Genomic DNA, 142,822 nt, shown 5'->3' with positions numbered 1-142,822 from the left:
CTCGATATACTGACCTGGAGGAGGACTCCCTCAATATACTGACCTGGAGGAGGACTCCCTCAATATACTGACCTGGAGGAGGACTCCCTCAATATACTGACCTGGAGGAGGACTACCTCAATATACTGACCTGGAGGAGGACTCCCTCAATATACTGACCTGGAGGAGGACTCCCTCAATATACTGACCTGGAGGAAGACTACCTCAATATACTGACCTGGAGGAGGACTCCCTCAATATACTGACCTGGAGGAGGACTCCCTCAATATACTGACCTGGAGGAGGACTCCCTCAATATACTGACCTGGAGGAGGACTCCCTCAATATACTGACCTGGAGAAGGACTCCCTCAATATACTGACCTGGAGGAGGACTCCCTCAATATACTGACCTGGAGGAGGACTCCCTCAATATACTGACCTGGAGGAGGACTACCTCAATATACTGACCTGGAGGAGGACTCCCTCAATATACTGACCTGGAGGAGGACTCCCTCAATATACTGACCTGGAAAGGGACTACCTCAATATACAGACCTGGAGGAGGACTCCCTCAATATACTGACCTGGAGGAGGACTCCCTCAATATACTGACCTGGAGGAGGACTCCCTCAATATACTGACCTGGAGGAGGACTACCTCAATATACTGACCTGGAGGAGGACTCCCTCAATATACTGAACTGGAGGAGGACTCCCTCAATATACTGACCTGGAGGAGGACTACCTCAATATACTGACCTGGAGGAGGACTCCCTCAATATACTGACCTGGAGGAGGACTCCCTCAATATACTGACCTGGAGGAGGACTACCTCAATATACTGACCTGGAGGAGGACTCCCTCAATATATTGACCTGGAGGAGGACTACCTCGATATACTGACCTGGAGGAGGACTCCCTCAATATACTGACCTGGAGGAGGACTCCCTCGATATACTGACCTGGAGGAGGACTCCCTCGATATACTGACCTGGAGGAGGACTCCTTCGATATACTGACCTGGAGGAGGACTCCCTCAATATACTGACCTGGAGGAGGACTACCTCAATATACTGACCTGGAGGAGGACTCCCTCAATATACTGACCTGGAGGAGGACTCCCTCAATATACTGACCTGGAGGAGGACTACCTCAATATACTGACCTGGAGGAGGACTCCCTCAATATACTGACCTGGAGGAGGACTCCCTCAATATACTGACCTGGAGGAGGACTCCCTCAATATACTGACCTGGAGGAGGACTCCCTCAATATACTGACCTGGAGGAGGACTACCTCAATATACTGACCTGGAGGAGTACTCCCTCAATATACTGACCTGGAGGAGGACTCCCTCAATATACTGACCTGGAGGAGGACTCCCTCAATATACTGACCTGGAGGAGGACTACCTCAATATACTGACCTGGAGGAGGACTCCCTCAATATACTGACCTGGAGGAGGACTCCCTCAATATACTGACCTGGAGGAGGACTCCCTCAATATACTGACCTGGAAAGGGACTACCTCAATATACAGACCTGGAGGAGGACTCCCTCAATATACTGACCTGGAGGAGGACTCCCTCAATATACTGACCTGGAGGAGGACTCCCTCAATATACTGACCTGGAGGAGGACTACCTCAATATACTGACCTGGAGGAGGACTCCCTCAATATACTGAACTGGAGGAGGACTCCCTCAATATACTGACCTGGAGGAGGACTACCTCAATATACTGACCTGGAGGAGGACTCCCTCAATATACTGACCTGGAGGAGGACTCCCTCAATATACTGACCTGGAGGAGGACTCCCTCAATATACTGACCTGGAGGAGGACTCCCTCAATATACTGACCTGGAGGAGGACTACCTCAATATACTGACCTGGAGGAGGACTCCCTCAATATACTGACCTGGAGGAGGACTCCCTCAATATACTGACCTGGAGGAGGACTCCCTCAATTTTGACATATATACAGTGCCAGTCAAAAGTTTGGACACACCTACTCATTAAAGGGTTTTTCTTTATTTTTACTATTTTCTACATTGTAGAATAATAGTGAAGACATCAAAACTATGAAATAACACATATGTAATCATGTAGTAACCAAAAAAGTGTTCAACAAAACAAAATATTTATATATGAGATTCTTCAAAGTAGCCACCCTTTGCCTTGATGACAGCTTTGCACACTATTGAAGGAGTAGGTGTGCCCAAGCTTTTGACTGGTACTGTACCTCTCTGTTGCTTGGATGGATGTCATTTTTATGTCACACAAAGAAATCATGTTTCTATACAATGAGGAAAAATATTGGTATGTTTTCAATGCCCACTTTGAAAACCCACTTTTGAAAACATTGTACTTACAGTGGATGTCAGCTGTAAGGTATCTATTAAATGTGAATATCGAGGACTTCTGAGATGCTGATTCCTCCGTTTCATCAATGGCCGTTATCTTCACAAAGTAACGATCCAGTTCTTTAGCATTCCACATCAAGGGGGAGAGGTCATAATGATGCTGTTTAGTGGAATTCTCCCACGAACTAATACAAAAAACAGGGAGCATTAGATACATTTAACAGAATGACGGCACTCAACCAACAAACAGAGTTAGAAACGGTTAATAGATCATGTGTAATAGCTGAATAAGCAGATAGATCTGTTAGGTTTCTGATGCCCATAACATACGCATGCTATTCTTTTCAATCAAATTATATACACTGAACAAAAAATATAAACGCAACATGCAACAATTTCAAAGATTTTACTTTGTTACAGTTCATATAATACATACTTTAGGCCCTAATCTATAGATTTCACATGACTGGGAATACAGATATGGTCACAGATAGTTTTAAAAAAAAGTAGGGGCGTAGATCAGAAAACCAGTCAGTATCTGGTGTGATCACGATTTGCCTCATGCAGTTCGACACATCTCCTTTGTATAGAGTTGATCAGGCTGTTGATTGTGGCCTGAGGAATGTTGTCCCACTCCTCTTCAATGGCTGTGCGAAGTTGCTGGATATTGGCAGGAACTGGAACATGCTGTCATACACGTCGATACAGAACACCCAAAAAATGCTCAATGGGTGATATTCCTGGTGAGTATGCAGGTCATGGAAGAACTGGGACATTTTCAGCCTCCAGGAATTGTGTACAGATCCTTGTGACATGGGGCCTTTGCATTATCATGCTGAAACATGAGTTGATGGCGGGGGATCAATGGCACGACAATGGGCCTCAGGATCTTGTAACAGTATCCAATTGTGTTCGTTGTCCGTAGCTTATGACTGCCCATACCATAACCCCACCGTCACCATTGGGCACTCTGTTCACAACGTTGACATCAGCAAACCGCTTGCCCACTCGACGCAATACATGCTGTCTGCCATCTGCCTAGTACAGTTGAAACTGGAATTCATCCGTGAAGAGCACACTTCTCTAGTGTGCCAGTGGCCATCGACGGGGAGCATTTGCCCACTGAAGTCGGTTACGACGTCGAACTGCAATCAGGTCAAGACCCTGGTGAGGACGACGAGCATGCAGATGATCTTCCTTGAGACGTTTTCTGACAATTTGTGCAGAAATTCTTCAGCTGTGCAAACTCACTGTTTCATCAGCTGTCCAGGTGGCTGGTCTCAGACGATCCCGCAGGTGAAGAAGCCGGATGTGGAGGTCCTGGGCTGGCGTGGTTACACGTGGTCTGCGATTGTGAGGCCGGTTGGAAGTACTGCCAAATTCTCTAAAACTATGTCGAAGGCGGCTTATGGTAGAGAGATGAACATTCAATTCTCTGGCAACAGCTCTGGTGGACATTCCTGCAGTCAGCATTCTAATTGCACGCTCCTTCAGAACTTGAGACATCTGTGGCATTGTGTTGTGTGACAAAACGGCACATTCTAGAGTGGCCTTTTATTGTCCCCAGCACAAGGTGCACCTGTGTAATGATCATCCTGTTCAATCACCTTCTTGATATGCCACAACTGTCAGGTGGATGGATTATCTTAGCAAAGGAGATATGCTCACTAACAGTGACGTTAACAAATTTCTGCACAACATTTTAGAGAAATAAGCTTTCTTTAGTGCGTATGCAAAATTTCTGGGATATTTCATATCAACTCATGAAACATGGGACCAACACTTTACATGTTGCATTTATATTTTTTTAGTATAGTTAGACAAACTCATATTTCATCAACAATTAAAGCATGATATTACAAATGAATAAACATTCAGGGCCGGTTTCTCAGACACAGACTAAGCCTAGTCCTGGACTAAAAATATATTTGAATCTCCATTGTAACATGCTTCTTAGTTCATGACTAGGTTAAATATGTGTCCGGGACACTGTCCCTCATTGTTCTTTCATAGTGTATATCAGAGGAAGTTATTGGGAGGAGCTATAGGAGGACGGGCATCATCATAATGGCTGGAACGGAGTCAAACATGTTCTTTATGTGTGTTTGGTAACATTGCATTTATTCCATTCAAGCCATTACAAACCGCCCATCTTCCTATAGTTCCTCCCATCAGCCTCCTACCATGGTGTACATGTCATATGTAAGCCATTATGAAGAGTCATCCAAAACCGAGTCAGCAGTAGCCTGTAGTAGCTACTACTCATTAGAATACCAGCAAAGCTCACCTGTGATCACCAGTTATTTTCAATTTGAAGAGAGGTTGACGAAGCCGTTCACTGTGGTCCCAATCAACAGTTGTCTGTAAGTTGTTGCAGTTCACTGTCACATTTTCTGGAGGCAGAACTGTCCAGGAAAACAAGACATTCCATTTAGTTAGTAGGCTTATGAAGGCAAGGTGGAGAACCTGTCATGCAGGTAGTCTCAGTGTTACATCTTGAAATGTTGCTCATGCGGGCTAGTACCAAGGGAAACTTCACCAGAGTACATTGACTGGACTGGTTGTTCATGGCAACAGCTTTGGAGCAAAGGCTAAACAGTTCCACCTGTCTTGACAAAGTGATGTATTCAATCATAGGTGTCATTTCAAAACAATATGTGATCTAAACTTTGAAGATTGAATGTATGCAATATCTGCTTGTTGATGCCCCTGGGATGATGCTACCCGTTCCCTCTGTAACCACCCCCATGGATGAGCTCAATAAGGCAATCCTCCATTGGTGTCATCTAGACTCCAGAACAAATCATTATTTTTCTTTTTGAAAATATAAATACATTTGCACAATGAGCACTTGTTGTCTCTCAAATACATCATTACAGTTGTTGGTTAGCTAGCTAGCAAATTTTAGCATAGGCATGACATCAGTCAAAACATCCCCTAAGAAAAAAGATTGCAGTCAGAGTGCGCTGCACTGCAGTACACTGTGGTATAATTAAGTAATAAAGCTTGGAGGAGATGTGGTATATGGCCAATATACCACGGCTAAGGGCTGTTCTTATGCACAATGGAGTTCCTGGACACAGCCCTTAGCCGTGGTATATTGGCCATACATCACAAACCCCTGAGGTGCCTTATTGCTATTATAAACTGGTTACCAACATAATTAGAGCAGTAAAAATACATGTTTTGTAATAGCTGTGGTATGCTGTCTGATATACCACGGCTGTCAGCCAATCAGTATTCAGGGCTCGAACCACCCAGTTTATAATTGCAGTTCGAGTGCAGTATAAATGCAGTATGCTGCAAATATTACTTCCAAAATAACACCGTTTTTTTTACTGCTGTAATTTTGCAGTGTAACTGCAGATACAGTGCAGTATAACTGCAGTACAAACTGCAGTACACTGCAATTATTCTGCAATTACTGGGTCCAAAATACCACAGTTGACTGCAGTTACTGAACTTTTCCTGCAGTTTCAGAACTGCAATCTTTTTTTCTAAGGGATGGTATCAATAACAAGATCAAACTAGCTGAAACGAGACACCTACGATTCCCCACATGGCAGCTTCTTGTAATTTTTGTATTATTTACATAAAAAATGTGCTTCTTGTAATTGTTGCTAACTATCTGGCTATCCAGAATCACAACAACACACGGATTTCTGCCCCCAATCAATCGCATCACGAAAATGATGCTCGCCCCGGAGCCGTGCTTTGATATGATTTTGTTTGTTTTAAATACACATATGAAGGATGTATATAGTTTATGTTGTCAATAATCCAAGCCAATCCTGTCTGTTTTGCCCCGTAGTTGTGCAAGCACCGGTTTTGTTGCTAAACAACCACCCCTCTGAACATACTAAATCAAATGAAATAATTTGTTAATCAAAGTGTTATTGAGCAACACTAACTTCCTCATCTCAGCACCCTTGGCAATTCCTGTTAGACAACTATATGGTCAACCAAACGACACATCACAACTCTCCTCTCAACCAGAGATCTCCATTGACTTATAATGTATTACACACGCGGCTTTTGCCCTCCTTGAAAATGGCAGGTATGAGGAAGCAAATAAGGGTTACTTTGTCCAGGTGAGTTGGGCTACATTGCTGCCCGTCTGCATTCCTTCAAAGTTCCTTCTCATAAACTATTAAACCCATTTTGCAACACTGCCTTACCCACGGTGAATTACAGAAAGCACCTAAGCATTGCCCTGCTCATGCTTATCACAGTAAAGTACTGATGTTTGTTTGGTGAGCCGACTTGAAAAGAACAGAAAGCTCTGCAATCTAAGCAAGCACCCAAGGAGATAACCAGTCCAGGGATTTACCACACCCGTGTTAAACCACCTTTGGTTTATTACGGTACCACGGAATCTGATATTAACGTTTTATTATAGTTTAGGTAAGCTAATGTAAGACCAAAGTACATGTATTTATGCCTAACAGCTATGTCCTAAGCACATTGTTGCCTACCTACTGTATGTTAGAATGAAATACAAGACTCATTTGACAACCTGTGGTTTAGAGTTAGAGTTGAGGAGCGGGTGAGACATAATGAGGAGTCGACTGTAGAGTCCGTTTATTCTAAGAGCAGGTTCAACATGCAGACTAATCAGAATTACTGCCCATTTGTATTTTTATAACATCATCTAGGGACAGTTGGTGTGAGCTGATTTATTACATAGTGTGCCGAATTACTACAAGTGGGCAAAACACCATGACTTAAGATAACCTACAGACAAAATTGTTATTACAGTATTATTACATAGCTAAGCCTATTGCCGCAAGTCATCCCTTCCTATTTGTAATCAGAATAATAATAACCCACATTGTTCTTCAATCAAAGCAATGTAGTTTTCAAAGTTTTTATTCAGGTTAACCAACTTACCCAGTGCGGAAGCCGCTGTGACCAAAACCATTAGGAATATCAATGAACCACAAAAAGCCAACATCATGCCGTTTCAAATACAAATCCACGAAATTTAGGAAACCGAAATAACAATTAGATAGACTTATTCTTAGATAAAACAAAATAAAAAAAACAGCAACGAAAACTTTAACCTAAATTATAAGACATAACCGCAAAGGTAAAATGTCTTATCAGAATAGTATCGGTCGTTGACGTAACAGACGCAGTTGCTCTGGCAGTAAATGACACGGAGGAGTATTTCTTTACAGTTTCTTCGAATAGACACACCCCCGTTTCCTCATTTCATTCTAAAGACTTCTGTAGAATATATGCTTACGCTATGGGAAATCCTAGCAATTATTAGTCAGATAACTAAACGAAATATATCCTAAAATGGACTATATGTCCCGTCAATCTGAGTTGAGTACCGCAAACATGCGGGGAAAAACTCGGAGTTCACACCTTGACCTCAACCCAATCTCTCTCCAGTTGCAGGACATCAAAGGACAGATAAAAACATGTCGGTGGCCTACCTTGATCAATGCCACCTCCTACTCCTGATTTGTGCTAAACTTTACATAACAAAGAATTAACACAAGGAACTCACAATCAGTGTTGTTCATTGCACCCTTGTGAAAGTGATATCAAATGCCCACCTTGGAAAACGTTTGACAATGTTAGGATTGTTGTACAGGCAACAGTGATGACAGATGATATTGTGCCACATGGTCCTATAAGAACTACATATATTTTTTAGGCCTTTGTCTATCAAGGGAAATTATATACAGCTGGATTTCTGGTTGAGATGGAAGATACATGCATGTCAAGGATTTACTGCTAACAGTGATGCTCATGTATTTATTTTCTCCTTCAATATAAAAGGGAGTTGACGTGGTCCATCAGTGAGATTGTATTTGTATTGCTGAACCATGCTCTCCTGGGGGTATATTTATTGTTTTAAGTTCCTGTATTTATTACATAATGCTGGCTTTAACTAGAACTGTAGTAAACTGGCCAAAATCACAGCCTGTGTTGATGTTGGGCCTTTTGAGGTGTAGCCCCTTTTTAGGTCCTTGTAGTGACTGTTTTAATATACTGCTCAAAAAAATAAAGGGAACACTTAAAAAACACAATGTAACTCCAAGTCAATCACACTTCTGTGAAATCAAACTGTCCACTTAGGAAGCAACACTGATTGACAATAAATTTCACATGCTGTTGTGCAAATGGAATAGACAACAGGTGGAAATTATAGGCAATTAGCAAGACACCCCCAATAAAGGAGTGGTTCTGCAGGTGGTGACCACAGACCACTTCTCAGTTCCTATGCTTCCTGGCTGATGTTTTGGTCACTTTTGAATGCTGGCGGTGCTTTCACTCTAGTGGTAGCATGAGACGGAGTCTACGACCCACATAAGTGGCTCAGGTAGTGCAGCTCATCCAGGATGGCACATCAATGCGAGCTGTGGCAAGAAGATTTGCTGTGTCTGTCAGCATAGTGTCCAGAGCATGGAGGCGCTACCAGGAGACAGGCCAGTACATCAGGAGACGTGGAGGAGGCTGTAGGAGGGCAACAACCCAGCAGCAGGACCGCTACCTCCGCCTTTGTGCAAGGAGGAGCGGGAGGAGCACTACCAGAGCCCTGCAAAATGACCTCCAGCAGGCCACAAACGTGCATGTGTCTGCTCAAACGGTCAGAAACAGACTCCATGAGGGTGGTATGAAGGCCCGACGTCCACAGGTGGGGGTTGTGCTTACAGCCCAACACCGTGCAGGACGTTTGGCATTTGCCAGAGAACACCAATATTGGCAAATTCGCCACTGGCGCCCTGTGCTCTTCACAGATGAAAGCAGGTTCACACTGAGCACGTGACAGACGTGACAGAGTCTGGAGACGCCGTGGAGAACATTCTGCTGCCTGCAACATCCTCCAGCATGACCGGTTTGGCGGTGGGTCAGTCATGGTGTGGGGTGGCATTTCTTTGGGGGGCCGCACAGCCCTCCATGTGCTCGCCAGAGGTAGCCTGACTGCCATTAGGTACCGAGATGAGATCCTCAGACCCCTTGTGAGACCATATGCTGGTGCGGTTGGCCCTGGGTTCCTCCTAATGCAAGATTATGCTAGACCTCATGTGGCTGGAGTGTGTCAGCAGTTCCTGCAAGAGGAAGGCATTGACGCTATGGACTGGCCCGCCCGTTCCCCAGACCTGAATCCAATTGAGCACATCTGGGACATCATGTCTCGCTCCATCCACCAACGCCACGTTGCACCACAGACTGTCCAGGAGTTGGCGGATGCTTTAGTCCAGGTCTGGGAGGAGATCCCTCAGGAGACCATCCGCCACCTCATCAGGAGCATGCCCAGGCGTTGTAGGGAGGTCATACAGGCACGTGGAGGCCACACACACTACTGAGCCTCATTTTGACTTGTTTTAAGGACATTACATCAAAGTTGGATCAGCCTGTAGTGTGGTTTTCCACTTTAATTTTGAGTGTGACTCCAAATCCAGACCTCCATGGGTTGATAAATTGGATTTCCATTGATTATTTTTGTGTGATTTTGTTGTCAGCACATTCAACTATGTAAAGAAAAAAGTATTTAATAAGATTATTTCATTCATTCAGATCTAGGATGTGTTATTTTAGTGTTCCCTTTATTTTTTTGAGCAGTGTATATAGTTCCTAGTTGGCACACTTTGCACAGGAACAAGCATGACATGCAAAATAGGTTGAATTTAAATGTACAGCAATACTCAGTGATCCTTTATAATGCGTCCCGTGTGGCTCAGTTGGTAGAGCATGGTGTTTGCAACGCCAGGGTTGTGGGTTTGATTCCCACCGGGGACCAGTACGGAGAAAAGAAAAGAAGAAAAAAAATGTGTGAAATGTATGCATTCACTACTGTAAGTCGCTCTGGATAAGAGTGTCTGCTAAAATGTAAAAATGCATCTTGTTGATAACAATTGTGTCAGTTAAATCTGTGTTAGGATTTTACACTGGATGTCAAGGTACTGTGGGTGTTTTCATGGCAAAGCTATGACAAAGCATGTTTAGTACTGCACCATCAACACCGTGGGACTTTATGACAAGCAAAAACGAAGGCTCTTATGGGATTACAGCTGCAGTCTTTTACAGAAGCAGACATAGATAAAAAGAGCTGAGTAAAAAATAACAACATTCTCTCTGTATATGGAGTCTTGGCAATTGTTCTCGATAACACTTGGGTCTGTGTGTAGAGTATATCCAAATCCACACAGGGGTTTTACATGCCCTGTGGGATTTTCAGCCATGTTGGAAATGCTAGTTTATTATCACATATAAATCCATACAAGTCTGCTTCTTTTATCACCTGTCCTTCCACTCCTTTCCACCTACCCTGTCGTTCAGGTAGTCACGCTCACATTAATGAATAACCTTGCCTGAGACGTGAAACTGTCATTAATGCCTAGGCTTGAAGCTCATCGGACTAACACAGCCTTGTTTTGCCCATGAGACCCAGGTTCGGACCCAGTCGGTCACACCAAGCCCATGACGTGGAAGATATTCTATCACATTGGCCTATAATCCAGCTGTAGTGTTCACTAGGATGCAAGGATCACCTTAGAATGGGTTCATATGTCTGAACTATGCCTCCCCCTATGCTCTATTTTCTCTTTATTGCAGGGGAACCACTGCACCAGGCAGACTTTAATGGCACCCTATTCCCTATATTGTGCATTACTTTTGACCAGGGCCCTAGTTGTGCACTAGACAGACTGATCGGCCCACTCTGGACGCCACGTGAGCTGTAATTACAGTCCCCCGCACGCCTCCCAAATCCCCCTTGGCTCGGACAAATCCCAATCTCCCTCCTGTTTGACATCTACAGACCGATTGGAGACAGATGTTGGGCCTGACAGCTGGACCCACTGCAGTCAGCGGACATCATACATGGCTCAATCTGGACACAGGGAGAGTGGATGGAGATGGATGCAGAGAATAACTGAACAGTGGGCGGCCATCTTTAATTAAGAGAAAAGGATATAATTATCTCAGTTTCTGCTGCACAGCTTTAGAGTATGGAGATAAATCCATGGAGAGCAGGACTGCAAAATAAGAGTTTTCAGGCACACTGAAATCCCCTGTTTAAATCATTCCCAATATAATCCAAACTGTAATTTTCAGTCTCGGGGTTAAATAAGGGGGCAGAAAAGCTGAGGAACATTGCTCTGTTTGTAAGAGCCCCTCTTTTCCATGAAGAGGACACTCAGCCTCAGACATAGACAGACAACACAATTTAGCATCAAAAGGCTGATGGGAAAAAATAAATACATGATTCTAGAATTAAGGGCACCGCAAGCAAATCTCCAGTAAAAGGTGTTGCGTAATGTCTCAAGCATGTGGGTCTTTGGTTTTACAGTTAAGAACATCTCTGAGCAAGTGAAGATGAACGCAAGGGGCTTTTGGTCAAACAAAGCATTCAATCAAAAGCAATCTGAGCAATCTTGTTGCAGGTGCATGTTAACAGTTGAAACAGGATGAAGGAAAAAGGAAACCGCACACTGCTCTTGATAGTATCACTGGTCTTTAATAAGCTCTACGTATCGGCCTCACTGCCTTCGTCAGAGCTTTTGAAAGAGCAGTGTGCGGTTTCCTTTTTCCTTCACCTTGTCAAACAAAGCATAAATTACAATGGTGTTAATGCTCTGTTTATCTGTCGTCTCAAATGCTTTTATATAACTAGTTGAAGCATTTCACTGGCAAATAGTGACATGGCTCTGTTTGACAAGACATTCTGTGTGTAAATGGTTTTACACACAGAGCAGTAGAGACAGCAACAGGTTGACAACGTTTGGAGGTAAATGCTTATATGAAAGAGATATGATTATTGTCGAAACTTGAATTGAACGTTATCACATTGTGTTCTCTGGTGACACAGTAAAAAAACAGAAAAAAAATCACACATATTGAGGCCACACAGACAATACACAGGGACCTACATTTCCATGCCAAATGTTTCATCCAATACATTTCTTGATGAAGCTAGTTGACGGTTGACAGCTGATGGTGTCCAACCTAAATAACAGGTCAGCTTTAAACACCATTAATACGCTTTATAAGGGATTCATTCCTGTAAACCTTGTGTTTCCTTGTCTTAAATCCTGACCTTATTCTCTGTCCCACTGTTCTAATGCATCACTTCACAGCTGGACATGTCCTGTTTGGCTGCGGTCTGTGGGATATTTGGTACTCCGTCACAACCGCAATCCCTTATCTGTCAGTGTGACCTCTTTAGCTCTGTCTGTCCTACGCCTGAAACCAAAGAGCAAACAAACTGTTTGAGTCATGATTTTAGGTTCCTATCAAGGGTGTGTGTGCATCAAATCAAAATCAAATTTTATTTGTCACATGCGTCGAATACAACAGGTTTAGTAGACCTTACAGTGTAATGCTTACTTACAAGCCCTTAACCAACAACGCAGTTACGAAAAATAAAATAAATTAGAAATAAAAAATAATTAAGGAGCAACAATAAAATAACAGGGGGTTCCGGTACAGAGTCAATGTGCAGAGGCACCGGTTAGTCGAGGTAATTCAGGTAATATGTACATGTAGGTAGAGGTAAAGTGACTATGCATGGGTAATAAACAGAGAATAGCAGCAGTGTAAAATAGGGGTGGGGACAATGCAAATAGTCCGGGTAGCCATTTTATTAACTGTTCAAGAGTCTTATGGCTTGGGAGTAGAAGCTGTTAAGAAGCCTTTTTTACCTAGACTTGGCGCTCCGGTACCGCTTGCTGTGCGGTACCAGAGAGAACAGTCTATGACTAGGGTGGCTGGAGTCCTTGGCAATTTTTTGGGCCTTCCTCTGACACCGCCTGGTATAGATGTCCTGGATGGCAGGAAGCTTTTGTTACAGGGTTGGTTATGTTTCCACTTGAATCTAAAGAAATGTGTATTTAATGTTCAAGCATTCTTATTGGTTGGTTCAATTCCGATGACAATAAGGTGTGTTGTGATTGGCCCCGCTTGCAGATAGGGGGAGATCGCGAACGTCAGGTCTCCCCAGTATGAAAATGTGATGCAAGGGGTAGGTCACGTTCTGAATACTGTTTTATAATGTGTATAAGTTTGCTGTACATTGCTGATTTATACATGTGTGGGTATATGGTACCTGTTAGGGATTGAGGGGCTTTCTGGGATGTGCTTTGGTATATGATTGCTGTACATAAGTGTGTTAGCTAGCATGTTGGTGTCACGGTTGTCGTAAGAACGGGACCAAGGCTCAGCGGATGTTGAGTTCCACATATTTATTACAAAGTGAAACTTTAAGCAAAAGCAAATAAATCAATAAACGAACAATGAAACGTGACTACGTGGTGCACATGCACAAACACAAAACAATATCCCACAAACACAGGTGGGAAAAATAGCTACTTAAATATGATCCCCAATTAGAGGCAACAATTACCAGCTGCCTCTAATTGGAACCAAACCAAAACACCAACATAGAAATTTTAAACTAGAACACCCCCTTGTCACGCCCTGACCTACTACACCATAGAGAAACAAGCGCTCTTGTCAGTCTCCTGAGGGGGAATAGGCATTCTGGTGCCCTCTTCACAACTGTCTTGGTGTACTTTGTTTTTCTCAAATGCTTTTATATAACCAGCCAAATGTTTCATCAAATCAAATCCAATTTATTTATATAGCCCTTCGTACATCAGCTGATATCTCAAAGTGCTGTACAGAAACCCAGCCTAAAACCCCAAACAGCAAGCAATGCATGTGAAAGAAGCACGGTGGCTAGGAAAAACTCCCTAGGAAAAACTCCCTAGAAAGGCCAAAAACCTAGGAAGAAACCTAGAGAGGAACCAGGCTATGAGGGGTGGCCAGTCCTCTTCTGGCTGTGCCGGGTGGATATTATAACAGAACATGGTCAAGATGTTAAAATGTTCATAAATGACCAGCATGGTCAAATAATAATAATCATAGTAGTTGTCGAGGGTGCAACAAGCACGTCCGGTGACGTGCTATCAATGTTTCATCCAATACATTGATAGTTCGTTGGTGATATGGACACCAAAGAACTTGAAGCTCTCAACCTGCTCCACTACAGCCCCGTCGATGAGAATGGGGGTGTGCTCGGTCCTCCTTTTTCTGTATTCCACAATCATCTCCTTTGTCTTGATCACGTTGAGGGAGAAGTTGTTATCCTGGCACCAGACTGCCATGTCTCTGATCTCCTCCCTGTAGGCTCTCATCGTTATCAGTGATCAGGCCTACCACTGTTGTGTCGACGGCAAACTTAATGATGGTGTTGGAGTCATGCTTGGCCATGCAGTCATGGGTGAACAGGGAGTACAGGAGGAGACTGAGCACGCACCCCTGAGAGGCCCCTGTGTTGAGGATCAGTGTGGCAGATGTGTTGTTACCTACCTTTACCACCTGGGGGCAGCCCGTCAGGAAGTCCAGGGTCCAGTTGCAGAGGGAGGTGTTTAGTCCCAGGGTACTTAGCTTAGTGATGAGCTTTGAGGGCACTATGGTGTTGAACGCTGAGCTGTAGTCAATGAACAGCATTCTCACGTAGGTGTTCCTTTTGTGCAGGTGGGGGAAAGGGCAGTGTGGAGTACAATAGAGATTGCATCATCTGTGGATCTGTTGGGGCAGTATACAAATTAGAGTGGGTCGAGGGTTTCTGGGATAATGGTGTTGATGTGAGCCACGACCAGCCTTTCAAAGCACTTCATGGCTACAGACGTGAGAGCTACGGGTTGGTAGTCATTTAGGCAGGTTACCTTAGTGTTCTTGGGCACAGGGATTATGGTGCTATGTGATTTGTAAATCTGGGTGAAAGATCTGGCTCGTCTGGATCGGGACACAAAGTGCCATTTGACGTTGCCTTTAAAGAGCCCCGTGAAAAGAAGATGTGATTTGGGCCGTCCATAATATCAGGCTTTCTGGATTGTGCCTGATTAGGTATAAATCTCATTCCATTTTATGATCTCTTCTCTCCATCTCTGTCCCATTATTTTAACAATGCTATTAAAAGATGACCTGGTTGATGATCTTGATGCTGTCATTTAATCCCAGGAGCAGGTAAACAATGTCGTCGATGTTTAATCTTAAATATTGTCTCTTTAGTCTAATGCAATACTTAAATCACACACACACACACACACACACACACACACACACACACACACACACACACACACACACACACACACACACACACACACACACACACACACACACACACACACACACACACACACACTGTCACGCCTGCTCCAGCTCCCCCTCCCTGGCGCTCGAGGGTGCCAGGCTACCCGTCATCATACACGACTGTTACCAACATTACGCGCAGCTGCGCTCATTGGACTCACCTGGACTCCTTCACTTTGTCGATTACCCCCTGTATATCTGTCTGTTCCTTGGTTGTGTTCCCTGTGTCTGCGTTATTCCGTATTGTGTTTGTTATGTGTTCCTGTCCAGATGCTGTTCCTGTTCCGTTTCATGTCCGTCAGCCAATAAACCTTCACTCCCTGTACCTGCTTCTCATCTCCTGCGTCGCTCCCTTTACACGCACACATACACGCCTGCGCACACGCGGCAGATACCCTAGCACAGGGGTTTTCAACTCTTACCCCATGAGGTCAACTCTTACCCTACCCAGACAACACATTTCACTGCACCTTTCCGGTGTATGTGGCAATAAAACAACACCAAACTCAATGGTCCAGCAACAGCTGTGTAATATATATTTAATCTTATCGTCTGTATTATAAGATATTCAATTATCCTGCCCAAGTAATTTCTACGTGGCTACTAGTCTAGACTCTCAGCCACCAACCCCCCATCACACCGATGTTGAATGACAACTGGGGACAACTATTGTCCCCTCCCTCCCTGCCTCCATTCTCTCCAAAAAGCGAACACTAGCTACCACAAATCCCCCCAAGAGGAGATTGCCCTTGGACTTTTAGCTCCACCGTCATTGGGCGGTTCCCTGGCCTGGATCCTGTTGTGCCCTGCATGTGCAGCCATGTGAGCAGCTGCTTAAAGCACATGACACCTCCCAACACAAGCCTGCCCCTCCCCTCGCCCCCCTCACCCCTGGCTGCACTGCTTTCTCTGTCTAACTCTGTTCGGGCACCAAGGGATACACAGCTGGATCGCTATCGACCGGATCTCTCTCTAGTCGGACGTGTTTGTCTTGAGTTCTGCTACTCAGTTTGGTTCTTGTTTGCATACCACGACACCACGGCAGCATGAGAACACTACTGGACAGCAGCTGGATAAAGTTTGGGCCAGCCGGCAGAGGGTCCATTGATTGGGTGACTGGGTCACCTTCTCCCCAAATGGTGGAGAGACAGTTAAAGGTAAGGGATCATCATCTTGTTGTTTCTGAGTGAGTCTGATTCAGTAGTAGTCTTTACATATAGACTGCTGTGAGACCCAGAGATTTTTGGTAGGCCCAGGAGGTAGGCAACCCGAGTCCTGGAGAGCTGCAGCTGCAGCAGATTTTGAGTTTACTTTTTTGCTTGACACCTGGGAGTAGATAGGTGGTGTAACAGTATAGCTTCCGTCCCTCTCCTCGCTCCTACCTGGGCTCGAACCAGGGACCCTCTGCACACATCAACAACTGCCTCCCATGAAGCATCGTTACCCATCGCTCCACAAAAGCCACGGCCCTTGCAGAGCAAGGGGAACAACTACTTCAAGGTCTCAGAAAGAGTGACGTCACCGATTGAAACTCTATTAGCGCGAAGCCCGCGAACTAGCTAATCATTTCACACCGGTTACGGTGGCATACTGGTTTACCAATCTAAAGAGCAGACTGAAAATTATTCAGAAAAATACCTTTTTAGGTGGATTGTTTTTATTTTACATTATCTTTTATTTTTCCTCACTGGAGGAGCGCTGTCCAAGGTACTTCAGCCAGCCTCCACAAACTGTGGGCTATACAGACTTTTGCAGGCTACACACTTGCTGTTGTTAGTTGAGTGTCTTAAAATAGTATTGGATGTTATGACGAGTGCTTATGAGTGCAGTTCGTGTCAGGGCAATGGCAAAAGAAAGCTTTTTGGGACTTTCAGCTGAGTGGAGTTATGTTGATGGGTCTTTAGTCAGTCATCCAGATGAGGATCAGCGTTATCTGAGCACTGAAACCGATTGGTCGGGTGAATTTGGGACACTGATTGTGTCAACAGGGGAATATAACACTCAGACAATATCAAATGGCATAAGCCCTATTGGTTTCACAACCATGTATGTTCAGTTCTGAGAAGATGGAAGAGGATCATCACTGATCCAGTACAACATTGCCGTTTTGAGGCAAAACCAATTACTGATTTTCTGATTTCATATCTTCAACATCGTCCTGAATGTATTTTAGAGGAATCTTTTTTTCTGTCCTTTCAATGACGTGATTTATTAACCCTTTCCCCTCCAAAACCACCAGGGCTACAACTGGAAGGAGCTGAACCTCGACCAGGAAGGGAGGTCAGAGCTGCTCCTCTACGTGATCCTCCTCGTCGCCTCCCTCCTCATGCTGGGCCTCCTGGTTCTCCTGGCCTACTGGAAGTGCTCCCCTCCAAAGCTCATCCTGGACCTCCACGACCCCGATAGCAGCGCGGAGGTCCTCTCCTCGCTCACCGGCCACGGTGAACGCCACACCAGCACCAGCTCTGACATGTCGGACAGTGTGTTTGTCATGGTCTACCTGCCGCCGCCCTACGAGGAGACGCTGACCAAGATCACACGGGCCGCCAGTCTGACCAGCCGGAAAGAGTCCATGAAGATAGAGGACCTGGAGGCCCGGCTGTGTCCGGAGATCAAGTCCAGTGGACGCTACGTGTGACTGGGGAACACTGGGACTGTCTCTCAAATGGCCCCCTATTCCCTATATAGCCCACATAGGGCTCTGATGAAAAATAGTGCACTATGTAGAGAGTAGGGTATATGCTATCATTTCGGACTAGAACTAAGAGATTAATTTTGAAGGGACTCCATTTACCAAGCTCTTTAGAATAAGGGGATTTCAATGGACTATGTAAAAACATCAGACCTGAGTTAATCTTTTGTGGGTACCAGCTTTCTACACAGAGGAGTGTGCAATTACATGAAAGCTGGAAATTACATGGACTGGCTGTCCAGGATACAGTACATCTAGATTTTCTAGAGAGGACATACGCTGACTATGTACAAACCGTAGGTCACAGTAGGCAAATAAAACTCCTTCGATAATACAGAAAATATACATTTAATTTGCATTGTTTTTATCTCCTAAATGAAACACATGATCCCCCATTTTTACTTCCACACATTGTATGAGCCATACCATGCTTTAAACCCTCCTGTACCTCTGTTGATTTACAGTTTGTTCCCTATTTGGAGAATGTCAATGTCAATGTGCAAGAATGTTAGAGAAGTCTTGTATATAATACTGTATGTTATTTGAATTTGATTTGAATTGTATTTATATGTAAGCAGGTACAAAGACCTAGCCTGGGCACCATGTCTTTGACAGAAGGGACAAGGAGCGGAATGTTAGCTAGACTGGTATCCAGACTTACAAAGATCTAGTCCAGGTTAATAATTCCCTTTACTCCTTGGAATCACATCATGAATGTACTCCTAAAAACCTCAGACCTGAGACGTTTTATAGACTATATAACAGATATGCATTCTAATTAACAAGTAATATGTTTGTACAAAGTGTTATATTGTTTTTAAATAAAGAATAAGAGAAATATCTTCGCATGGTTATGATTGAGAGAGTTCTGTCATGATCACTTATGCACCGAGGTTGCAAAGTTATAATCCCATGCTGCCCCACTATGATACATCTTGGTCATATCATGTAGACTACTGAATGTAGAGGTAAGCTCTCCTTTCCAAACACCTGCCTTACATTACAGCTATGGTCTTGCTGTGTTTCTGAGCCAAATTGTCAAGAAGTGTTAGAAATGTCCAGGGGTCCAACTAGATTTTTTTCACTTGCGGCCAAACAATCCTCAGAAGCAGCTACAGCCTTTCATATTCTACTCTTTTCTACCATTTATTCTTGTAAACGATCAGTTTCAGATAGACTATTGATGGAAGCGTTTTTATTTAAAGTGTATTTATTCACCAAATGTTCATTGTTGTTAATTAACCAATTCATTTGAATAGACTACTGTCTAAATTATCGCAAAAGCCCAAAATTCTAAACATACTGTATTTTCAGCAAAGTAAATGTGTTTTTCTAATCAAAAACCACAATTTAAAACACCGATGTTCAGGCTACACCAAAAAAAACAATAAAATTGATGGTTATTGGTTACATTGAGCATCAGGCTACTCTATATGGAATTTAAAAAAATATAAATGAAATAAAAGTCATAAAAGACATGTCTTTAGAAAAAAGTCATGCAAAATATATAAAATAAACTGTTTATTTTACAAATAAAAGCTTACAGAGAAAATTGTTTGGTGCCAAAACATAGCATCCGGTAAGCTATAAATACACATCTTGTATCCCAAAATGGAAAATAAAACATACTATTAGACAGGCAACACATGTCTGTTTGGGATCTGAGGTAGGCCTTGTTATTATATCTGTCTCTGTGTAAATGTGTGTGCGTCCATCCGCTTGGTTTGTGTGGATGTGATTTCTAGTATCCGCGCCTGCGACAATCCTCCATCCACAATTCTTTCGCTGTTTTTTTCTTACGGCCAAACAAACCCCAGAACCAGCCGCAACCCTTCTTCTTCTCCTTCTTCTTCTTCTTCTTATTTTCCTCCTCCATCATTGCCATCCATCCCTTCATCCAGAAGGGTTGGGGTTCCTGTGAACAAACAGAGTTGGTGAGTCGAAACTACAGCCACCTTAAATGGGGAGGACGGGCTCATAGTAATGACTGGAATGGTGTCAATGGAATGGTATCCAACACATCAAACACACGGTTTCCATGTGTTTGATGCCATTCCAGTTACTCCACTCCAAACATAATTATTATCCCTCCTCCCCTCAGAAGCCTCCTGTAGTGGAAACAAACCTCAGGAAGCCATCATCATCAGCAACCTTTCAATGCTGAAGCTGCAGCTCAGTACGGGACAGACAACATTCAAACTGAATGATATTATCAATGAGACAATACAGAATACAGTGTAGCTTACCTTCTCAAGTGGGGTGAAGAGTTCCTTCATTCTGTCAGCGCTGGCTTTCTCAATGCAAAGCTCCAGCTTGGTCTTGTCTAGGGGAAATGGAAATGTGACAAGATAGGACATTTGAACGGAAAGGAAGAGCTCAAGTTATTGTCCAGCTGGTTAGCTGACTGTTACATGTAGCCGTTTACTCTACATCGGATTTTGTGGTGAAATTGTGAATGAAAGAACATTGTGGAATGCAAGTCATTTACAAGAGACTAGGCCTGATTCTGAATGTACCACACCAACAGTAGCAGTGTTCTACCTGTATCATCCGGGGTTCTGGTCTCCCTCTTGACCGGGATGTTGATGCAGTATGGCCGGTCATCACCCTTCTTGGTGTCCTTGGCGAAGGTCAAGGTAGGCCTCAGGTGAGCCATGATCTCTCTGACCATGATATCGCAGACCAGCAGAGACTGTATTTCTGGGTATAGCTGGGCTTTAACCAATGGCCACTCATGGAAAGTCCTGAAGTACTTGCTCCTGATAGAGAATGAGACGTCTTCTAAGAATTTGGCCATCTTGTCCGGCTCATCGTTGAGCTTCCTCAGAGTGCGTAAGAACAGTCTTTGGTTTTGGTATTTCAATGCCTCTTTCTGAACCTGGATATGCATGTGCTCTACCATATCATTGCAAAGTGGGACGTCTTCCCATGAACCGTATTGCTGCTTGATTGTACATGAATCTGGGAAGACAGAGTCAAAGACTTTCCTGACAAGAATAACAGGAACAATATCAAGGTTTGTCATCTTTGGTTTGTTCCTCTCGGTCTCCTTCTGAGCCTGTTCTTGCACAGGCTTTCCACAGTCCTTTGTGGTTGACTCGAAAACATCAGTCTGTGGGAACTGCTTCAAAAAGGCAGCCTGACTGACGTCGAGAGCAAGAGGATTATCAGGCATTGTGTTGCTTGATGTTACAACCTCTTCATCGTCGTCCCCAACAAAGTATTTGGGGTCGATCCAGACTACATCTCTGTTAGAGGAACGAGGCAGAGAAACACGACGCATGTATTCCAACTTGATGTGGTCATTCAGGGGGAAAGCCTTCTGGAACAGTGCCAGTTTCCCGACCCGGGACCCGTAGTGATTGTAGATGGTCTTCCTAAGGTCCTCGGGTAGGGCTACTGCAAAGAGTTTGCTCTCCATAGCCTCTTCGCAGCTCCTAGCTATTGGACACTGTGGGCCGAGGACTTGAAGCGGATAGGTGTCGCTGATGCCCTTGTACACCTTCAGGATCCCCTCACAGATAGCACTGGGGATGGTGGAGATGACCACCGTGTCCTTCATGGCAACCAGTTTTTTTATCTTGATTGTTGTGCCAAACTGATGTATCATGGCACTCTGCATGTGCAACACTGTCTGCCTCATGTTGCAAAAGGGGGGGCACAGCTTTTCATCCACAGAAATACCTGGAATCTTCCTCAAGATGTTAAAAGCAACGGAGGCCATTTTAACGACCAGTAAGAGCAGAGCCTGTTGGTCAAGCTGTTTAGTACCGCGTCCGTTCATTGGATGAAGTTTTAGAATAAACTTCACTACGAAGTCACTGAATAGTTCTCCACTAATGATCAATCTAGCAGGTAGAGGACAGATGTTCACCATGTCCTGACTAATACGTCTCTCCTCTTCATTGGCAGCATAAACAACGGGCACTGTCTTAGCAATGCATAGTCCTACGAGATGAACAATGTACCTTGTCAAGATGTGTGACCTGATTCCCAGTGCTCCCGCCAGCACAGGTTTTGGGCCTAGCACTTGCTCCAGGTTGTTGATGACAGTCTTAGCCACCTCATAAGCATCAATGGACTGCTGACCGTTAGACAGCTCCTCCTCCTCAGTGACCTCGACCCAGGGAATAGACCACAGAAGAGCTTGGGTGTCGTTGATGATAACAGGTGTCTCCAAGTAGACTCCCCCCTGAAAGGCTTGGGGATCTACTTGAAGAAGCACCTGGGTGATGATATGCTTGACGGTGGAACCAAGTACCACAATCTGCTTCGGCATGATCTTGTATGCAGTCTTCGTCACGGTCTCAGTGTCTGTGAGGGCCGTTTGGAGAATGGGACATGTGCTAAGGTCAAGGGCCTCAACCTTCTTCGCCTTCACATAGAAGAGAAAGAGAGGCATTGCAATGCTTTACTACCTATCACGTGTTGTAGTGCATTTCTTATTACATGTACAGGTATAGTACAACACTTAGAAAAAAGGTGCTACCTAGAACCTTAAAGGGTTCTTCTGCTGTCACCATAGGAGAACCCTTTGAAGAACCCTTTTTTGGTTGCAGGTAGAACCCTTTCTACAGAGGATTGTATATGGAACCGAAAAAGGTTCTACCTGGAACTAAAAAGGGTTATCTTATGGGGACGGCCGAAGAACCCGTTAAGATCCCTTTTTTTAACAGTCTAGTATACAACAAAAGTTCACAAATAAAGGAACCAGTCTTACCTTGTCTACCTGGCTGTCCAGGACCTTTATGACATAAACTTCTGAGAATGATGGAGGATAGGGGATCAGGTTTGGCACGAGGACCTCAGCCTTCTTCTCCTGGGCTTCTCCATCTGCCACCTTGTCCAGCAGGCTGTCTATGACCTTCCTAACCTCTTGTGGAATCTCCACCTGGGTCTGGATGAGGAACTCCACCTGGAGCATCTCATCTGACCTGATCTCAGGTTGCGCCTGAATCTCTGAGAGAATATCTGCTGTGTCTCCACTCATCAGAGCTGCAGAACCAAGAGGCTCATGGGAAGGAACCGATGGCTTGGCCTTGTCAGTCAGGAGCTGCTGCCCCTCCATGGTTACCTTCAGATGGAAGAGAGGAAGAAGACATTAGTTCATACTGTTCCTTGTTGAACTAAAGGTGCAATAACAGATAAATAAACAGTCTATGTGGGTGATAGCAATGGTGTAGTATATAGCAATGGTGTACTATAGTTTAGGGAATGGAAGAGTATACCTCTCCTGGAGACTGGTGACATTGGCTTGGTGTCACGCTCAGCTCTCTATGAACTTCCTGCTCAATCTCATGGAGTCTCTGGCGACCCTTCACCTTCAGCATCTGTACACACAGGAGTTTAATATTAGCAGTGGAATCACACAGGACATTTTATGGCCATGACAATGTCATTTTGTTCAGGATATCAGATTGATCATGGATGTGGTGGGCCCCAAACATATTAAATACTAAAGGAGAACATCAAAGTAGATGCTTAAACACATGAGAGCTATTGTATAATTAATGGCCAACTTACCTGCTCATCAAGGTAACAATCAATAAAAGACCCTTGGATGGATGTAGAGTCATCCATATTTGCTCCAAGTTATCCCCAGGAGACCAGTAAGCTAGAAAATATTTGTTTACAGGAAACTCAACTAAAAACTTCAAAACTGTACTAGAACTAAATCCTAAATAAGAACTAAACAATCGAGCAATGCAACCAACATGAGTGGTGAATTAATGCAGTCTGAATTCAGAACACGTGTATAAATATAAAGTATAGAATGCTCAAATTTAGAACTTCAGAATCTTTGACAAACATAAGACATTGTGACGTCACCACTAGATGGTTCAAGTGAGCAAAAAAAGAACTGCGGCAAGGACAGAGCAAGACATTTTTCTGGAACAGAACGGTCTTCATTGTGAACTACCTAGTTGTCATAGTAGGCTATTTTGCGTGATAGAACAGTCCTGCAAATGTGAAATATTATCAATAAAGAAAATGTTAACCATACGCATAATGTAATGTTGTATTACTCCATTGTTTACAAACAAATAACTTAGAATGTAGTTACAGTTCTAACACAATCGTTTCTTTTCAATAAATTGTTTTCTTTCACAAAATAACACTCCCATGCAAATGAATGACAGGTCAATACTTTTATTCTTATCATACAAAATGATTTCCAACAACCACACAATACAGTAACACACGCTCAATAAAACCTTGAATATGAATAGACAACATCAGATACAGTTCAAATCTATCACTAGCTGGTAGGGAATTGGTAATAAAACTTGGTCTTTATAAATGATATTCGTTTTTATACAAAACGTAAGGAACCATAAGGAAAACATTTGTCATGGATGACTGGCTTGTAGGAACCAGACCTATGTTAGTGTTCAGTCCTTAAAGTCCTTCCTAATAGTTACTGAGATTTGAAAACATTAGCCAAACATAACACAATGTAAATCTAACAAAAAGTCATGTTAAATCCTTTAAATCAATGAGAACATGTTATGGCCAAAGGCAGTACTAGAACAGTGGCTTGTCTCTTATGTTGTTTCACGACTGGGGCCTTCCACTGGGCTCTGTTGAGAAAACAATGCCCCCAGCAGGCAGTCAGTAGCGTTGCAAGCAGAGGGCTCCTCTCCTCCCAGACACAACAGCCTGTGGTACCTAGCCTGCGGAACCCAGCACAGCACCCTGGAACAAACACGAACACACACACACGCGCATAGAGATGCACAAACACACACACAGGCACACACACACACACCGTGTGAGCTATATTAACATGGTACTTACTCTTAAGTATTCTTTAAACAAGTCAAAGATGAAAGAGTGTTGTGAAGCGATCTGAGTGTGACTGTACCAGTCGTAGATGTCGTCTCTCACAGGGTCAGGATACGTTTGGATCCACTGACCGATTGACCACATTTTGACCATATTGCCTATAGCAACCGTCTCCCCTTTACCCTCTCCATAGCCCCCCTCAGCAGGCTCCTCAGGGGCGTCCTCGTAGCACAGGAAGTAGCTGCACAAGAAACACAGGCAGTCACACAGGCAGTCACACAGGCAGTCACACAGGCAGTCACACAGGCAGTCACACAGGCAGTCACACAGGCAGTCACACAGGCAGTCACACAGGCAGTCACACAGGCAGTCACACAGGCAGTCACACAGGCAGTGAGAGATGCCATCTGATCGACTGTTCTTAGGCCTGAATTTCAAAATGCACATTGTCATCGAACATCTCAGTTCAAAAGAGTCCCTAAGTTTTGGCATGTTGTGCCTTACGTTAACCCTTTCTCTACCGCCCCCTCTCTCTCTCTCACTCACTACTCTGTCTCGGTGGCTCTCCCTTTCCCTGCCACTGGCCAGTCCTCCTCTGGATGTCCCTCCATCTCGCCATCCATTTCCTGCTGTAGGCTCTCTCTGGGTCTCTCCACATTCCAGCGCATGCGTTTGTACAGGCCAGTGTGGACCCCAGCCAGGTACGGGGCTAGACGGCAGTACCTGTATATGGACAGCCCCACACTGTCTATCTGACACTTGCCAATGTAGAAATGGGAGACACTGGAATGGAGAGAGGGGGAGAATGATAGATACATAAATGGCTGGATGAAGGATTGTGGAATGAGTGTCAGACGAATGAGAATAAGGGTTGACAAGTCCAAGAATCTGTCCTCTATATATTTGGGTCATACTCCACAATGTTCCATGTGTGGATCTAAATACAGGTATTCAAGTAGTTGTTGGTACATATCGTCGCTGTCTGATGAAAACCTTGCAACTCAGTGTTGAAAGCACTAACTCTTCTCAATGTATTCTGAATTTCTCATGAAATTTCAAAATTGTATGTTTGTTAAAAATAGTCTAATATGGGAGTTCTCACTTTCCTGAAAAGTGTCCGTTTTGGAGATGAGGTTTTTACCTGACAGCGGCGATATGCGTTTGTATGTGCATCTGTGTGTTTGTGGTGGCTCACAGCCTTCAGATGTTATGGTGTAAGTACCAGAGGCTGGTGGGAGGAGCGATGACCAGAAGAGGCTGGTTGGAGGAGCTATAGGAGGACGGGCTCATCGTAATGACTGGAATTGTATAAATGAAACGGTATCAAACACATCTACTCCATTCCAGACATTATAATGAGCCCATCCTCCTATAGCTCCTCCAACCAGCCTCTTCTGGTAAGTACAGTACCTTGCCGGATCAGTCTCTTCCAGTGAGAGAAAGTCAAAGGAGGCATAGGTCAAGACCAGCTGCTCCAACCTCTCACACAGTTTCTGGGAGAAGTCTAACAACTGGACAGATGGACAAACACATAAATACAGACAAATATACACAATTACTCAATACACACCACTCTCAGTCTACAGCATCTCTTGATCTTTCTCTATTAGTTCTCAAACCTCTCATACACCTATTTTCTTGGCCAGAGTTGATTCACATAGACATTTAAGTTGGTTTAAAGTGTAGAATACATTTAATATCAATAAAGAGTGCGAAGGGATCACTGCCGCTACCTCACTTTCCAACCAAGGTGCATGAACTGAGGATAGAGCGGACACTGTCACTCAATAAAGAGTGAGTTTTGTCCTACCCAGATTCATATGAGTAGGTTCGAGTTGAGGCTCTTACTCGTGAGCGGATGTACATGGGTGGAGGCGTGTGCTGGGGCAGGAAGCTGCGAGCGGTCGACTCCAGGTAAGTGAAGTAGGGCTGACAGGTCCGCAGGAAAGTAGGCACCACGTGAGCAAAGTGTTCCTTCTGCATATTGTCATGCCTGCAGATAACGCACACAGACACACAGTTATGTCACAGGACTTCATTATGTATTACTTTAACCCCTTGGATAAATGATAAACAATAACTTGAAACACTACTAGATGTAATTGTATAGTTCAGCTGCACTCTTCATTGATTCACCTAACCTCTACCTATCATTACCTTAGACTACATTAACAACTTTCCAAACTGACTAACGTTACCTGTATAAAAGGTGCGTCTGATACTCATCCGCTTTATCCAGCAGGTACTGGAGTTGCCGCTCAATGGCTCGGAGCCTCTGATGATGCATCCTGTTGATATCCCGGCATGACGACGTGAACTCCCAATCCGCATACCCTTTGTACCGTTGGTCGCCACATGAGGGCGCCAAAGCACTAGCCTCTACATGCGCCACATTGTCTGAGAAATTTCGGATTATTATTTGTTGATTTGAGTTTGATTAGCAGAATCAAATCAAATTCTATTGGTCACACACACATGGTAGCAGATGTTATTGCGAGTGTAGCACGTTTTTCGTGTACATAATTATTAAGCTACCTATGCATTTTGACAGTAACTCACCTGTGTCTGTTGATGATTCAAGATAATTTCTCAGCTCCACCTGTTCCATGCTTTCTTTGTAGCCTCAATACAGCTAGAAGGAATTTACATTTTAAACTATAAACGTAATAACAATTATCTAAGAAAACTATGTCAAGGTGTTACTATTCCCTCTGCTAAAATATACTGGAATGCGGCCCTAGGACAAGTGATCTGGAACAAAGTTGTTTGGCAAATATTGTGTATCTAATAAGGTGAAAGAAGTATCATACAAACTCATTCATAGAATCTACCCTGTAAAGACCTTAATTATACACAGATTCAAAATAGTTATGACATCAAATGTGTATCTTGTGGTTGTGAGCCAGAAACTCTTGACCATTTATTTTGGGACTCTTCTTATGTCAGAAGATTTGAGTGAGTTAGAAGATTTTATTTTAAAAGAAACGACAATTAATATGAATTTGAGAGACTCTTATATTGTTTTATTTTGAACCAAATGATATAGACCCTGATTTAACTTTCATTGTTCATTTTTGGGGGTTTCGTGGTAGATTCTTTATCCATAAAATGAAGTGGGCAGAGAACAAACCCCTCTTCACATTGTTTAAGATAGAATTTAAATATTATTTTGCAATTATCAGTAAGTGTAAAAACAAAAAGCAAGACGTACTATAAAACTTTTTGTATTTCTGTTTTTGTATTTCTGTTTTCATACAAATAAAAATAATAATAACCAATGTTCGCTTTCGGTTGACACCTCGAAATCCTTCACTAGCTAGCTAGCTTTAGCTTGTTAGCTAGCTAGCAACTGCAATATAAGACACGGGTTTCTTGTGTGTTGTATTAATTGAACACTTTACAAGTTATGAGGGTACTTAGCCAGTATTTTCATGAATTGAGGATAGTTAGCTATTAGCTAACTAAGTTACACCTAAGCCACTTTCAGCACTCCTCTGAATCGTTGTAGAGCTCATGTGCGGCGCCTTAGAAGTTCCCGTCCCACCGTCAGTCCAGAACTTGACAAGTACGGTTCTCAATCGGTCTCCGTCTCCAGCCTCCTCTCTTTCCCTTGGCTTCTATAGCTGACGCTCGGCCCCGTCTCAACAGAATTTGTCAGTTTGCAGGCTAGCCTAGTGCGATAACTACTACTGTGAGCGCCTGATGCAAACACTAGACTAGAGCAAGCGGATCCCTCTGCTGGCCGAAACATGCACAAAACCTCTTAACAGTTATGTGGGTTTATTTATATAGATAATTGGAGATAGGCAACCTTTCTGCCTATGGAGACAAATAAATAAATGATTGCAAAATTACAAAAATGACATATCTTAACACCGCTGTCATTGTCAAGCCAAATATCATCGTTTGTTTGACAACACTGGTATGAAAACAATTATGCTTTGATTTGTCAGTATTAGTATCCATACCAGCTACATGAATAAAGTTATTCTAATTCTATTATTCTAACTCTATTATTCTAACTCTATTATTCTAACTCTATCAAAAGTTCAGAAGTGAGTGTGCAGACTGACGATGACAACCGGCTCTAGACTTTGATTGATGGCTCTTTCAGTTCTTGCCACCAGAGGGAAACATTGATATATAAAAACCCACTGAATCAATGTGAATTGGGTTACATTACATTTTAAGCTTTTAGAGATCTCGTATGTGATGAGAAAATGTATTAATCTCCCGGCGTAGTCACTGTGCGCTGTTGTAGTTGACGTAATCGTGTATAGTGCCATGACGTAATATATGAGCCTATGACGTAAACGCAGTCAAGAAATTATTAAATTGATTGGCTCAGTTGAGTTGATAGTTTGCATTGGACAGTCATCCTCATGTTCAAAGACATTACTTTGCCTGGACAAGAAATTCTGTGTAACTGTAAGTATTGTACTTAAAATGTTCAAACATTTTATATAAACATATATTTGTTTATTATTTTTCTATCATTGTACAGGTCCAATCTGAAGGATGTCTTAAAATAAAATGGGTAAGTCATAAACGGCTGAGGAGAGTTGTCTAAAGGTAAGTCTCATATATGATGAATTTTTTTTTTATCTGTGTGTCTCTGTAATGGGGAAATATTTTTAGTAGTACAGCCATATTCCAGGGGTTTTAAAACCTCTCCTAGAGGACCCCCAGACATTCCACAGTATTCCACAGCTAGCACACCTGATTCAACTTGTCAACTAATCATCAAGCCGTTGAATAGGTTTTAATGAGGTTTGCTTGTTTAGGGCTACAGCAAAATTGTGAAACATCCGGGGTTCCACAAGGAGAGGGTTGAAAACCGCTGGCCTATGCAAAAACAGACTGTTATGCTTTATGGTTGGAAAAGTGGGCATAAAAATGGAGGACTCAAGTGTAATTTAGTTCATTTTGTACCTATACCCCAGGCTGGCACTGTCCAAGCTAGTGTTGGAGAACAGGTGCTCCAGACAGACAACCATGATGAACCAAGGCTGCCAGCACTGGTGGACTGCACCAAGAAGAGCCCCCTAAAGGTTAGAAATGGCTTTGAGTTCTGTTGGAAAACGTTTTGAACAGTTCAGAGTGAAATATGTATCTGTTCAATTGGAAAAAGTTTTGCAATGTTAGGCATGCTGAATTTTCTCCAGGCAAACCTCTCAGAGCGGACTGGTTGGCTCTAAGCATTACCCACTTCAATTGTGTTTGGGCTTTTAATGTGATTAAGCCCTGCCCACTTCCAATTTTGGTCACCCTCTTAGAAGATCAAATCCCGAGCGCCTGTCACATTCGTTTTGTTTGGGTCTTCAGTCAGAAATTCTTTGCCTTAATTGGACATCTATTTTGATTGGTTCGTTGGTCAAGTGGACAATACTGTCGTTCATATGCTAATGATGTATAGGCCTAAGACACGCTTGTCCATTTTTGGTCAGTGAATGTTGCTAAACTTTCCGCCTTGCTGAACGCGCCCCTGGTTGTATAAGGACGCTTTGTTTTGAAATCTTTACGTGGTTGTAACTGAGAGAGAGACCAGTTGGTGTTAATCTAGTAATATGACATGTTCTCAACCAGAAATCTGTTTAAAACAAGATAATGATGCATGGGTCATTTACTAGTTAGAACCAATAGCATTGGAATCTGACTCTAATTCTGATTCTAAGGTTAACCCTTATGTGACATGTCATTCAGTGCTGTCATGTCTATGGTGAAAGAGGTGGATTTTATGGTGATATGATTTTGCTACTGTTGTTGTTTCTCTCAGAAATTCGTGCTGAAGCCCCCTCAAGGCCCCAGGCTGAGCCATCAGGCCAAGATGGCCAAGGCCGAAAAGGACGCCAGAGAGGCCATTGAGCCCAGAAAGGCTAGGGAGGCCAATGCAGCGGCAAAAAAAACAAGCCGCCAAGTCGTTGGTGACATGGCGCTGCCGCCACCTCTTCTATCTCCGACGACCAGTTACAGTGAGTATTGATCACCACTTCCAAAATACCTGGATTTATTGATATAATTATAAAAGAACATGCAATATGGTGGAAGGATCAACTAATGGTTTGACTCTCCTCTTTCTGTAGGTGTCCTGCCAGCTATCAAGAAGGGCACTAAAGTGACTAAGGTGGAGACAACAGGTGGGTTTTGGTGACACAGTGGTTATTAAATCGAGTCGTTGCCGTGGTTACTAGCTTGTTAGGTGGTAATTCTGATTGTCTTCTGTTTCAGAGCCACCAGGCCCCTTGACACCTGAGGATGGGATGATAATGAACTCCTCTCCATCTGTTGATGATCCCCTGACCCCAGAGACCCCAGAGAGTAATGTCACCTCCGATGACACTTCTCTGGTGGACCCACCCCGTGAGATGACACCTGAGAATGTAGAGGAGGCGCCCTGTCTAGAGGACTTCCTGAAGTCTCACCCGTGAGTCCTGCTCTGAACCGTGTTATGTGCAGTAGAAAAAAATATAATCTAGTTGCCAGTCCACTAACCAAGGATTCTTGTTGTTTGTTTTTTCTTTTCCAGTCAGAGAAAGCTCATCAGGAAGTTCCTCAAACCAAAGGTAAGTCCCCCATTTCTACTTCTTTACCTCATGCCAACAACAACAAAATACATGTAACTTAAAAGCTAAGAGGAAATGATGTCACTTTAAGTTGTTGTATTTCTTTCTAAGAATGTGACCATAGAGGACCTGGAAAACATGTCCTATGAGGTCCTCCAGCCAGCGATAGCTCTGCTCAGGATCTCCAGTCCAGAGTCACTCCACTCCTCCTGCCGGGGGTCAGGGGTGCTGAAGATCGTCTCGGAGATGTTCCACCGGCGGAGCTCTGAGCCGAAGGGGAGGCTCCGGGGCGGGCAGCCCCCCACGCCCAATTCTGAGACAGACAAGGAGATTCAGGGTATAGCAGACATGGCTGTGAGTAACATCATGAGGAATGCCCAGGAGGACCTCTTCTCTGGTATGAATGACCTGGAGACCACCAATCCATGCATCACTCTGACCGAAGAGAGGCTCTCCAGCATCTTCTCAGTGCTGTTCAGGGATGCCTGTGAGAGTGCCCAGGAGGTCGCCCGACAGATCCACCACATGAGGTCCGGAAGAGGCAACAACGGCCGGAATGGGAGTCGCCCTGGGTCATCACAGGGATCGAGCAGGTCCAACATACCAGAGTTGGCGTTAAACCTCTGTCAGCTGGCAGAGTGTGTGGATGCTCAACCACTATCTCTGGAACATCCAAGTGTGTCCTGCTCCGACAGAAGTGGCCTGCACCCCCTTCCAGAGCAGGGCTGGATGGAGGAGCATATTGGTTCAGCCCTAGGTCAGTTGTCCACCATTGAGGCAGACATGGGCGAGTTAGAGAACTTCACCAGACCTCTGCTACTGGCAAATGGAGACGACAGCTCATCCAGTAGGTTGTCAGGGTCGTCCACTGCCTCATCTCCATCCACCTGCCGGTCTTCTCCAGATGTGAACTCAGAGGGAAGGGCCCACTACACCATTATGGCCCTGGAAACCCTCCAGGAGGGGGAGGACAACAGCTGGAGTCACTCTGGGTCCTCACAGAGATCGAGATGGTTCAGCCTCTGTAATCAGGCAGAGGAGATGAAGAGGGTTTATCCCCAGAAAGACACACTCCACTCCAGCGTCAGTGTGGGAGAACTGGGGTCAGTGAGGAGGGCCAAGGGGAGGGATGTCCATAAAGCTCTCAGTGAGGGGTCCCTCCCTGTCTTTGCCCTGCTTGGGGAGAGGCCAGGGGAGATTTGTCCGACCAGCACTTGGGACATGGAGCAGAACCAGCCTCCCAGCACTCCCACATCCAGTGAGGAGGATTTGTGGGACAGCAACTCCACATGGTCTCATGGGGTTGAGGAGGAGGAGGGGGCAGAGCCTCGTGGGAGGTGGGCAGCTATGTCGGAGAGGGGCAGCTCCCTGATCTTGACCCCCCAGGCCTCCACTTCACTCTCCGATTACGACAAGAGGGCACTAGGTTAGTTATTATGTAGTCTTGTCTCCTTTTACCCCATTGTTATTATTGTTATTGCCATTTACACTGTGACAAAGATGTTTTGGGGTGAGGGTGCTGTCGATGGGGGAGGAAATATTTTTCTCCGCTCTGCTGATGAGTATTTTCCTCTGCTCATACAGGAGTAATAAAGGCCTAGTTCACTAATTTTGTGATAAAAATAATGCAGCACCCATATATATATATATATATATAAGTCAAAAGTTTGGACACACCTACTCATTCAAGGATTTTCCTTATTTTTTAAATATTTTCTACATTGTAGAATAATAGTGAAGACATCAAAATTATGAAATAACACATATGGAGTCATATAGTTAAACAAATTAAAATTAATTTGATATTCTTCAACGTAGCCACCCTTTACCTTGATGACAGCTTTGCAAACTCTTGGCATTCTCTCAACCAGCTTCATGAGGTAGTCACCTGGTAGTCACATTTCAATTAACAGATGTGCCTTGACAAAAGTTCATTTTTGGAATTTCTTTCCCTGAGCCAATCAGTTGTGTTGTGACAAGGTAGGTGTGGTATACATGAGATAGCCCTATTTGGTAAAATACCAAGTCCATATTATGGCAAGAACAGCTCAAATAAGCAAAGAGAAACGACAGTCCATCATTACTTTAAGACATGAAGGTCAGTCAATCCGGAAAATTTCAAGAACTTTGAAAGTTTCTTCAAGTGCAGTCACAAAAACCATCAAGCGCTATGATGAAACAGGCTATTATGAGGACTGCCACAGGAAAGGAAGACCCAGAGTTACCTCTGCTGCAGAGGATAAGTGCATTAGAGTTACCAGCCTCAGTTGCAGCCCAAAAAAATGCTTCACGGAGTTCAAGTAACAGACACATCTCAACATCAACTGTTCAGAGGAGACTGTGTGAATCAGGCCTTCATGGTCGAATTGCTGCAAAGAAACCACTACTAAAGGACACAATAGAAGAACAGACTTGCTTGGGCCAAGAAACTGTCCTTTGGTCTAAATGAGTCCAAATTTGAGATTTTTGCTTCCAGCCGCCCTATCTTTGTGAGACGCAGAGTAGGTGAACGGCTGATCTCGGCATGTGTTTCCCACCGTGAAGCATGGAGGAAGAGGTGTGGGGGTGCTTTGCTGTGGTGACACTGTCAGTGATTTATTTAGAATTCAAGGCACAGTTAACCAGCATGGCTACCACAGCATTCTGCAGTGATACGCCATCTCATCTGGTTTGCGCTTAGTGGGACTATCATTTGTTTTTCAACAGGACAATGACCCAAAACACACCTCCAAGCTGTGTAAGGGCTATTTGACCAAGAAGAGTGATGGAGTGTAGCATCAGATGACCTGGCCTCCACAAATCACCCGACCTCAACCCAACTGAGATGGTTTGGGATGAGTTGGACTGCAGAGTGAAGGAAAAACAGCCAACAAGTGCTCAGCATATGTGGGAACTCCTTCAAGACTGTTGGAAAAGCATTCCAGGTGACTACCTCATGAAGCTGGTTGAGAGAATGCCAAGAGTGTGCAAAGCTGTCATCAATAGCCAATCTGAAATCTAAAATATTTACTTAACACCTTTTAGGTTACTACATGATTCAATATGTGTTATTTCATAGTTTTGATGTCTTCACTATTATACTACAATGTAGAAAATAGTGAAAATGAAGAAAAATCCTTGAATGGGCAGGTGTGTCCAAACCTTTGACTTGTACTGTGTATATATATATATTGATTTATCGGGGGTGCTGCAGCACCCTCAGCACCCCTACTTCCTGCAGCTATGACTGGGCTGTTTTACCCTCTTCTCTCTCCTGTTTTTTCTACTTTTCTGTAAAGTGTTTTGTGACATGTTGTATGTGAAGCAACACTTTAAATAAATGTTGATTTGACTAGAGGCCGTCTGCCAGGTCCTGACTGCCTGGTTGGAACAGATGCTGAACAGGACCTGCAACGACGATTACAGGGCCAGTGTCGTCATCCAGAAAGGTACACTTATAACCTGTTTTATCATTATGACCAGTATAAACCCTGTAATAACCTGTGTATTACCATTCTAGTAAATGTACTAGATACTTCATAGTGCTATACATGGATGTGGATTCGAACCAGTTCAGAATATGAGTGTTTTATTAGGATTGGATTCTGGTGCCAGGGACAGGTTCCCTGACACACCGTGTCCTTCTTCATCAGAGGAAGAAGAGGTGTTCGCGAGTGTCATAACTGTCCTCCATTTGGAGCCCTACACCTCAACCAAGGCAGCATGGGCAGCTCCTGCAAAGACCCTGGAGGTCAACCCCTGTCTGGATGAAGATGAGAGAGTCCCCAGCACCTCCATGATTGAGGGGTCCCTGACGACCACTCAGGCAACATGGGCAGCTCCTGCCCAGACCTTGGAAGAAGAAGTCGGGGGAGCTGATGTCTCTGAGGTGAGTACCGGCTCCCTGACCCCCACCGAGGCCAGGCAGGACCTCCTGGAGAAGATTCCCTCTCTCCTGCCGGGTGAGATCCTCATCGAAGAGGACATCCCCCTACGCGGCAGTCCCAGGGACACCGTCATGAGCCCCCAGACCCTGAAGCTCATCCTCCAGGGCATATTGCACCGACTGGAGGCCTCAGAGTCCCCCCAGGCCAGGAGGGCGAATGACCCCTTCAGGCTGATGAAGAATCTATTTTTGGAGGTCCACCATGCCCTTAGGTATGTTGACATCTCTGTCCTCTTCAGCCTGGAGGAGAGCATCCAATTCAGGGGGGAAGATGCAATGAAGGCCATTGTGAAGGCTGCGGCTAAAAGGTTGTCCCTGCGCTCGGACTCCAACCGGGCTCAACTGCGCACCGCACGCTATGGTGGCGAGGGAGCCATATGTTGCATGGCAGACACCATCGCGCGTGTCATAGACGACCACGCCCAGGACTGGAGTTCAGACGGCCATTTTGGAGCGAGGAGGAGCCGTGGTAGTGGGAGGTCATGCTCCTCCTCAAGCTCCTCAAAGAGTGACATCACCCTCACAGAGGAACTCTTGGCCCAGGGGGAAACCCTGGAAGAGGACCAAGAGGAGGTGGCTCCGAAATGTGACTCTGCTAGCTTGGAGAAGGCCAGCAGCAGCTCCCTCTCCACAGACCTTGTGGACAGCACCTCCACACAGGTAAGGAGACTACCATTAACCAGTAGGTTGCTGAGTTATTGGGGCTGTTTGATTGTGAGGCACCAACTCATATCTGTTTCTCTCTCTACTAAGAAGACAGTGAAGGACGAGGCAATGAGGAAGTTAGGAAAGGGGAAGCGAGGTCGCAAGAAGACCCTGAAGAAGAACAAGGTGGCTCCCCTTGGCACTGATGGTAAGTCCTCCCTTCTGTCAGTCCACATGTCTATTTATCTTCAACAAAATTCTATTATTTCACCACCATTATTTCACCACCATCCCCTAACATTACCACCATTGTAATGTTAGGGGAAGAGACTATGATGAAGTTATCAGGGCCTTATTCATTAAATGGAAGTAACAGGGAGGAACTTCCTTGAACTAAAAAAATTGTGTTTTTGTTTTCTGTTGCAAAAGTTTATTTTACGGTTTGTCCTAATGATGTCATCCCCTGTTCTCTGTCACCTGTTCAGATACCGTGGCTGATGAGCCGGGAAAAAAACAGTCTCTCCTCCTGCGGATTACAACTGCCATGGCAAAACTATTTTGCCTCCCCTGCAAAAAAAGAAGCGGTAAAAAGTAATTGTGTGGGGATACCCACTTAGTAGGCACTTCAGTGCACCTGCCTCCTCTACAAACCCAGAGTCAACAGAAGAGGGAGACAAACCCCCCCTACTCACAACACATTTGATGATTCCAACCATACCCCCACGCTATGGTGGCGAGGGAGCCATCTGTTGCATGGCGGACACTATCACACACGTCATAGATGACCATGCTGAGGATTGGAGCTCTGACGGCCATTTTGGAGCCAGGAGGAGCAGTGGTAGTGGGAGATCATACTCCTCAACCTCCTCAAGGAGTGACATCACCCTCACCGAGGAGCTCTTGGCTGAAAGGGCCAAGGAAGCGGACCAAGACGACGTGGCTGATGACGAAACCCCCCCAATAACAAACCATTACAAATCATGATGACTCCCCCCATAGCCCGGCCCGGACCTATTTAATTAAATAAACATGTACTTGCATCTATTTTTAACCTCTATTTTTTGTTTTTAACAGGCCTAATGTAGACTACAAATTCTTAAGTGCAAATTGATGTGTGTACTGCATCAATATTATGAGTTCACTGTGCCAGTCATTATAGTCAATCTAGGCTTTAACACTCTTAAGTGTATTGGTATTGACACAATAAGAGTTACATTTGAGTATTTTCTAATTTGACCTTTCTGAGGGAATACATCTGCAATATACTGCTAATAATCTTATTCCAAAATGAAAAACACTTCTGGAAATTTACGAAGTAGAATAGATCATGTTCTTGCCTTTGACAGTTTAGATCATTCAAATGTAATAACTCAGGGCTGTGGAGGTCACAGTCTCTTATGACGGCTACCAAAGACGGCTTCCAAAGTCCATCCTGCTTCCACCACTCGCTCGCACTAGTCCAATATTTTAACCTCTCCCTACCGGAACCTAATCGAGTAGCTGGCCCGGCACTCATGCGAGATTTGGTTCTGGGTTGCAGAGATTATGGAGGTCAAAACAAGGTCTATTGCTGTGTTTACACAGGCAGTCCAATTCTGATCTGTTCCACTAATTGGCCAATCAGATCAGATCAGCTCTTTTGCTAAGAATTGGGCAAAGATCAGAATTGGACTGCCTGTGCCAACACAGCCTAAGACTGTCATGCAGGACCTGACCAGGAACAACTCTGATCTGATAAACTGTCAAAGGCAAGAACATGATTTATACTACTTTGTACAGTATTTTTCATTCTAGATTAACATTATTAGCAGTATATTGCAGATGTATTCCCCATAATATACTCCAGCAAGCAATAGCCTGGAAACTGACCAAGGTAAAATAAAATAAACTCCTGCCCACAAGGAAATAGGATGGAACACTTTATGATGTGAATGTAGGCTATGTTTATTTAGCCTGCTCATTACCGCTATCAGATGTAAGCAGGCTATTTCTGGTGTGCATTTTCATAGCCTTTGTGTGATGTTTTTCACCTATCATCAACTATGACCAGGTGCTCCTTTGCTTTTCCGTCTCAGTCTCCCTCTGTCAGTATCAAATTCTCTGTAAGCAAATCTCCTATTTGCATGCCCTGAGATTTGTTTTTGTTTTATTCAGCTATAGTTTGAGTTTCTGCTTATGTATGGATAAGGAGGCCAATAGGGAAAGGGGATACCTAGTCAGCTGCACAGCTGAATGCATTCAACCGAAATGTGTCTACCGCATTTAACCCAGCCCCTCTGAAGCAGTTGTTGTTGGGGGTTAACTGCCTTGCTCAAGGGCAGAACGGCATATTTTTCCACCTTGCCAACTTTGGAAGTCGAACCAGCAACCTTTTGGTTACTGGCCCAACACTATTAACCGCTAGGCTACCTGCCTCTCACTCTCACTCACACACACACATGTCTTCTGCACAACACTGTACCTCAATTCACCTTTGGGACTATTGTTATGTATTGACCTAATGGCTTGTTGCTTAATGTAGGATAGTATGTATCCACTATTTTCAATATTAGATAATGAGTGTAACTTGTAGATTTGCGATATTAAATGTTTTAGTCATATACTTTTCATTATACTGTACTCCATGTATCTTCTGGTTGTGATTGCATGGGCACATTTTTACTTGTAAGCAGAGTAATACCAATAACAGTTGTTTTGTGTGTGGCTAAATTGCAAATATGGGAGAGGGGAAAGAGATAAACAACAGCGTTCAATATGAGAAGTTGGAAATTACAAATCCACGGGCTGGACATGGTCACATGATACATTGGGCGCGCTCCTGCTACCTACCGTACACGCTGTGCCAGCGCAACTGCGCGCAGCTTCATCAGAAAAAAAAGTGTAGCCTCCCGCTCAAGCCATCATCGGCAATGCGCGGACAGACAAGGCGATATTCCTCTGCCCTCCAAAACCCAACGAAGAGCAAACGAAGAGTGACACCCTTCGGTCATTGGGTACTTTGCTCGAGGGAAGCATAAGATAGTCTCGTTTGAAAGAAGGCTTTTGTGGCATGTGATACTGGGAGACTGACGCGTGTTCGTGGTTCACGGATGTTACTACGAAGACGGATCTCGACAGTTTTTCTGCCGCTGTAGCGTTTTATGTTAGCAATGGATCTCTATCCCTCTACGGAGTCTGTTACGCGGATAGGGAGGGAGTCGTGCCGTTTGTTTCCCGTGTGGTGAAAGCTAGCCTCAAAAGAAAAGAACAATGAACGGAATCAAACAGTTTTGTTTTATGCTTTTATCCTATTGACATTTTAAAGACACTCACCGGGAACATTTTGTATTTGTTGAACGAACCATTAGTCGAACAACCAAACATTTTGGGATCACCAGCTTCATTGGACAGCGGCGCGTTGAGGCGACACAATGGGATTATCTTTGACCGTTGGCTGAGAATTGTTTTTAAAAGTTCCCTTTATCTCAGAGAATATAGTGGTGAGTTTTTGGACAGAGCACATATTTGAGCAACAATTGGATGAATTGATCATCTAGCTGCCTAAATTGGTGGAGAAGCCCATTGTGAGCACTCGCCGGACAATCGCATGTGTCCAGTCCAGTTGGTCTAGTCTAGAACGGCATCATCACTGGAATACGACACAAAGAACAACGATGGCGAATGACTCGATACAAGTAAGTTGTTACATTGCTGTTACAGTGTAATAACAATGTGCGTTATCTATACCTGGGGGTATCATCCATTCGACATCAATGGAAACCCAATGCGGTGTTCTATTTTCTATTGTCAAATAATAATTTCACTGGATTTATGACGATGCATTGCGCCCTTTGTGCTCTGTATTTTGTCAAGACACTTGTGGTGTCCTGCATTGTCACCTTGGCATGTTTTCTCATTGGTTCCTCATTGCAGCCAAATGCATATGCGAAGAGCTTCTGGCCGGGCGGGCACAATACTGGGCGGGTGTTTGACACACACATAAACACATAAACACACACAAACACATAAATACACACACACATCCCAGTGGACCTCACCAGTTCTCAGAACCATCTTGAGTCTGAGAAGAACCAATAGCAGTCACAAGGCTCCCAACCTTTTTGGAATGGACCCTTTCCAAGAGGGGAAAAAACCATGTTTGTGGCGACAGTCATTATTGCCAATTCATTTCTGACAGTTTGAGTAAAGCGTTTCGACTATAACAAGGACTTTGAAAAATATTACAAGGATAATGTGAAATACGAAAATAGAAATCCACACCACTAAAGTGATGGACATTGAGCTGGGGGTAATTTTGTCATTTAGACTACTTTACTTGACAGTATCCTGATACAGTATTTGACTGAGTTGGTGCAATGACTGATGTTCTTTACAGTGGGGGTTATGAACAACTCAGCACAGGTGCCACCACCGCTCACAAAGACGTTGAAAATATCCTAACAGTGGGTACTGTTGTAGGCTACAGAAGTCCCTCTTGCCTCTGCTCTAGTTTAGTGACAAGTCAGCAGTCAGCCCCCTTTTTACCTCAGCATTTACCTTGTGTGTGTCATCTAGTCATGAACCCAACTCTCTGTTTGTAGTAAAGTAAGGCAAGAAGTGTGTTGAATAATGCATCCTGTTTAAATGCTGCTTCTCATCTGACTGTTGTTAAAGCTCTGTACTGGGTTAGTTACTTCACCCTTCTTTACTAACTAGCCTTGATGATGTCTTCTAGTCACACTGCTTGCTACATGGGTTTGCTGTACTATTTAACATTCATCTTTTATCAGACTCTTATCGTTCACGTTTTCAAACCCATTCCAATTTCTCTCGTTTGTTGGAACTTAAAACTTCTTCCCCCAAATAGGCCTAACTGGCTTACGATTCCATGCTTGGCACAGTAGCCAATTATTTGTATAGCTACAGTGCAAGATAATACTAGAAAGCAGTACCAGGCAGGAGGTAGTCACCTCTCTCTCTCGGGGTCGGTTTTGCCCTCTCCATTTCCTTGGCAGGTTCACACACAATGGAGGAGTGCACAGCTGAGAGAGGGCAAGCTTGGGGGACTGACGCAAGCCACAGTGGCAAAGTGGGAGCTCTGGTTTGGTGGCACAGACAGGGAGCCATTATCCCCTCAGCCAACACGTACACTGGTCTGGTGACTCGAACTGAAGGCCTCTGCTGGCCGGGCAGTTGATAAAGTCTGTCATAATCAGACTCCAATGTCTTCAGTGGTGGGGAGGTTTAGCTTCTTCACAGCACGCCTTTTGTTCCCCACACACACAAAATAAGCCGAATAGGAATCTGAACCCAAACAGCGTCACACTTCCTCCTAAAGGTCGCGGGGGGGGGGGGGGGGGGGGGGGGGGATGTAAATGTATTGTAACTTGTGGGATGTTAGTTTGTGATTGCAGAAGTTTTAGAAAGGAGAACGTTGGATTAAATATCCATGAACGTACATTCATCTACAGTTGAATTCTGAAGTTTACATGCACCTTAGCCAAATATATTTAAACTCAGTTTTTCACAATTCCTGACATTTAATCCTAATTCAAATTCCCTGTCGTAGGTCAGTTAGGATCACCACCTTATTTTAAGAATGTGAAATGTCAGAATAATAGTAGAGTGAATGATTTATTTCAGCTTTTATTTCTTTCATCACATTCCCAGTGGGTCAGAAGTTTACATACACTCAATTAGTATTTGGTAGCATTGCCTTTAAATTGTTTAACTTGGGTCAAACATTTTGGGTAGCCTTCCACAAGCTTCTCATAATAAGTTGGGGGAATTTTGACCCATTCCTCCTGGCAGAGCTGGTGTAACTGAGTCAGGTTTGTAGGCCTCCTTGCTCGCACACATTTTTTCAGTTCTGCCCACACATTTTCTATAGGATTGAGGTCAGGGCTTTGTGATGGCCACTCCAATACCTTGACTTTGTTGTCCTTAAGCCATTTTGCCACAACTTTGGAAGTATGCTTGGGGTCATTGTCCATTTGGAAGACCCATTTGCGACCAAGCTTTAACTTCCTGACTGATGTCTTGAGATGTTGCTTCAATATATCCATATAATTTTCCTTCCTCATGATGCTATGTATTTTGTGAAGTGTACCAGTCCCTCCTGCAGCAAAGCACCCCCACAACATGATGCTGCCACCCCCGTGCTTCACGGTTGGGATGGTGTTCTTCGGCTTGCAAGCCTCCCCCTTTTTCCTCCAAACATAACAATGGTCATTATGGCCAAACAGTTCTATTTTTGTTTCATCAGACCAGAGGACATTTCTCCAAAAAGTACGATCTTTGTCCCCATGTGCAGTTGCAAACCGTAGTCTGGCTTTTTTATGGCGGTTTTGGAGCAGTGGCTTCTTCCTTGCTGAGCGCCCTTTCAGGTTATGTCAATATAGGACTCGTTTTACTGTGGATATAGATATTTTTGTACCTGTTTCCTCCAGCATCTTCACAAGGTCCTTTGCTGTTGTTCTGGGATTGATTTGCACTTTTCGCACCAAAGTACGTTCATCTCTAGGAGACAGAACGCGTCTCCTTCCTGAGCGGTATGACGGCTGCGTGGTCCCATGGTGTTTATACTTGCGTACTATTGTTTGTACAGATGAACGTGGTACCTTCAGGCGTTTGGAAATTGCTCCCAAGGATGAACCAGACTTGTGGAGGTCTACCATTTTTTTCTGAGGTTTTGGCTGATTTCTTTTAATTTTCCAATGATGTCAAGCAAAGAGTCACTGAGTTTGAAGGTAGGCCTTGAAATACATCCACAGGTACACGTCCAATTAACTCAAATTATGTCAATTAGCCTATCAGAAGCTTCTAAAGCCATGATGTCATTTTCTGGAATTTTCCAAGCTGTTTAAAGGCACAGTCAACTTAGTGTATGTAAACTTCTGACCCACTGGAATTGTGATACAGTAAAATATAAGTGAAATAATCTGTCTGTAAACAATTGTTGGAAAAATTACTTGTGTCATGCACAAAGTAGATGTCCTAACCGACTTGCCAAAACTATAGTTTGTTAACAAGACATTTGTGGAGTGGTTGAAAAACAAGTTTTAATGACTCCAACCTAAGTGTATGTAAACTTCCGACTTCAACTGTACACTTTTTTTCTCCGTTTTGCATGTTTACACACACACACACACACACACACACACTAAAGACAGACACTCAGGGTAATGCATACGGATCATTCACCTAAACAGCTGCATGACGTAATGAGACTGCTATGCACATATCTCAGGCTTTCTCAGCAAGCCAAGGCCCTGTGGCCGTGTAGGCAGACACACACTAGCTAATGCATTAGGCCGTCATTGTAAAATAAGAATTTGTTCTTAACTGACTTGCCTAGTTAAATAAACAACATGCTACCAGAGACAATGAGAGCCATGCTGTTCACAATTGAGTTGCTTAAGTTACTTCTTTGATTATTTTTCTTTTGTATTTAAGAAGAATAGGCCTTATGCTCTCAAGATTTATAGGAGAATGGTATTTCCTTATTGACTCTTATCAGCAGGACTTTTCTTGTTAACTGAGACAGTCCCAAGCACAGGACTGTGTCCTTACTGGCTGTCACTGACTGCCCCCATTTGATGTCCCTATTGGCCGCCACTATCTTTGTTCTTGGCTCTTGCTGGTCGACACAGTCCATGCACTGTTTTCTTACTGGCCACTGTCAGACAGTGTCTCCATGCGGTGTCCATGCTGCCTGTCTGTGTCCCACTCCCAGTAGCACAGTGTGGCTGTGTGAGTGTGATGGTGGTGGTGGTGGTGGGGGGGCTGTAAAGGGCATTATGCTGATGATGAGGTTCTGGCCATAGCAGCACAATGGCCTCCATTGTCCCGACTGCAGCCCCAGATCACGTTCACCAATGCACTGTGTTTCCTCATCCTATCCTGGGTGGCCACACCCTCACTAATAGGTTAAAGCAAGGCCCCGTGGTGTGGCATCATGGCTGCGTCTGTTTGTTTTGTGTGGGAGTTTGTGTGTTTATGTGTGTTTGTCAATGACACACAGGTCGGGGTGGAGTAATCACTTTTGTGTTGACATGCTTTCACGTTTGAGTCTGGGTTTGAGTAGATGTGTGTGCGGTATGAGTGTGTGATGTTTGTGTAGATGTGTTTGCCTATTTGGGCCAGCTGGTTTGCATAGGGAAGCCCTAGTTTTGTGTGTGTGCATGTGTGTCCAATGTCCATACACATGGCCCTGCGTATTTTGTCCTATGTCTCTCCCTGCCATCCCCTGTGCAAACATCCTGCCGGTCTCATGACCTAATGACCTCGCCCCTCTGTTGCAGCCCCTCCCTCCCCAGTCCCCACCTCATCCATAGTTCACACCCTGCCATGACTTCACCGCTCCACTTTCCTCTCTTCTTTCGTCTTTCTCTTATTCCATACAACGTGGCCTGACTTTGCCTCTGCCCCGGGGGCCTTGCCTGGCCCTGCCTGTGTGTGTGTGTGTGTGTCCACTCACAGGCAATGGAGCCTCTGATGGAACGTGGCCACGCACCAGCTGCTCTCCCCCTTCTCCTCTCTTTCGTTGACTCCGCGTTTTCCACGCTGAGTATGGAGGAACGGGGCCTCAGGATCTTATCACCCAATGGTGATAATTAGATAAGAGAAGTCTTTTTTTTTTTAATGGGATAGTTCAGGATTTGGGCAACTTCCCCAGAGTCAGATGAACTTGTGGATACCATTTTCACGTCTCTGCGGGCAGTTTGAAGGAAGTTGTTAACTAGCTTTAGCGCAATGACTAGAAGACTGTAGACTTCGTCATTGCGCTAAGCTGTTCCCATAGACTTCTAGTCATTGCGCTAAGCTGTTCCCATAGACTTCTAGTCATTGCGCTAAGCTGTTCCCATAGACTTCTAGTCATTGCGCTAAGCTGTTCCCATAGACTTCTAGTCATTGCGCTGACGCTAGTTAACATTGGCCCGCGAAACTACCTCTAACTTTCTTCATAATGATATCCACAAGTTCATCTGACTCTGGGAAAGTAGATAAATCCCAAACTATCCATTTAAGCACTTTTACAGCAGTTTGTCACTGTGTCGTTAGACATGTTCAGTGTTGGGTTTCCCCACTGTTAGCCTATTTGTTTCACTTCAGGGCAGATGGTGTGACTGTGTGCCTGATTTTATCTTCAAAGGTGCTGGACGTTCGTTACACTACTTCAGCAGAGTAAAGCTGAAATAAAACACCTAAATCCCAGAAGGGCTTTTTCATAACTGCTGTGGATTGTGTACATTGCATGGTAGAAGGGGTATTATGTATTGAAGGGAAGTAAACATTGAAATTGTGTTTGGGTTGTTCAGTCAGAACTGTAAATATGATTTAGAGTGTGTGTGTGTGTGTGTGTCACCCACTCTCAGTCCCCTGTGTACTGAGTGCATCTACTCTTTGGCGATGACGGTATAAATGACTCTAGGGAATAAGGCCTCGCTCTTTAAACAATCCTCTTATTTGATTCTACTACAGATCAGGTTACACAGATGACATTTAGAGAGAGAGGCTGGTTCACTCTGTGTAAAAGAGCCCAGTGTTTGTTCTGTGGTTGAATGGAAAAATATTATACGAAGGTAAATATTGTAGAAAAACCTTTTTTGCATTCATTTCCTGTTAGTGTCAGTATTCTCTATAACTATTCGGATTCATTTCCTGTTAGTGTCAGTATTCTCTAACTATTCGGATTCATTTCCTGTTAGAGTATCAGTATTCTCTATAACAAATTCGGAAGAATTGAGTCCCACAGTATCACACACTTGAATATCCACCTGCCTCTGAAATGGGTGTGGCTTGAGTCAATTGGGCGGAGAGTCGGGAGGCGCAGAGGACAGGAGACAGGTGTGTCAAGTGTGTTACCTGGAGCTGTGCTGCCATGGCAATGGCTGTCGGGGGAGGATGAGCTCATAGTTTTATGCCTAGTCTACTCTGTGGTGTCTGACACACACACACACACACACACACACACACACACACACACACACACACACACACACTGCTTCCTGGCCCATTTACAGCAGATTAGAGGCCCCTTTGGGATGTCGTCCCATTCAGAGTCAATGGAGCAGTTTGTGGTTAAGGCGGGATGTGAAGCTACAGAGACTAAAACACTCTCAGAGATGGGAGACGAGGATAGAATGAGGTGGGAGACGAGGACGGAATTAGGTGGCAGACGAGGACGGAATTAGGTGGCAGACGAGGACGGAATGAGGTGGCAGACGAGGACGGAATGAGGTGGCAGACGAGGACGGAATGAGGTGGCAGACGAGGACGGAATGAGGTGGCAGACGAGGATGGAATGAGGTGGGAGACCAAAAAGGATAAGTTGCTTATGTAATGAGTCATGATGTAATGTTTTGAAGCATTTTATTACTTTACCACATAGTTCTAAAGGGTTGTCAGTTGTGTGTGAACTCTATCATTGGAAATAACATGGTTATTTGTGTGTGTCCATCCAGCCGTAACCTTCCCTAACTCTAATCCATCCAACGTAATGATTTGATAACATCCCGTCCCGTAGCAATCCAACCATCACTTCATATACCCTGCCATCTATTTTTGATTCGTAGAGAAATCCTCCCCACTCCCAACCCAAACCACATTTAACCCCCCTGAAACATGTCGATCTGTTCTCGACTCCTTGTTCTCATTCCCTTCAACCGTAATGTTCTTTTCCCATGCGATTATGTGTGTAATTGGTTTTGCCTGCCATCATACATATGCCCATCTCTCTACCTCTCAATCTATGGGCAGGATGAGTCTCAGCTCACACACACACACAGTCATGCCGGTGGCCATGACCCATCACTAAACCTTGACGCTGTATTGAATAAGAATCCTGCACTAAATTGAAGCAGAGAACCAGTGTCCTCATCCTATTAACAAGCATTTGGTTTTTGGCACGAAAATAAACCAATCTCTTCCACGCTCTCTTACATGTTCCAGAAATGGTTAGACTTTGCATGCGTCTGAAATGGCACCCTGTGGCCTTTCCCCCACAGTGAACAACAAAGCTGTCATTTCAGACGCAGCCTTTGTTTTTTTTTCTGGCTGAACATATCCAACTACTATTATTAAAGCTAGAATTCTTATTTGCTACATCCATTTTTGGACTTATAAATTAATGATATGTATCCCCCATGTTTTTTTGAAGAATATAACTTATAAATGCCCCATGAGCTTAGTTCAGAACCCAAAACATATATGACTGTTTTACTCCAATGTTTGTAAACGATGTAAATGTAAAAAAACACTGTATAACCTCAACATGGTTTAAACTATAATTATGATATCTTGGATGATCAGTCCTTGCATCCATAGCTCTGTCTATGAATTTGGAGTGGTTACATTTCTCCAGGCCCATCCCTCAGCTTTCTACCAAAACAATTTGTTATTGTTTCAATGAAGGGTTCTAGCTTTAACTAATGTGTCACTGAACCTCAGGATCCACTCCTGCTGTGGTGTTGACTTGTCTCTGCAAGTCCTGGATTCACTTAGCCACAGACATCAGCCTAACCTTAAAGGGACATTTCAAAATTGTTAAACTTCATAATCATCATCTCCTGCACCACCCCAACATCTACATACAGCTGAAGTCGGAAGTTTACATACACTTATGTTGGAGTCATTAAAACTCGTTTTTCAACCACTCCACACATTTCTTGTTAACAAACTATAGTTTTGGCAAGTCGGTTCGGACATCTACTTTGTGCATGACACAAGTCATTTTTCCAACAATTATTTACAGACAGATTATTTAACTTATAATTCAGTGTATCACAATTCCAGTGGCTCAGAAGTTCACATACACTAAGTTGACTGTGCCTTTAAACAGCTTGGAAAGTTCCAGAAAATGACGTCATGGCTTTAGAAGCTTCTGATAGGCTAATTGACATCATTTGAGTCAATTGGAGGTGTACCTGTGGACCTCCACAAGTCTGGTTCATGCTTGGGAGAAATTTCCAAATGCCTGAAGGTACCACATTCATCTGTACAACCAATAGTGCGCAAGTATAAACACCATGGGACCACACAGACGTCATACCGCTCAGGAAGGAGACGCGTTCTGTCTCCTAGAGATGAACGTACCTTGGTGCGAAAAGTGCAAATCAATCCCAGAACAACAGCAAAGGACCTTGTGAAGATGCTGGAGGAAACAGGTACAAAAGTATCTATATCCAGAGTAAAACAAGTCCTATATTGACATAACCTGAAAGGCCGCTAAGCAAGGAAAAAGCCACTGCTCCAAAACCGCCATAAAAAAGCCAGACTACGGTTTGCAACTGCACATGGGGTCAAAGATCGTACTTTTTGGAGAAATGTCCTCTGGTCTGATGAAACAAAAATAGAACTGTTTGGCCATAATGACCATTGTTATGTTTGGAGGAAAAAGGGGGAGGCTTGCAAGCCGAAGAACACCATCCCAACCGTGAAGCATGCGGGTGGCAGCATCATGTTGTGGGGGTGCTTTGCTGCAGGAGGGACTGGTGCACTTCACAAAATAGATGGCATCATGAGGAAGGAAAATGATGTGGATATATTGAAGCAACATCTCAAAACATCAGTCAGGAAGTTAAAGCTGGGTCGCAAATGGGTCTTCCAAATGGACAATGACCCCAAGCATACTTCCAAAGTTGTGGCAAAATGGCTTAAGGACAACAAAGTCAAGGTATTGGAGTGGCCATCACAAAGTCCTGACCTCAATCCTATAGAAAATGTGTGGGCAGAACTGAAAAAGTGTGTGCGAGCAAGGAGGCCTACAAACATGACTCAGTTACACCAGCTCTGTCAGGAGGAATGGGCCAAAATTCACCCAACTTATTATGGGAAGCTTGTGAAAGGCTACCCAAAACGTTTGACCCAAGTTAAACAATTTAAAGGCAATGCTACCAAATACTAATTGAGTGTATGTAAACTTCTGACCCACTGGGAATGTGATGAAAAAAATAAAAGCTGTAATAAATCATTCTCTCTTCTATTATTCTGACATTTCACATTCTTTAAATTAAGTGGTGATCCTAACTGACCTAACACAGGGAATTTTTACTAGGATTAAATGTCAGGAATTGTGAAAAACTGACTTTAAATGTATTTGGCTAAGGTGTATGTAAACTTCAGAATTCAACTGTATGTGACAATGGTGCGTTTCAATGTTTTGTTGTAAAAAAAGATAGTGGAAGATAAGTGTTTCCAACTAATTGGCTGATGATGTCATTGGAAACACTTGTCTTCCTGTTTTTTACTACAAAACATAGAAATGCGCCATTTTAACATATGTTGATGTTGGGGTGGTGCTGGAGATGATGAAGTTGAAAAATAAAATCTTTCCTTTAACGTTAACGTGCCACACAGTGCATTTTGAGTCATAAGCCTAATTGATCTTGAGTTCATAGGCTCTTTGCTCTACTAGGAGCTAACAGGATTAAAGCCCACTTTGCAGGGGACTGGTATTAGTAGAGAACATTGATTATGTAATTATTACCCCAGAAGGTTCATTATTCCAGAGGAGGATTCGGACGGGATTAGTTTTTTTTCCAATCTAACCCCTATAATTCATTTTTTTCTCTGAATAAATGGACCATTATCACTGAAGCCTGGAGGTTTTTATTCATGAAGATATTTCACCATGTCCAGGTGATAACACTGATAACTCCAGCTTGGCTTCCAAGTTTTTAAACCATACCAGAACATCTTTGCTATAGTGTTGCCATAATATTTGAGTTGTTGTCATAATCATTATTTTAGTGATCCGCACTAGAATACGTCTTAAATGTCCCCCAGCCTGCACTTGTGAGCTGAACAGCGCACTTGCACATGAGATGCATTTTTAGGCTATGGGTGAGACAGTGAACTGGTCATTTCTAAAAGTTTAGCTAAGTTAATTCTGCTTTGCGATCTATTAACAACAAGGCGCTGCATTAAAAAGGCACACTATTTTTTTTACTGACGCATTTGCCAATGTTAAATTAATTGGCACAAAACCTGTAAACAAAAGCATTCACTTTGAAAGTGGATACATGTAGGTCCTTCATATATGTGACCGACCACCTCGATTCGGACTTATGTAGCAATTTTTTTTTTTTACATTGGATAAAAGTAAAGACTCAGAGCTACGAAATGGTACATCACACACTGTAGTTGAGGAACAATGGGAAAGTAATTATGCTTTGAAAGTTGATAAACTGGTAATCCCACTTTTGAGAAAATGGCCCGTTAAATGTTTTGGTACACCTACTGGAGAGTTCTTCTTTGTCTACACCTATTCAGCATCGCTCACACCCTCTTAAGCCTTAGCCCCACCCATCTCTTTAAGGATTCACGTGTGAGGCCATGTGCTTAACAGAGTGAGTAAGATAGGGTAGTTAACAACCAAAGCTTTCAAGACTAAAAGTGGTGAAAGTAGTAGCCTACAATAAGGAAAAACTCCAGGTAAAAATACACTATCTAGTCCTTGGCCTATATCCTAATCTGACTTTGGTACAGGTCATGTTGTTCTTCACATTGGTAAACACACACCCATTATCAAATAAAATCTAAGTTTATTTGTCGCATGCACAGGATACAGAAGGTGTAAACGGTACTGTGAAATGAGAGGAGAACAGAAAATGATCAAGTATGTTTATATGAAGAATCTATTGGTGTTGCAAATTCATTTCCAGGCAGACTACAGAGTTTTATTTCCTCACTTGTTTTGAGCTCTGGTTGCCAGGCGAGCTTGAATATTCCACCCACACTGCCACTCAGCCAGGCAGGTACAGAACTGACTGATTAGGCGCCACCAAACGTCACATCGATGGGTAAATGCTGGGTAAATGTAGATCCTATCCTGCCCGGCAGGATATTGATGTTTATGAATGGGTTTTACCAGACCCAAACGGGGATGTAGTGGAAGGTAAACTCTGTTTACGCATCTTTTTATTAGTGAAATAGCATTGACTCACCTTTTTTATTTAGTTAATTATTGTTTACCCACTTATTATTGCATTCCCAGCATTGATCAACGCTCAGAAGGCTTCTTGATCTGAGTTGTAATCGTGCCTACCTCTTGGAACGAGTGGAATCATGTTCGTCGTCATGTTCACCTCTCGACATCGGCCGAGAGGTGAAACTAACTACCTTAGCCCAGATCTACAGTGGCAAGTAGCAGAGAGACATCGCTGACAGAGGGATTTTTTTTTACATCCCTCGACTCCTGCCGTGTCAACAGAACCCCCGACTCTCGGAGAATGAGTATAAAACTGGTAAATAGTTGCTGATATTTCAGTCAGATGTCTAGCTAGCTAGGCACTCAAGGGCTCTGGCTATTAGCCAGTTAGCTAGCTAAAACTAGCTGGCTAAAAGGAGGAGGTTAGAAGCTAGTGTTGAACGGGAGCCTGACCTCAGCAGGAGCAGTTGACTGAAATTAAGCTAGCTATAATCAAAAGATGGGCTACTATAAGTTCTCATTACACCTGATCGTCGAACATCTAATTTCAAAATCATGGGCATTAATATGGAGTTGGTCGCCCTTTGCTTCTATAACAGCCTCCAGTCTTCTGTAAAGGCTTTCCACTAAATGTTGAAACATTGCTGCAGGGACTTGCTTCAATTCAGCCACGAGCATTAGTGAGGTCGGGCACAGATGTTGGGCGATTAGGCCAGGCTCGCAGTCTGCGTTCCAATTCATCCCAAAGGTGTTCAATGGGGTTGAGGTCAGGGCTCTTTGCAGGCCAGTCAAGTTCCACACCGATCTCAACAAACCATTTCTGTATGGACCTCGCTTTGTGCACGGGCCATTGTCATGCTGAAACAGGAAAGGGCCTTCCCAAACTCTTGCCATGAAGTTGGAAGCACAGAATCGTCTAGAATGTCATTCATTGTATGCTGTAGCGTTAAGATTTACTTTCACTGGAACTAAGGGGCCTAACCCGAACCGTGAAAAACAGCCCCAGACCATTATTCCTCCTCCACCCAACTTTGGTATTTGGTATTAGGATCCCCATTAGCTGTTGCAAAAGCAGCAGCTACTGTTCCTGGGGTCCACACAAAACATGAAACTTATCTTAATACAGAAAGATATAATACAGAACATCATAAGAACAGCTCAAAGACAGAACTACATACATTTGAAAAAAGGCACACGTAGCCTACATATCAATGCTTACACACAAACTATCTAGGTCAAATAGGGGAGAGGCGTTGTGCCGCGTGGTGTTGCTTTATCTCTTTTTTGAAACCAGGTTTGCTGTTTATTTGAGCTATGTGAGATGGGAGGAAGTTCCATGCAATTAGTGCTCTATATAATACTGTACGCTTCCTTAAATTTGTTCTGGATTTGGGGACTGTGAAAAGACCCCTGGTGGCATGTCTGGTGGGATAAGTGTGTGTGTCAGAGCTGTGTGTAAGTTGACTATGCAAACAATTTGGGATTTTTAACACGTTTCTTATTAAAAGAAGTGATATAGTCAGTCTCTCCTCAACTCTTAGCCTAGAGAGACTTGCATGCATAGTATTTATATCAACCCTCTGATTACAATTAAGAGCAAAAAGTGCCGTTCTGTTCTGGGCCAGCTGCAGCTTAGGTCTTTCCTTGCAGCACTGGACCACACAACTGGACATTGATCAAGATTAGACAAAACTAGAGCCTACAGAACTTGCTTTTTGGAGTGTGCTGTCAAAAAAGCACAGCATCTCTTTATTACAGCAAGACCTCTCCCCATCTTTACAACCATTGAATCTATATGTTTTGACCATGACAGTTTACAAGCTAAAGTAACGGCACGTAATTTAGTCTCCTCAACTTGTTCAACAGCCACAACATTCATTACCAGATTCACCTGAGGTCTAGAACTTAAGGAATGATTTGTACCAAATACAATGCTCTTAGTTTTAGAGATGTTCAGGACCAGTTTATTACTTTCCAAAACAGACTCCAACTCTTTGTTAAGGGTTTCAGTGACTTCATTAGCTGTGCGTATTTGGTTGAATCATCAGCATACATGGACACATATGCTTTGTTTAATGCCAGTGACAGGTCATTGGTAAAAAATAGAAAAGACTAGAGTGCCTAGAGAGCTGCCCTGCGGTACACCACACTTTACATGTTTGACATGTGCACATCATCATCTGCACATCTATCACTCCAGTGTTAATGGTAAATTGTAATTATTTCGCCTCTATGGCCTATTTATTGCCTTACCTCCCTAATCCTACTACATTTGCACACACTGTACATATACTTTTCTATTGTGTTATTGACTGTATGTTTGTTTATCCCATGTGTAACTCTGTGTTGTTGTTTTTGTCGCACTGCTTTGCTTTATCTTGGCCAGGTCACAGTTGTAAATGAGAACTTGTTCTCAACTGACGTATTTGGTGAAATAAAAAAACATGTTTGACATTAGAGAAGCTTCCATTAAAGAATAGATTGCCATATCATGGATTCAGTGCTGAGGTTGAAAAGCCATAAAACATTTTTTCAACAAAATGTTATGATCAATAATATCAAAGGCTGCACTGAAATCTAACAGTACAGCTCCCACAATCTTCTTCTTATCAATTTCTTTCAACCAATCATCAGTCATTTGTGTCAGTGCAGTTCATGTTGAGTGCCCATCTCTATAAGCATGCTGAAAGTCTGTTGTTCATTTGTTTACAGAGAAATAGCATTGTGTTTGGTCAAACACAATTTTTTCCAACAGTTTGCTAAGAGCTGGCAGCAAGCTGATAGGTCTGCTGTTAGAACCAGTAAAGGCCGCTTTACCACTCTTGGGTAGCGGAATGACTTTGGATTCCCTCCAGACCTGAGGACAAAGACTTTCCTCTAGGCTCAGATTAAAGATATGACAGATAGGAGTGGCTATAGAGTTAGCTACCATCCTCAGTAACTTTCCATCTAAGTTGTTAATGTCAGGAGGTTTGTCATTATTGATCGATAACAATAATTTATCCACCTCCCACACCAATTTTACAAAATTCAAACTTGCAATGCTTTTCTTTCATTATTTGTTTTTTTATGCATGAATACAATTGCTCACTGTTCGTTGTTGGCATTTCCTGCCTAAGTTTGCCCACTTTGCCAATGATATAATCATTAAAATAATTGCCAACATCAAATGGTTTCGTGATGAATAAGCCATCTGATTCGATGAAAGATGGAGTTGAATTTGTCATTCGCCCATAATTTCATTTAAAGTACTCCAAAGTTTTTTTTCCCATCATTCTTTATATCATTGATCTTGGCTTCATAATAAAGTTTCTTCTTTTTGTTGTAGTCACATCATTTCTCAATTTGCAGTAAGTAAGCCAGTCAGATATGGAGCCAGACTTATTAGCCACTCCTTTTGCCCCATCACTTTCAACCATACAGTTTTTCAATTCCTCATCAATCCATGGAGTCTTAACAGTTCTAACAGACAGTTTCTTAACAGGTGCATCGATAACAATACTTTTTCCACCTCTCCCACACTAATTCTTCAAAATTTTAACTTGCAATGCTTTTCTTTCATTCTTTCAAATAGCGCCTACAGTACTTGATAGTGTGTACCGGTGCTCGACAATTCGACGAAAGCCAACATCATCCACAACATCATCCACGACAATCAGGTTGATTGTCAAGGGCAATGAATCCCATTATCTTGGCATTAATGGATTTCGCTTTTGAGTTGTCTCGCTGAAATGTTCTTACTCTTTCAAGTGACTGCTTGACTTGAACTTGTTTAGTTGTTGGAAGTGTGCGCTTAGTATTTTTCTGCTTTTGTTCTGTGTAGCGCTGTATTTTTCGTGGCGTCACTACGTCATCTACCTACGTTATATAGGTATGCACGTCAGCTTAGACATCGGTTTTGCACATCGGTGTTAAACTAGACATTGTGCCAATGCCGATGTTGTCATTTTTAGCTAATATCGTCCGATTTCGATATGCTCACCGATATATCGTGCATCCCTAGTTTGACACGCCTGTGGAGCAGAGTAGAGCGGAGCACGCAATTTGCAATGAATATGCCTGCATCAAGTAGCCTAGGCCTAGAGCTGGAACGTTTCTGTTGGTCATTGGCCTGGACATTAGCCTACATTTACTGATAGATACATTTATCTAGTAACAACATCATATTTAGAGTTGAGTCTTTTGTGGTATGCTCTAAGTCAAATGAATGTATTGTGTTAGAGATTTCAGGATGCTTGTATCTAAACCAGAGGTATCAAACATGAAAACAAAACAACACATCTTTATGGATTGTGCTTAAAACATCCCTCAAAGTGTATTTCTTAAATTTGAGGAAAGAACATTTAATCTAAAATGTAGGAACATCTGCCACTCTAGTGAAAGGAGGATAAACTGCACTGATTCCAGCAAAATATTTAGCCTAGACCCTGAAGACTGAGCTGCCTCATGCTAGCCAGCTGGAAAACTACAGTGTATTGATATTTAGCTATGTTATAATTGATTGTAGGGCTGTAGCCACTGAATTCTGGTAGTTGTCACTTGAAAAAAAAACATCAATCACAAACTTTGCCGTTGGCGCAGCACTGCCTCTCGTGAAGTTGAAATTTAAAATGGTTACAGTAAAGGTTAAGGTTCGGATTTGGGAAGTGTTATGGCTAGGATAGGGCTGTGGCGGTCATGTCATTTTGTCAGCCGGCTATTGTCATGCCAAAGTCCGCCGGTCTCACAGTAATTGATCTTTAATGTATGAATATGGGTGTTTTGAATTAATCATCACCTTAGAAAGCGCTGTCCATTTCGTTGTGCTAGGCTTGAAACAACAACTACAACGACCATGTCTTACACTCAGTTTCAACTAGGGTTGAATATTTTCACTCTATTTTACAAATGTTCCAATAAATCACTTTTCTCCTGGGTAACCCGGTATTTCCTGCCAAAACTGGAAGTGTCATTCAAAAGCATTATAAAGTATATAAATAGGACTATGTCTTGATTTGATTACAGCTTTGATCGAAAATTCAAGACTGAAGCTACCTGAGCCTGATGAGCCATACATTGGGGCGGCAGGTAGCCTAGTGGTTAGAGCGTTGGACTTGTAACCGAAAGGTTGCTAGATCGAATCCCCGAGCTGACAAGGTAAACATCTGTCGTTCTGCCCCTGAAGAAGGCAGTTAACCCACTGTTCATTGAAAATAAGAATTTGTTCTTAACTGACTTGCCTAGTTAAAAAAAGGCATTTAATGAACCCATTCCCAAATGATTGTGCTGTTAGCCAATACATAGTTGATATAGGCTACTGCACATTATGCATGACATAAAAGCCCATAGCTGTAGATAAAAGCCTATAGCTCTTGGGTAAATAAATGAAACTAGGTTCAGTAGGCTACTCTTTTTGAGTGTGGACAGTATTACTGTATTGTATTATACTGTATTATATGGACAGGAATTACGCACATCGTTCAAACCATGATAAAGCAGGGAGAGAACATGCTATTCTGGTGCAACACATGCGGCCAACAAAGTTAAAAGTATACAGTAGGCTAGCAAATTAGATTTGAATTTGGAAATATAATAGGGCCTATTTGTATAATTAGTAGGCTGACGCATATATACCTTTCATAATATTTCCCCTGATGTTATTAGCCTACCTCTTTCTCTCTATTGTTGCTTCATTCCTTCGCTTTCAACACTTAAATGAAATAACTTTTGTTGTCCTTATCTTTATCATTCTAATGATTTCCTTGAATAAAATAGGAGTAGAATTAGATGCAGAAGGCTTCCACTTCTCTTCATGAAGATTGAATGGTTAGGGGTCTGAATAAATAACTCCTACCGCCAATCTCGTGTTCGCTCTCCTTTCAAACTACCCGTGGGTTCTATTGGCTGATGTATTTAACATTGAGCAAACAAGAGCTTGCGTCCCTCCTCGAATAGTCTATTGATATAAGAAAAGCTACAAAAAATATTGTTCAGCAAGCTTCTAGCTTTTCCTGCGTGGGATTCCCAAGATCTATATATAGGACTATATATCAGTCTAGAACAGGATGATCTATTTTGGATGCAATTTTGAATGGAGTTGACAGAGAGAGAGAGAGAGAGAGACTGTGAAAGAGTGCCCGCGCGTGCACTGAATTTAAAGCAACGATATTCGAAAGCCAGGTGGAGATGGGTAAATTAGACACGCATTCAGTCTTTATGTTACTGTAGCATATAGGCTATGCTGCAGCAAATGCAGGCCTACCTGTCACAAGAAAAACAGTTACCATGACGAGATGACGGATCTACATGCGTTGTGAACTGCGCTCCATACTGAGATGGGCTGTCTGTCCCCACCCTGAGATGGGCTGTCTGTCCCCACCCTGAGATGGGCTGTCTGTCCCCACCCTGAGATGGGCTGTCTGTCCCCACCCTGAGATGGGCTGTCTGTCTCCACCCTGAGATGGGCTGTCTGTCCCCACCCTGAGATGGGCTGTCTGTCCCCACCCTGAGATGGGCTGTCTGTCCCCACCCTGAGATGGGCTGTCTGTCCCCACCCTGAGATGGGCTGTCTGTCCCCACCCTGAGATGGGCTGTCTGTCCCCACCCTGAGATGGGCTGTCTGTCCCCACCCTGAGATGGGCTGTCTGTCCCCACCCTGAGATGGGCTGTCTGTCTCCACCCTGAGATGGGCTGTCTGTCCCCACCCTGAGATGGGCTGTCTGTCCCCACCCTGAGATGGGCTGTCTGTCCCCACCCTGAGATGGGCTGTCTGTCCCCACCCTGAGATGGGCTGTCTGTCCCCACCCTGAGATGGGCCGTCTGTCTCCACCCTGAGATGGGCTGTCTGTCCCCACCCTGAGATGGGCTGTCTGTCCCCACCCTGAGATGGGCTGTCTGTCCCCACCGTGAGATGGGCTGTCTGTCCCCACCCTGAGATGGGCTGTCTGTCCCCACCCTGAGCGTTGATCATTCATCATGCAGAGGCCGTAGAGAAGCCCGATTTAGACATCGCATATAATTTAACAGTTCAATTTCACGCCATGCTGTTCATATACATAATTTATTATAATTGACCTTTTTCTCGCAGTTATCTATCCCGGGGGAAAGGGAGTGGTTTGGGTGGTAAATCTCAGTAACCTGGTTCCCGCCATTCAACTCCGGTTTCAACCTGCTGTTGAACTACTTTCTTCAAATGAATCATCACAGTGAGGTGACTTTTTAAAAACATGATAGATACTGTTTTGATTATAAGTGTTTTGATGTGATTTTTGGATTGCATTGCATTAAAGTCAGAGTGGTTAGAGGGACAATAGAGCCCCGAGTACCAGGCCTTTGGGCAATGATGGTCTTCAGCAAGTTGGGTACTACCAAAGCATGTCCAGAGTGCATAAGAGGAGATTTTTTTTTTATTTAAAAGGAGATTACTGGAATTTTACTACGGTCATGACTGCCGGTACGGTCACCGCAACAGCCCTACTCTCACACAGCTGGTTAGCTGGCTAGATGGGGGCGGCGAAACGTGAATTTGGACGAGTCCCTGGCAAATGACAACCCAAAGCGCTGCTTTGTAGCCTGCTATGTTTTTGTGTGTCTTTCTAAATGACAGAGCTTGAGGAATACTCTTCACGAAGAGCAAATATAACACACCAGATTTCCAGGTCTTCGCTAAAGGGATTTAACGTTAACATTACCACAGAGCTGAACGTTCTTAGCACGTCACTTGCTTTCACATTATACTCCACGTAACAGTATATGGCTAGTGCGCATTTTGGCACTTTATTGAGCTGGCAAGCTCCTATCTACTCAGCTCTCACCTTAGTTCACAGTAGTTGACAGTCCTCTCTGACTGGTGGTGTTGTATTGGGTGATAGTGTCCAGTCTTGTTGTAGCGCGACAAGGAAAAATAGGCTTATAGCCATGTAAAGAGGACCCTCTTCGGGACTAATAGTGAATGCAAAAAAAGAAAGTATTTCTATGGAAGTTTTTTGGTGTTCATTTTATCTGCACCTCACATCCTTTTCAGTGGATTAAACGGCAATACAAAAACATCCGTAAAAGGCTAATATCGGCAGACAATATCGGTCAACCGATAAATCGGTTGTGCTCTAATACGTAGGTATCTTTGTTAGAAAGAATACTATATTTCTCTTTACGGAGTAATGCTGAATGTAAAAAATGGCTCAACTTACCCCCCCTCTCCTTTAGGCTAATATGTACAAAGATGCTTGGAAAATTCTCTGAAGAGCCAAAAAGAAATCTGAGAATTCTGGATCCTATTTTGACAGGTTGCACATCAAAATATATCATACATTTCCTGGATATTTTAGATGAAATAGCTGATTTTTTTTTAAAATCATAAGCTACCATCCCAGTTGTCTTACTTGGCAATGGGGGAAAAATGTCTAGAGGCCTGCTTCTAATGTAAAGTAACTGTCCATTAAACCATTTCTTTATTGTTGTATTTGTTGTTGTCGTGCAAAATAGTTACATTTATCATGATATGAATTTTTGTCCATATCGCCCAGCTCTAACACACACACACACACACACGCACACACTTGTATTCTCCCCTGTGAGAGATCCCTGCTGTCCACTCTGGCACAGTGTGGGCTCCCTGCTAGGAACGGTTCAGCAGCACCGTGTTGCAGCAGGCCACTCTGCTGGAAACTAACCACCTCCTCGCTCTCCCTCTCCTGCTGGGTCACTGCGCCCCACAGCACCCTGGGTAGTGGTGTGTGTGTGCCCTCTGTTCAGTATAGGCCTACTCTGCCAGGGGAATCAACCCTGAGCCACCCTGGTAAAGCTTAGTGTGGTAATCCCCAGGATTCACACACATTATGCACTTACTGTACACACACACACACACACACACACACACGGACTCCGGCCTTTTCTACTTGTGATCCAGCTGTTATTGACAAGTCTTTAAAACAACACATGGACCTGAGTAGTCCAGCTGTGACCACACAGAAACACTGGAGAGGGTCATTCTAGTTACAGTACCACTTTAAGAGGTCTTGCTCGCACACACACACCATTACCCAGAGTGCTGTGGGGCGCAGCGACCCGAAAATGGAGGAAGAGAGGTTTGTGTGTCCACCCCCATACAGTATTCTCGATACAAGTACCAATTCATTCAAGAGGTCTTACAGGAGTACTCATGCACACACACACACACACACACACACACACACACACGGCACTCCCTCAGAGGACAGACCGGGCTACAATGAGGCCATTCATGTCCATTCACAGCGCTCCAGCTAAAGACCCAAGGCTAACGTGGCCCAGTGCTCACGGCTCACCCGTCCTCCTTCCCTTAATCCCACTTTCCTTGGCTTCTCCAGCTTCAGACAGTTGTGTGTGTATCCTCTCTTAGTCTGCTGCTGTGTGTATCGGCACGCCACCACTGACCCTGAGTTCTAAGGATGTGTGTGTGTGTGTGTGTGTGTGTGTGTGTGTGTGTGTGTGTGTGTGTGTGTGTGTGTGTGTGTGTCTGAGAGCGAGTTCTGAACTTGGTAGACCTCAATAGACACCAAAGACAGACTTGCAGTTGGTGCAGTGTTGTACGGGACAACTGCTGTGCCTGGGTGGGATTGTAGCCTGCGGCGCTAACGGCAGGATTACCATGGCCATCTTGTTGGCCAGAGGAGAGACTCATGTTGACTCTAGAGAGAGTCTCAGATTTAACACGGCGTGACTGTTGTACCTGTTGAGCTAAAAAACAAATATATGGCAGCTAGAAATCCCAACTGGATGGTCTTCAGAGATGGATGGGAGAGGTTGAGGTGTCCGTGAAATGCACGTAGTATGTATGAGCTGGAAGTGGAAGCCTAAGTATTGTTGACCTTTAGTTTACTCCAGTTAGGGGAGGGGTGGTAGGGTTAGGGGGAAATAAAGCTCACCAGTACTGAGCAGCTGGGGGGTGGTGGTGGTGATGGTGATGTATTGCCTCACATGCAGTGAACTCTCCTCCGCTGCATTAACTCTAAATCCCACATCCCTCGCCTCCTCTCGATCTAGCGGGCTCTCTCTCTCTCTCTCCCACACACTCACACTGTCTAGCTAACACATGCTGAATCTAGTCTGATTCCCGCTCTCCTCTCCCACACCTCTCCTCTCTCACACTCCCTTGCACATGGTGAATTAAGTTTAACAACCATTCTACCCATCTCTCTTTCCCTTTCCCCCCCTCTCTCATTCTGTCTCATTGCCTTTGTCCCTGGGCTCCTTGCCAAAGTAAATCCTCCCTCTCGCTCTCTCTCTCTCTCTCTCTCTCTCTCTCTCTCTCTCTCTCTCTCCTTCTCCCTCTCTCCCTCTGTCTCTGCTGTCAGGCCAGGGTGTAGGGTTACTGTTCTGAAGCCTCCATGTTCCACTGCCCTGTCCTGTCCTCCCTCTCAGATGTACTGACGGCTTCGGTACAGCGGGAGAGGACAAGAGGCTTATGGTAAAGTTCAGAAGTTGATCTTCATATCCCTCGTTCTGTCACTGTCTGTCTTTCTATAGTCCTCCTTTTATCTCCTCGTCCGTCATCCCAACCGTCCTTTTCTTCAGCTGCCCTCTCAGTCACAGGGGTTTTCCAGAGCCATGTTTATCTGTATCACCTCACCAGCTCTCTCTCTCTCTCTCTCTCTCTCTCTCTCTCTCTCTCTTTCTCTCTCTTTCTCTCTCTCTCTTTCTCTCTCTATCTCTTTCTCTCTCTTTCTCTTTCTCTTTCTCTTTCTCTCTCTCTCTCTCTCTCTCTCTCTCTCTCTCTCTCTCTCTGCTCTCTCTCTCTCTCTCTATACAAGGCCTGGCACTCACACACTTTTCTCAGTCTCTTTCCTCTGGCCCAATCTCTCTGTCTCTCTCTGTCGGTTCAGAGGTTCCCCTGGCCTGTCACATAGAAGGCCTCGTGGGGAGAAGGGCGGCGTCTACCTCTGCTTCTCTTCCCAACCTTTAGTCACCTCTCTTCACCACCTCTCAGCCTCGAGGGAGTAAAGGACTGAGGAGGATAGTAAACAACACACTGTGGCTCAGGAGACCGCGACCTGTAGAAAACCAAAGTAAAACGCTTTAGAAGTGGACCATATTGAACACAGTTATTTTGATGAAAGCAGCCGACCTCCCCACCTCCAGAAGTCTGTCTTGAACTTTCGCCTTTGTGACGGTGCATCCTACTCCTGTCCAGTGTACAGTCGTGGCCAAAAGATTTGAGAATAACACAAATATTACTTTTCACAAAGTCCGCTGCCTCAGTTTGTATGATGGCAATTTGCATATACTCCATAATGTTATGAAGAGTGATCAGATGAATTGCAATTAATTGCAAAGTCCCTCTTTGCCATGCAAATGAACTGAATCCCCCAAAAACATTTCCGCTGCATTTCAGCCCTGCCACAAAAGGACAAGCTGACATCATGTTAGTGATTCTCTCGTTAACACAGGTGTGAGTGTTAACGAGGACAAGGCTGGACATCACTCTGTCATGCTGATTGAGTTCGAATAACAGACTGGAAGCTTTAAAAGGAGGGTGGTGCTTGGAATCATTGTTCTTCCTCTATCAACCATGGTTACCTGGAAGGAAACCCGTGCCGTCATCATTGCTTTGCACAAAAAGGGCTTCACAGGCAAGGATATTGCTGCCAGTAAGATTGCACCTAAATCAACCATTTATCGGATCATCAAGAACTTCAAAGAGAGCGGTTAAATTGTTGTGAAGAAGGCTTCAGGGCGCCCAAGAAAGTCCAGCAAGCGCCAGGACCATCTCCTAAAGTTGATTCAGCTGCGGGATCGGGGCACCACCAGTACAGAGCTTGCTCAGGAATGGCAGCAGGCAGGTGTGAGTGCATCTGCATGCACAGTGAGGCGAAGACTTTTGGAGGATGGCCTGGTGTCAAGAAGGGCAGCAAAGAAGCCACTTCTCTCCAGGAAAAACATGAGGGACAGACTGATATTCTGCAAAAGGTACAGGGATTGGACTGCTGAGGACTGGGGTAAAGTAATTTTCTCTGATGAATCCCCTTTCCGATTGTTTGGGGCATCCGGAAAAAAGCTTATCTGGAGAAGACAAAGTGAGCGCTACCATCAGTCCTGTGTCATGCCAACAGTAAAGCATCCTGAGACCATTCATGTGTGGGGTTGCTTCTCAGCCAAGGGAGTGGGCTCACTCACAATGTTGCCTAAGAACACATCCATGAATAAAGAATGGTACCAACACATCCTTCGAGAGCAACTTCTCCCAACCATCCAGGAACAGTTTGGTGATGAACAATGCCTTTTCCAGCGTAATGGAGCACCTTGCTATAAGGCAAAAGTCATGACTAAGTGGCTTGGGGGAACATAACATCGATATTTTGGATCCATGGCCAGGAAACTCCCCAGACCTTAATCCCATTGAGAACTTGTGGTCAATCCTCAAGAGGCGGGTGGACAAACAAAAACCCACAAACTCTGGCCAACTCCAAGCATTGATTATGCAAGAATGGCCTGCCATCAGTCAGGATGTGGCCCAGAAGTTAATTGACAGCATGCCAGGGCAGATTGCAGAGGTCTTGAAAAAGAAGGGTCAACACTGCAAATATTGACTCTTTGCATCAACTTCATGTAATTGTCAATAAAAGCCTTTGACACTTATGAAATGCTTGTAATTATACTTCAGTATTCCATAGTAACATCTGAGAAAAATATCTAAAGACACTGAAGCAGCAAACTTTGGAAATTAATATTTGTGTCATTCTCAAAACTTTTGGGTACGACTGTACAGTAGCCTAGTATCCACAGGCGGCAGAGCAAACCATATAGAGGGGTGTAGTGAGCCTATCTGCGCTCCTAGTAGATGTGATTGCTTGCTAAGCCTGATCCCTCCCAGGTCCTGCTGCTGTCACCACACGGTGCAGTTTCATCTACAGTAGCACGCATAGATATGACGGACTCGCGTCGTTTACCCCAATAGAAGTTAACCTGTGGTTGTGGTTGCCTGCTAGGCTAGCCCTGATCCCTCCCAGGTCCTGCTGACGTCACCACACAGACATCCCAGGAATCCACCCCTCCAGATATTTCGACGTATGACTCATGATTCAGAGAGGAGGAAGAAGAAGGGGGGTGGCATTACTCTGTTCAGTTCAGTGTAGGCTGTAGGATTAACTCTGGGCTTGTCATTCCAATTAGGAGCACAGTTCATACCAGTCTCTTCCACGAGTAGATGCAGTAACACTGCAGCTAGCTCGCACTGGTTTATTCATAACTAGTCTCTATAATTCATCTCCCCCCTACTTAGTGCTTACACATCCTCACCTCGATACTCTCTGCATAGCCTACATTATATGCAGAGAGAGAGGGAGATTTAGTTCAGGTTCACACACTGACTTATTGATCTGGTACAGTGAGTGAATTACACACTTAGGCCTATATTAATTATGCATATGAGAATTGTCTGTTCGTAGAGGTGAAATATTGTGGGAACAGAAACATGCTGCGTTATGTAATTTGAATCAGCCGGTTATAACAAATCATAATTATTCTGTATTTAGGCCCTATATGTTATTCTTCTACAGTAGTGTATTGTTTTGGTTGAGAGGAGACATAGAGAGGGGAGTTGTGTGGCTCCCTCAGGGCCTTGTGGACCAGACTCATAACTAACAGTGGGAGAGAGAAAGTAGGGATGTGGGGAAGGGAGAGAGCTATCCAGGTTTCAGTCTGTATGTTTACTCAATAATAAAGTCAATGTTCGGTCGAGACAAACAACAGATGTAGAGTTCTGGCATAGAGTCCTCGACTAACCTGGTCCCCCGTACATTGACTCGGTACCGGTACCCCCTGTACATAGCCTCGTTACTGTTATATACATTTCTTGTTATATTTATTGATAATATTTTTTTCTTTTTACTTTTGTTAATTTAGTAAATATTTTCTTAACTCTTTCTTGAACTGCATTGTTGGTTAAAACGGCTTGTAAGTAAGCATTTCACGGTAAGGTCTACACCTGTTGTATTTGGCGCAAGTGACAAATACAATTTGATTTGATTAGAGTGAATATGGAACTCACCCATCGAGATCATCCCAGTTCAGTCGGGTGTACTTGCCACACAATAGAAATCAATGTTTTAATATAGTCTGTCTTGATGAAAGACTGTTTAACCCTATCTAAAATGTATCCTTGATGCTGCTGTTCTCTTCACTCTGATGCTACAAAGGGTCTGTTTATTATTTGTGACTCAACGTCTGCACGTGCTGTGTCTAGCTGTCCAGAAAATCTCAGGAGTGTGTTGAACTGAATTGGTTTTCTGTTGTAGAGCAGTACAAGTAGTAGAGGATTGGGTCTCCTGATCTCCCCGTGTGTCAACGTGACCCGGACTCAGACAGAACACAGGACATATTTAATAGTCAGTCACTCCATTAAATCTTCATTCAAGTCAGGCCTCCCAAACGGCACACTGTGCACGCGCACACACACACACGCGCACGCACACACACACACACACACACACACACACACACACACACACACACACACACACACACACACACACACACACACACACACACACACACACACACACACACACACGTGCGCTCAGACACACACACAGACTGTGTCTGTCTGTGTCAGTGTGCCTTTGGGTTGTCTTTGTCTGTAGTTAGGTCTTGCATGTGTTTATCAGTGTATTGTATTTGATATTTGTGCAAGCATATAAAATGTATTTAAAATAGTTACTTTATGCAGGACTTCTGCCAACGTCCATTTGGCATTGTGCACACACACACACACACACATTGGGGTGTGAAAGGCCTGTGCATCCTCTTGTGTTACTGCTCTGTTGGCTACACTAGTTTCACACCTCATCACTGCAGAGTGAATGCAGCTTTTCACAGGTGTCTAGTAGTGGGACACAGCACGGTGGATGGTTTAATAGCATGTAAGGGCCATCCAGGGAGAGATTCAACCCTAACGGCTGGTCTAGGATCAGCTGTTACTACCTCAGTGCCATCTGTTATCATAAGGACTAAAATGACAAGACCTGTCTTGGAACAGAACTGAGGCCATATGTACTACATCTGATTCTTCATGAACAGTGTTAATTCAACAAGACCGCCAACATGCCTTCACAGCAGGAAACCTTCCACCACTTGTCAAACAAGTGTCAAGTTCAACTAGTCCTGCCCTGTATTAGCCTACTGAACCCAGGCCTTGGGATGATTGACAGTTGTCTAGCCCACTCACTGACTCAGCATGGGAGAGAGACGGTGAGTGATGGACAGGCTGGTGTGGTGAGGGACCCCCCCCCCCCCTGCTGATTGGACAGCCGTGGGCTCAGCTGGCGGTGTGTGTGTGTGTGTTATACTGTTGCATCTGCTGCCAAGGCCTTCAGTCTCTGTGGGCTACTCTAGGGCTTGTTTTTTCTCCATCTGTCCATCTCTCTCTCTCTTGCTCTTTCACTTGCTTGCTCTCTCTCTCTCTCCCTCCATGCCTCTCCCGTCTCTCTCTCCTCCCTCTATGCCAAAGTAGGAGTTATTCAGATGGTTCACTGTTTATGGATATGAGCCACTTCACCACCAGACCTCGCTCTGTTTACATCCAAGGTGGGAATGTTTGTCCTTATAACATCTCTCCCCGCTCCTCCTCTCCGCGGGCCTTTCTCCCTCCCTCCTACTATAAAAAAGGAATAGTAACACAATAAAATAACAATAACGAGGCTATATACAAGGAGTACCGGTACCGAGTCAATGTGCAGGTGTATGAGGTAGTTGAGGTGATTGAGGTAATATGTACATGTAGGTAGGGGTAAAGTGACTAGGCAATCAGGATAGATAATAAACAGTAGCAGCAACGAGTGTGTGTGTGTCTGTTTGCGAGTGTGTGTGTGTGTGTGTGTGTGTGTTTGTGTGGCGTCAATATGCATGTGTGTGTGTGTGTTTTGTGTGTGTGAGAGTATGTGTGTGTCAGTGTAGTATTTTTATTTTATTTCACCTTTATTTAACCAGGTAGGCCAGTTGAGAACAAGTTCTCATTTAAAACTGCAACCTGGCCAAGATAAAGCAAAGCAGTGCGACAAAAACAACACGTGGGATAAACAAACGTACAGTCAATAACACAATAGAAAAATCTGTATACAGTGTGTGCAAATGAAGTAAGGAGGTAAGGCAATAAGTAGGCCATAGTGGCGAAGTAATTACAATTTAGCAAATTAACACTGGAGTGATAGATGTGCAGATGAGGATGTGCAAGTAGAAATACTAGTGTGCAAAAGAGCAGAAAAACAAAAACAAATATGGGGATGAGGTAGGTAGTTGGTTGGATGGGCTGGGCTATTTACAGATGGGCTGTGTACAGCTGCAGCGATCGGTAAGCTGCTCTGACAGCTGATTCTTAAAGTTAGTGAGGGAGATATAAGTCTCCAACTTTTTGCAATTCGTTCCAGTTATTGGCAGCAGAGAACTGGAAGGGAAGGCGGCCAAAGGAGGTGTTGGCTTGGGGGGGGGGGGGGGGGGGGGGGGGCTTGGGCAAGATGCTGCGAGGGGTGCAGAGCTGTTGGCCGGGGTTGTTGGGGTAGCCAGGTGAAAAGCATAGCCAGCTGTAGAGAAATGCTTTTTGAAATTCTCGATTATCATAGATTTATCGGTGGTGACAGTGTTTCCTAGCTTCAGTGCAGTGGGCAGCTGGGAGGAGGTGCTCTTATTCTCCATGGACTTTACAGTGTGCTGCAGGATGCAAATTTCTGTTTGACAAAGCTAGCCTTTGCTTTCCTAACTGACTGTGTATATTGGTTCCTGACTTCCCTGAAAAGTTGCATATCGTGGGGACTATTCAATGCTAGTGCAGTACACCACAGGATGTTTAGAATGCTGGTCAAGGGCAGACAGGTCTGGAGTGAACCAAGGGCTATATCTGTTCTTAGTTCTACATTTTTTGAATGGGGCATGCTTATTTAAGATGGTGAGGAAAGCACTTTTAAAGAACAACCAGGCATCCTCTACTGACGGGATGAGGTCAATATCCGTCCAGGATACCCGGGCCAGGTCGATTAGAAAGGCCTGCTCGCAGAAGTGTTTTAGGGAGCGTTTGACAGTGATGAGGGGGTTTGACCGCGGACCCATAACGGACGCAGGCAATGAGGCAGTGATCGCTGAGATCCTGGTTGAAAACAGCAGAGGTGTATTTAGAGGGCAAGTTGGTCAGGATGATATCTATGGGGGTGCCCATGGTTACGGATTTGGGGTTGTACCTGGTAGGTATGTGTGAGTGTGCAACAAAAAATAAGGGGGTCAATGCAAATAGTCCAGGTAGCCATTTGATGAACTGTTCAGCAGTCTTATGACTTTGGGGTAAGAGGCGTTGTCGTGCCCTCTTCACGGCTGTGTTGGTGTGTTTGGACCACGATAGGTCCTTAGTGATGTGGACACTGAGGTACTTGAAGCTCTCGTCTCCTTCGCAAACTCGCTATCTCTCTTTTCTCCCCCTGTCCTTTGCTCCGTGTTGTCTGACACTCCTCCTTCCTGTCTGTGTGTGAGTGTTGGTGATGGATATTGCTCTGTTCTGGGAGTGATGGGTGAGGTTCTTCCTGAAATATAGGCATGATGTCACAAAGAGCAAAGGTCTGAACTACACTGTAGTCCTATTCTGCAGCTCAAACACTTGGCTGAGGTTTTGTTGTCACAACCTACCTGAAGGTTGTGACTGAGCGGCTGACAAAGGCTGAGGCAGAAACGTTTTTGTCTCTACTTACCCCTGAATGAAATAAATACAAAAAATAAACCTTGAATCTCCTTTTTGATTGCGGACCAGCTACATAATTTGGTCCGACAACACTGTCATTAGCCATAACCCGGTGAGAATACCCAGTGTTAAAGCCCCTATACTTAGTCCCTTGGGATTGATACTGTGTTATGTTAGGCTAAATCTGTGTGTTGATAGGCTTAAGTGTTGTGTATGTGAACCAACTGAGTGTGATCTAATGTTGCATGAGAGCAATAAGCCAGGTGAGGAGTCAGTGCTCCACCCATATTATGCGTCCCAAATGGCACCTGATTACCTTTATAGGACACTACTTTTGCACTACTGGTCAAAAGTAGTGCACTATAAAGGGAATAGGGTGCTATTTGGGACGTATAGTGCATTCGGAAAATATTCAGACCCCTTGACCTTTTCCACATTCTGTTACATTGCAGTCTTATTCTAAAATTGATTATTGTTTTTTTCCTCATCAATCTACACACAATACTCCATAATGACTTTTTTTGTGCAAATGTATTAAAAATGTAAAACTGAAATATCACATTTACATTTACAGTATTCAGACCCTTTTACTCAGTACTTTTTTGAAACACCTTTGGCAGCGATTACAGCCTCGAGTCTTCTTGGGTATGACGCTACAAGCTTGGCTTGCACAGCTATTTTCAGGTCTCTCCAGAGATGTTTGATCGGGTTCAAATCCGGGCTCTGGCTGGGCCACTCAAAGACATTCAGAGACTTGTCCCAAAGCCACTCCTGCATTGTCTTGGCTGTGTGCTAAGGGTCGTTGTCCTGTTGGAAGGTGAACCTTCGCCCCAGTCTGAGGTCCTGAGCACTCTGGAGTAGGTTTTCATCTAGGATCTCTCTGTACTTTGCTCCGTTCATCTTTCCTTCGATCCTGATTAGTCTCCCAGTCCCTGCCGCTGAAAAACATCCCCACAGCGTGATGCTGCCACCACCATGCTTCACCGTAGGGATGGTGCCAGGTTTCCTCCAGATGTGGCGCTTGGCATTCAGACCAAAGAGTTCAATCTTGGTTTCATCAGACCAGATAATCTTGTTTCTCATGGTTGGAGAGTCTTTTAGGTGCCTTTTGGTAAACTCCAAGTGGGTTGTCATGTGCCTTTTCCTGAGGAGTGGCTTCCGTCTGGCCACTCTACCATAAAGGCCTGATTGGTGGAGTACTGCAGAGATGGTTGTTCTTCTGGAAGGTTTTCCCATCTCCACAGAGGAACTCTGGAGCTCTGTCAGAGTGACCATCTGGTTCTTGGTCACCTCCCTGACCAAGGCACTTCTCCCCCTATTGTTCAGTTTGTCTGGGTGGCCAGCTCTAGGAATAGTCTTGGTGGTTCCAAACTTCTTCCATTTAAGAATGATGGAGGCCACTGTGTTCTTGAGGACCTTAAATGCTACAGAAATGTTTTGGTACCTTTCCCCTGATCTGTGCATTAACACAATCCTGTCTCGGAACTCTATGGATAATTCCTTTGACCTCATGGCTTGGGTTTTGCTCTGATATGCACTGTCAACTGTGGGACCTTATATAGACAGTTGTGTGCCTTTCCAAATCATGTCCAATCAATTGAATTTACCAATGCAGACTCCAATCAAGTTGTAGAAACATCTCAAGGATGATCAATGGAAACAGGATGCACCTGAGCTCAATTTCCAGTCTCATAGCAAATGTGAATAAAGTATTTCTGTTTTTTATTTGTAATAAAAACCTGATTTTGCTTTGTTATTATTGGGTATTGTGTGTAGATTGATGAGGATTATTATTTTTTATCAATTTTAGAATAATGCTGTAACCTAACAAAATGTTGAAAAAGTCAAGGGGTCTGAGAACAATCCAAATGTACTGTACCTATGGTTTGCATAACGGAACATCGCTCTCCTCTGACATGCTGAACTATGCTTTTTAACACGATGAGGAAGCCAGGGAGAGATCGAAGGAGGAGCAATGGGAGGAGAGAGTGCCAGGATCATTTTCTAGACTTCCCCCTCCCTCCTTCCCTTCATCCGTCAGGCCTTATCTGAGCTGGGGGAGGATGAGGGATGTAGTGGCGCTAGAGCCTCTCTTGTCTGTTTTCTCTCGCTCTCTCCCTCCCCCTACCTCTTTTTCTCAGTACCTCTGTTATTATGCCCTCTGGTCATATTTTCTGTCACACACAATGAGCACAGAACTGCTCTCCTCTCTCTCTCTGATGTTCAGTCTCTAGACCGACCCTGCCTAAATGAATGTTTACAATTACACACTCTTGCTCTCTCTCCCTCTCGCTTTTTGGCTCTCTTTCCTGCTCTCTCTCTAAAACCAGGAAGCTGTGCAGGGTAGAGTTCCGTCACTCTCGGTCTCTCTTTTTTCTTTCTGTCTGTCTCTCGCCTCGCGTTCTAGTCTCGTCTCTTGACCAGGCAGCCTTTTCCCTCTCTAGTTCCCCTGTAGTTTCCTTCTTCTCTCTCTTCCCTTTTGAAGAGGGAAGTTGGCGGTGGATTTGAGCAGGGAGAGATAAAGCAGTGCTCTAGGGGGGAGACTTTCAGAGAGAGCGGTAGGAAGGGAGGCAACAAGAGAAGGAGGGTGATGGCGAGCGAAGAGGCGATGGGGGAGAGCCCAGGGGAGCGGTCGGAAGACAGCGCTCACCCTGACACAGCGGTAGGGTTCAAAGGGCATGTATTTACTGTGCTGTACTGTCTGTGTGTTGCTGTAGTCAGTGGTTGTGCCTTCTTTCCCATTGTGTGTGTGTGTGTGTGTGTGTGTGTGTGTGTGTGTGTGTGTGTGTGTGTGTGTGTGTGTGTGTGTGTGTGTGTGTGTGTGTGTGTGTGTGTGTGTGTGTGTGTGTTTGTGTGTGTGTTTCATTTTGTGTCTTGGTACATTCAATTCACAAGTGACTGTATTTTTTTAGTTTCTGGGTCTCTCTTGTTTATGTCAGTTTGCCTTATAGGCAGCTGTTTACTTCCTTTATTGTCTGCTTGCTATTCTTCCCCTCCACATCCACTTCTAATGATGTTTTTAAATTGCTTTCTGTTTTCTGTCTCTAGCCGAATGACTAGGATATTTCTCCTCTTGTCTGGGTCTCCCTCCTCTCCTCTTTGTCCTCCTGGCTTCATTTGTTTTGTCCTCAGTCCGTCTCGTTCTGTCCTCCTCTCTCTCTCTCTCTCTCTCTCTCTCTCTCTCTCTCTCTCTCTCTCTCTCTCTCTCTCTCTCTCTCTCTGTCTCTCTCTCTCTCTCTCTCTGTCTCTCTCTCTCTCTCTCTCTGTCTCTCTCTCTCTCTCTCTCTCTCTCTCTCTCTCTCTCTCTCTCTCTCTCTCTCTCTCTCTCGCTCTCTCTGTCACACGAGCCCAGCTGTGCGTCATCTGCCTCTCTCTTCCCTCTCTTCCTGTCCCCCTCGTGCTGTTTCTCTTTGTTTGTGTTGGCTTTCCAGTTCCCCTCTCTCTTTCACTCCTCATGCTCCCTTTCTTGCTCGTCCTGCCTCCCTCTCTTTCTCTTGCATTCTGTGTTCCCTCTGTCTCCCCTTCTTATCCTAGAATCTTTTATCCTCCTACTCTCTCTCTCCCACTGTCTCTACTAGTCCGGCCGCCTTTCTCTCTATTTCTCTGTCTCTGTCTCTCCCTTCATCTCTCTCTCTCTCTCTCTCTCTCTCATTACTGCAGGGCTGGAGCCACTGAGAGACATATGGGCAGTAAAGCTGCAGGTGTTGCGTTCTCGTTCTCTCTTTCGCTCTCGCACCCTGCCTCCCTCTCTCCTTCTCTCTCTCCAAGCCCTGGGGATGACATGCTCTTTCTCCTTCTTTTTCCTCTCTCTAAACATCTCCCCCGTCTGCCTTCTCATCCAGTTTATTTATATGTGGTAACTGGTTATTCCCTGCTGTTGCAAGTAGGCGAACAGAAAGACGTGACCATGTTGCACTTGATGAGAGGGAACGTTGATTAGGCCTACTAAGTTAGTATAGAAAACCTATTTCAAAAAGCAGCCATTGTACCTGCATACGCGCACACATTTTTCTGTATACGTGCCTGTGTGTGTGTGTGTGTGTTCACCAGCCATGGCCCCATACATAGTGTGTGTGGGAGATGGTGTGTGTGTGTGTGTTTATACACTGTGTAGACTGCCAAGAAGTGGGAGCACAGAGAGAGAAACTGTCTGTTTACCTCATGAGGGGCCCTGTGCTCTAACTGTGTACTGACTGTACTGTCTTCCTCATCAAGACACAGAACACACTCCCTCTGGATGTAACACACACAGTCGCACACACACTCCTGTCAGAGAGACTCTGTGCACCATAAAGACGGGTGTAATAAGTATCTGCTCTTTATTTGGCAACCAGGACACACAGACTCTGTCAGTGCCGCTGCTTTGGCGTGTTGATCACGTTTGTGTATGTCTGGTGACCCTAGAAGACTTTCCAAGATGGACGACCTGTGAGCTCTTTTCCGTCACAATGGAACGGAGTCGCGGGGGAGGTTCAATGGTTCACTTACCGCCACTGGCTTCACACACACACACACACACACACACACACACACACACACACACACACACACATGACGGGATGAAGTATGAGTCCAGTCAGTACAGCGATCACACCCTCTACAATAACAATACCCTGGCAATGGGTCATGCGCGTTGACACGCTCCGGAGACCTGCAGTGACGTGGAGAGTTTAAGTCAGGCCAAGGGAGGGGTTTTTGGCGTGAGTGAGTCAGCTTTCTGTGTGTGTGTGTGAGCGACAGTATCTCGTGCCAGTAGTGTGTGTGTGTTGACAGTATCTCTGTTCAAATCGTTATCTCGGAGCAGGAAACTCCGACGGACTGTTTTCCATCGTGAGCTCATGACATGCTAATGCAATCTGACCGCGTTCTGTCCTTCTCTTCAGTTCCCTCTCTTCTCTCTCTCCTCCGCTGGTCGTATTGAATTAGCCTCTGTTAGCGTGTAGCTAAAGGCACCACTATCTATTGAATCAGCCAGCCCTTATCTCTATGCACTTATCAATACTTTCTGCATTGGGGATTCCAACCAGATGGCTACGTATTACACATTGGTGCAGTTGTGTGAAAGTCCTAGCGGGTCTAGGAGCAGCTGGTCAACTTGCCGTGTTGACAATGATATAGGCCTAATTCAATTGCCATTTAATTGGAGCTCTGGTGATGCAGTAACTGGAGTAGGACGAAGTTGCCCTTAGACACTGATCTAAGGTCAGTTTTGTGTTTTCCCCACTAATGGTCAAGGCCAGGATTTAGACCTAGCTGATCCTAGATCTGTGGCGAAGGGCAACTTTTACCCACAGGAACCTCACACACTGACACTTCCTCTATCAGGGTTACTATCTTTTCTGTTCATCTTCAACCCCCACACTCTCTATCAAATCAAACTTTATTTGTCACATGCGCCGAATACAACAAGTGTAGACCTTACCGTGAAATGCTTACTCACAAGCCCTTAACCAACAGTGCGAGTTAAGAAAATATTGACCAAATAATCCACCTTGGCCTTCCTGTGCTAAGGGCCAGCTCAGCTAACCTGGATACTGGACTCTTTCTACATTCAACAACACTAGACAACAACAAGTTTGCTAAAGCAGGAACAGACTGGCAGTACGGCTACAGTTCAGACATCCTGTGTACCAGACTCTTTCTGCATTCAAAAACATTGCCTTGCCAGCACACAAGACGACACCAAGCTCCTGAAGCAGACGGGTTCGGTTCAGGCGTCCTCTAGGCCTATGGTGTGGTAGAAGTAGAACACAACAAAGCAGCACAGTCAGACTGAAACCCCAGTCAACTCAACACCCACTGCCTTCTATACTACAGTACAGTGTATCTCTAACCAGGCTAACAGTACAGTGCAGGGAGTGTACCAGCAAGTCTGCAGAGCGAGAGGTTTTCTCGCCTCGCTCTCCTCCTCCATGCTTTACAGACACAGCAGCAAACTTTGTCATCTTTAATTCAGGTCGCGGCGGGCCTGAAGACTTTGCAAGCCTCCCACCCACTCAGTCTGGGCCCGGAGCACCTCCCCAGGGTCCTAGAGCCGCGCTAACTGCTAGCATTAGCCTCTCCTGTCATATCAGATGGATGTTGGGACTAGCTAGCCGTTAGCCCCAGGGTTCTAGAAGGAGTTCACTAGGAACCACAGGCAGGGAGTTCTAAAGGCTAACTTTATGTTAGCCGCTCCTATCATATCAGATGGATGTTGGCGCTAGCTAGCCGTTAGCCTCTTCCTATCATATCAGTTGGATGAGGCGCTAGCTAACCTTTGGTCTCTTCCTGTCATATGATCTGGATGAGGCGTGTGCTACCTGTTAACCTCCCTTTCTCCTCTTTTCCTGTAATGTGAGCTGACAGCCTGGGCAAGGATGCTTTCTACTCTGCTCTGTTTTTCCTCCCTCTTGTTAAAGAGTAGCGGTTAGCTTTTAGTGGCCACGGCACTCAGTCCAGTGCACATTATGAGCTCAGAGGAAGTCAAAGGTCAAAATGGCTCATCTTCCCATACTTATTTGACTGGCCCCATTCCAGTAGTTTTGAAGTGTGTCCTTCCATCCTTCCTTGAGGTAATCACTAATCACGGATGTAACACGTTTTGATTGGTGAAAGCAAAGGGTTCACAGCTTTCCCACTCTCAGCCATGTCTATTAGTAGCTAGGTTTCTATCCAATTGAAACATTTTTTAATGAGAATATTCTAAAATCTGCATAAAGAAAATATTTTCCCACCAGTTGGGTTCCCAGCAAAGTGACTTGTTGCAGATACTAATCAGTGCGTGATGAAGTAGTGCACATACAATTTACTTTTTCGCTTAAGTTTTCGTGTACCGAATAAAAATCTAATTATCAAATCAAATTGTATTTGTCACATGTGCCCGAGTACAACAGGTACAGTGAAACGCTAACCAACAAAGCAGTTTTAAGAAAAATACCTAAAAAATATCTTAAAAAAAAGAAATAAATTAACAAATAATTAAAGAGCAGCAGTAAAATAGTAATAGCAAGGCTATATACAGGGGGTACAGAGTCAATGTGCGGGGGCACCGGTTGGTCGAGGTAATTGAGGTAATATATATATATGTGAGTAGAGTTATTAAAGTGACTTATGCATAGATAATAACAGAGAGTAGCATCAGCATAAAAGGGGGGGCAATGCAAGTAGTCTGGGTAGCCATTTGATTAGATGTTCAGTAGTTTTATGGCTTGGGGGTAGAAGCTGTTTAGAAGCCTCTTGTACCGAGACTTGGCGCTCTGGTACCGCTTGCCGTGCAGTAGCAGAGAGACCAGTCTATGACTAGGGTGGCTGAAGTCTTTGACAATTTTTTGGGCCTTCCTCTGACACCGCCTGGTATAGAGGTCCTGGATGGCAGGAAGCTTGGCCCCAGTGATGTACTGGGCCGTCGCACTACCCTCTGTAGTGCCTTGCGGTCGGAGGCCGAGCAGTTGCCATATCAGGCAGTGATGCAACCTGTCAGGATGCTCTCAATGGTGCAGCTGTAGAACCTTTTGAGGATCTGGGGACCCATGCCAAATCTTTTCAGTCTCCTGAGGGGGAATAGGTTTTGTCATGCCCTCTTCACGTCTGTCATGGTGTGCTTGGACCATGTTAGTTTGTTGGTGATGTGGACGCCAAGGAACTTGAAGCTCTCAAGCTGCTCCACTACAGCCCCGTCGATGAGAATGGGGGCGTGCTCTTTCCTCCTTTTCCTGTCGTCCACAATCATCTCCTTTGTCTTGATCACGTTGCGGGAGAGGTTGTTGTTCTGGCACCACATGGCCAGGTCTCTGACCACCTCCCTATATCTGTCACGACTTCCGCCGAAGTCGGTCCCTCTTCTTGTTCGGGCGGCATTCGGCGGTCGACGTCACCGGCCTTCTAGCCATCGCCGATCCACTTTTCATTTTCCACTTGTTTTGTCTTTGTTTTACACACCTGGTTTCAATTCCCCAATTACATGTTCATTATTTAACCCTCTGTTTTCCCCATGGTTTTTGTGAGTCATTGTTTTATTGTAAGTTCGGTCCGTTGTTTGTGGGCTTGGTATTACTTCATGTATTTGGAAATTGTGAGTAAAGTTCATTGTGTTACTCATCTCTGCTGTCCTGCGCCTGACTCCTCTGCACCAGCTACACCCAGAACCTTATACAATATGCTGTCTCGTCGTTGTCGGTGATCAGGCCTACCACTGTTGTGTCATCGGCGAACTTAATGATGGTGTTGGAGTCGTGCCTGGCCATGCAGTCAATGTGTTTGCATTGCATTTTCAACTGCAGTTTTGCTGTTGCGTTAAATAGTGAACGTGCCTACTCTGGTCTTGGTACGTGCGCTCTAGCCAACAGCTCGCAGATACAGTGCGGGTAGGCTACACGGTGAGATTAATGGATAAGCGCAATAATGTTTTTATTTGTCAAAACGGCAGTCAAACATTGATCATCATGTCACCAAAATATGACCCTCGACATTTATTGGAAAGGAGCATCAAGCTCATTCCATGCACTTTCACCACCCTGTGAAGTTCATAACATATTTCATCTGTAGCCTAATGTAAACTGCATGTTTTCTCGAGTCGTAGTGGGAGGACCATACAACAGTTTACTTCGATATTTTTATTTTTTTATTTCACCTTTATTTAACCAGGTAGGCATGTTGAGAACAAGTTCTCATTTACAATTGCGACCTGGCCAAGATAAAGCAAAGCAGTTCGACACATACAACAACACAGAGTTACACATGGAGTAAAACAAACATACAGTCAATAATACAGTAGAAAAATAAGTCTATATACAAAGTGAGCAAATGAGGTGAGATAAGGGAGGTAAAGGCAAAAAAAGGCCATGGTGGCGAAGTAAATACAATATAGCAAGTAAAACACTGGAATGGTAGATTTGGTAGATTTGCAGTGGAAGAAAGTGCAAGTAGAAACAGAAATAATGGGGTGCAAAGGCGCTAAATAAATACAGTAGGGGAAGTGGTAGTTGTTTGGGCTAAATTATAGATGGGCTATGCACAGGTGCAGTGATCTGTGAGCTGCTCTGACAGCTGGTGCTTAAAGCTAGTGAGGGAGATAAGTGTTTCCAGTTTCAGAGATTTTTGTAGTTCGCTCCAGTCATTGGCAGCAGAGAACTGGAAGGAGAGGCGGCCGAAGGAGGAATTGGCTTTGGGGGTGACCAGAGAGATATACCTGTTGGAGCGCGTGCTACAGGTGTGTGCTGCTATGGTGACCAGCGAGCTGAGATAAGGGGGAACTTTACCTAGCAGGGTCTTGTAGGTGACCTGGAGCCAGTGGGTTTGGCGACGGGTATGAAGCGAGGGCCAGCCAATGAGAGCGTACAGGTCACAGTGGTGGGTAGTATATGGGGCTTTGGTGACAAAACGGATGGCACTGTGATAGACTGCATCCAATTTATTGAGTAGGGTATTGGAGGCTATTTTGTAAATGACATCGGCGAAGTCGAGGATCGATAGGATGGTCAGTTTTACAAGGGTATGTTTGGCAGCATGAGTGAAGGATGCTTTGTTGCGAAATAGGAAGCCAATTCTAGATTTAACTTTGGATTGGAGATGTTTGATGTGAGTCTGGAAGGAGAGTTTACAGTCTAACCAGACACCTAAGTATTTGTAGTTGTCCACATATTCTAAGTCAGAACCGTCCAGAGTAGTGATGCGAGACGGGCGGGAGGGTGCGGGCAGCAATCGGTTGAAGAGCATGCATTTAGTTTTACTTGTATTTAAGAGCAGTTGGAGGCCACGGAAGGAGAGTTGTATGGCATTGAAGCTCGTCTGGAGGGTAGTTAACACAGTGTCCAAAGAAGGGCCAGAAGTATACAGAATGGTGTCGTCTGCATAGAGGTGGATCAGAGACTCACCAGCAGCAAGAGCGACATCATTGATGTATACAGAGAAGAGAGTCGGCCCAAGAATTGAACCCTGTGGCACCCCCATAGAGACTGCCAGAGGTCCGGACAACAGGCCCTTTGATTTGACACACTGAACTATATGATATGATGGTTATTATATCAGTATTTGCACATAAAGGCTTTTCCACCGCCATTCCTCGCATAATACATTTTACCGACACAAAAAGATCCCACCATGTCGAACGGACAAATTATCTGTCGGCATTTATAAAATTGTACCGACACTTCCTGTTTCCATCACAGCTGTTGGGGTTTATTTTTTATACGCTATGACTTTACTCACATAAAAGCAGTGGATGGAAACGTGGTTAGTCATTTTCTTCACAGACAGGACGGAAGGATGCATTTTAGTATGTTGGGAACGTGGCCCCATCTCTTTCTCTCCCTGATAGCAGAGCGACACAGGCAGGAAACAGGAAGGGCCTGAGCTGGTGTGGGACGGATATCCTGTCCCCCCTAACGTCACTCCTCTACAACCCTGACTGTCTTTTCCTTTCTGTTTCTCTACTCCAACTCAATGAGCCTTGGTGTGGTTTTAGCCAGCGGTGTTGTCAGAGGTTCTCTGTGGTCTGGCGGTTGTAATTTCAAGGTGAAAGGGGACTATGTGTTGGCATGGCGATGGGCTGTTTGAGGATGACGACAGCCAGGGGGTGATGTGTTGTTTTTGTATCGTTTACGGTTTTTGGGGGACAGGGCTGTGATTTCCTATAGCAGTGATTCATTCAGTCTCCCGCTGGTTCCCTGATTGTTTGGCTGGTTTGCTGGCTGGCTTTCTCCCTGAGGGAATTGCAGCTTGTGGTAACCACTGTACAGTCAAGCTCCGATTTAGAGCTCAGAACATTGGCAATTTCAGGGGGGACTGTGGACTGGAGAGATGTGAAGTCTTGAACGTTGTAGCTAGCTATCATCCTCCTGAAATATATATTTAGCCTGCATTTGAGTTTTCTACAAACACATGCTAATATTTGTTCTATCCTATCTTTCCAATTTCCTTCCTCTCCCTCCCTCTTTCTGTCTTCTGTTACCCCCTTTCCTCTCTCTCCCTTCCCCTTTTTCACCCCTCATCCTTCCCCTCCCTCTTCCCCCTATCCAGAGTGACCCAGGTGGGCTGTCCGTCTTAGAGCAGCTGGGTCTGGACCAGAGCTCGGACTTCTCAGACACCACGGTGCAGCAGCGTCTTGATGAGCAGAGGGAGAAGATCCGCAGGGAGATCAGGAAGGAGCTGAAGATCAAGGAGGGGGCTGACAACCTCCGCAGGGCCACCACCGATAAGAGGAATGCCTCCCAGGTAGGCTAGGTTTCCTCCCCTTACACTCTTACTATAAGTCCCCCCCTTTTACAATGTAATATAATAGTTTGGTTTTGTTTTATTGTGTTTATTGGGTCTTATCAAATAAAGCATAGGGTGTTACAAGTAAGTTAACATAGGGACACAGCACAACACGAGGCATTACACATTCACTGACAAGCATTGATGTAAAGTGCTACGAGCATTGGAAAGTTGCTATATAAATGTCATTTGTTGTTATGTGTTATTCATTAGGTGGATTCCCAACTACGCAGCTCCAACCGTAAGCTGGAAGACCTGCATGCTCAGTTACAGGAGCTGGACGCTCACATCATGGTCAAGGGAGGAGACGACAACAAGGGTATGTTTTTAGATGATTCCATTTATCCTTTGCGTTTTACGTGTCGCCCTTGCTTAGTCATAGCCATGCAAGTATGAAAAGGGAGATTTTTGGTTGTCATGATAGATTAAACCTCAAGGTATTGCTTTGGTATTGCGATGACAACATGTATCTGACCTTTCACCCCCCCCCCCCCCAGATGACCCACCCCAGTCCCCGGGGGCGGAGAGCCGCTCGTCAGCAAGCCAGGACCGCATTGCCGCCCTGGAGAGACAGCTCAACATCGAGCTCAAGGTCAAACAGGGAGCCGAGAACATGATTCCGATCTACGCCAACGGATCCACCAAGGTACTGTCCTCTAACCAATCTACAGCGATCTGAAAACACAGAAACCGGGAAAAGCAACATGGTGGATTTATACCAGGATTTAGCTTTAGCCTGCGTATGCTTATCACATCAGTGCAGATGCAGAAAAGAAAAGAAAGCAATTTAGACTTGAGATGATTCATCACATCTTCTACTTCCTGACATGTGACCCGGGTCTTCCTGTGTCTTTCTCCTCCTCCTCCAATCAGGACAAGAAGATGCTGCAGACGGCCCAGCAGATGCTGCAAGACAGCAAGACCAAGATCGACATCATCCGCATGCAGATCCGCAAGAACGTGCAGGCCACTGAGCACACCGAGGACACACAGGGTAGGACAGTGTATACTTACCTGTCTGTGTGTCCATCAGTCTGGGCGGCCCTCTCTCTGTGTGTCCATCTGTCTGGGCGGCCCTCTCTCTGTGTGTCCATCTGTCTGGGCGGCCCTCTCTCTGTGTGTCCATCTGTCTGGGCGGCCCTCTCTCTGTGTGTCCATCTGTCTGGGCGGCCCTCTCTCTGTGTGTCCATCTGTCTGGGCGGCCCTCTCTCTGTGTGTCCATCTGTCTGGGCGGCCCTCTGTCTGTGTGTCCATCTGTCTGGGCGGCCCTCTCTCTGTGTGTCCATCTGTCTGGGCGGCCCTCTCTCTGTGTGTCCATCTGTCTGGGCGGCCCTCTCTCTGTGTGTCCATCTGTCTGGGCGGCCCTCTCGCTGTTTGTCTGTGTCTCTGTCCATTTATTTGTCTGATTTGCAGGTCAATACTTTGCCACTGTCCAACTGTCTGCCTGCAAAATGTAACTGTCTATTTTGGACTGTGGAGATATACTGTGTCTCGGAGGTACAGGTTTTGTCTGTGAGGCTGCAAGGTTGCCAGCACATTTCACTTTACCTCAATCCGTCAAATGGCAGTTCAGTCAAAAGGCCGTCAATACAATACAACAACCAGCTCTAACCTCTCCCCATGTACAGTATATTCATCTACCTCCCCCTGAGTAGCCAACTAGCCGTGTATCCGTCCAGACTGAGACGAGGCTAACCGTAAACAGATCAATACTCTACAGCCTCAGGGACTGTCTGGATGGTTCTCTCCTGGAGTGAGGAGGGCAGCGAGACTCACTGACATCCCGCGTGTGTCTCTCTCGCTCTCTCAAAGCTGTGGGCTCAGTCGAAACGCGAGAGAACACGCATACAAACGCTTTTGCGCTCAAACACTGACTCGCAAAGTACACACACACACACACACACACACACTAGCACTCATCGTGCGTTATGAGTTAGCAGGCGATCGATGAATCTCAATGGCACGTGAAGGGGCCTTTATGGGCCCTCCATCCTCAGGAAACAGCTAATGGGGTCATCTGGAGAAGAGAGGGATTGATGGAGGTCAAGAGAGGTAGATGGAGGGAAAGGAGTAAGGAGGAGAGAGGAACTGAAAGCTATTTGGAGGGATTTTAAGGATAATGTATTCCTATGGGCAGGCTTTTTCTGGTGTACTCATCTGTACCCAACGGAACTCTGGCTAGTGAGGATAGTTATTCCCTATGGAATATGTCTTCCAGGTTTTTTCCTCATCGCTGGTCAGAAGCACTTCTTTAACTTTCAAATGTAGACCTATATGATGAGGGATCGTTGTTAAAGCAGGGTGAATGTGGTGTTGAGGATGGGATTTTCACCATAAGTGGCTTTAGTGGTTACTAAGCCAACGACTTCCACTTCCACACACACACTTGCAAAAACAGACCCCCATCACACACTCACCTAAAGGTAAACACATACTCACACAAAGGTAAATACACACTCCCTCTGTATATACACAAATGCGCACACACACACACACACACACACACACACACACACACACACACACACACACACACACACACACACACACACACACACACACACACACACACTTTACAGTCAGTCAGAAGGGTCTCTGGCACCCAGCCGAAGACCTTATTAGGAAATAAAGGAATTCAACCACATACCCACCCACCCACCCACCTTTCTCTTCTCTCTCTCTCTCTCTCTCTCTCTCTCTCTCTCTACCACATACCCACTTCTCTCCTGTGTCTGCCCCTCTCTACATGACTCTCTCAGGTCCTTCCCCCTCTCTTTCACCCCATCCACCTCTGTCACTCTCTCCTTCACTCTCTACCTCTGTCCTTCCACCCTCTCTCTCTCTCTCTCGCTCTCTCTGTTTCTCTCTCTTCCTTCCCCCTCTCTCTCTCCCCACCCACCTCTCACTCTCTCCTTCACTCTCTGTCTCCCTCCCCCCCTTCTCTCTCTCTCTCTCTCTCTGTCTGTTTCTTTCTCTCTGCTTCTCTCTCCCCCTCTCCTCCCTCTCCCATAAGCACAGTGTACACTCTAAACCAATACAGGACATCCTAAAGGTTTTATCCTCGACAATATTCCAACACATATTGATGAAATGTCTCAACCCCTCTGCTATTCCGCGGTCTGAATAAAAGGAAGTGTCATTTTGAGTTTATGTCCCAGTGCTCCCGGAGAGAAGCCATATTTCCCCTGTCTCTTTTAACACATCACCAGTGACGGGTGAAAGCAGAATGGTAGAAGGACCGTTCCAGTCTAGTCCGTTCGCCTGTCAAGTCAGTTCAGATTAGTGGCTGTGACAGAAAGCATAAAGTACAGTACCTAAACTACACTGACCATCTTTCTCTCAGGGATAGAGTTTTCCTGATAAATAAAACAATCCAGAGTATATCAGAGTATATCAGAATATATCAGAGTATATCAGAATATATCAGAATATATCAGAGTATATCAGAATATATCAGAGTATATCAGAATATATCAGAGTATATCAGAATATATCAGAGTATATCAGAAACTCCTAGACTATTATTGAAGTTAACCTATGTCAATCACATGCATTAAACACACACCTAGGTCTACTCACTCCTTATATACACTTTTCACTCATCCCCTCTCCTCTCTCTCCTCTCTCTCTCTCCTCTCTCTCTCTCTCTCTTCCCCCCCTCCTCCAGGTAACCAGGACGTATGTGGTGTGGAGCTGCGTATTGAGGAGCTGAGGCACCACTACAGGGTAGAACACGCTGTGGCAGAGGGAGCTAAGAATGTCCTCCGACTACTGGGGGCCAGCAAGGTCCAGGATAAGAAGGCCCTGTCGGAGGTACACACCACATACACGTGTAGACACACACAGAACACAAACACACACCACATGCATGTGTAGACACACACAGAACACAAACACACACCACATGCACGTGTAGACACACACAGAACACAAACACACACCACATGCACGTGTAGACACACACAGAACACGAACACACAAACACACACCACAGAACTCATTGCGTGCAAACTCACTCTACATGGATGCATATGAATACATACATACAGTACATAATTACTGTCTGAACACACACTTACAACCCCATTCTCCAGAGTTGTGTTCATTGGGTACAAACAGGTGAAAATCTGTCCGTACAGAATCCAAAAATAAACCTTTTGAAGTTCATTGAAACTTTTTCATGCCCACCGAGCTCGACCCTGGTTTGGTCTTTAGGGTCTCACCCCTATCCTTCCAAATCCCTGAATCTCTCTACCTCCAAGCCAAGTGTCATTTGTAAACCCACACTTCTATAAAGTACACACACTCCTGGTCTATTTTTGAGCATCTCACCCCACTTCCGCCCCCTCATCTCCAGGCCCAGTGTCGTCTGAGCGAGGCGTCCCAGCGGTTGGATGTCCTGAGGGACTCTCTGGACCAGCGTCTGGCCGACCTGCCGGAGGACCACCCCAAGGCCTGCCTCATCAAGGAGGAACTAGTCCTGGCCGCCTCCCCGGCCTTCAGCTCCCGCCACAGTGCCCCCTACCTTCACAACCAGTACAGCACCCTCAGCAAGCCCTCCCCGCTCACTGGTGAGACACACTGGTCTAAATGTGTCAGTAGGATTGACTGTACACAACACTCAATAGTATCCATCACGTTCAACCATCTACGAATATAATATACCATTTAGCAGACGCTTTTATCCAAAGTGACTTACAGTCATGCGTGCATACATTTGACATACTGTACATTCACACTCGTTCTGTTTCGCTGGCATCATGCCCCGGCTTACAGATTCTCCTTGATGGTGGACTGTTGACAGCGGTTTCATAGCGTTTAGCTTCACCATGCCATTTCAAAATAAACATGGATAGGAGCGTCTTTACGTCAAGTGATGAAGCGTTTGCTTTAGGTTAGATAGTGGTGTCTGGAAGGCTCTCTACTCTCTTTCTCTGTCCTCGTGTCCCCGTGTCTTCAGGTACTCTCCAGGTGCAGCTGCTGGGCTGTGTGGGGGTGTTGGAGGTGGTCCCGGGGCGCAGTAAGGGCACGGCGGTCATGTTGCCCTGCTACAGCCCCGGGGAGGGACGCTCCTTCATGAACCGCAGCAGCAAGAGCAACCTGTACGGACGCAGCGGGAGCGTCAGCGGCAAGACTCCCAGCAAGACCGACGAACTCTCCTGTGAGTGGCTAGGGTAGAGTGTGCGTGTGGGTCAAATTAACCATACCGTCACCATGAATTGTGCTGTTAAATGGATATTTATGGAAAGGTGTGTTTGTGTAGTGTGTGTAATAATTGTGTGTGTTTGTAGCGGAGGTGAGTGCGGTGCTGAAGATGGATAACTCAGTGGTGGGTCAGACAGCCTGGAAGAGTGTAGGGGAGCAGGCCTGGGACCAGACCTTCACTGTGGAGCTGGAGAGGGTGAGCGGTCTCACACACACACACACACACACACACACACACACACACACACACACACACACACACACACACACACACAGACAATATTATGCATTCAAATATGCTTACACAAGTACAAATGTCCTCTCTCTCTCTCTCTCTCTCTCACACACACGCAGGCACGTACTCACTCATACACTCACAAAAGAAACAAGTCTTCACACACACACACACACAAAAGGACCAAACCTCTTCACACACTCTTGCTCCTACACTAACTAGTCAGCTCTCTGAAGAGGTATCATGTGTCTGTGCATATATCTTAGTTGAAACCTGTTATGTGTGTGTGTGTGTGTGTGTGTGTGTGTGTGTGTGTGTGTGTGTGTGTGTGTGTGTGTGTGTGTGTGTGTGTGTGTGTGTGTGTGTGTGTGTGTGTTCCAGTCCAGGGAGATGGAGATAGCAGTGTACTGGAAGGACTACCGCTCGCTGTGTGCTCTCAAGTACCTGAAGCTGGAGGACTTCCTGGACAACCAGAAACACCGAGTTCAGCTGGAGCTGGAGCCACAGGGGCTGCTTCTGGCTGAGGTAGGTTTACACGCACACACACACGCACACGCTGTAAACTTGACATCATTAAAGAAGTATCAAAACCGTGTTTGGTAAGTGAGTTGATAGATCCATTATATAGAGTGCAGGTGTGACGTGTGTGATTTGTTCAGGTGATATTCTTCAACCCGGTGATTGAGAGAGTCCCACGCCTTCAGAGACAGAAGAAGGTCTTCTCCAAACAGCACGGTGAGAGAGGGCAGGGAGAAATCCAGAACCTACTAGTACAGTGGATATCTTACTACAGTACTTCCCACAGAGCTAGAATGAGATTGTATTTCTCTGGCGTTTTTATTATGATGATAACGGAAGGGTTGACCTCACCATAGCACCCCCTTGTGGTCATAACAGATTTAACCGCATGGGGTCTTCTGAAAATAGGTGCGTTTGCTGCTGTGTCCAGCTGGATTTATATTTTGTGTGTGTGTGTGTGTGTGTGTGTGTGTGTGTGTGTGTGTGTGTGTGTGTGTGTGTGTGTGTGTGTGTGTGAACTGTTCCGGTGTGTGTTTGCAGGCAAGGCTTTCCTGAGAGCTCGTCAGATGAACGTTGACATCGGGACCTGGGTCCGACTCTTGAGGAACGCTATCCCCACTGTCAACAACACAGGAACCTACAGCCCCAATGCACACAACCTCAACTCTGGGTATTACACACACACACACACAAACGACTTGGTGTGTGGCCCACGCAAGCAACTTGTACCCAAGTATCTACTCCTCAAATTTATCCCTCTAAGTTGTTGAATGAACTCCACGTAGAATGCTATGCACTCGGGACCCTGTAGCTAACCACCCTTTTGTGTCTGTATGTGTGTGTGTTTGCATATACATGTGTGTGTGTGTTTGCACGTGTTTTCAGGGAGATCTCAGTGGAGAAACTAAGTCTGGACAGTGACTCTCCAGTCAGGCATGATTACAGGAGAGACTCTGATAATAACACCCCGGTGAGAGAGGGACAGAAAGACGAGAAACCCAATAAGAGAATAGCAAAATACAACATGAGAGGAACCTCATACACTCACCCACTTTATTTACCTCTCTCTCTCACTCCTGGCTTTGCTTTTTCCCTCCATCTCTATCCTCTTCATCTCCCTCTGCTCTCTATCCTCTTCTTCCCTCCATCTCTCTATCCTCTTCTTCTCCCTCCTCTCTTTTTCTCAGGAGCGGTTGCCAGTGATTGAGCCCTTCTCTCCCCCAGACCTCACCCCTGATCGCCCTGCCCAAACCCCCCCTCTGAGCAGGTGTGCAACCACACTCGTTCCCACGGACGCGGTCACTATGCGGACAGACGAGTGGTCATTTACATACACCTACACACACGAGGGTTTCACACACACACAATGTTATATTGGCGGCTACTAGTGACCATGTGCCTTCCAGGCACCTCTGTTAACGTATGAACTGTTCAAATCAAATCAAATGTATTTATATAGCCCTTCTTACATCAGCTGATATCTCAAAGTGATGTACAGAAACCCAGCCTAAAACCCCAAACAGCAAGCAATGCAGGTGTAGAAGCACGGTGGCTAGGAAAAACTCCCTAGAAAGGCCAAAACCTAGGAAGAAACCTAGAGAGGAACCAGGCTATGAGGGGTGGCCAGTCCTCTTCTGGCTGTGCCGGGTGGAGATTATAACAGAACATGGCCAAGATATTCAAATGTTCATAAATGACAAGCGTGGTCAAATAATAATAATCTCAGTAGTTGACGAGGGTGCAATAAATCAGCACCTCAAGAGTAAATGTCAGTTGGCTTTTCATAGCCGATCATTGAGAGTATCTCTACCGCTCCTGCTGTCTCTAGAGAGTTGAAAACAGCAGGTCTGGGACAGGCAGCACGTCCGGTGAACAGGTCAGGGTTCCATAGCCGCAGGCAGAACCGTTGAAACTGGAGCAGCAGTACGGCCAGGTGGACTGGGGACAGCAAGGAGTCATCATGCCAGGTAGTCCTGAGGCATGGTCCTAGGGCTCAGGTCCTCCGAGAGAGAGAGCGAGAGAGAGAAAGAAAGAAAGAAAGAAAGAGCGAAAGAGAGAAACAGAGAGAGCATACCTAAATTCACACAGGACAACGGATAAGACAGGAGAAATACTCCAGATATAACAGACTGACCCTAGCCACCCGACACATAAACTACTGCAGCATAAATACTGGAGGCTGAGACAGGAGGGGTCAGGAGACACTGTCTCCCCATCCGATGATACCCCCGGACAGGGCCACACAGGCAGGATATAACCCCACCCCCTTTGCCAAAGCACAGGGGGTGGGGGGGGGGGCGCCAACCCAGACAGGAAGACCACGTCAGTGACTCAACCCACTCAAGTGACGCACCCCTCCTAGAGATGGCATGGAAGAACACCAGTAAGCCAGTGACAGCCCCTGTAATAGGGTTAGAGGCAGAGAATCCCAGTGGAGAGAGGGGAACCAGTTAGGCAGAGACAGCAAGGGCGGTTCGTTTCCACAGTGCCTTTCCGTTCACCTTCACACTCCTGGGCCAGACTACACTCAATCATAGGACCTACTGAAGAGATGAGTCTTCAATAAAGACTTAAAGGTTGAGACCGAGTCTGTGTCTCTCACATGGGTAGGCAGACCATTCCATAAAAAATGGAGCTCTATAGGAGAAAGCCCTGCCTCCAGCTGTTTGCTTAGAAATTCTAGGGACAATTTGGAGGCCTGCGTCTTGTGACCATAGCGTATGTGTAGGTATGTACGGCAGGACCAAGTCAGAAAGATAGGAGCAAGCCCATGTAATGATTTGTAGGTTAGCAGTAAAACTTTGAAATCAGCCCTTGCCTTAACAGGAAGCCAGTGTAGGGAGGCTAGCACTGGAGTAATATGATCAAATTGTTTGGTTCTAGTCAGGATTCTAGCAGCCGTATTTAGCACTAACTGAAGTTTATTTAGTGCTTTATCCGGGTAGCCGGAAAGTAGAGCATTGCAGTAGTCCAACCTAGAAGTAACAAAAGCGTGGATTAATTTTTCTGCACCATTTTTGGACAGAAAGTTTCAGATTTTTGCTATGTTACGTAGATGGAAAAAAGCTGTCCTTGAAACAGTCTTGATATGTTCTTCAAAAGAGAGATCAGGGTCCAGAGTAACACCGAGGTCCTTCACAGTTTTATTTGAGACGACTGTACAACCATCAAGATTAATTGTCAGATTCAACAGAAGATCTCTTTGTTTCTTGGGACCTAGAACAAGCATCTCTGTTTTGTCCGAGTTTAAAAGTAGAAAGTTTGCAGCCATCCACTTCCTTATGTCTGAGACACAGGCTTCTAGCGAGGGCAATTTTGGGGCTTCACCATGTTTCATTGAAATGTACAGCTGTGTGTCATCCGCATAGCAGTGAAATTTAACATTATGTTTTCGAATGATATCCCCAAGAGGTAAAATATATAGTGAAAACAATAGTGGTCCTAAAACGGAACCTTGAGGAACACCGAAATTTACAGTTGATTTGTCAGAGGACAAACCATTCACAGAGACAAACTGATATCTTTCCGACAGATAAGATCTAAACCAGGCCAGAACTTGTCTGTGTAGACCAATTTGGTTTTCCAATCTCTCCAAAAGAATGTGGTGATCGATGGTATCAAAAGCAGCACTAAGATCTAGGAGCATGAGGACAGATGCAGAGCCTCGGTCTGATGCCATTAAAAGGTAATTTACCACCTTCACAAGTGCAGTCTCAGTGCTATGATGGGGTCTAAAACCAGACTGAAGCGTTTCGTATACATTGTTTGTCTTTAGGAAGGCAGTGAGTTGCTGCGCAACAGCTTTTTCTAAAATTTTTGAGAGGAATGGAAGATTCGATATAGGCCGATAGTTTTTTATAATTTCTGGGTCAAGATTTGGCTTTTTCAAGAGAGGTTTTATTACTGCCACTTTTAGTGAGTTTGGTACACATTCGGTGGATAGAGAGCCGTTTATTATGTTCAACATAGGAGGGCCAAGCACAGAAAGCAGCTCTTTCAGTAGTTTAGTTGGAATAGGGTCCAGTATGCAGCTTGAAGGTTTAGAGGCCATGATTATTTTCATCATTGTGTCAAGAGATATAGTACTAAAACACTTTAGTGTCTCCCTTGATCCTAGGTCCTGACAGAGTTGTGCAGACTCAGGACAATGGAGCTTTGGAGGAATACGCAGATTTAAAGAGGAGTCCGTAATTTGCTTTCTAATGATCATGATCTTTTCCTCAAAGAAATTCATTAATTTATTACTGCTGAAGTGAAAGCCATCCTCTCTTGGGGAATGCTGCTTTTTAGTTAGCTTTGCGACAGTATCAAAAATAAATTTAGGATTGTTCTTATTTTCCTCAATTAAGTTGGAAAAATAGGAGGATCGAGCAGCAGTGAGGGCTCTTCGATACTGCACGGTACTGTCTTTCCAAGCTAGTCGGAAGACTTCCAGTTTGGTGTGGCACCATTTCCGTTCCAATTTTCTGGAAGCTTGCTTCAGAGCTCGTGTATTTTCTGTACCAGGGAGCTAGTTTCTTATGACAAATGTTTTTAGGGGTGCAACTGCATCTAGGGTATTGCGCAAGGTTAAATTGAGTCCCTCAGTTAGGTGGTTAACTGATTTTTGTCCTCTGACGTCCTTGGGTAGGCAGAGGGAGTCTGGAAGGGCATCAAGGAATCTTTGGGTTGTCTGAGAATTTATAGCACGACCTTTGATGCTCCTTGGTTGGGGTCTGAGCAGATTATTTGTTGCGATTGCAAACGTAATAAAATGGTGGTCCGATAGTTCAGGATTATGGGGAAAAACATTAAGATCCACAACATTTATTCCATGGGACAAAACTAGGTCCAGAGTATGACTGTGGCAGTGAGTAGGTTCAGAGACATGTTGGACAAAACCCACTTGGACAAAACCCACTCCGAAATCCTTTTGGAGTGGGTCTGTGGACTTTTCCATGTGAATATTAAAGTCACCAAAAATGTGAATATTTTCTGCTATGACTAAAACGTCTGATAGGAATTCAGGGAACTCAGTGAGGAACGCTGTAAATGGCCTAGGAGGCCTGTAAACAGTAGCTATAAAAAGTGATTGAGTAGGCTGCATAGATTTCATGACTAGAAGCTCAAAAGACGAAAACGTCATTGTTATTTTTTTTGTAAATTGAAATTTGCTATGGTAAATGTTAGCAACACCTCCGCCTTTGCCGGATGCACGGGGGGTATGGTCACTAGTGTAACCAGGAGGTGAGGCCTCATTTAACACAGTAAATTCATCAGGCTTAAGCCATGTTTCAGTCAGGCCAATCACATCAAGATTATGGTCAGTGATTAGTTAATTGACTATAACTGCCTTTGAAGTGAGGGATCTAACATTAAGTAGCCCTATTTTGAGATGTGAGGTATCACGATCTCTTTCAATAATGGCAGGAATGGAGGAGGTCTTTATTCTAGTGAGATTGCTAAGGCGAACACCGCCATGTTTAGTTTTGCCCAACCTAGGTCGAGGCACAGACACGGTCTCAATGGGGAAAGCTGAGCTGACTACGCTGACTGTGCTAGTGGCAGACTCCACTAAGCTGGCAGGCTGGCTAACAGCCTGCTGACTGGCTTGCACCCTATCTCATTGTGGAGCTAGGGGAGTTAGAGCCCTGTCTATGTTCGTAGATAAGATGAGAGCACCCCTCCAGCTAGGATGGAGTCCGTCACTCCTCAACAGGCCAGGCTTGGTCCCGTTTGTGGGTGAGTCCCAGAAAGAGGGCCAATTATCTACAAATTCTATCTTTTGGGAGGGGCAGAAAACAGTTTTCAACCAGCGATTGAGTTGTGAGACTCTGCTGTAGAGATCATCACTCCCCCTAGCTGGGAGGGGGCCAGAGACAATTACTTGATGCCAACACATGTTTCTAGCTGATTTACACGCTGAAGCTATGTTGCGCTTGGTGACCTCTGACTGTTTCATCCTAACATCGTTGGTGCCGACGTGGATAACAATATCTCTATACTCTCTACACTCGCCAGTTTTAGCTTTAGCCAGCACCATCTTCAGATTAGCCTTAACGTCGGTAGCCCTGCCCCCTGGTAAACAGTGTATGATCGCTGGATGATTCGTTTTAAGTCTAATACTGCGGGTAATGGAGTCGCCAATGACTAGGGTTTTCAATTTGTCAGAGCTAATGGTGGGAGGCTTCAGCGTCTCAGACCGCGTAACGGGAGGAGTAGAGACCAGAGAAGGCTCGGCCTCTGACTCCGACCCGCTGCTTAATGGGGAGAACCTGTTGAAAGTTTCTGTCGGCTGAATAAGCGACACCGGTTGAGCATTCCTACAGCATTTCCCTCCCGAAGCCATTTGGGAGGGAAATGTCCGGCTGCGGGGACCGTGCGAGGGGATTTATACTAACGTTACTATCTGTACTTGCTGGTGGCACAGACGCTGTTTCATCCTTTCCTACACTGAAATGACCCTTGCCTAACGATTGCGTCTGAAGCTGGGCTTGCAGCACAGTTATCCTCGCCGTAAGGCGATCGTTCTCCTGTATATTATGAGTACAGCGACTGCAATTAGAAGGCATCATGTTAATGTTACTTAGCTTCGGCTGTTGGAAGTCCTGACGAACCATGTCCAGATAAAACCTCCGGGGTGAAAAAGTTGAATGAAAAAAGTTGAGTGAGGGAAAAACTAAAAATATAAACGGTAATTAAAAAGTAAAAACCGTAAAGTTGTCAGGTAGCAAAGTAAGGTTGGCAACAAAACGCACAGCAGCACGTAAACAAGTCTGCAAGTTGAATGCAGTACACACCTCTGGCCATGCTGGACCAGTCACTGTGTTTACTGTGTAGATATTATTTATTGTGGTAACGTGTGTCTCTCTCTACAGTAAACATAAGAAAACCCTGTGCCTCCAGGACTTCAGGCTGATCGCTGTGCTGGGCCGGGGACACTTTGGAAAGGTACGCGTTTCTAACCTCCCTCTGGCCTTAAAGTCAAAATAAACACTTTGATTTAGTCTGAAATGTGACCCTTGAACCTTTTCTGTTTTACCTGTCCTCTCTCTTAGGTGCTGCTGTCAGAGTATAAGAAGACAGGAAGTATATACGCCATCAAGGCCCTGAAGAAAGGAGATATTGTTGCACGGGACGAGGTGGAGAGGTACGTGTTTGTGTGTTTGTGTGTGTGTGTGTGTGTGTGTGTGTGTGTGTGTGTGTGTGTGTGTGTGTGTGTGTGTGTGTGTGTGTGTGTGTGTGTGTGTGCGGACCTTTCATTTATACATTTACAAACTTGACTTGTTTTTACATGACTGCAACAATTTGTCATCACACAAGGATTGAAATTGAACTCTGAAAGCACAGATCTCATTTTCACCACCTCCGTTGTTGTTTTTCTCCTCTCCCTCCCTCCAGTCTGATGTGTGAGAAGCGTATCTTTGAGACGGTGAATGTCTCCCACCACCCCTTCCTGGTCAACCTGTTTGCGTGTTTCCAGACCCCGGAACACGTGTGCTTCGTCATGGAGTACACGGCTGGCGGTGACCTCATGATGCACATCCACGCTGATGTCTTCACTGAACCACGGGCTGTGTACGTAGTCCCAGAGTGTGTGTGTGTACGTAGTCCCAGAGTGTGTGTGTGTGTGTGTGTGTGTGTGTGTGTGTGTGTGTGTGTGTGTGTGTGTGTGTGTGTGTGTGTGTGTGTGTGTGTGTATATGTGTACGTAGTCCCAGAGTGTGTGTGTAAGTAGTCCCAGAGAGAGAGTGTCTGTGTGTAGTCTGAGTGTGTGTCTGTGTATGTAGTGTGTGTACGTAGTCCCAGTGTGTGTGTGTACGTAGTCCCAGAGTGTGTGTGTAAGTAGTCCAAGAGAGAGAGTGTCTGTGTGTGTGTGTGTGTGTGTGTGTGTGTGTGTGTGTGTGTGTGTGTGTGTGTGTGTGTGTGTGTACGTAGTCCCAGAGTGTGTGTGTGTACTTAGTCCCAGAGTGTGTGTGTGTGTGTGTGTGTGTGTGTGTGTGTGTGTGCGTGTACTCCACTTAGTTTTTTTAATAGGTGTCTTACATGTTTCTGTCTCTGTTGACAGGTTCTATTCAGCCTGTGTGGTTCTGGGGCTGCAGTTTCTCCATGACCACAAGATTGTGTACCGGTGAGTCAATGACACACATCTACTCTCTTGGCGTTCTGTCCAAGTCCATGACCGGTCTGTAACATTTTCTCCTCCCTCCTCCAGAGACCTTAAACTAGACAACTTACTGCTGGATACAGACGGATATGTAAAGATTGCCGATTTTGGACTCTGTAAGGAAGGTGAGTGGTCAGAAGTTTGTCGAATCTTTACACTTCTATGACGCGTACGTCTGGATACCTAGTGTGTGTGAACACTCATGTGAGTGCGAGTTTGTGTGTATCTGCCTGCGTTCGTCTCTTTCTGCCTGCGTAACACTGTGTAATAACATCTCCCCCTCTATAGGGATGGGCTATGGGGACAGGACCAGTACGTTCTGTGGTACTCCAGAGTTCCTGGCCCCTGAGGTGCTGACCGACACCTCTTACACCAGAGCAGTGGACTGGTGGGGCCTGGGGGTCCTCATCTATGAGATGCTGGTGGGAGAGGTGAGACGTCATTGAAGAGTTGGACAAAATATAGATATGGAAGGACAGAAAATATCTATTCACTCTTTATTTGAGTAGACATATTCAATGTACATCACTTAGTAGCAGTATACCGTGAACAGAAATGTGTCGCATCACGGCAAAAAAAGTACATCTCCTTGGGTTTGGTTTGTGTCTATATTGTGAGGTCTGGTATTTATAAATGGGTTTCCCACTCAATTGTATGAGTGTATTTCTCTGCTAGTCGCCCTTCCCTGGTGACGATGAGGAGGAGGTGTTTGACAGCATCGTGAATGACGAGGTCCGCTACCCACGATTCCTCTCCACAGAGGCCATCGCCATCATGAGGAGGGTATGTGACCACACACATGTCCATGGTCTGTGGCACCTCACAGATTTGTCCATTTAATGATGGTAATGTTGTAGTTCTTGTCTCTTTAATTCATGATTTTGTTTACCTGGGAACAGCAGTTCTGAAAAGACTCTCTCTCCCAATAACCCCCATAATTCTCTCATTAGCAAGTTAAGTATAACAGCTGGTAGTTTGACTTCTATAATGGCTATCAATATTCGTGTGTGTGTGTGTGTGTGTGTGTGTGTGTGTGTGTGTGTGTGTGTGTGTGTGTGTGTGTGTGTGTGTCATGAACAGCTGTTGAGGAGGAACCCAGAGAGAAGACTAGGCTCTGGTGAGAAAGATGCTGATGAGATAAAGAAACAGCCTTTCTTCCGGGTGAGTCAGAAATCCATGACACCATATTCATCTTTTTCCATTTCTCTTCATCCCACACTTGTTGTTTTTGCAGGAACATATTTTTCCACCGTGATTTTGCTTTTTGTTAACCCTGTTTTTCTCTTTCTCTCCTCCAGGGTTTGGATTGGGAGGCCCTGCTACAGAGGAAGCTGCCCCCTCCCTTCGTTCCCTCCATCAAGGGCCAAGAGGACGTCAGCAACTTTGATGAGGAGTTCACCGCCGAGCCTCCCGCCCTGACGCCGCCGCGTGAGCCCCGCACGCTCTCCCGCAAGGACCAGGACAGCTTCTGCGACTTCGACTACGTCTCCGACCTCTGCTAGGGGTCGAGAGGTTGTGACCTCTATCACGTCATCGTCATATGAGGGTCATGGGGTCACGGCAGTCTGCAAGGGTGGTCTGCTGCATCCACCACACTGTGAATGTGATATGAGAAACGGAGAAGGGTCGGTCTGTAGTGTAGTCTACGTCTGTGTGGGAGGTATGAACTAGAGGAGATTAATGCAGACCCAGGCCAAGACTCTGTGACTGTTTTTTTTTTACACTGCAGCAGCATCTCACACAACTGTGAGAAGGGGCCCGTCAATAAGACTGGTGGTTGATGGGAAATGAAGTTCTGTTACAATGAGACGTGGCTATGTTTTCCAAAGGAAAAGAAGACAGAAAAAAAGAAACTGTGACGCCCGCTAAGCTTGTGCCACCTCCTCCCTATCTAGAACACTCCAATGGCTGTGTCCTTACAAGAACCTGTCATAACATCTGTAACTTCTACTACACAGTCAACCCCTTTTAACTTTGCCTTCCAGTTCCATCCTCCTTTGTGCCAGTGTTGTAGTCTGCTCTGATTCTGCTCTGAGATCTGAGGATCTCCATGTAACGTTCAGGGTTGGGATCCATTCCATTTCAATTCAGTCAATTCAGGAAGTCAATTGGAATTTCAGTTTATTTCCTGAATTCAAATGGAATGGTGCCCCAACCCTGGTTCCTTCATACTGTGACAAAACACAAATAATATTTGGGAGAGGGTGTGGTGGGGTGGGTGCATGGCTTGAAATGATGCCTTAAATTTCTACTGGGATCTATAGAACTGCATTTCATGTTGTTATTTTGTGGTCCTTGGTAACTAACTGTGGTCCTTGGTATGCAATGAGGGTGATAATGTTTTACATAAATGCTAAGAGGAGAAAAGGAAGTACCTCCATCTGCCTATCAAAATGATTGCTTGGAGGAAGTTGAATCAACAGTGTGTAGAATCATCTATATATATGTACTCTACATTGTTACAATGTTGTGAACAATCACCCATCAAGTTACCCAATGTTAGTCTTGTGTCAACAGAAGGGTAAAGAACCACTGCTTGGAGGAACGGTCAATTCTGATCCAACCAGATCCCTAGTGCATTCACAATGGGCAATTGTTTCCCTTTTAACATTCTTTAAAATGTTCTGATTTGAGTTATTATGGGGGGGGGGGAATCGACAGTGCTTTTGGTTCTGTTTTTGGTTGATAATGAAGTCGTTGAGAAAAGCAACAGAGAGCGTTATTGAATTTATCCTGTTGCCTTTTGATTGGTCCAGTCTGTGAATTTTATATAAGGGTGTGTCATGTGGCAGTCTACACCTGTGCCATTTGGTCATATCTGAACACACAAAAGAAAGGCTGAAGGATGCATGTCTCGTTCCAAACATTTAAATATTCACACAAACGTACACACACAGAGACTTTAATGCTCAAGACACTCAAATTCAATCAGTGGCATGAAGCGGACACACATCCAAGCAATGAATCATGCTCAGGCTTCTCCAGGTTGAAGTGACCATTAAGAACGGATCTAGGATCAGTTTATTCCAACCTCATCCACTAGGAAAGAAAACTGACTTCAGGTCAGAACTTAGAGGCAGCTTCATCCTCCAACTACAGTACATGCTCATCTGCAGAAGTCAATAGAAAACAAAATTTACCTCCCCTGTCTCTGTGTATGGGGGTGTGTTTTGAATCATGTTTGTCTGGCTGCAGACTCTACTTATCTTGTGTACGACTATACAAAAGGAAGTGAAAGTATGAGATGAGTTATTTATAAAGAAAATCTGTTGGGAAAACTTGTGTATACGGTTTACTGTGTTTGATTGGGTGTCTCATCATCAGACCATTCTCTGTCACCTCCCTGCTATTAATGCAATACTGTATCTTTACCAGTAAGATGGTCATAAAACAAAAGGTCATTTTTAGACAAGCTTTACCATGTAAACTCATGAAGAATATCCTGAAAGTATCAACTCATGTCCTCTCAAATTCATGTAGAAAACAAAAAATAGATGCAAACATCAACATCCACCTTGTAATAAATCACAAAAATGCAGTTTTATTTATGTTTTGAATGGGCTCTGTGTGATGAGCTAGTAAATTGTAGGACTATGCTAATTTGGAAAAAAATATTTTTTTATTTGCATGATATATTGACATGCATACTTTAGTTCATTACATTGTGTCAATGAGTTCTATGGCCCCAAAGTTGACAGCAAATTTTACAACATGCTATTCCAAACATACAAGCAAGCCAATGTTCTATGGAAATGTCTGACCTGAGAATGTTTCAAACAGGGAGGTCATTGGGACATCAGCCGTCCCTGCCTGTATAGTCCACAAGAGAGGGAGTCTTGAGCTCGCTGGTTACGCTCGGTGATGCCAGAGAGGAAGAGGCGAAGCGAGAGGATTTACTCATCTGTCGGAGTGAGATAAACCCGTTTTCTGTACGGAGGTAAATGAGTGTCTGAAGTTGAATTACGTTAGGGTTATTTGATCGAATAGAAGTTTCGTAATGTTTAGGATTTACAAATATATTGATATAAGTGGATGAACGTGGCATTCTGGCAAATTTGAGAAAAACGACTTAGTTGTGCATGTTCTCGCTCGCATATGCCCTCTCATTGGCTAGAATGGTCCCACCTGATCGCGCCAGCCTTCAATCATTGAGGGCATGTATTTCCACCGTTAGAACGGTCACTCTGCTATCTACTCATTATAATAGATCATCTTTGATCGTGTTCAATTTTTCAAGATGTCGTCGCTGGAACAGAGACTCTCCCGAATCGAGGAGAAACTAAAGCAAGAAAATAAAGAAGCTCGTAGAAGAATTGACCTCAATATCGACATGAGTCCACAACGGTCACGTCCGAGGCCAAGTGAGTATCCGTTGGGGAGTCGGTAACGGAGAGAGGACAGGGAAAATAAGCGAAAGGAGAGGCAGAGTGAGGGCAGGAGAGAGGGGGTGTAATAGGGATATGCTGCTGCTGTTAGCTAACATGCTAACAGGCTAAATGGATAAACAAATACCCAAACTCGGGACGTTGCCCTGCCCAGAGATGTCATGCCTTTTCCATGTATATAACATATCACATAAACATTTTGAAACTATGTAAACCAGAATTTGGTATCAGTGCAACGTTGTAAAATAAACTCAATTTAAATCCCGAACTGTGTTTTGGTTCTGTCCTGGCAACTGCTGGCTAGCTACTAGCTAAGTTAGCTCTAGTAGGCCCCATCATCCGTCAGTCAATTTGTTGTTGTTAATTTCTCAACACGGAAAATTAGCTGTTTATCAGTATTTGACATGTATATCTGGGCTAATATGGTTCATTAACCAGACATGGCTTGTGTGTGTATACATTTCTAGCGAAACTTCAAATATGATTTTGACCGAGTCAATGTTGTTAGTAGCCAGCTAAGCTAACGTTAGCTTTTTGAGCTAACGCAGCTTGCCAGTTAGTTGCGTGAACAAACTTGCCAGCTATAACGTTCAAGATAGCTAGCAAACTACCCCTGAAAGTGGCTCTTGTCACGTCACAAATTGCACACATATGGTGGTGTTAGTAACTACAGAACTAAACAACAACTTATGTTTTCGGTGTTTTCATTTTCTAAACCAATTCCATATGTCTGATAAGCTCGTGATTTGTTTTGCATTAATGCTTTTCTCATATTTTGGGCATGATGGATATTTCTTTATTTCGGCAGTCTTGAACATCTTTGGCAGGTAATGTTTTGGTCATAATGTAGACGAACACATCTGGCAGAATGTGTGGGCATAATATAGCTGGCTAGCTAGAGACTTTGCCAGCCAAGCCACCAAAATGCACCATGTGGGATTTATCCCAACAGCCCCGATTTAGGATCAGCTTACAGCCGATATGAAGGTCAAACATTTCAAACAGGCTTGGCTCCTGCCCAATGCTTATGGGTGAATTTCGTCTTGCACCATGCAATGCCAGCCACATTCAGTGCAATGTGGTGATATGGGTACTCAACCCTATGCTGATAGTGGTGGTGTCGCCCTGAGTTCAATTTCTATACTTTTATATCAAGGTATTTAATGCATTTCTTCTTGATGCGTTTTCTCTCCCAGCCTCACTGGAAAGCTAAAGGCATGGGAAAGCAAAGATGGTGTGGTAATGCAACTCTCTCTTATCTTTGAGGAACTCAGCATTTGAAGTGCTAGTTTTTTTAAATTTTCGCACACACAGCATATCAACTGGTCTGAGGTGCTCTTGTTTGTTTGAACCTTCCTTCATTTTGTTTTGTGTGTGTGTTAGTATGGGGTTGTAGTTCATTGGTGTGTGTGTGGTAGTTTATTGGTGAGTCTCTGTGGGTGTTAGACTGGGTGTGTGTGAGTGAGTACCTGGCATTGAACAGTGCAGTAATGTGCACGCGTGTATTTTCTCTCCTCTGTCCAGTCATCGTGATCCAGCTCAGTCCTGCTCCAGCTCCTTCCCAACGTGCAGGTATCATTCAATCATCGCTCTCTCTCTCTGCCACTGCCCCCTCCATCCTTCCCTCTCTTTCTCACAATCCATTCTTTATCACTCTCCTTTCTCTCCCCATCTCCATGTCACTCCTCTTATTCAACAGAAAGGGAACATTTCACCCTCAGTAGCTCAGAACAGATTGTATAGACGCTAGTCACTTCATACATTCTTCAGATGGTTTCACCAAACCTGAATGACTGGCCTGACTGATACCTAACCAGCGCTTATACATTATCCATAGAGTTGAATGTAGGCCTAAATGAATTGTAGTACACAACACACAGCCAATGAATTCTCCTCTCACAAAATATGTGTAATAGGCTATTGTTGTGTAAAATTGATAATTTCAGATGTTTAGCCCACAATTGTACACAGCACACCTAAAATATTCTAAGACTATTCTGACGAGGCATTTTTTATTTTCAAGTGGCACTGTATCCCCAGTTGGTCGCAGTCTCACCTCCACTCTAATCTCATTCTCCCTCCATCTTTCCATCCCTTCTTCTCCATGTGTGAGTGCCAGTGGCAGGGCAGTGAGTGTGTATGCCTGGGTCTGCGTGTGTGTGACGATATTATTAACCCGTTTTGCTGGATGCAGAGAAAAGGTGCATGTGGCTTCCTGCACGGTTTTTATTACACAGTCTAATCCAGCATCCCACCACCGGTTGGTCTGCAGGAGTGCTGCTGTGACCAAATCTGACCACCTCTTCTCTTCCTCCTTTCACGTCTGAAGACTTGTCCTTCAGTCTGTTTGTCTGTCATGTCTTCATCCAGGCTGGGCCCAAGCTGGCATTCTCTTTGCTCTGCAGTTCAGGCTGTGACAGGTTAATTTCTCTGTCCTGTTGTGTGTCCGTCTGTTTCTTCCATGCTCTTTCTCAGGGTGCGCTAACTAAGCATTCTCTCCTGGCATCCCCCTTGCAGTGGCACTGTCAATTGCCAGCGGTGCCTAAGTGGCTGATGTGTGTGTCTGTCTGGATCCAGCTGTGTGGAGGACTGTCTGGTTTTTGCCAAACCAAAAATTGCCCGAGTCCACTACTAACCCCCACTAACTGATTCTCTCCAGTGAGCAGGTCCTGGCTGCAGGTGATAGAACCAGGGATAAAAGCTACTGCCTGGCGTTGGTGCATTTTTCTCTTGAAAAGGCGTATATTTTTTTAAAGAACTGCTCAACACTACCTTGTTGCTTTGAAAACCTCAAACAAACCAAAGGCTCCAAAGGTGCCCTTTGCAAAACAACCCCATTCACAGATTAGGAATGGGGCGCTCTTCACACAGTGTATAAAACATATCATATGAAATGTGTTGATTTAATCTAAAGAAAATACATTGAACGGTCTCAACTGAGGGTTTTGGGGGGGGGGGGTGTTCTCTTCAGGCGGGTCACAGAGAGCTCCAATGTTCTGCAGCAGAGGGTCCACTCCATTTGGTGGGGCTGCTAGCTAGCTACTGACTGAGCAGCAGTCTGAACGCATGGTCTGTTTGTGTGGTTGCATGGTGAGTCAAAGCTAACACTACTCTCGTAGCTGGTCTCCACTGCTCAGTTCTCATCCTGTCTATATGCCTGTGAAGTGTCGTCTCCTTGAACAATAACACTTTTAGCCTTTGTGTCAAATTATGTAGTAAAAATGAATCGACTAAACAAGCCTTCAAGTTCAATTGAAGTTGTTTACCTATGCTTTGCTAATATACAGGCTAAGGGTTGTCTTGCTATTGCTAATACTTGTGGAATGTCTTGTCGAAGTGTTCGTATTGTGGTCTATAGACATTCACAGCCGACCTCTGTTGGAGACTGAACTGATATCGTTCTACATGCACTATACGCCTGCTCTGTCTGTCTGTCCGTCAAGGTCAAATTGAGCATGGACTGCTTTCATTCACTCCTTTCGAAGTCTGAATAGAAACATGGGGGAGTCCCAGATGGTACAATTTCCCCTTATAGTGCACTACTTTTGACCTGGGCCCATAGGGCTCTGATCAAAAGTAGTGCACTAGGGGATGTTTGGGATGCACACTAAATGTGTACAAACTGAGAGGCAATGGGTGAGACCTTGAAGTAGAATAACCCCGAATTGTATAAGCCAACCTATACGGTGCGTTCAGAAAGTATTCAGACCCCTTCACTTTTCCCACATTTTGTTACGTTAGCCTTATTCTAAAATGTATGACATTGTTTTTCTTCATCAATCTACACAATACCGGGGCAGCAGGTAGCCTAGTGGTTAGTGTTGGACCAGTAACCGAAAGGTTGCTAGATCGAATCCCCGAGCTGACAAGGTAAAAATCTGTCGTTCTGCCCCTGAACAGGGCAGTTAACCCACTGTTCCTAGGCCGTCATTGTAAATGAGAATTTGTTCTTAACTGACTTGCCTAGGTAAATAAAAAATAGCCCATAATGACAAAGCAAAAGCAATTTTTTTTCTCACATTTCACAGGTATTCAGACCGTTTACTCAGGACTTTGTTGAAGCATCTTTGGCAGCAATTACAGCCTCGAGTCTTCTTGGGTATGACACTACAAGCTTGGCACACCTGTATTTGGGGAGTTTCTTACATTCTTCTCTGCAGATCTTCTCAAGCTCTGTCAGGTTGGATGAGGAGCATCGCTGCACAGCTATTTTCAGATCTCTCCAGAGATGTTTGATCGGGTTCAAATCTGGGCTCTGGCTGGGCCACTCAAAGACATTGAGACTTGTCTCAAATCCACTCCTGCATTGTCTTGGCTGTGTGCTAAGGGTCGTTGTCCTGTTCGAAGGTGAACCTTCGCTCCAGTCTGAGGTCCTGAGTGCTCTGGAGCAGGTTTTCATCAAGGATCTCTCTGTACTTTGCTCCGTTCATCTTTCCCTCGATCCTGACTAGTCTCCCAGTCCCTGCCACTGAAAAACATCCCCACAGCATGATGCTGCCTCCACCATGCTTCACCGTATGTATGGTGCCAGGTTTCCTTCAGATGTGACGCTTGGCATTTAGGCCAAAGAGTCCAATCTCTGTTTCATCAGACCAGAGAATCTTGTTTCTCATGGTCAGAGTCCTTTAGGTGCCTTTTGGCAAACTCCAAGCAGGCTGTCATGTGCCTTTTACTGAGGATTGGCTTTTGTCTGGCCACTCTACCATAAAGGCCTGATTGGTGGAGTGCTGCAGAGATGGTTGTCTTTCTGGAAGGTTCTCCGATCTCCACAGAGGAACTCTAGATTTGTGTCAGTGACCATTGGGTTTTTGCTCCCCTCCCTGACCAAAGCCTGATTGCTCAGTTTGGCCCGGGCGGCCAGCTCTAGGAAGAGTCTTGGTGGTTCCTAACTTCTTCCATTTAAGAATGATGGAGTCCACTGTATTCTTGGGGACCTTCAATGTTGCAGACATTTTTTTGTACCCTTCCCCAGATCTGTGCCTCAACACAATCCTGTCTCGGAGCTCTAAGGACAATTCCTTTTACCTCATGGCTTGGCTTTTGCTCTGACATGCACTGTCTGCTGTGGGACCTTATATAGAAAGGTGTGTGCCTTTCCAAATCATGTCCAATCAATTGAATTGACCACAGGTGGACCACAGGTGGATGATCAATAGAACAGGATGCACCTGAGCTCAATTTTGAGTCTCATAGCAAAGGGTCTGCATACTTATGTAAATAAGGTATTTTATGAGTAAAAATGTCTAAACCTGTTTTCGCTTTGTCATTTTGGGGTATAGTGTGTAGATTAAGAAAAATTGTTTATTTAATCCATTTTAGAATAAGGCTGTAACAAAGTGGGAAAAAGTCAAGGGGTCTGAGTACTTTCTGAAAGGCACTGTAGACCTCTAACTGTCAGGGTGTTTTGAATAGCCCGTCAGTGACAGGGAGTTAGCATTGGCGCACTGGGATTCTGCTATTTGGCTTCCTTTCTTTAGGTCTCTCTCTCTGTGTCACTGTTTGGTCAAAGAGCTAGATAGAAGCCAACGCTGCCGTCTTCAATGCTGTAAGCTCAATGATCATTAAGAAGAGAGATGAGGAAAGGAGAGTGGAATTAATTGATTACAGTAACACTAGCCTGGGTGCCAGTCTGTTTCCGACAACGACAAGTTTCCTAAAGCAGAAACGGGCTAAAACAGACTGGCACCCAGGCTAATAAAGGATAGCCCCAGTCTTCCTCTTTTACCTTCCCTTCTTTATAATCCTCCTCTCCTCCCCCCCAGCTCTTCAGCTTCCCCTGGCTAACGACGGAGGGGGGAGTCGCTCCTCGTCTTCTGAGAGCTCACCCCAGCACCATTCCTACCCCAGCCGCCCGCGACACATGCTCAACTTGCCCACGCCACAGTACAGCCTGGTGAAAAGCGTGGAGAAGTAAGACAAACGCGCATGCACGGAGCGTACACACACACTCGCGTGCATGATGCAGATACGCACACAAATGTATACACATGCACACGGAGCATTCATGTTCTGGAAAGGATACAGAAAGTTAAAAAAAAAATAGACCTGCTTCCATTCACACACATGCGTCAAATGACGCACCTAACCTTTTTGTGCGTCTGCCGTGTCCCCTTAGTGCGGAGATAGACCAGAAGCTGCAGGAGATCATGAAACAGACAGGCTACCTGAAGATCGACGGCCAGGTAAGAGACAATAGCCTGAAGTGAATATTATTTTTGAAATTTCTCTCTACTCATTAAAAATAATGTGCTGTATTGACAAGGAGACGGTACACCATTTATAACCGGATAGAATACACAGAGCATTATAGGTACTGTAGTACATCATGCTACATATGACGTATGTTTGTCATTGACATGTTGAGACTCGTCACCTGTTCCCCTCCTCAGCGGTACCCGGCTGAGGTCAGTGACCTGATCAGCGAGGGGGAGATCGGCAGCGGCACGTGCGGTCAGGTGTTCAAAGTGCGCTTCAAGAAGACGGGCCACGTCATCGCCGTCAAAGTAAGCCTTGTCTACCTCCAACCACAGCTTGTTGGCATTAAGACAATATATAATAGTACTGGATTGCATTTTAAACAGGCAGTCTGGAAGCGCGTTACATTGTCTGGCAGGGGGTCACTTCACTTTCATGTCTTGAGGATGAGAAGTCTGTCCATCCGGCCTCCGCTCTGATTCTGTTGTCCTGGATGCATTGTCTTGTTGCAGTTTGACACTTACGATACAATATACTTTATTGTCCATTTAGATGGAAATTCATTTCATGGTGTCAGCATTAGGGATACACCAACATGACATTTGTCCGATTCCGATAGTTTTTTTTGGCAAGGAAAATATCGATATTTACAATTTTAGCAGCCTTTTAAGCGTTCTAGTACATTTTAAATAGTTGAAACACACACACACTAACCAAAAAGTAATTTCGTTGGCATTTACGTATGTCCCCATTACCAGTAAAACATAATCAAAACCTGTTTCTTTTACTTACGTGCTGTTTTGTTGTTCATTTGTTCAGTCTCAACCAGGATTTCATCATACATGTCAAGCAGTGACGTTTCAGCTCTCTCTGTCCGTGGCCGCTCTTCCAGTGCGCACTGTCCGTTTCCATCTTGTCCAGCTGTGTCTGTAACATTTCACGTAAACCCTGTTTTCTTGTCTGCATCGAAGTAGCGGTCCTTGTACCTAGCATAGAACATGGAGGCGCAGAGAGAATGCCACGGAATCGCTTGTTCACAGCCTCTTGTAGAGTACTTTTGCACATTTTAACCCGACGGTTTGTGTCGGCAGTTTTGTTGAGCAGGCGTCTGAATGCCTTGACAGAGGGTATCACGTCTGCTGCAGACACAGTTGATGAGCTAATTTCTCCAGTCAGTTGTTCGAATGGCGCTAGGAGTGTTCATGTATCCAAGTTTCAAACATGTTCTCAAATGCCATTGAAATGGCAGCAGCGGTATGAGAACCAGCACATTCTTGAGCATGCAATACGACTTTCCTCAGTAGGAAATCCTCGTCGACCCACTGTGCTGTCAAACTCAGCATGCTCATGGGGTTGACATCGCTGGTCTAAATGTCAGTCGTGAAGCTAATAGCAGTGACGCCCATAGCAAGTTGCTCAAAGATGTGCGTTTCAACAATACTGTGTCTCCGGTAGGGCAACATCTGAAAAATAGCACCTACTTGGTAGTGTGTACTGGGGCTCGAGGTGATTGACCAGTCATTGAAAGCCAACATCCACGACAGAGAACGGTTGATTGTCGAGGGCAATGAATTCCATTTTCTTGGCGTTAATGGATTTCGCCTTTGAGTTGTTTTGCTGAAATGTTCTTACTCTTTCAAATGACTGCTCGACTTGAACTTGTTTAGTTGTTGGAAGTGTGCGCTTAGTATTTTTCTGCTTTTGTTCTGTGTAGCGCTGTATTTTTCATAGCATCATTACGTCATCTACCTACGTTATATAGGTATGCACGTCAGCTTAGACATCGGCGTTAAACTAGACATCGGGCCGATGCCAATGTTGGCATTTTTAGCGAATATTGTCCGATTCCGATATGCTTACCGATATATTGTGCATCCCTAGACAGCATACAAACACAACATATTACATGCAGTACAGAAAACTGCAAAGTTAGTCCACAAGTACACACTTACATTTTAACATATTCAAAGTCTCTGCGGCCTACTGTCTGACCGTGTATTGGGCCTGCATCTGTCTTATGTCCCACTGTTCAACAGCATAATGGCATGAAACTAGCCTTGCTCCTATTCTTGCTGAGCAGTGGGAACCTTAATCGCCTTCCAGCAGCTCGAAACATTAGGCCTATTCCGTTATGCAAGTGCTGTGTGGATGTTCTAGTGCCGCTATTTGGGTTAAGGCCATAGCATTGGTTTTTCCTACTGTGGCAGAACACATAATTCCATAGCAGCCGATTTGGCCAGAGGATATAACTGTTGAAGGCAGCCCTGGGCTGTTTGTCAGTTCAGTATCGCTGTTCTTTTTTCTATTGGTTTCTCTCTGGGCTTTGCCTTCCATTGTTTATCCTCACACAATGATAGTAATTATACTGTATCATCACTGCTACAATTAAGCATTGTTAACCCCCCCCCCCCCCCCCATTTATCTTAACTGTTTAACTATTAGGAAGTCAGTCACTACTAGTCTATGGGGGGGTTGCATACAATGCTTATCCTTGGTATACACAGTCATGGTTACAAGCACAAACAACATGGCCTACAGGGATCATGACTGGAGCTGTAAATGATATATTATAGCTATGCAAGTTAAGATGTAGAATGCTATTATGTTTTGTTCAGCCTTAACTGGCAGGTATAAACTTTATAATCTGTGTTCTGTTCTTAAAATACATAGGCCTACCTCTATCGTTCAATCATATACAGTTTCACTTTTCACCATCTGGTGACCTACTGTATATAGATGAGAGGGAATAGGTTTGCATGGGGAGGGGGCAGGGGATGTAGATTGCTGGAAACAGCTGATACTCTGGGGTGAGGTAGGATACTATGGTTACCCGGAGACAGATTGGACTATGAAGCACTTTCAGTGGATAATCTCCTTTTTAAATCCCCTTTTTAGTGTAGGATTAGTCCTAGTCTGTGTCCGGGAAACCGGCAGTATGCGATTGGCTAATGGTTAAGTGCTAGACAGGTGTGTGGGTTGGGCGGAGTTGTAAATTAGTGCTGCCATCCAGTTGCTTGAAGTTCTCCTCCCTCAACTAAAATATCAACGTTGAATATTGATGACTGATTTATTGTGTGTGTCACTAGCAAATGCGCCGGACAGGAAACAAGGATGAGAACAAGAGGATTCTGATGGATCTGGATGTGGTTCTGAAGAGCCACGACTGCCCTTACATCATCCAGTGCTACGGCGCCATAGTTACCAACGTGAGTCACACACACAGTTAAATAAGTTAATTTGCCACGCTATAGTTACCAACATGTGTCACACGCACAGATAATTTAGTATGTCACATTTAAACCATATTTATTCAAATTGACAGAAATAGCTTCTTTCTTGTAGCAGTTTCCTGTTTAAAATGCCAATGTTATGTGACTGACTGTGATTGGTCCTCAGACGGATGTGTTTATCGCAATGGAGCTGATGGGGACGTGTGCTGAGAAACTCAAGAAGAGGATCCAGGGGCCCATCCCTGAACGCATCCTGGGCAAGATGACCGTGGCAGTGAGTCTCTCCATCTCTCGTCTATTATCTCTTGCGCTCTCATACCCTCAATTCAGGCTTTGAACTGAAACTCAAATTCAGAATAAAAAATTGCCCTTCATTTTCAATTAGGTTTCTTTATGTTCAGTTCCAGTGGAATTGACCCCATCCCATAAAAAGTTTGTTCACCTTCTCTTCAATGTAGTAGTGTTACCCTGTGTGTGTGTGTGTGTGTGTGTGTGTGTGTGTACAGATCGTGTCGGCTCTGCTGTACCTGAAGGAGAAGCACGGTGTGATCCACCGGGACGTGAAGCCCTCCAACATCCTGCTGGACAACAAGGGCCAGATCAAGCTGTGTGACTTTGGCATCAGTGGACGACTCGTCGACTCCAAGGCCAAGACCCGCAGCGCCGGCTGTGCTGCCTACATGGCTGTGAGTCACCTTGGTGGACACACGCACACGTACCCTACCACGTTTAACCTACTGAAGTGAAGGCTGCCATTTTGATGCTAAAGTGCCACTATTTTTCCACCTGGGGTTGCACATAACTCTGTAAAAATTCTGAATGCTGCTGTCCTCTGTAAAATGTTTTTAATTTCCCTGTGTATTGGTACAATAAATTCAGTTTTCCCCTAACCCAAGCCTGTTTCTCTGTGTCCCCAGCCTGAGAGAATAGACCCCCCAGATCCCAGCAAGCCTGACTATGACATCCGAGCAGACGTCTGGAGCCTGGGCATCTCTCTGGTAAAACAGCCACACTACTACATCACACCCTATTCCCTATGTAGTGCACTTCTTTTGGTCAGTCCTGTGCCTTTTGTATTTGGCCCTGGCTAAAAGTTGAGAGCCTTACCTACCTTCTACGCTTTGACACTTCTCAATGTCCCGTCATCCATCTGAAAGGCTCAAATGGGTGTAAGTATGATAATTGCTCCATCAAGCCTTTTGGTAGGCTAGGTGGACTTTCCGCCGTATTGTTTACACCCATCCAGCTTTTTACATCTACAAGGGAGCATGAAATGGTGTCTAGGTTAGGGACTAAGGGTTGATTTCTAACTAGTGAAGAGGTTTGATACCTTTAGTCTTAGTGACCTGTCGTTGTGAGTGTAAAGGCTGGTTCACGGTCGGTTTATCGACATGTCTGTAGAAAATTTACGTAGCGACGTCATGAACATTCTATTGTTGTCCGACATCAAACTTGTAGTTATGAAAAAGTATAAACGCACAACGACGTCAGCAATCCGGTGCTCCAAATAGCATACGTTCTCTATTTTAACACCAATAAACCCATCCGTTTTAAAAGTGAATTCAGTAAATGTCAACCTAGCAAGCCAGGCAACTAAAAGCAATTTTCTAAACAATGTTTTGGTTCGTTAGCCAGTTCAAATAATGACCAGAGAATAACTGACAACGTCTTAACTTTAGCTACTTTTTATTCATTATTATAGGAAAATAAACTCACAAGTAATGGCGAGTTTACAGAAAATAGCTTACTGCCACAGTGTGACTAAATAAGTTTGTCATTGTATCTGAGAATTTTAGAACTGTCTGGTAACCACAACAACGGACATAGTGACAGTCGCAACAAGAAAACTGACAGTCACAGCGACGGTTTACAGACGTTCCACTGGAGTATAAATGTAAATGTCGTTTTGACCAGCGATGCTTGTCGCATTCTAATTGTCTACAGACATGTCGTTAGACCAAGTATAAACTGGCCTTAAAGCTGTAATGTGTTGTATCGGCCTGCAGGTGGAGCTGGCCACAGGACAGTTCCCCTATAAGAACTGCAAGACCGACTTTGAGGTCCTGACCAAAGTGCTGCAGGAAGACCCTCCCTCGCTCCCCCTCAGCATGGACTTCTCCCTCGACTTCCAGTCCTTCGTCAAAGACTGGTGAGACAAAACACACGCACTGTGTGACTCATTGACAGAGTTTGTTAATTTCTGCAGTCTTACGGCTCTCAACCAGTCTCTGCTGACAGTACAGTTGCTAAGTAATATCAAGCGCTTTTTGTCTGTTCATTTTTACGTCACTGACTGCCTCTTTCCACAGCCTCACAAAGGATCACAGAAAAAGGCCAAAATACCACAAGCTGCTCGTAAGTCTCTCCCCTCCAGCTGTTCACACACTGATTCACCACCACCACTCTAAACCATGATTTGGGATTACAAGAAAGGGAAGAATGTTGTCTGAATTAAATGTTTAGTAGAATAAAAAATCTGTACATTAGAGAGAAATGGAATGGATGCAGTGTTCTAACTCCTCTCTTCTGCCCTTCCTCTCACCGTCTCCCCCAGGAGCACAGTTTCATTCGGCGCTATGAGGTGCTGGTGGTGGACGTGGCGGGCTGGTTCCAGGCGGTGATGGAGCGCACTGAGTCGCCGCGCAGCAGCCAATGTTACAGCCAGCACCAGCTCCACTCGCTCTTCAGCAGGTAGCCCCCGGCCACTGGCCCCGCCCCGGAGCCACTGGAGCCTGCAGCCGCCCCAGCCTGCAGCCGGGAGACCCCGGAGAGGGACGGAGACACGGAGTAGGCCTTTATCCCTAGACAGACAGACTGGCTCGGTGGATTGATTGAGTCTGGTTGTTTGATTTTGATTGAATCTGGATCAGGACAGACAGACACGAGGGAGAGTAGAGCTTCACACTGTAGTTAGGCGTCATCAGAAGTCATATCAGCACATGTACATTATCATCGTGAACACTTACTGTAGGTTACTCTGTATCCACAATGCATGCACACTTTTCCATCCGTTTGATACTGACGTAGAGTAGTGATACTGTAAATGCATTTACGTGGTTAGACACATACATAAATACTACTCGCTCACTAGTCATATCTCACGCGCCTGTATAATCTTGTTCAGCTCCAGCCCTAGTCATAGCTACGGGGTCTGACAACAGAGTAGTCGATACACACTGGAGCTAATTTCTGCTACATCATGTAGTATTAAGACAATGTAAGAGTCCCTACGGCAAGCCCAGAGGCCCAGTTTCTTCCGCAGTGATGGCTAGGCTCAGAAGTGGAAGGTTCAGTGCAATATTCAGCCAGGTGTTTTTGTTTCTATACTGACTCTTCAACAGGTTTTATATGAGTGTGTGTACTAAGACACAAGTGTGCGCTCACTATTATGGATGGCAAATAGCTGTCCCACTGTAGCTCTAACAGACCAACTAGACCCGCTGTATTTGTTTCAGTCTGGTTTTTAACCATTGTTTTGAAAATACAATAGTTGACAGAAACATTAACTTTGATTCAAATGCTTAGAGAGAATATCAACAAGTACATGTTCTAGCAGTTTTGAATTGGAAAAACGTCGAAAAACACAAAAAAAAGTTGGGTTATGCATAGCTCTGTAGAAAAGGTGTTTTGTATGTATTTATTTTGGGTTCAGGATGGTTTTGAGTGGGCCTGGATAACCGGTGGATGAGTGGGAGGGATACAGAGGAGGACAAAAGTCTGCCTTTTATCGGACTTGGTTTACTGCATTTACCCCCAGATGCTGTGAAACTCAGCCAGGGAAACTGTACTGCCAGGTAGATGAGGTTTAAAGCAGTGTTGCTTATTGTTGAAGAGGAGTGTTAGAAAAGAAAACAGTTTGGAGGAGAACGGTGTGAGTTATTTGTGGCAAGAGACAGCAGCTTGCCCTTTACAAATAATACAATTAGATATTTTTGGCTGTGGAGCATTTCAACCCTCCCTCCTTCTGCTCTTTCTCAATGGCATTCAGCCACTCACCCTCTTCTTTATTTCATTCTTTCTGCTGTTCCATCTTTTAGAGGCTCCACAGTTTTGTCAAACCAAAGGTGGTAGTTGTTGGTGGAGGGTGTCACACAAGGCCCTCTCGTTGCTCCTGACTGCTGCCTCTCCTCCTGCAGAGCCAAAGCCAGGTAGAGAAGACTACTACCCCCCCCCCCTTTCCTAGCCTGAGCATTAGGAGTTTGTAAGACGGCACTGACAGGTCTGGGATCAGGTTAGACTTCCCAAACAACCAAGCCAAATCACTGCTAGACACAGACACGATAGGAGAGGGAGATCAACGGTATGTCAGAGAAATGGAGAGAGGGAACCGGAAACGTCGACTATGAATATGGGCAGTGGAAGAGCTAGGGAGAAGCAAGACGAGGAAAGAGTTGGATAAAAAAAAAAAAAGTATTTGGGATGAAAGGATGAGGCGAAAAGGAGCAGAGGAAGAGAAGGATAAGAAAGTGAGAAAGAAGGTCAAGAGAGGTACGTGACAGTAAGGTAAGGGCCATCTAGAGCTAGTGAGGGAAGAGTGAGTGACAGCAGAGCGGTGAGTGTTTTGATAACGGAGAGATAGTTTGGAGCCCTGAATTCAGCCATAGGCAGCCAGGCTATGTATCAGATGTTGGACATTGTAAAGCTATCTGGACATTGTAAAAGCTTTCAATGGTGTTGCACCAATATACCAATTATGATTTTTAGAGTGAATTAGGATTTGTGTTTTGATTGTTTGCTGTTCTATTCATTATTGTATCTTTCAAAAAATATTTAATTATTTATTACGTTGCTACTACTGCTGCTAAATTTTTGCTTTAGACTCTGCTGTCGATAATTGTCCCCCAAAGGACAAATACTTATCTTTTTAAACCAAATAAGTGAAGTAATGCAATGTCTTTACAGTTACCAAATACAGAAAAGCAAGTCTGATGGTGAAGGGTGTGAGAGAACAGTGACAGAGCGCTAAACCCATAGATGAGTAGCATAGGTTAACGTCACTAAACTAATCCACGCAAATGTACACCTCACATGTATCTAACAGTGTAATAGCATGTTGTAGTCACATATCGCACTACAGCACCACAAAGTCTAGTTGTTATTAGTGAAGGAGTGTCCGTCTGTCCGTCCTGACCTGTGAACCTTGACCTTTTGCTCCCTGACCTTAGACATTGTAGTCCAGGGTCACCCTGATTTTAGAATGGTCTGTCTACCTGTCCGTCTGTCCGTCCGTGGGCCTCCTGCAAGCTCGACCTTGACATTACACACCAAAGGTGTCATCAACGAAAACAAGTTATTATTGTTATTGATATTCTAATTGATTACTATGACTACGATATATTCAGAGTTTTTCTGTAGCTAGTGTGGGGGAGGGGGTGCTTTAGGGGTAGCAATGCCCGTGTGTGTAGAATACAGGGAGAGACTTGTACTCTGACAAAGCCTGGGCACAGCAATCACACCCACTCAGCCAGACAGACATCTCAGCTAGACAGACCTTTTTACTGTGTAAACTGGTACTGTAATAAGCCACTGCTCACCATCGCCAGGTCTTGGGAGAGTTCAGGAGATTGGCTGTGTTGCAGGTAGAATATACATGGTTCTCTTATCGTTGTGGAATAGAGAACAGTGTTGGTTCTTTGCGTTATGTTTCAGTCTGCAACGTCCTGTTTGTTGTTGCCCCTCCGCAAATCATCATGTACCAACTTTGAACCATTGCTCTTTGGTTTTGGTTCTCAGGTAGTAATGACAGAAACATTATTGTACAATCTACGCTGCCTGGCCCACTTGCTAAAACAAAGTTTTAAAATACTGACTTTATATGTACTTTTATTAGTATTATCCCTTGTAATTTACACGCTCTCTACCCCTTGGGTTCTCCAAAATCACTACAAAGTGCACTCTACTCAAAGTGCACCCTATTCCCCCAGTCTTGGCTGTCCAGTGCTGTGTCAGACCCAGTCTCCCACTGTCAACTTTCTCTTGTTTTGCTGATGTCTTTTTACAAGCACTCACACGTGGTTGGAAAACACCTGACAGGTGACTGTGCCACTCTTCACCTTTCTACAAACGGCAAGAACTTTTTTGGCCCCTGGTGCAAAACCTGAATGACTTGGGTGTTTTAGTGTGTGTTTGTAAAATGTATAATACATTTTTTTTTAAGTTTGAATACTAATCCTAACCCATTGCCAAGGACAGCGGTGGCGTGCCACACACACTCCAAATGTAGGCTATAGACAATATGTCCACAGTGGTGCTGGTTGGCTGCTGTTTAGTGGCTTTGTGTGTTCTTAGCAGGCAGTGGCAAAGCCAGCGCTGTTAAAGATGTACTCTGGTAGGGTGCCTCTGAAATCACACCCTATGTAGTGCACTACTTTATCACCAGGGCTCATAAGACCCCGGTCAAAAGTAGTGCACAATGTAGTGAATAGGGTGCCATTTTGGATTCACATAGTCTGCTGCTGCGCTGTACCTTGGGGGTGCGGTGGGAGGGTGTGTCATCGCCCCATCTGTAAGTAAAACCAAATATCATTTTCACTATGCAGTCATTCAAATCAGTCAGCTTGCTGTACGTTAGGAAGTCCTCCTGTATATAAACATATGGTGATGAAACTGGAGTTGGGTGAAAATATGAGATCTTCTCCCTAGTATGGTTGAATTCATGCCTTCAGCTAGTCCAGAGGGAAAATGAGTTAAGCGAGAGATGTGTTTTTGAATGAGCTGACTATTTAAAGATTGTGTTGGGGTGGGGCCCTTGGGTTGTAGTTTTTGGGGTGGGTTAAATGGGATTTGTAGTTTGGGAGTTGCTAGTCCAATGCTGTAAGTATATCAATTGCATGTTATTGTCACTGATGTAACTGCTATTGATTTTAGATTATGGACGGGGGGGGCACAACTCTATTTATAATTTTTACATATTATATATTCTTTTGCAAAATTTTGAATTGTATACTTAGGAAAATACACACTTTTGCCTTTATGTTCTCTTGACTTGTTTTCAATCTGCTATTTGCAATATACATTTTTACTTGTATTGTCTTTTAGTTGGTTTCATGGCGAGAATGAGTTGTCATTTGTGTAATTATTTTTTTTGTCCGTTTCTTTTCCTGAATGTGCTGTGTGTCTTTCGTTCAATTCGCTGTGTGAGTGAGGATGGATGGATGGAGGGCAAGGTCTGTGTCTTGGAAGTGTTTTGTCTATGATTATTATTTACCTTTTTCGTCCTTTTAAAAAAAATATGTATTTGTATTATATTCAGGGAAAAGATGACACCAAATTGAATAAAGAAATTTCCGGGTTGATCCTAGAGAGCGGTTGAGATGGAGAGTTGTGTGACAGTGTAGTTAGAGAAGAAGTCTTCTTTCTGTCCTTCCGGAACGGCTGGGTCAAAGGTGTCTTTCTCTCAAAGCGGAGTGATCACTTTCACTGCTCCGTTTAGCCGCTTCTTCTTCACCCTGTGTCGCTGTAAAACTTTGGTCCTCTGATATCCTCCTAACTGAATTTTGTTTTTTCTTTCCATGATCAAATTATCATGATTGATTGTTTTTCGGTTTAAATCTTTTGTGCCATTTTATTTTTCTCTACCCAGAAGCCCCACTTTGTTTTTGTGGTTCTCTGATGCTATATGGTCAAACTAATTTGACTGCATCTGAAATGGCACCCTATTCCCTAAATGGTGCACCAAAAGTAGTGCACTACATCAGGAATGGGGTGCCATTTGAGACGGCACCATGAGAGAGCGTCTTATTAATGCTGAAATTGTCATGAGTGGAGTTTGCACTTGGGCCGCTTTTGAGTCGGGTGGGGAGGAGTCGTTGGGAACTCTTTTGGGTTGTAGATGTCCCGTTTGACCAATCACAGACCTGCGACTGGCAGAAAACTGATTTCAACAATGTATATGTATTATCACTATTTATTTATTGGTTGTGTTTTTTTTGTGTTTTTTTTTAAGCCAAACAAGACACACATGGTAAAGAGAATCGTCTGTCATTGGCATTGCCGTTGATACAAAAGCCAAATATCAAACCACACTAACCCACAGGAAACATTGCTATTGTAGTGGAGTGGTTTAAATTCTAGATGGTGTATGCTTTTTTTTAGTACTGGCTTGGCTGAGCTGTAGGATGTCGGTCTTCATGTTTGTATACTTTAGTGTGTGCACTCATTTCATTGAAATCCTGCTCAGTCAAGCCAAACAGAGGTTATGGTTTAAACCTTAACATTTACAGCATGGGTGGTATTAGAGAGAGAGTGCTAAGCTAATACCCATTTAAGTTAGCTCCTATTGTTTGAAACTTGGTTTGGTTTTACACAAGTAATGAATTATCCTCCTGAAACAGACTAGCAGTCAACGTTTTATGCATACTCTGACTGAAAAAATAGATTTCTATTCCGAAGTGGACTGATTGGCTCGTATTTAATCTGTACTCTGTAGCGAGGTGGAAACCCTGTTTTAAAATGTTGGTAAAGAATAATTTACTTGTTTCCTAGGGTTTCTAAATGCAGTATTGCATGACTTGCTCGATTTGAAAGGGGGAAATTGTATACTTTTTCCATCGCCATTGCAATTCCATGGCTGTTTGTATGTATGACTCAAAGGGTTTGTTCTGACAGTTGTATCAATCTACACAGCTACTGTCTCCCTCTGCTTTTCGCTGTCTTTCATTTTCTGTTAAATTTCCTCTATTTAAAACAGAATAAATGCCATTATATTGTGAATACCTCAGGATTTTTTTGGAGACAAATCAAATAAAGAAAACTTCCAAAAAGTTGTGGAGATATGTTACATGAGTCTTTATTGCCTGAAGTCTGCATGCCTCTTATGACTCAATGTTCTTTTTTTTCTTTTCTAAAGCATATTGATGTTGTAGGACTCCTACCGAAAATACCAATAGATTAGAAAAAGCTGTACTTTTTGTAAAGCAGGAAACATTCCTTGTTGCATGATCTTCATGTCAATTGAAAGCAACTAGAATGTTAGACAAATGCATTATATTAAACCTTCCTATTCCATTGTGTATACCATTTTGTGAATTAAACATTGATCATGAGGTTGGGCTACTGAAAACCACACAATCCAATCTAAGGCCATACAATGTTGATTTACTGTTTAACGGATGCCCCTGTTGACACACATGGGGTCTTGACAACAGAGATCCTATAAAATGTCTGACATATGGTAATGAGGTTGAACTAAGGTTGTTATAGTATTTTTACAAAGTAAACTTTTTGATTTGCTTGCCTGTCTCAAAAAAAAATACATTGTTAGCTGTTTGTTAATCAAGTCTTTATGGCCTAACCTCCAGATACATTTAGGCTACACAGACAGCAGATGACATGTTAGAATGGTCTGGCTGAAAAGGATGGTAGGTCCCACAGTTTACTTTTAATAACCATTATGCAATGTATTAAGGCAATATCATGGAATTCCTTCCTGGTAGTGTAGGTGTCCATTTTCTCATGAGATTTGGCAGTACAATAATATTAGTCAAAATAACACGTCATCTGAGGGTAAAAACAAGGTAGGTTTTAGCAATGCTTTCCATAAGAGGCTAAAACGTTCTTGACAAGGGCCACAAATTTGGTTAGTCCAGGAAGTATGAAACGTCGTACCTTTCAGCCGCTGCTCCTTGGTCCAGTCAGGAAACTTTCTCTGGATCTTTTTGATGAAATTTATGAAAATCTCAGTGCCTTGTTTGAGATGTTCCTGACTGTCCCATTCTCCCTTTGGAGTGTGGTTGCCACCGTTTGGAGTAACATCAACCTAGGAAATATGATGGAAATCAATGGACAGCACTTCACTTACATTGTAATCAGAAGAGGATTGTGGGAGGAACTATAGGACAGGTTCATTGTAATGGCTGGAATGGAATTATTGAAAGAGTGTCAAACGTATGGAAACCACATTTGACTCTGTTCCATTCTAGCCATTACAATGAGCCTGTCCTCCTATAGGTCCTCCCACCAGCCTCCACTGTAATCTCATTCAAACATGGCACTCAGCATCAAAAAAGCTAACGGAAACAGAAATAAGATTAACAACTTTATTAACCTATAAATTCCATTCATAGCGCTCAAATCTGGGCTTCGAGGGCCTGATTCATACCTTGGACACCAGGGATGTATTCATTAGGCACCAAGCGGAAGAAAACCAAGGGACTACATGGATTTGTCCAATAAGAAAGCTGCCTTTTTTTTCCCAAAATGCTTTGTGTTGCCTGCCCTTATGAATACGACCCAGGTGACTGGAATTCTCTGGCCAATCAGTGACTCCAATCAATTAATTATAATCTGAGTGCCTATCTGCATAAACCCAAAGGACTTTCCATAGTCCCCCCCAGCCATTCTTGTCATGTATTGCTCTCCCACCTCTGGACTCTCTTGAGATGATGCCACAGATGATAGCTGGGTCTATTTCATACTTTCCCCCCACCTTTTTGATAATGGCCTTGTACCTCATTACGTCATTCTTATCATCATCAGACATTCTCTCAGATGCATGCATCCCTTTGTTAGGTTCTAATTTTCAGAGTAAAAACTCAACAGACACTATGAAAGCTTAAACCAAGTTTATTCTTCCCAGAGGGTCAATACAGCTGCATTAGACAAAAACATGGCTTCATCCGTGGTAGTATACATACCCCACTTTGGATAGAGTCTCCTCATTATCACCAAACATTGCATCATTATTGCTAGGCAGGGAGCTGAGTGATATGGGCCTTCTAATCAGGCAGCCATGTGAGGCTCTTTTCACCAAAAAGAGCCTTTCAAAAAAAGCTGTTTGTTCGCGAACGACCCATCACTAGCAGCTATTTTTTGAGGCTTCAGTTTCAGGGAGAAGGAAGAGGTGCGACTGTGTGAGGAGGAAGTCATTAACTGTTACATTTTTGCGACAGGTTCTTGCAAAAGCTCCCGGCTGCGCTTAGTATATCATTTTGAGTATGCTCCAGTTTTAAGAATTTCAAGAGAAAACATAAAAACGGATAAGCTTTATTCAGTGCTGTCAAATGGTGCAACTGTGTTTAATATTTGTAAAATAGCTTTAATAAATTTGTTACGTGATATCTCAATTGGCCCAAGGGGGTCGCTGCATCATTCGTGGGGGATGACATGTTTACCGTTGCCTTGTTACTTTACAATCTCTGTCTATTTATATAAGGTGATAGGTTTGGTTTCTGAGCTTTAACTATTATGAATCATTAGTTATAAAAGAGACATGAGGGGTGTCATAATGAAGCTTAGGAGGGGCTGAGTGCAGGGGAAAAGATCACATGTGGCAGTACTGATAAGGGGAGGAACCGATTAGCATACTTTTAATATTTGAAACCTAGTCTCAGAGCATTTCGTATTATTCTGTACGTTATTCCGAGACACTCCATTTAGTACGAAATGTTACGTTTCGTATGGTATGTATTAATTTATGTATGTCCCCATTTAGTATGATATGTTACGTTTCGTATGTTCTGAATTACAATTTGTATTATATGTTACGAATTTGCAAAACGTACAATATGTTACAATTGGAAAACATATGATATGTTACGAATTCTGACTAGCTGGCTAACGCTAGCTAGGCTAGGGTTAGGGTTAGAGGCATGGTTAGCTAACATGCTAAGTAGTTACAAAGTAGCTAAAAAGTAGTAAGTAGTTGAAAGTGAGGTGGAACCCCTGTTTTAAAATGTTTTGGTAGAGAATAATTTGCTTGTTCTCTAGGGTTTCTAATCACAGTATTGCATGACTTGCTTTATTACAAGGGGGAAATTGTGTACTTTTTCCATGGCTATTTCAATTCCAAGGCTTTTTGTATGCATGTATGAATGACTCAAAGGGTTTGTTCTGACAGTTGTATCAATCTACACAGCTACTGTCTAACTCTGCTTTTTGTTGTCTTTCATTTCCCTGTCTCATTTCCTCAATATTTCAAACAGAATAAATGCAATTATATTGTGAATACCTCAGGATATTAAAAAAAAAAATTTATCACTTAAAAATCTAATAAAGAAAAATACAATTTCCAAAAAGTTTTGTTATATGAGAGTTTTGCCTGATGCCTGCCTGCCTCTTGTGACTCAAACATAACATCATAATACATTTTTTTTTATCAATACTCTGTGTGTACAAAACACTTTCCTAATATTGAGTTGCACCCCTTTTTGCCTTCAGAGCAGTCTCAATTCATCCGGGCATGGACTACAAGGTGTTGAAAGTGTTCAACAAGGATGCTGTCCCATATTATCTCCAATATTGACTCACCAGCTTAGCCAGGGTCTTAGCTTGAAGGTCGGTGCTGTGATTCTCCTGTTTGCGAAAACTGAGGTTGGAGCTCTGGCTGAAGACTTTGCCACACACCACACGTTGGGCTCTGCACCTGGGGTAGAAGAGTTATTTTATCCTATATTATGTCAGATATACAAATATTTAAACTTTCAGCATTGGCTCTGGCTTAATTTGCCATTGTCTCATTAGCCATGGTTTTATGATCCGATCAAGATAATCCAATCACAGGTTTGTCACATCTACCCATTGTTTTAAAATGTGTCCACATTGTGACCAGATTTCCTGGTCCCTTCAAGCATTCCAATTATTTGAAAGATATTGTTTCAAAATAATGACTTTTTTTTCTCAATAATTGATGGCTTGAGTCAATGATTTTAGAAGGCGGTATAGTTATGATTTAAATGGTTTGACCATCCAGATCTATTTTCCCTTGTAAGATATCCAGAAACAATTTGTCGCGGACCACCTCTGGAGCTGGTCAGGTAGATCTGATCACAATCAGTTCACAACGGGTCTTTTAATCATTCACTCCTGTCTAAATGTGGGCACAATGTGAATGTGGACAAGATCAGGACGAATGTTAGTGTCAGGTATATAAAGGGCTATATAAAACAATGACATCTGGTTTCTTCCTGCTGTGGACTAGCCTATATTGTTCCTTTAAAATGAGGCAGCAGTTAAAGTTTAGATAAGAATGTGTTTAGCCTATGCAATGATGCACTGTCTAACTTTTGGATAATTTCCGCCAGTAGTTTTGAAAGTGGCGCTCACGAGCCAAAAGTGTTCCTCGTTTTTTGTGTACTACGTCATCCAATTGTATATTACAGTGGCTTGCGAAAGTATTTGCCCCCATTGACATTTTTCCTATTTTGTTGCCTTACAACCTGGAATTAAAAAGGATTTTTGGGGGGTTTGTATCATTTCATTTACACAACATGCCTACCACTTTGAAGATGCTAAATATTTTTTATTGTGAAACAAACAAGAAATAAGACAAAAAAAACAGAAAACTTGAGCGTCATAACTATTTACCTCCCCAAAGTCAATACTTTGTAGAGCCACCTTTTGCAGCAATTACAGCTGCAAGTCTCTTGGGGTATGTCTCTATAAGCTTGGCACATCTAGCCACTGGGATAGCAAAACTGCTCCAGCTCCTTCAGCTCCTTGGGTTCTGCTAGTGTACAGCAATCTTTAAGTCATACAACAGATTCTCAATTGGATTGAGGTCTGGGCTTTAACTAGGCCATTCAAGACATTTAAATGTTTCCCCTTAAACCACTCAAGTGCTGCTTTAGCAGTATGTTTAGGGTCATAGTCCTGCTGGAAGGTGAACCTCTGTCCCAGTCTCAAATCTCTGGAAGACTGAAACAGGTTTCCATCAAGAATTTCCCTGTATTTAGCGCCATCCATCATTCCTTCAATTCTGACCAGTTTCCCAGTCCCTGCCGATGAAAAACATCCCCACAGCATGATGCTGCCACCACCATGCTTCACTGTGGGGATGGTGTTCTCAGGGGTATGTGAGATGTTGGGTTTGCGCCAGACATAGCGCTTTCCTTGATGGCCAAAAAGCTACATTTTAGTCTCATCTGACCAGGGTACCTTCTTCCATATGTTTGGGGAGTCTCTCATGTCTTTTGGCAAACACCAAACGTGTTTGCTTTTTTTTTCTTTAAGCAATGGCTTTTTTCGGGCCACTCTTCGGTAAAGCCTAGCTCTGCTTAAAGTGGTCCTATGGACAGATACCCCAATCTCCACTTTGGAGCTTTGCAGCTCCTTCAGGGTTATCTTTGGTCTCTTTGTTGCCTCTCTGGTTAATGCCCTCCTTGCCTGGTCTGTGAGTTTTGGTGGGCGGCCCTCTCTTGGCAGGTTTGCTGTGGTGACATATTCTTTCAATTTTTTAATAATGGATTTAATGGTGCTCTGTGGGATGTTCAGTTTTTGATATTTTTTATAACCCAACCCTGATCTGCACTTCTCCCCCACTTTGTCCCTGACCTGTTATGAGAGCTCCTTGGTCTTCATGGTGTCACTTACTTGGCGGTGCCCCTTGCTTAATGGTGTTGCAGACTCTGGGGCCTTTCAGAACAGGTGTATATATACTGAGATCATGTGAGAGATCATGTGAACTTCGATTGCACACAGGTGGACTTTATTTAATTAATGATGTGACTTCTGAAGGTAATTGGTTGCACCAGATCTTATTTAGGGGCTTCATTTTTCCCAAATTTTTTTAAACAAATAATTTTTTTCATTTCACTTCACCAATTTGGACTATTTTGTGTATATCCATTACATGAAATCCAAATAAAAATCCATTTAAATTACAGGTTGTAATGCAACAAAATATGAAAAACGCCAAGGGGGATGAATACTTTTGCAAGGCACTGTATGTTTTCCATTTCGTATGATATGTTACGAATTTTGCATTTTGTATGATATCATATTAATTTGGTAAATTGTGTGACGTGCTACGAATTCAATTCTTGCAATATGTTAAGACATTTGTTGTGCTTAAGATCCCTGAGGGCATCTTTAAATCACTTTGTTTTGAGTTTCGTTATGATATTCTGTCCCGTGATCAGCTCCTGTGAAAGTACAGTATGAATCACACTATATCTGGCTGGACTTAAAATTGGTTTATGGAGCCATAAATCAATTTTACAGTATGTGGCTGTGAATCACACTGGCAGTGAGGTTTTTAGCGTGTCCTCATGCAACCTGACGCGCCTATCCCAACTCACCTTCCCCATTGAAATACATTGAGGTGGCTCTGTCATTTCCACTTGTGGAAGCAGAAGGGGATGTTGACTGTGTGTAGCCTACAAGGGGTGAAGCTGAGAAAACTGGCACCCCCGGCCGAGACACATCCCAAGCAGTTGCCACAAGGCCTATTAGCCAGCGTTTCCAAAACCCTGTCCAGAGGGGTATACCAGAAAGCAGAATCAATGAGTTAGCCAACTAACTTGGATGAAGACCAGAAATAACTATAGATTTTCTGGTTCATTAAGAAAGCTACATTTAGAAATGTGTTTTTGGTTGTTCAATCAAGACCATGCCCATTTCAAAATGATATTCAGATTTTTTTGGTTTAGTTATTTCAGAACATTAAGGTAAGTTATCTAGCTAACTCATTGATCCTGCTTTGTAGTACAGTCCTCTGGGGACCTCAAAGGGTGCTTGTTTAGTTTTTTGCCCTAGCACTACACAGCTAATCAAATCTTGATGCTTCATTATTTGAATCAGCTGTATTGCTAGGGCTCCCAGGACCAAGGGCTCTATTCTGTCTGTAAAGCTGAAGCTTTATAGATTCCACGAGACAAATTTAAAGATAATTGACGATTGAGCCGTTTATTGTGAATGCAGTCTCCACTAAAGCGGGAACATTTCCTTTAAATTTCTATCAGGCTGTAAAGCTGAACTTCCGCAATGTGGACTGGATAGAGCCCCAAGCAAAGATATTCATAACTAACCCAATATAGTTCATCTATGTAATTTACAGTGGGAGCAAATGAAGCATAGTGGGCAGAAAAAGCAAGGAGGTGGGCAAAGCCAAGCAAGAGCTAGCGAGATCCTGTTGGCACATTGTAACATGTATTTGCATATTTCCGTTAGGGAACGCCTCCTCTGTGAAGTGCATGTGTGCACAAACTCCGTTCGACCTTGCACTCCTTCTGAACAACGCCATTTTTTAAAACGTTGGCAAAGCATTAAGTCTATAAATCTTTGTGTGCTGTGTTCGCAACAGATCAGATGATTACTCTGAGATAATTAGCAGAACGTCGGCCCAGTTTCACCTAGTTCCATCCTCTCCCAATAACCCGCGAGTGAACTTCCGGCCACTACCATATTTGGTGGTGAGCGAACTTTCTAAACAGATGCTTCAGCTTTATAGCCCCGGTGATCACAAGTTTGGTAAACGCTGCTATACACAGCCACCATATTTCATTTTGATTAACTTTCACATTGTCAGATCCAAGTAGGCTGCTGTATGAATCATGCAACATGTGAATTGGCTTTTGATTTTGTTAATGGGTGTAATTATGAACATTGCCATATCAGCTTGTGACCGGGGAACAGTGGTGTAAAGTACTTGAGTAAAAATACTTTAAAGTATTATTTAAGTCGTTTTTTTGAGTATCTGTACTTTATGTTTAATATTTTATTTTTGACAACTTTTACTTTTACTTCAATACATTCCTAAAGAAAATTATGTCGTTTTTACTCCATACATTTTCTCTGACACCCAAAAGTACTAGTTACATTTTGAATGCTTAGCAGCACAGGAAAATGGTCCAATTCACACGCTTATCTAGAGAACATCCCTGTTCATCCCTACTGCCTCTGATCTGGCAGACTTACTAAACACAAATGCTTTATTTGTAAATGATATCTGAGTGTTGGAGATGCCCCTGGCTATCCATAAATAAATAAAAACAAGAGAATTGTGCCATCTGGTTGGCTTAATATAAGGAATAAGAAATTATATATACTTTCACTTGCACTTTTGAAGTATATTTTAGCAATTACATTTACTTTTGATACTTTTAAGTGTATTTAAAACCAAATACTTTTAGACTTTTACTCAAGAAGTATTTTACTGGTTGACTTTCACTTTTACTTGAGTCATTTTCTATTTCCGTATCTTTACTTCATCTCAAGTATGACAATAGAGTACTTTTTCCACCACTGCTGGGGAGGAGCTTGGCCATTGAATGCAATTTGCTTGCAATTGGTACGTCAGCCCCTAATCTTTCCATGTCCGTTATAAAAACAGTGTTGCCTAAAGGAAGTCAGTTGTGCATGGGCAGAGGCGAGAACTATCTGGGAGAAAGTAGAAGTGCGAGGACTTAAGTCAGGCATAATTGTCATATTTGCAACAGCAGCACTTGAGTTTTAGTTTATACATTTTGAGGAATCTCCAGTTTCAAGAATCAAAACATCAACCTAGGTAAGCTTTTATCTTTTGAAAACAGAGCTAAAATGGTGTGATTCGGGTCCATCTACCAACCACGTTTCCATCCACAGTTTTTATGAGAGTTAAAGTCATACTGTATTTTTTTTTAAATAATCAGGACAGCTGTGATGGAAACAGGAAGTTCCGGTAAAATGTTTACCAACGCATAATGTGAGACATGTTGGTGGGAATGCCTTAATGCGCAAATATTGATATAATAACCATCATAGGGAGTCACTACGACACGGGAAACCATGCAGTTACTTGTATTTGGCTACAGATGAAATAAATTGTGATGAACTGAACCAGCACCTGGGCTTGTGGAGTCTACGGAGTGCACAGTGATGAGCTTGATGCTCCTTTACAATAAATATCAATGGTCTTATTCTAGTAACATGATGATCAATGCTTGACTGCGTTTGACAAATAAAAACGTTCTTGCTCTTCTCCATAATAATCTCATCATGTAGCCAGTGATGCCAATTTAGCAGCAACTTTTCAGACTACCCTGGTGTAACCGATGTGAAATCACAAGTTAGTTAGCGGTGGTGCGCGCTAATAGCGTTTCAATCGGGTGACGTCACACGCTCTGAGACCTGAAGTAGTTGTTCCCCTTGCTCTGCAAGGGCTGTGGCTTTTGTGGCGCGATGCTTCGTTGTTGATGTGTGCAGAGGGTCCCTGGTTCAAGCCCAGGTTGGGGCGAGGAGAGGAACGGAAGCTATACTGTTACACTGGCAACTTTTTTTCAAACAGCACCTAGCAACAAATTTAGCTACTTTAAAAAATGTATTTAGAACTTTTAGCAACTTTTGAAAAGTGACTCAAACGCTAAAATGCACACATTTTCCCTCTAAATGACACAAAAACGATTTTCTCTGTCACACACTCAGTCACAACACACGTGTCTGGCTGCAAAAGTGCATCGTGAGTGACGTCAGCAGCAGGCCAGCAGCAATTTCAGCAAATTGCAAATCATTGTTGGCTGACTGCAGCAGCAGTAGTACGTGTTCGACGAGCCAAACCCAACGAATATAGTTGGTCACGAATTTTTGATCTTGAACAAACTTACAACGTCAATCAACATGTCTCAATCAAAATTGTACAGCCAGAAGTACAGAATAGAGTGGGAGTCTGTACCTGAACAAATGTCAAATCATATTTTTTGCCGATTTGGCCAGTCAATTTGAGTAACGTTATTGTGTATTCTACGTAATGACGCAGTTTTACTTTATCACGCAATGACATCACAGAGTCATTTAGCAACAAATCAACCTGCCTCTAGCAACTTACCCTGAAAATTAGTTGGCAACATCCGCATTGAATCTGTGAGACGTTGGCAAGAGCGCACGAGCCAAAAACAGTGCAGGTGGGCACATTTGCTATTTAACGCAACAGTTGTGACAAAACTATCGGTAGAGTTGAAAATGCGATGGAAACATTGAACTTTCGATTTTTATTAGGTACATAAACTAAAGATGCAATATGCAGAAATTGCTGGTTGGATAAACTTCTAATAGTTTGCTTGTTGTCACAAACTGAAATTGGCAGTCATTGTGTAGAGAACCATTGTATCATCTAAACCCTGTGACATATATTTTCCATAACCAAAAATATTGTACTTTCAGCTGTTTGACGCTGGTGTACAAAACTGAAAGTTAAAAAAAAAGGCAAAAACGAAACTTAAAATATGGCATAAAAATAGTGCACATAGAACAGACCACTTCTTAGACTTGCTTTCAATGAGAATGACAGATCTATAACTAACATTTCTATGTGAATTTTGTCAGGCCACCCAAAAAGTTATATATTGCAGCAACAAGTCCATTTGGAAGAGACACACAACTGGTGGGAAAATGTGCATTTTTGCAGATTTTTGAATATTTGCATGAAAATCTAGCTAGTTAAAGCTATTTCACAAAACCTGGTGCACCAGTTAAAATATCCTGTCATATATTTATATTAGTTTTGTCATATTATGTATTATATTTTATTTGAAATGTATATGTGGGGGAGAGTGGGGTAATTTGAGCCACTCTTGTTTCTAGAAAACCATACACACAATTATTCACTTGACCAAATATTTAGGAAGAGGTCAAAATTGTGTGGAGTCTGTGAAGGAAGAAACCACATGGAAAAAGTGGTAAGCAAGTTGGGCCCCCAAAAATGATTTTATTGTGTCAGAGGTTTCATGATGTTCGTATCTAAACCAAATTAGATTATTTTAAGAGTGTTCTATACATCCTGATAAGCTTCAATATGAGGTTCTAAACCTAGCATGAAAGTGCATCCTTGTAGTTGTGTGGGCTAATATAATCAAAATGTTTGCCTTGGGGTAAGTTGAGCCAATGGCCATTTGGTAAGTTAAGCAAATTGAAATGTTTTCTTCTCAAGCATAATGCAATGCATTATCACTGGGATATGAGGTAACAATGGGGCCTGGCCTGTGTAAAAACAAAAGCACAGGGTTTGTTAGGTGTTAGTCCTATGATAAAAGGTGCTTAGAATGATTAAAAGACAAAAAAGCTATTGTGATTTGTTTTGAATTGTTTGGGAAATAAAGAGTTTTAAAAAGGTAGTGGTAATATTTCATTTAGTTAAAAAAAATGTAGGTGGCACACCTTACCCTGTCCCTCAGCTCAACGTACCCCATACCCGGGATACACAACATCCTGAAATATATGTAGATATATTTAATAGAAAGATTACTATATTTTCCTTGACGGAGTGATGCTGAATGTAAAAAATGGCTTAACTTACCCCAGATTTTGTGTTTTTGGAATATCACTGCTAGCTTACAACAGGGCTTGTACTAATATACACTTCAGTTTGGGTTTGTTTTGTGTAGTCTGTGCACTCTGAATTTAATCTCAAGTGAATTGTCTTGATTATAGCCTATGATATGAAGGTTGATGCTACTTGTACCTCATAAAGCTGTAAGTGGTCTCTGGCAACTCTTACAAGTTCTGACAAATACTAAAATATAATAAGTTCTTATACAAACATTCATTTACAAACAGGATCTCACCAAATGGCAGACGAACTGAAAAACATGAACAAGTATAAGTCTATCATAAAGCGGGTGGGGCGAAACCATGGAGTGGAGCCATCCATCATAGCTGGTATCATCTCACGAGAGACCAGGGCTGGGACAGGAGCAGGACTGGTCAATGGTTGGGGGGACAATGGAAATGCATTTGGACTCATGCAGGTAGGTACTCAGTTTTGCAGGTACATTTGTTATACTGTTGTTTGCAGACAAGAGAGCCTGTTTCCTATTTCACAATACAATGTAAGTGGTGTCCATAGATTTGTATTGCATATTTTTTATAGGTTGACAAAAACTGGCACATTCCACGGGGGGGATGGGACAGTGAGGAACATCTGAGTCAAGCAACTGGGATTCTCGTTGATATAATCGGATCGGTTCAGAGAAAATTCCCTTCATGGACCAAAGAGCAGCAGCTGACAGGTATAGCCTACCAATTGACCTGCCCTTCTTGCCTATAGTAATTTTTTTGAGGGGGGGGGGGTAGATTGATGGACGCTACAATGTAATTGTCTGCATCATCTCCAAGTAAAAAAAAATAAATATATATATATATATCTCACTATCCTTTCTAAATAAAGTTTCCTTTATTATTTTTTTCTCCACCCCTCTCCTAATTGGAGTAAACGTATGGGAAACAACACCCCGGCTTCTACTTCCAGCTTATGCATACTATATAGATTTTACTAACAATGTATTTTACAATAGTTATCTTTTGTTTGTTTTTAATCCCATCCTTCAGCTGCCGTCAACCCCTCCCATCTATCTCTGAAGACCATCCCGTTTTCAATTCTCATAGTCTACAGATTGCAAACCAAAGCTAAAAACCTTTGCTAAAAGTATTATTATTTTATTGATCGATTGACTGCGACTTTTCAAATCACCCAGCAGTGCTATTTGCAGAGTTAGCTCCTGGTAAATGTTGCAATTCTTCAGACATTCCTGAACCAGCGACCAAAAACAAGCTACATATAGAAAGTACCCAAACAAATGATCTAATGATTCTGTCTCTTCGCAGCAAAATCTGGAGATGTGGGATGGTTGTATCCCCCATATATAACAGAACATTCTATTGTTTGCAATCATTTTGTATAATCATTTAAATTCTAAGTTTTGAATCTGTCGTGTTTCTATATCAGTTCATAAACCATGTGCCAAGGAATCAGTACATCAAATCTCTTCCCAACAATTTTGCATTCTATGGCACAGCTGTCAATTTTTATGTCCTTAAAGGAAACTGCCCAGAGTTTGATAGAGATGATCAGTCATAAGTTTAATACAAACTTTATTATGCATTATACAACTACATAGATTACATAGCTACATTACAGCCTGTGTTTGATTTTTCAGGGGGATTAGCGGCCTACAATATCGGTCTGGATAAGGTCCACTCATACAGCAGAGTGGATGAGAACACCACTGGGGGGGACTACTCCAAGGATGTTCTTGCCAGAGCTGAATTTTACAGACGCAATGGTTATTAAAGTCAACTCAGTGATTGCCTAGCAGTTTTCGATTCAGACCATAGTGAAGTAAATGACATATCCTCTACTATCTCATCAAAACTGATGTTTAATTGTTCATTAATTATGATTCATTAATCCAGTGTTTACCGATCCTTGTCCTATGTTGCACATTTTTCTTTTGGCCTAGAGGTAACACACTTAAGTCAACTCATCAAACTTTTAGTTGGGAAACACAGATTTATAACATTCTAGTTCATATACTTTTCCAATCCAATGTAATGAGAAAAATGTTCCTGACCTATTTGTGCTCCCTGTGATTGTCTTGCACCGTCACTATGTATTGAAATAACATGACTAGCTACAATCTTAAAAATAAAATGTATGATTACAGTCTTTTGTTGTTGACCTATGTTGAAATAAGTATCAGTATGATGGAAATCTGGTAGCAACCCCAGTCATGTCTTGGAATGACACATTGACTTACTTGTCAAAATACAATTTTACAGAATACACACTCACTTTTTCTTAGGTTGGTAACATTAATTGTCAAAGTAGAGTGATTACATTGCTGATTTCCAGTATTTAAAAAAAAATAATTCAAATGAATGAATTATAGGCTACCCATTGATTCTTGCAGAATATCACTTACATGAATACACGGGTCTTCCACTCAATGAAGAAATACAATCTTACATAGACAATTACATCATTACACTAAAAGATACACTGAGTGAACAAAACATTAAGAACACAACATAATATTGAGTTGCACCCCCTTTTGCCCTCAGAGCAGCCTCAATTTCTCAGGGCATGGACCTCAAGGTGTCGAAAGTGTTCAACAAGGATGCTGGTGCATGTTGACTCCAATGCTTCCCACAGTCGTGTCAAGTTGGCTAGATGTCCTTTGGATTGTGGACCATTCTTGATACACAAACTGTTGAGCGTCAAAAACCCAGCAGTGTTGCAATTCTTGACACAAACCGGTGCACCTGGCACCTATTACCATACCCAGTTCAAAGGCACTTACATCTTTTGTCTTGCCCATTCCCCCTCTGAATGGCACACATACACACTCCATGTCTCAATTGTCTCAAGGCTTGTAAATCCTTTAAAACCTCTTAAGGATCAGACCCTTTTTTCCCAATTTTCACCTAAAATGACATGGAGTGTGTATGTGTGCCATTCAGACGGGGAATGGGCAAGACAAAAGATGTAAGTGCCTTTGAACTGGGTATGGTAATAGTTGCCAGACCTGAAGCAAGGATATGCATGTTCTTGAGACTGTTAGCAATTTATGTTATTATTCAATAACACAAACTCCAAAGCAAATCAGGGGGAGAAAAAAAGGTTTATTCAGAGAGGACAAATCAAGATGTTATGCTGGGAGGTAGATGTTCAGTCTCCTCTGTCCTCAGCTTTTCCCCACTGAACAAAGGAACAGGATGCCATTTATAACCCCCCACCCTAGCCTGGGGTTGACCAATCAGAAGTCCCTGCAGTACGACTTGGCCAATGGCCAAATAACAAGTATCCTCACTCTGAGTTCAGGAGTGACATTCCACAGATCCCAAACAGATGTTGAACTGAAACCGAACTGCTATTTACAATTCGCTATTGACCATTAGTACTCTAGTACTCTCATCCACTCATCCTCTGTGTTGTATATTTATCTTCAAAATACTCTTATATTCCCCCTAGACCATTTAAAATATATATATATATATAAACATGAAAAAATAGACAGAATAAATAACATTAGCAGTAAGCATAAAATCATTCACATTAAACACCTTGCATTTCTATAAAACACAAAGGGCATATTCTACTTGCCGTTGCAATAAGAAATAGATTTCACACAAAGTTACAGAAAAGAGGTATTAACAAGTGTGACACCACATCGGAGAGAGCATGGTTCATTACAGCACCGAGGACAGTTACCACGGGCACATTGACCACAATCATGAGGCTTGCTGTGATGATGAAGACCCTTATGATCCCCACCACATTCTTGTGAACATCACTGACACCCATCTCCAAAAGGACACGGTTGATTAATCTTATGATATCCCCTATCACATAATCGTCGGATTTTAGCAGACCAACATCAGGCAATAGCACACTTGACAACTTGGATGAGGATAAGAAAAATAACCACAACTCCCACTATTGGAATTATCATGCTCACCAAAAAAACTTACCCATGTACCGAATGTTGAAGACAACCGCATGACTAAGCCTAAATCCTCAGGATTGTAATCATGATATTTAGCGCCCTCAGTCCTGATCTTTTGGATTAGGTCAGTTATTTCCTCAGAATTATCAGGAATGTAAGTACAGCTTTCAGCACCAATAACAACACATGTACCCCATTGTGCTGACAGAAGATAATCAAGTTCCAAACGATTTTGCATCGCCACAGTCTGAATGGAAACCATCTCAGCTGTAATTAACTCAAGACCCTCAACTATACTATTAGCTACGAGTTCCAAAGAGTTAGCCAAATTAATAACTATTTTAGAAATACCATAAGATGGAAAAGCAATCGCAAAGAATCTCTCCGTTTCTGTAATCACACGTTTATGACGGTGTGATAAAGGAGAATTCACTGAATGTCTTACATATCCCAAATAACACAATCCTTGTAGTAGAGTTCTTAAGCGATCTAGAATAGTATCATGTTGGGGGTTAAGACAATGGGATGATTCTGTAAGGTTTTCCAGAAAGCACATTTTCAGATTGTCCCACTTTGCCAATACTCAACGTACTTAAAAGGAAAAAATATCCTTCACATATTTAGTGGATGTAGATTCTCGTGTTATACATAGACTAATAGGTGGTCATTTGGAAAGGTGGAATAATACTGAATGTGCTGCCATCCTGTTAGAAGGTAACAGATATTTGTTTTACAATGGTTAAGATGGATTTTCATTGTGTTCCATGGTGTTATTCGCCCCCTAGTGGAGCTTTCTGGTACTTAAAGACTGTACACAAACAGGAAGTAGAGAATTCGTTCTGCACGCATAGAAGCAGCTAACCTGCTACGGTGCAGGTCTTTCAGTGTAGCTATTTCTTGTCACGCTTCAGCCTCGGAAAATATTTGTTTGTAAGTTCGATTCAAGCATTTAGCTAGTGATGATAATCATGTTATTGATAGAGTTGCTTATGTTGGTTGGTTGTATTTACTCACACAAATTGCAATGCTTTTCATGTATGTCGTCAGCTGTATTTGCTCGTGCGTCATGCAAACGAATTGTAAAACATACAATACTGAAGTTTTGTTACTGTTTCTAGTGTAATATGCTTTGTTATTCTACAGAGATGGTTGTACATTATTAGAGTAATGAAAGAAGTTAGCCAATTACCATATGAGTAACAATTAGCTACATGGTTTGGCGTCATGCCAGATGCATGATACCTTGGCACGTGTTTTGTATTTTCATGCACTTGAAATGTATAATGTACAGCTACAGTATGTCGAATTGAATACTAAAGTATATTATTTTCTGTATTTTGCAGTTTCACAACATAAACGTTTCAATATATTCATTCAAGAAAAGTCACGCCTTAGGAGTTTTATTGAAGACTTAGTTTTTAGCCATCTGTCTAGTTTTGCATGGGAACGCAATTCAAGGGCAGAGTACTGAATAAAAAATATACTACGCAGCATGCAACAAATTCAAATACTTTACTGAGTTACAGTTCATTTAAGGAAATCAGTCAATTGAAATTAATTCATTAGGCCCTAATCTATTGATTTCATATGACTGGGAATATAGATATGCATCTGTTGGTCAGATATAGCTTTAAAAAAAACAGTCAGTATTTGGTGTGACCACCATTTGCCTCATGCAGCACAACACATCTCCTTCGCATCGAGTTGATCAGGCTTTTGATTGTGGCCTTTGGAATGGTGTCCCACTCCTCTTCAATGGCTGTTGCTGTATATTGGCGGAACTGGAACCCGCTGTTGTACACATCGATCCAGAGCATCCCAAACATGTTCAATGGGTAACATGTCTGGTGAGTATGCAGGCCATGGAAGAACTGGGACATTTTCAACTTCCAGGAATTGAGTACAGATCCTTGCAACATGGGACCATGCATTATCATGCTGAAACATGAGGTGATGGCGGCGGATGAACGGCACAATAAAATGCGATTGATTTGTTGTCTGTAGTTTATGCCTGCTCATACGCAACATGTGGTTAAAACTATTTAATTTAAAAAATGACATAAAATACCATAACCCTACCGCCATCATAGAGCACTTTGTTCACAACATTGACATCAGCAAACTGCTCGCCCCCACACGAGCACGCAGATGAGCTTCCCTTAGACGGTTTCTTACAATTTGTGCAGAAATTGTGCAAATTCTCTAAAACAAGGTTGGAGGTGGCTTATGGTAGAGACATGAACATTCAATTATCTAGCAACAGCTCAGGTGGACATTCCTGCAGTCAGCATGCCAATTGCACGCTCCCTCAAAACGCGAGACATCTGTGGGACTGTGATGTGACAAACTGCAATTTTAGACTGGCCTTTTATTGTCCCCAGCACAAGGTGCACCTGTGTAATGATCATGCTGTTTAATCAGTTTCTTGATATGTCACACCTGTCAGGTGGATGAATTATTTTCGCAAAGGAGAAATTCTCACCAACAGGGATATAAACACATTTCTGCACATAATTTGAGAGAAATAAGCTTTTGTGTATGGAACATTTCTCTGACCTTTTATTTCAGCTCATGAAACCTGGGACCAACACTGCATATTGCATATATATTTTTGTTCAGTATATATCTATATTTTAATAGTGGAAGACATCTGAAATCTATGATCATAGTGCCCTCTACTTGTGACAGGCAAAATTGAATCTGATATATTCTATAGTTTTTATCTAGGTCTGTCTTGACATTTGAATTCAACATTGATCTTTCATGTTCAATGATATGCTGCAATGTGAAAAGCCAATCTCCAACTTCTCTAATTAGTAAGTATGGTGAAAAACATTTATTGTAACTTTCCCAACATTCCCAGGGAGGGAATAAGCAGAGAATCACTGGGATTTCCTGAAATTTCACAAAAATGGCAAAAGATTTGAACCCTATTAGTAAGGAAAAAGAAAGTAAACAGTGACATAATTGTATAAAAATATTTAATTTCATTACTTCATTAACCCAAAAAATTGAAACAACCACAATTAGGGAAAAGAAAATTAAAACTGCAGCCCTGGAGGATAGGATTGTCACGCCCTGACCTGAGAGAGCCTTTTTTACGTCTCTATTTAGGTTTGGTCAGGGTGTGATTTGGGTGGGCATTCTATGTCCTTTTTTCTATGCTTTGTATTTCTTTGTTTTGGCCTGGTATGGCTCTCAATCAGGGACAGCTGTACATCGTTGTCGCTGATTGGGAGTCATACTTAGGCAGCCTGTTTTCCTTTGGGGTTTGTGGGTAGTTCATTTCTGTTTAGTGTGTTAGGATACCTGACAGGACTGTTTGGCTGTCATTTGTTTTTTCTTTTTTAAGTGCCTTTCATCATCCAAAATAAAAGATGAACAAATTCCACGCTGCACCTTGGTCCTCTTCTTCCAAAGACAGCCGTTACAAGGATAAAATAAAATAAAACGTGACGCATAATGAACTGGGAGATCAGGGAGAGACATTTAAATAAAAAATGGCCAGATTCTTTTTTTAATTCTCCCTCTCCGAAAGACACAGGGACAGAGGGGCACCACACATCGTCTTCACTGGTCAGAGGGACATTTTCATTGGGAATAGGGTGACATTTTGGACACAAAATCCTAAAATATGTCCCACTGTCATATTTTCATTTTTTTGATTATTTAAATTAATGAAATATAGGCTACCCATTGATACTTGAAGAATATCACTGATAAATGCATTCACTGGTCAAGGCCTACTACACTGTTGTGTGAAGAAAAACAACCCTACAAAATAGGCTATAACATGATTAGACTAAAACATGTATACTTGGACAGTTTATTATGAAGAATATTATCAAATATAATAAGAATCAAACAAATGATCAATAACTGTAGATACTGGGGTCATAGTCGTCGGTATCATAGTGTTGCATATTGATCCAAGACTTATAACCTTGAAATAACCATGCCAGTATCAAAGTCCAACACAAATGCCTCTTTCCTTGTCCAAATGTGAGGACAGCATAGAAAAAGTTTGAATGTTCAGCTGGTAGCTAAACAGGGCAGCAGTGGCATGATCCTTGAACTATTGACAAATTAAAACTTAACTAAGGTCAGCAACTGTAGCTGCTTGTGAGCCTGTCAGCAGTAGTGATGCTGGTGATCAGCTGGTAGCAGGGTTTTAGCCTGAAGGTCTAAAACCTATGTGATTCTCCTGGTGCTGTGGTAGGGCTGTTTGCTACTGTGAGGACGGCTGTGGGTGAAGAGGTTAGCTTTGCCACACACCTGGGATAAGAGGGCAGAGGAGACATACTGTGTGTGACCTATCAGTATCAGATAACCAATATGGGACACAGATTATGCCTGGTCTTGGATGATGAAACATGTTAAAGATATGGATTCAAGGCCTGACAGGATCAAAATGATAGTGTTGACCATGTGTTGAAGCTACACAGTGTTTGTTTACAATTGCATTACCATTTCATTGTAAACACTTCACAGTTTGTTGAACCAAGATAGTTTTTTGTATTTTTTTATCCCATAATCATTTGAAAGGACGAAGTGCCTTACAAGCCTCAGGGTTTTTCTACGTCTCCTGTACATGCTCTTTTAGTTTTTTCGTCTAAATTCTGATAATATTTTTTCGTATTTTCTTGAGAGTAAAAAAAATAAAAAAAATAAAAAAACTGTTTTTCTCTTGTGTTGCGGATGAGAGAATGGCTTAAGATAAGACTTGCTCTACGACAGATCGAACAGGCCCTGAGTGGAACAACCCTGCCGGGGTACGCATTGGAAGAGGAAGTCTGCGGGTGAGATGATTTGAAAGCCATAAGAATCTTACATTTTAGTCATTTAGCAGACGCTCTTATCCAGAGCGACTTACAGTAGTGAATGCATACATTTCATACATTTTTTTTCTGTGCAATCTTCAGTGGCATATAGTCCAGACTCCAAAGTGACAATTTTAGGTTGTGCCGAATTCAGTAATTCAAATGCAAAATTTGCTGAACATCAATATTGTGGTTTTGTACCATGGTAGAGCTAATTCAGCTCTCTTGAAATTCCAGAACAACCCTCAACCTCATTCTCATATTCTGTACTTTTTTTGCCAAACAACCATTGTTATGGTATTACCAACATCAGAGCTTTCTTAGGAGCACAATATGTGTCCATCATGTCATTCAGGCTACAACCGACAGTGTGTCAGGATGAAAAATGTTCGATGCAGCCCTTACACCTAACACCATGTGAGGATTGTCATCGTACATGTCGTTCCGCCTACTGCTACGAAATACACAAAATTGAAACATGGCACCCCAAGGCATGTAAATCTGTAAGCAGATGTGACATTAACAAGAAATGTCCAAAATGCCATTGTAATTACAACCTTAAAATAGACAACCCCCAACCTCACGTATGTGGTATCATACGCTGCCCAATCTGTAATGGGGCTTTGAAAAGCAGAGACACTGAAGTGGTTTAAGACTTGGAACATGAGTGCTATATTCAGCCCTTGGCTGAAGATGAACGTTCAGAGAAAAATGTGTTTTATGACTTTGAGAGTAATCAGGAATCAGGAATTAATTGACCTATTTTTGTATCTACCATGACTTTCAAGGGTGAAAAGTGGTCGGCAGAGGGCCCCAATTGGGCACTACTCTATCTAAAACATTTTTTAAAAAACCACTCACAATTCTAGAGCCTAAGATTTCGATCTTCTTTTGAACCCGTTGATACAACATGGCGTTGCACCCAGGGTCATAGCCCACGGTAGAAAAATCTGGTGTTTTGTAGACCCCGCCTTCAACCAGAGATACATTGACAGTTTAAGGTTCTTACCCATGAGATTGGCTCAAATGCCAGAGGTCTTTGGTTTTGAAAACTCTGTGAAAGGTTGGTTTCCTCATTTCTTCACATCTGAGGAGAATCTACATTATATTGGAGCTTATCCCAGTCCCGAAATGCACTGGTGTGATCAAATGTCTCCCAAAGAGAGAGAGAGATTCATGACATGGTATGAGACAGTATGTCATAATACCTTTGATTTCCATAAAGAGATGGAATTATACCGTGACAATGATGTGGTTATCCTGCGTGAAAAATGCCTCAGATTCAGAGAAGAGGTAATCAAAGATGCCAGCATTGACCCCTGGAGTTGTACAACTATTCCATCGGCATGCATGAAAACCTGTCGTACACACTTTTTACCTCCAGCATCTATAGCTATTCCATCGTCTGACAACTACCGCCGACAATTCAAGTCATACTCTAGCGCCTCCATTCAATGGTTGGAGTATTTGTCCCAGGCTAAAAACATTTTTATTCAACATGCTTTGAATAAAGGGGGGAAAAATGGACCCTACCATGTAGATGGTTACACACATCTTGACGGTGTTGAGACAGTGTATGAATACAACGGTTGTTTCTTCCACGGTTGTAAATCTTGCTTTGTGTCCCAGGTCATGTGTGTCTTAAGTTAGGGACAGACGTTCCGCTAGCGGAACGCCTCACCAATATCCAATGGTATAGCGTGGCGCGAAATACAAATACCTAAAAAATGCTATAACTTCAATTTCTCAAACATATGACTATTTTACACCATTTTAAAGACAAGACTCTCCTTTATCTAACCACACTGTCTGATTTCAAAAAGGCTTTACAGCGAAAGCAAAACATTAGATTATGTCAGGAGAGTACCCTCCCAAAAATAATCACACAGCCATTTTCAAAGCAAGCATATATGTCACAAAAACCAAAACCACAGCTAAATGCAGCACTAACCTTTGATGATCTTCATCAGATGACACTCCTAGGACATTATGTTATACAATACATGCATGTTTTGTTCAATCAAGTTCATATTTATATCAAAAACCAGCTTTTTACATTAGCATGTGATGTTCAGAACTAGCATACCCACCGCAAACTTCCGGTGAATTTACTAAATTACTCACGATAAACGTTGACAAAAAACATAACAATTATTTTAAGAATTATAGATACAGAACTCCTTTATGCAATCGCGGTGTCAGATTTTAAAATAGCTTTTCGGTGAAAGCACATTTTGCAATATTCTGAGTAGATAGCCCGGCCATCATGGCTAGCTAATTTGACACCCACCAAGTTTGGCCCTCACCAAACTCAGATTTACTATAAGAAAAATTGGATTACCTTTGCTGTTCTTCATCAGAATGCACTCCCAGGACTTCTACTTCAACAACAAATGTTGTTTTGGTTCGAAATAATCCATAGTCATATCCAAATAGCTCCATTTTGTTCGTGCGTTGAGGTCACTATCCGAAGGATGACGCGCGGGTGCATTTCGTGACAAAAAATGTCTAAATATTCCATTGCCGTACTTCGAAGCATGTCAAACGCTGTTTAAAATACATTTTTATGCTATTTTTCTAGTAAAATAGCGATAATATTTCAACTGGGCAACGTTGTATTCATTCAAACACTGAAAGAAAAACATGGAGTCGTCTCATGCACGTGCGCCTCAGTGTCATTGTTCTCAGCAGGACCACTCACAAAAACCCTTGCTGTTTTTCGCCCAGAGACTGGAGAGCTCTCATTCCACTTTCTGGCGCCTTCCTAGAGCCAATGGAAGCCTTAGAAAATGTCACGTTACAGCAGAGATGCTGTATTTTTGATAGAGATGCCCTAGAAGGAGAACAAATTGTCAGACAGGGCACTTCCTGTATAGAATCTTCTCAGGTTTTGGCCTGCCATATGAGTTCTGTTATACTCACAGACACCATTCAAACAGTTTTAGAAACTTTAGAGTGTTTTCTATCCAAATCTACTAATTATATGCATATTCTAGTTTCTGGGCAGGAGTAGTAACCAGATTAAATCGGTTACGTTTTTTATCCGGCCGTGAAAATACTGCCCCCTATCCCAAACAGGTTAACCCAAAATACTTTTTGGGATATGTACCAGGAGTTCCAAGACAAATTGGAATCTTTACAGGCTGCTTAGGGGTGAGCGTTACGGTTATCTGGGAACATGAGTGGACAGAACTCAAAAAGTCTGATCCTCATGTTCGAGCTCTCCTTTCCACCTTTGACGTACCTGAACCCCTGGAACCCCGCCAGGGGTCGTACCAATGCTTTGGCATTACGGTATATAGCGCAACCTGATGAGAAAATTGGATATGTAGATTTTACATCCCTTTATCCTCATGTAATGAGTTCCTCTTCTTATCCTATGGGTCATCCTGAAATGATTCACCGTGACTTTGACTTACCACAAAATTATTTAGGTCTGCTAAAAGCACATCTCATGTGGCTCAGTTGGTAGAGCATGGTGTATGCAACATCAGGGTTGTGGGTTTGATTCCCATGGGGGACCAGTATGGAGAAAAAAATGTACGGAGAAAAAATGTATGAAATGTATGCATTCACCACTGTAAGTCGCTCTGGATAAGAGCATCTGCTAAATGACTAAAATGTAAATGCAACTGTTTACCCTCCCCGGGGCTTGTTTCTTCCAGTGTTGCCTTACAAGGGACCTCAATGGAAACTTTTCTTTCCCCTTTGTTGCACCTGCTGTGAAAACAACAACCAGGAAAAGCCTTGTGATCATTCAGATCAAGAAAGAGCTCTCACCGGTGTATGGGTCATCGTTGAATTCTCTAAGGCTATAGAGAAGGGATATTGTGTGTCCAAAATCTTTGAAGTGTGGAACTTTTCCAGGAAATCAGACAGTCTTTTTAAAGAGTACATCAAGACCTTCTTGAGATGCAAGCAAATGGCTTCAGGGTATCCTGCATCAGTCACAGATCAAGAGAGCAAAGACAGATACATTCAGGACTATCATGAAAAAGAAGGCATACATCTTGACCCTGACAAAATAGAGGTCAACAAAACCAAAAGAAATCTGTCAAAATTGTATTTAAATTTGCTTTGGGGGAAATTATCCAAGAGTAGTGATATGTTAACAATGTTGATCATTAAAGATCCCGAAGAATTTATGGAATTTGTTTTTTCAGACCAATATGAAATTTCTCATTTTTCATTCTTGAGTCAAGACATTGCCCTGGTGCAATGGAGACGTAACAAGAAGTGGGTTCTACCCCCAGGTAATGTAAACGTGGTCTATGTAAGCAAACCTGGTGATTGGAACCCCCCTCTTAGCAACTATCTGGGTGGTTTAACGAGTGAACTCAAAGATGGTGACCATATCATAGAGTGGTCATCCTGTGGCCCCAAAATATATGTTTTTAGGACTAAAGACAATCACGTGGTGTTGAAAGGCAAAGGTGTGACTCAAAACTATGAAAATGCCCCCCCTGTAAACTTGGAATCAATCACACGCTTAGTCGAGGGGTTCATAAAAAACTGGAATAGTGAATTAAAAATGTTGAACTCCTACAGAAAGATTGTTAGGGATAAAAAGGGGTCCCCACTTACTAAAAGATTCCGGGTAGTCTATGACAAGAGATTGCTTTTACCTGATGGGACCACCTCGCCCTTTGGTTACTGACTTAAGTTACAAGCCCTGTGTGTCTTAACGCTTAAGATATAATGGCTGCTGTAGAAGGTTTTGATCCCAGGTTGCAAATACCATTTTCAGCCTTAATCGCAGGCCCATCCAATAGCGGTAAAACTTGTTTTGTAAAAAGTATTTTAGAGAATTCTGAACATGTATTATCTCAGAAACCTGACAATATTGTTTGGTGTTATTCATGTTATCAACCTTTGTATGATGAGTTGTTGAAGAAAATAAAAATCAAGTTTGTTGAAGGAATACCCGCATCCCTGTCTGATGATGAACTTTTACCTAATCTGCTGGTTTTGGATGATATGCTTTTTGCCGGTAGTAAACATCCTGAAATAGCACGAGCTTTTACTCAATGTACTCATCGTTGAAACCTGTCCGTGCTTTAATTGGCACAAAATGTGTTTCACCAAGGTATAAATAGCTGTACCATTAGTTTGAACGCCAATTACTTAGTTTTGTACAAAAACCCCCGAGACAAACTACAAATAAACATTCTAGCTCAGCAGATGTAGCCTGGAAGGAAATCCTACTTTATGGAAAGCTATGAGGATGCTACCAAAGCACCATTTTCTTATTTAAACGTGGTTTTAAAATCAAACACTCCACAACACCTGAGGATAGTTTCCGTGGGAGTGGCTGACAGTTTACATTCTAAAAAATTAAAAATATGTCTCTGCGTTTAAAAAGAAACCTACCGCTCTTGAGATCCCTAGTTGGGGCTACCTCTAAAGAACGTAAGACCATCTTGGGCCATTGTTCTTCATATCTTATATTATCACGACATGAGGTTGCTTTGAATCTTCTCAAAGGCTGCATTCCACTCACCCTGATCAATTAAAAAAATTAAAGAGACAAAAGATTGGCCCTTTTATTGGCAAAGAGTTAGATCGCAATCTTCAAAAGAAAATACATACCATACAACAGTCTGGGGGTTTTCTTCTACCTTTACTAAGTATAGCCGTGCCCTTCATTACCAGCCTTATTGCTGCCAGACGTGGGGGTTGAACACAGAGTTTGATGGCCAATAAAATGTACTTAGTGCCTCAACAAGAGTTGGATAGACTGAAACAGCAATTACAGGGTCCTGAAAATATCAGACAAACAGCGGGAAATGATTTGGATATGGCCATGAAGGATATTTTGAACAGAAAAGGATTGAATCCCTATGATAAGGTACAAAAATACACAAACCTCTTGCAAAGGTATTTGGCCTTGGTAAAACAAGGTGAGAGAGAAAGCAATCATTTATCGCTTTCCCTACCAGAACCCTTAAAGGATGAAGAGCATAGAGAGAGCCATGCCCCTGTAATGCCTGGACCAGAGATCTTACCGGTTGAAGATCAAATGCATGTTGAAGATAATGTTATGCATGACATGTTGACACATGTTCCAGCACGTAACAGGACATTTTTTAGATACATTATAAACAAAATAAAAGACTGAAAGGGGGCTGATACTTGGAATGACAAAGGAGAGTTTATCTTTCAGGGGGATGTTGTCAGGGATTCTCATATGATGGACTTGCTTAAAAGTACCACAGCATCCCACAAGATTGCTGATGACAGAAGACCTCCTGGGTGCGTCAGTTTCTTAACTTCTTTGGGATA

General features: G+C 43.5%; 7 protein-coding genes and 1 long non-coding RNA gene across 16 annotated transcripts in view; 6 read left to right on the top strand and 2 right to left on the bottom strand.

Moving 5' to 3' along the window:
* The window catches only part of ifngr1 (interferon gamma receptor 1), a 10,469-nt gene extending 2,768 nt beyond the window's left edge, over positions 1-7,701 (bottom strand). Inside the window, exons 1-3 of the mRNA XM_029739658.1 lie at positions 7,235-7,701; positions 4,632-4,749; positions 2,354-2,529 (exon numbers count right to left, since the gene is read on the bottom strand). Coding sequence (XP_029595518.1) covers positions 2,354-2,529; positions 4,632-4,749; positions 7,235-7,301 — 361 coding nt within the window. The 5' untranslated portion in view covers positions 7,302-7,701. The remainder of the gene's footprint in view (positions 1-2,353; positions 2,530-4,631; positions 4,750-7,234) is intronic.
* An 8,698-nt stretch (positions 7,702-16,399) lies between these two features.
* Positions 16,400-18,979, top strand: smim28 (small integral membrane protein 28). Its single transcript, XM_029739601.1, has 2 exons — positions 16,400-16,620; positions 17,703-18,979. The coding sequence occupies exons 1-2, from the start codon at positions 16,510-16,512 to the stop codon at positions 18,099-18,101; spliced, it is 510 nt and encodes a 169-aa protein (XP_029595461.1). The 5' UTR covers positions 16,400-16,509; the 3' UTR covers positions 18,102-18,979.
* A 5,310-nt stretch (positions 18,980-24,289) lies between these two features.
* Positions 24,290-28,710, bottom strand: LOC115178655 (UPF0575 protein C19orf67 homolog). Of its 2 annotated transcripts, XM_029739911.1 has the most exons (8): positions 28,418-28,708; positions 27,501-27,573; positions 27,140-27,338; positions 26,790-26,934; positions 26,352-26,452; positions 25,488-25,724; positions 25,021-25,182; positions 24,290-24,851 (listed from the first exon to the last, which is right to left on the bottom strand). In XM_029739911.1, the coding sequence occupies exons 2-8, from the start codon at positions 27,547-27,549 to the stop codon at positions 24,701-24,703; spliced, it is 1,044 nt and encodes a 347-aa protein (XP_029595771.1). In that variant the 5' UTR covers positions 27,550-27,573; positions 28,418-28,708; the 3' UTR covers positions 24,290-24,700. The 2 variants fall into 2 exon arrangements, with proteins under 2 accessions (XP_029595771.1, XP_029595772.1); XM_029739912.1 differs by lacking the exon at positions 25,488-25,724 and having other exon boundaries at positions 28,418-28,710.
* Positions 28,711-29,331: 621 nt separating this feature from the next.
* Positions 29,332-37,155, top strand: LOC115178755 (uncharacterized). Of its 3 annotated transcripts, none has more exons than XM_029740038.1 (12): positions 29,332-29,369; positions 29,446-29,513; positions 29,885-29,992; positions 30,718-30,913; positions 31,025-31,078; positions 31,170-31,365; positions 31,468-31,504; positions 31,616-32,930; positions 34,840-34,932; positions 35,080-36,089; positions 36,186-36,282; positions 36,560-37,155. In XM_029740038.1, exons 4-12 carry the CDS (start codon positions 30,769-30,771, stop codon positions 36,667-36,669), a joined length of 3,057 nt encoding a protein of 1,018 aa, XP_029595898.1. In that variant the 5' UTR covers positions 29,332-29,369; positions 29,446-29,513; positions 29,885-29,992; positions 30,718-30,768; the 3' UTR covers positions 36,670-37,155. The 3 variants fall into 3 exon arrangements, with proteins under 3 accessions (XP_029595898.1, XP_029595896.1, XP_029595897.1); XM_029740036.1 differs by having other exon boundaries at positions 36,183-36,282; XM_029740037.1 differs by lacking the exons at positions 29,332-29,369; positions 29,446-29,513; positions 29,885-29,992 and adding an exon at positions 30,427-30,503 and having other exon boundaries at positions 36,183-36,282.
* A 1,777-nt stretch (positions 37,156-38,932) lies between these two features.
* LOC115178288 (serine/threonine-protein kinase N1) lies at positions 38,933-97,276 on the top strand. 2 transcript variants are annotated; one of them, XM_029739399.1, is made up of 23 exons: positions 38,933-39,748; positions 79,658-79,852; positions 80,108-80,213; positions 80,392-80,540; positions 80,768-80,888; positions 83,562-83,707; positions 84,252-84,465; positions 84,855-85,055; positions 85,186-85,295; positions 85,716-85,859; positions 85,994-86,069; positions 86,394-86,523; positions 86,739-86,823; positions 87,041-87,120; positions 92,711-92,783; positions 92,891-92,982; positions 93,234-93,410; positions 93,900-93,962; positions 94,047-94,123; positions 94,287-94,429; positions 94,674-94,781; positions 95,079-95,159; positions 95,297-97,276. In XM_029739399.1, the coding sequence occupies exons 1-23, from the start codon at positions 39,728-39,730 to the stop codon at positions 95,498-95,500; spliced, it is 2,796 nt and encodes a 931-aa protein (XP_029595259.1). In that variant the 5' UTR covers positions 38,933-39,727; the 3' UTR covers positions 95,501-97,276. The 2 variants fall into 2 exon arrangements, with proteins under 2 accessions (XP_029595259.1, XP_029595258.1); XM_029739398.1 differs by lacking the exon at positions 38,933-39,748 and adding an exon at positions 71,032-71,321.
* Positions 97,277-97,729: 453 nt separating this feature from the next.
* Positions 97,730-116,570, top strand: LOC115178289 (dual specificity mitogen-activated protein kinase kinase 7). Of its 4 annotated transcripts, XM_029739400.1 has the most exons (13): positions 97,730-97,935; positions 98,236-98,359; positions 99,908-99,955; positions 104,146-104,293; positions 104,499-104,565; positions 104,773-104,886; positions 107,665-107,784; positions 107,975-108,082; positions 108,315-108,494; positions 108,726-108,806; positions 109,815-109,957; positions 110,118-110,163; positions 110,363-116,570. In XM_029739400.1, exons 2-13 carry the CDS (start codon positions 98,236-98,238, stop codon positions 110,501-110,503), a joined length of 1,320 nt encoding a protein of 439 aa, XP_029595260.1. In that variant the 5' UTR covers positions 97,730-97,935; the 3' UTR covers positions 110,504-116,570. The 4 variants fall into 4 exon arrangements, with proteins under 4 accessions (XP_029595260.1, XP_029595261.1, XP_029595262.1 ...); XM_029739401.1 differs by lacking the exon at positions 99,908-99,955 and having other exon boundaries at positions 97,731-97,935; XM_029739402.1 differs by lacking the exon at positions 97,730-97,935 and having other exon boundaries at positions 98,271-99,622.
* Positions 116,571-124,832: 8,262 nt separating this feature from the next.
* Positions 124,833-129,940, top strand: LOC115178061 (lysozyme G). Of its 2 annotated transcripts, none has more exons than XM_029739088.1 (4): positions 124,833-125,029; positions 128,053-128,243; positions 128,366-128,504; positions 129,432-129,940. In XM_029739088.1, exons 2-4 carry the CDS (start codon positions 128,064-128,066, stop codon positions 129,563-129,565), a joined length of 453 nt encoding a protein of 150 aa, XP_029594948.1. In that variant the 5' UTR covers positions 124,833-125,029; positions 128,053-128,063; the 3' UTR covers positions 129,566-129,940. The 2 variants fall into 2 exon arrangements, with proteins under 2 accessions (XP_029594948.1, XP_029594949.1); XM_029739089.1 differs by lacking the exon at positions 124,833-125,029 and adding an exon at positions 126,287-126,401.
* Positions 129,941-132,081: 2,141 nt separating this feature from the next.
* On the top strand, positions 132,082-133,103 carry LOC115178174 (uncharacterized). The gene is made up of 2 exons (XR_003872567.1): positions 132,082-132,646; positions 133,064-133,103. It is a non-coding gene; the product is annotated as an uncharacterized LOC115178174 (long non-coding RNA).
* The last annotated feature ends 9,719 nt before the right edge of the window (positions 133,104-142,822 follow it).

Source organism: Salmo trutta, chromosome 38 (assembly GCF_901001165.1).
Source record: "Salmo trutta chromosome 38, fSalTru1.1, whole genome shotgun sequence".
Taxonomy (NCBI): domain Eukaryota; kingdom Metazoa; phylum Chordata; class Actinopteri; order Salmoniformes; family Salmonidae; genus Salmo; species Salmo trutta.
The sequence above is the reverse complement of the archived record's forward strand: the minus strand, read 5'-3'. Positions and strand labels throughout refer to the sequence as shown.

What these genes read in the sequence shown, in the direction of transcription:
- smim28 (XM_029739601.1), top strand. Translation starts at nt 16,510, where the DNA reads ATGAGAACACTACTGGACAGCAGCTGGATAAAGTTTGGGCCAGCCGGC. An exon ending in TGGTGGAGAGACAGTTAAAG is followed by an intron (nt 16,621 to 17,702) that starts GTAAGGGATCAT and finishes CAAAACCACCAG; the next exon opens with GGCTACAACTGGAAGGAGCT.
- LOC115178655 (XM_029739911.1), bottom strand. Translation starts at nt 27,549, where the DNA reads ATGGAACAGGTGGAGCTGAGAAATTATCTTGAATCATCAACAGACACA. An exon ending in AGAGCCACCGAGACAGAGTA is followed by an intron (nt 25,183 to 25,487) that starts GTGAGTGAGAGA and finishes TTTCTTGTGCAG; the next exon opens with CTACTTCCTGTGCTACGAGG. An exon ending in AGAGACGACATCTACGACTG is followed by an intron (nt 24,852 to 25,020) that starts GTACAGTCACAC and finishes TGTTTGTTCCAG; the next exon opens with GGTGCTGTGCTGGGTTCCGC.
- LOC115178755 (XM_029740036.1), top strand. Translation starts at nt 30,769, where the DNA reads ATGGCCAAGGCCGAAAAGGACGCCAGAGAGGCCATTGAGCCCAGAAAG. An exon ending in GACTAAGGTGGAGACAACAG is followed by an intron (nt 31,079 to 31,169) that starts GTGGGTTTTGGT and finishes CTTCTGTTTCAG; the next exon opens with AGCCACCAGGCCCCTTGACA. An exon ending in GGAAGTTCCTCAAACCAAAG is followed by an intron (nt 31,505 to 31,615) that starts GTAAGTCCCCCA and finishes TTTCTTTCTAAG; the next exon opens with AATGTGACCATAGAGGACCT.
- LOC115178288 (XM_029739398.1), top strand. Translation starts at nt 71,250, where the DNA reads ATGGCGAGCGAAGAGGCGATGGGGGAGAGCCCAGGGGAGCGGTCGGAA. An exon ending in TCACTGTGGAGCTGGAGAGG is followed by an intron (nt 85,296 to 85,715) that starts GTGAGCGGTCTC and finishes TGTGTGTTCCAG; the next exon opens with TCCAGGGAGATGGAGATAGC. An exon ending in GCACACAACCTCAACTCTGG is followed by an intron (nt 86,524 to 86,738) that starts GTATTACACACA and finishes ACGTGTTTTCAG; the next exon opens with GGAGATCTCAGTGGAGAAAC.
- LOC115178289 (XM_029739400.1), top strand. Translation starts at nt 98,236, where the DNA reads ATGTCGTCGCTGGAACAGAGACTCTCCCGAATCGAGGAGAAACTAAAG. An exon ending in ACGGTCACGTCCGAGGCCAA is followed by an intron (nt 98,360 to 99,907) that starts GTGAGTATCCGT and finishes TCCTCTGTCCAG; the next exon opens with TCATCGTGATCCAGCTCAGT. An exon ending in GCTGTGCTGCCTACATGGCT is followed by an intron (nt 108,495 to 108,725) that starts GTGAGTCACCTT and finishes CTGTGTCCCCAG; the next exon opens with CCTGAGAGAATAGACCCCCC.
- LOC115178061 (XM_029739088.1), top strand. Translation starts at nt 128,064, where the DNA reads ATGGCAGACGAACTGAAAAACATGAACAAGTATAAGTCTATCATAAAG. An exon ending in ATGCATTTGGACTCATGCAG is followed by an intron (nt 128,244 to 128,365) that starts GTAGGTACTCAG and finishes TATTTTTTATAG; the next exon opens with GTTGACAAAAACTGGCACAT. An exon ending in CAAAGAGCAGCAGCTGACAG is followed by an intron (nt 128,505 to 129,431) that starts GTATAGCCTACC and finishes TTGATTTTTCAG; the next exon opens with GGGGATTAGCGGCCTACAAT.